The sequence below is a fragment of the Narcine bancroftii genome, chromosome 2, assembly GCF_036971445.1.
Source record: "Narcine bancroftii isolate sNarBan1 chromosome 2, sNarBan1.hap1, whole genome shotgun sequence".
In the NCBI taxonomy this organism is placed as follows: Eukaryota; Metazoa; Chordata; class Chondrichthyes; order Torpediniformes; family Narcinidae; genus Narcine; species Narcine bancroftii.
The window spans coordinates 371,905,162-372,049,340 of record NC_091470.1 but is presented as its reverse complement, the minus strand read 5'-3'; the positions used below and the strand labels follow the sequence as shown (position 1 = coordinate 372,049,340).

The window sequence follows — 144,179 nt, the reverse complement described above, 5'->3', positions numbered from 1 at the left end:
TCTCCGCATGCTCAGGGCAGCGGGTGGGTCCTGGGTATGCTGAAACCACCAAGCCCCTCCCCTGCCCTCTGCCTCTCCACGCCCCACAGTCCTTACTCTCTGTCTCTCCCCTCCTCTCTGCCCCTCCACACCACATATTGGGCCCTGTGGGCTTTTGCCTGTTCCACCAGCTCTCATGGGAACCTGGTCCAAAGCCTTGTTGAAATTGGAGTAGATCACCTCATCATCCCTTCCAATGCAATAGCCAGTAGCCAGGAGGCTGCTGTGGGAACAAACGGGAGCTAAAGGTCGATCTCTCTTCCCCTTCTCCCCTGCTCCCCTGCAGATACTCTATCTACCACCTCCCTGGGGCGACTGCAGGTCAGAGAACCTGAACTCTGGCTTCTTCAGCACCTACAGCATCACCGCATGTCGCATCGACTGTGAGACCCGCTACCTCGTGGAGAACTGCAACTGCCGCATGGTGCATATGCCAGGTACACCCCAATTCCCACCCAACATTGTCCTTGCCCCCTTCCTACCCCTATACCCAACCCTTGTTCTGACCTCCCAGGGAGCCAATACCTTCACCCCGAGCTCTTCCCATCCTCCCCCTCCAACCCAGGTCCAGCTCTTCTTCTAATCTCCCAGAGAGCCAATACTCTCACCAAGACCTCCTCCCATTTCCCCTGAAAGCCAGGACCATTCCTTGTTCCAACCTCCCATGGACCCAACACCCCCACCGAGCTTCTTGAGAACCACCCATTTCTTGAAGATCTCTTGACCTCCCCAGTATACAGCAGGGTAGATCAAGGGGAAACAGTAGATGTAATGTACTTTCAAAATTCTTTTTAAAGACCATAAGGCACCGTTACAGAAATAGGCTATTCAGCCCCACCATTCAATCACGAGCTGATCTATTTTCCCAATCAGTCCCACTGCCCGGCCTTCTCCCCATAACCTGTGATTCCTGCCTAATCAAGAACCAATCAATCTCTGCCTTAAAACAGGGGGATGGGAACCAGAGTGTTAGAACAGACAGTGAAATGGAGGATGATTGCATGTACAGACAGAAATCAAAGGTTTGTACGTGACAGAAATGTTCTCAGGTGTATTTATTTCAATGCAAAGTGCATTGTCGATAACGTAGATGACATTAGGGGATGGATTGATACGAGGGATGATGATAATATTGCTCTTACTGAGACTTGGTTGCAGGAGGGGCAGGGCTGGCAGCTCAATGTTCTGGGATTCCGATGTTTCAGACGTGATAGAGGGGGAGGGATGAAATGGGGAGGAGTGGCGTTGTTAGTCAGGGAAAATATCACAGCTGTGCTTAGACAGGACAGCCAGAGGGCTCGTTGGCAGAGGCCATATAGGTGGAGCTGAGGAATTGGGGAAGGTGTGACCACACTGACGGTTGTATTATAGACAGATAGAATTGGAGAAAAAGAATCTGTTGTGAGGTAGCAGGCCGAAGTAAGAAACAAAAGTTGTAATAGTAGGGGATTTTAACTTTCCACATATTGACTGGGCTGGAAAATTCTCTAAATCAATATATAGAGGTATTAACGAGATAGGATGCAATACTTGATCTCCTATTAGGTGACAGAAGTCTGTGTAGGCGAACATTTTGGGTCTAGAGACCATAACACTATTAGTTTCAAGTTAATTTTGGATAAGGATAGGTTTGGTCCTCGAGTTGAGGTTGTAAATTGGAGAAAGGCCAATTTTGTGGAAATGAGAAAAGGATCTAAGAAGAGTGCATTTGGAGAAGTTGTTCTCTGGCAAGGATGTGTCCAGTAAGTGGCATGCCTTTAAAGGTGAAATTTTGAGAGGACAGAGTTTGCACACCCCCTGGAGTACCTGAGAGGTAAAATGTGTACCTCGAGCTGCCTGAAGAGGGCGCACAAAATCAGTGAACCGGTGCAGACTCGAAAGGCCAACGTGGCCTGTTTCCGCTCCGTAAATGGTTATAGGGTTATGTTCCTGTCAGGATTAAGGGTAAAGTTAACAGGCTCAAGGGAGAGTGATGATCTGAGTATGAAAAAGAGGGAGGTGTCGAGCAGGTATAGGCATCAAGGAGCAATTGAGGCACAAGAAAAGTACAGAAAATGCAAGAAAATACTAAAGAAGGAAATCAGGAAGGCAAAAGGAGACACGAGGTTGTTTGGCAGATAATGTGAAGGTAAATCCAAAGGGTTTCTAGAAGTATATTAAAAGTAAAAAGATAGTAAGGGACAAAATTAGTCCCCTAGTGGATCAGAGTGTTCGTCTATGTGTGGAGCCTCACAAAATGGGGGAGATCGCAAACGTTTTTTTTCCATTAGTATTTACTCAGGAAACTGGCAGTAGTGGTGTAGAACATATAGAGATTAAAGAGGAGGAGGTGCTTGCTGCCTTACAGGAAATAAAGGTAGGTAAATCCCCCAGGCCTGACATGATATTTTCTTGGACCTGGAGGTAGGAATTGCAGGGGCCTTGGCTGATGCATTCAAAATGTCCTTGGCCAAGGGTGAAATGCTGGAGTATTGGAGGGCAGCTCATGATGTTCCTTTGTTTAAAAAAGACTTCAAAAGTAAACCATGATATTACAGGCCAGTGAGCCTGACGTCAGTAGTAGGTAAATTATTGGAGGGTGTACTGAGAGATCGGATATACTTGGACAGCCAAGGGCTGATTAAGGACAGTCAGCATGGCTTTATGCGTGGTAGGTGGTGTTTAACGAGTTTTATAGAGTTTTTTTGTGGAGCTTACCAAGAAAGCAGATGAAGGAAAGGTTGTGGATGTTGTCTACATGGTAGAAGGTTGAGAGGGGATTTGATAGAAGTATTTAAGATTATGAAAGGGATAGACAGAGTGGATGTGGATAGACTATTTCCGTTAAGAGGAGGAAAGATTAAAACAAGAGGACATGAGTTAAGAATTAAGGGGCAGAGGTTTAGAGGTAACATGAGGGGGAACTTCTTTACTCAGAGAGTGGTAGCCGTGTGGAATGAGCTTCCGGGAGAAATAGTGGCGGCGGAGTCAATTGTATTATTTAAGAAAAGGTTGGACAGGTCTATGGATGAGAAAAAGATGGAGGGTTATGGGCATTGTGCAGGGAGGTGGGACTAGAAAGGGGTGTTTGGTTCGGTGCGGACTAGAAGGGCCTAATGGCCTGTTTCCGTGCTGTAAATTGTTATGTTATGTCTTTAGTAAGACCTTTGACAAGATTCCACATGGGAGGTTAGTTCAGAAGGTTTGACCATGGAGAGGTTTTTAAACTGGATTCAAAATGGGCTGAATGGGAGAAGAGAGTGGTAGTGAATGATTGTTTCTCAGACTGGAGGGTTGTAACTAGTGGGGCCTCAAGGATCTGTGTTACAACCATTGTTGTTTATTGTCTATATCAATGATCTGGATGATAATGTGGTAAATTGGATTAGAAGGTTTTCGGATGACACTAAGATTGGAGACGCTGTGGGCAGTGAGGAAGGTTTTCAAAGCTGCAGAGGGATCTGGACCAGCTGGAAAAATGGGCTGAAAAATGGCCGATGGAATTTAATGCAGACAAGTGTGAGGTGTTGCATTTTGGAAGGACAAACCAAGAAAGGACGTACATGGTCGGGCACTGAGGAGTGCGATAGAACAGTGGGATTGGGAATACAGACACATAATTCCCTGAAAGCAGTGTCATAGGGGGACAGGGTTGTAAAGAGAGCTTTAGGCATCTTGGCCTTCATAAATCAAAGTCTTGAGTACAGGAGTTGGGATGTTATGGTGAGGTTGTATAAGACATTGGTGAGGCCAAATCTGGAATATTGTGTGTAGTTCTGGTCGCCGAACTACAGGAAAGATATCAATAAGGTAGAAAGAGTGCTAAGAAGATTTACTAGGATGTTGCTGGGTCTTCTCAGCAGTTGAGTTACAGGGAAAGATTAAACAGGTTAGGACTTTATTCCTTGGAGCGTAGAAGGATAAGGGGAGATATGATAAAGGTTTACAAAATAATGAGGGGAATAGACAGAGTAAATGTGAGTAGGCTCTTTCCACTTAGATTAGGAGAGATAAATACAAGAGGTTGTGGCTTTAAGGTGAAAGGTTTAGGGGAACATTCTGGGGAACTTCTTCACTCAGAGAGAGGTGGGAGTGTGGAATGAGCTGCCATCTGATGTGGTAAATATGGGCTCAACTTTAAGAATAAATTGGATAGATACATAGATGGGAGAGGTCTGGAGGGTTATGGACTGAGTGCAGGTCAATGGGACTAGTGGAATAATATATCGGCACAGACTAGAAGAGCCGATTGGCCTATTTTCTGAGCTGTAGTGTTCTATGGTTCTAAATACACCCAATGACTTGGCCTCCACAACTGCCTGTGGCAACAAATTCCATTGATTCACCACCTTTTGGCTGAAGAAATTCCTCCACATCTCTGTTCCAATCAAACATCCTTTAATCCTAATGTTTTGCCCTGTTGTCTTGGACTCTCCCACCATAGGAAGCAACCTTTCTATATCTACTCTGTCCATGCCTTTGAATATTCAAAATGTTTCAATGAGGACCCCCGCCCCCCCCCCCCATTCTCCTAAATTCCAACGAGTACAGGACAAAAGCTATCAAACCCTTCTCGTATGATCACCCTTTCATTCCTGAAATCATCCTTGTGAACCTCCTTTGAATCCTCTCCAACATATTATTGTCATGTAATAAAACAGAAAATGAAATATTGCACAAAATTTCCTTCTGTCTGCCGTAAGTCAGATGTCTTGCCATTCATGTCACCCGGTGCCCCTTGCAGTCTGAGAAAGAGAAGCAAAAGGGAGTTCCTTCAGAGTCACTGAGTGTCCATGGATTCTCCTCCAGCGTTTCCTGCAGCCACACAGGTTCCTGTTCAATCCATTAGCCACCCCGAACTCCAGATCCAAACCTCCGACATGATCAGGAAACCTTCAGCACCCGAGGCCCTTCGAGAGCCCTTCTTGCCCTTATCACCCTCTTGAATCTTATTTTCAATACCAAAAAAAAGGCGGTGCCGGAGCTTCTGTAGGAGCAGCGCAGCCACTGATGTGGACCCCGGGAGAGCGGGGAGTGGAGACCCAGCACTCGCCTGCAGGGTCCTACCACACAGTACCACTGCTGATGGCTCCGAACAGGCTTTAAATGGCCTGTTAAAGGAGCAGGCAATGTTTTATTTGAAATCCTGCAACCATGGGGTGTAGAGCTCGTCGAAAGAACCAAAGACTTGTTGATCCAAACCAAGGCTTTTATTAGCAAAAGACCGGAGCTCTTCACAGGTGGCCGACCAGTCCGGAATGATCCGACCTGGCTAGGGACACAACCCTTTAAGGCCCAAACAATAGGTGTGGCTTAGCTCTCAGCCAATCGCTGTAAGCACAGTCTAGATACAGTAACTATATACACTATGTACATTGGTGATAGATCTGTACTATCACATTCACCCCTTCTTGGAGAATTGACCCTGGAAAAAAAAACAAAAACGAGGGAGAGAATGAAAAGGAAGGGGTAGGTCAAGGACTGTAGCGGTCAGGGGGTCTGACCATCCGGCGTGACCGCCGTGGTGCCGGGATTGGGGTCGCTGGAGTGGTGTCGCCAGCGGGCTCATCGGGTGCGACTGCTCCGTCGCTCAATTCCCCAGTCGTTTTGTCGGCAGGGTGGCCCGAGTCATTGGGGTGCTGTTGGTCCTTCTGTTGTGGCACGGGGCCTGGAGCATAAGGAGTTGGGGGGTTTGCTGGGTCTACCGCGTCCTGAGCTAGGTCCCGCACCGAAACAGTGTCCTCCCGCCCGTTTGGGAACTCCACGTATGCGTAATGTGGGTTCGCGTGGAGTAGAGTCACTCGGTCGACCAAGGGGTCGTTCTTTGAGTGCCGGACGTGGCGTCGCAAAAGGACAGGGCCAGGGACGGTGAGCCATGCCGGTACAGTGGTTCCCGATTCGGATTTCCTCGGGAAAAGGAACATCCTTTCGTGGGGGGTGGCATTTGTTGCAGTACATAGGAGGGAGCGGATGGAGTGTAAGGCACTAGTGAGAACCTCCTGCCAGTGAGAGGTGGGGAGACCTTTAGACCGGAGAGCCAGTGTAACCGCTCTCCATATGGTGGCATTCTCCCTCTCGACCTGGCCATTACCGCGTGGGTTATAGCTCGTGGTCCTGCTTGAAGCAATACCACACTCCAGAAGGTACTGTTGCAGCTCTGCACTCATGAATGAGGACCCCCTATCACTGTGGATGGAATTGGGGTACCCGAAGATAGTGAAAATACTGTGAAGGGCCTGTATCACTGAGGTGGCAGTGGTGTTTGGGCAGGCCACAGCGAATGGGAAGCGGGAGTATTCGTCGATGGCCGTAAGGATGTAGGTATTACTGTTGGTCGACGGTAGGGGTCCCTTAAAGTCTACGCTAAGACGCTCGAAGGGGCGGGTGGCTTTGATGACGTGGGAGTTATCCGGACGGAAGAAGTGGGGCTTGCATTCGGCGCACACCGAACAGGCTCGGGTCATGGAGCGGATCTCCTCAACTGTGTAGGGTAAGTTGCGCGCCTTGACAAAGTGAGCAAACCTAGTGACCCCTGGATGACAGAGCGCCTCATGGAGTTTCCGTAGTCTGTCCATCTGTATGCTGGCGCACGTCCCCCTGGAGAGCGCGTCAGGCGGGTCGTTGAGCTTACCAGGCCGGTACAGGATGTCATAGTTAAAGGTGGAGAGTTCGATTCTCCATCTGGCGATTTTGTCGTTTTTTATCTTACCACGCTGGGTGTTGCTGAACATGAAGGAGACCGCGCGTTGATCAGTCAACAGTGTAAAGCGCCTCCCAGCGAGGTAATGTCTCCAACGACGTACCGCTTCAACTATGGCCTGGGCCTCCTTCTCGATCGAGGAGTGTCTACTCTCCGGACCCTGGAGGGTTCTGGAGAAGAAGGCTACAGGCCGACCGGCCTGGTTCAAGGTGGCTGCCAGGGCGAAGTCGGATGCATCGCTCTCGACTTGAAACGGGACAGACTCATCGATCGCGTGCAGCGTCGCAGCAGCGATGTCAGATTTGATTCGATCGAAAGCCGCTCTGGCTTCGGTCGAGAGGGGAAAAGAGGTGGTCTTGATAAGAGGACGTGCCTTGTCGGCGTAGTGTGGAACCCATTGGGTGTAATACGAGAAAAGGCCCAGGCAGCGTTTGAGAGCTTTCTGGGTATGTGGGGGGGGGTAAGTCCATTAAGGGACGCATGCGGTCAGGATCTGGCATGACTGTCCCGTTTTCCACCACACAACCTAGAATAGCGAGTCGTGTGGTCCGGAAAACACACTTGTCCAAATTGTAAGTCAGGTTTAGCTGACGGGCAGTTTGAAGAAATTTGTCTAGGTTGGCGTCATGGTCCTGCATGTCGTGGCCGCAGATGGTGATATTGTCCAGATACGGGAAGGTAGCGGTTAGCCCGTTCTGGTCCACCATCCTGTCCATTTCCCGCTGGAAGACCGCGACACCATTTGTGACCCCGAATGGTACCCTGAGAAATTGATATAGCCGCCCATTCGCTTCAAAGGCCGTGAATGGTCGGTCCTCGCAGCGGATCGGGAGCTGGTGGTAGGCCGAACGTAGGTCAATAGTGGAGAAAATGCGGTACTGGGCGATCTGGTTCACCACATCCGTGATGCGTGGCAGGGGGTACGCATCCAGGAGTGTGAAGCGGTTAATGGTCTGGCTATAGTCGACCACCATCCGTAGTTTTTCCCCATTCTTGACAACCACCACCTGGGCTCTCCAGGGGCTTGAACTGGGTTCGATGATGCCCTCATCCAGCAATCTACGCACCTCACTCCTAATGAATTGCCTGTTTTCGTAACTATATTGCCGACTTTTGGTGGCCACAGGCTTCCAGCCAGGGGTGAGGTTTGCGAAGAGTGCTGGCGGGGCAATCCGGAGTGTGGAAAGGCCGCAGGATTGGCCCCGGGGCACGGGGGCGGGTTGCTCGGGTGCTTCGGGAGTGGGGCGATGGCAGACCGAGAGGGGGGCGTGGGGTCCCCCAAAGTGTAGGGACACCGTTTGGAACTGACACTGGAAGTCTAATCCCAGCAACACTGGGGCGCACAATTGGGGAAGGACGTATAATTTAAAGTGGGTGACCGTCACGCCCTGTACTTCCAGCGTGGCGATGCAATACCCCTTTATCCCAGTCGAGTGCGACCTCGTCGCTAATGAGATCCTCTGGGTAGTGGGGATAATGTCAAGTCCCCAACGGAGGGCCAGATCTGGCTGGATAAAACTGTCAGTTGACCCAGAGTCAAATAAGCAATTGGTGTAGTGTCCATGCACTTTAATCAGTTCCATTGCTCTGGTGAGGGGATGAGAGCATTGCTGGTTTAATGTTATTGAAGCAGTTGACAGGCGAGTTTTGCGCGATGACGTCACGCAACGGGATGATGTCACGCAACGGGATGACGTAGTCAACGCTCGAGGAGCAGGTTGGAGAACCTCCCGGAAGTGCTGTTGTGGCGGGTGAATGGTAAGTAGTGGGGTTTGTAGTTGCTCGCGATCGGCGGTCGGGCCCTGGCGGTCGTCAGCGATGGACGCTAGGGTGAGCACCTGGTTGGCCGCGGGGGTGGCTGCGGCGGCGGTAGCGTCGGCCCCGGGGGTGTCTGTGGCGGCGGCAGCAGCGGCGGTAGCGTCGGCCCCGGGGGTGTCCGTGGCGGCGGCAGCAGCGGCTGTAGCGTCGGCCCCGGAGGTGTCCGTGGCGGCGGCAGCAGCGGCGGTAGCGTCGGCCCCGGGGGTGTCCGTGGCGGCGGCGGCAGCAGCGGCGGTAGCGTCGACCCGGGGGTGTCTGTGGCGGCGGCAGCAGCGGCGGTAGCGTCGGCCCCGGGGGTGTCCGTGGCGGCGGCAGCAGCGGCGGTAGCGTCGGCCCCGGGGGTGGCTGTGGCGGCGGCAGCAGCGGCGGTAGTGTCAAGTGTTCCGCACGGGGGCGAGAGGCAGGCCATCACCATGGTTGCGACGGTGGGTTGCCCCTTCCGGGTTCGGCGTCTCCGTGACGTCAGGCATTGCCGTGCAGGGGAGCCCTCGCTCTCATTGGACGAGAGCTCTGGGGAAGAAGAGTTTGAATGGGATAGTGGCGGTTGAGCTTCACACGAGGCACTGTGTTTGCTGGCGGCCATTTTAGACCTACAGACTGCAGCAAAGTGGCCCTTTTTAAGGCACTTCTGGCACCTGGCTTTTCTTGCTGGGCACTGGGACCTGCTGTGCTTGTCCCTCCCGCAGAAATAACATTTTGGGTTCGCACGGGGCAGGGTAGCAGCAGCCGACAGGCCGTCAGGGTTAGGGTAGAAGGGCACTCTACTCACATCAGAACGAGGGGTCCAGTCCCTAGAGAGCTCGGTGGACTTTAAGGCTGCATCCTCCATTGTGATTGCAATCCGGGCCACGTCCTCTAGTTTTTCTACCCCTTGTTCGAGCAAACGCAGCCTCACTTCGTTCGATCGGATCCCGGCCACATAGGCATCCCGGACGAGGTCGCTAGTGATCTCGGCAGCAGTTTTGTCCACACAGTTACAGTCCTTGCCCAATGCCTTTAATACTTGTAAATATGCCCTGCTGGACTCGCCGGGCTGTTGCTTCCTCGACGCAAGCATGAGCCGGGCATGAACTCTGTTCACCGGTTGATCATACAGTTCCTTCAGTACCTTTATGGCTGCGGTGTAAGTGGTCTCATCCTGGATGTTCTCGTAGACTCTCAAGGACACCATAGACAGCAATGCTGTTAGACGCTGGTTATCCTCCTCTACCTGAATGAATCTCAGGAAGTTTTCAAAGTTCAGCAGCCAGAACTTAAAGGCTTTGAAGGCTGTAGCTGACTGTGGGTCGATATCAAGTTTTTCTGGCCGAGTTAAACGCTCCATCCCTTTCAAAAAAAATTCTTTTTGCTAATAAAATTGTAGAGCTCGTCGAAAGAACCAAAGACTTGTTGATCCAAACCAAGGCTTTTATTAGCAAAAGACCAGAGCTCTTCACAGGTGGCTGACCAGTCCGGAATGATCCGACCTGGCTAGGGACACAACCCTTTAAGGCCCAAACAATAGGTGTGGCTTAGCTCTCAGCCAATCGCTGTAAGCACAGTCTAGATACAGTAACTATATACACTATGTACATTGGTGATAGATCTGTACTATCACATGGGGTATGTGCCAAAGATGTCGGCGCATGTGTTTGGGAGCGGCCACAAGTGGTTGCAGGCTCTGGGGAGCATCAGATCGGCACAGGGCACCAGAACTGAGGAGAACATCCCGGTGAGAAGGAGAAACAGAGAAGGTGATCCTACAGGATGGTGATTATGGCGGCGGACCAGAAAAGGGCTCAGCGGCTGAGGGACCCACACAGGCGATTTGTGGGTGAGAATATAGAATGGGTGCAGGTCAGGGGGACTAGGCAGAATAATAGCCGAAGGATCTGTGCTGTAATGTTCTACTACACCTTGATAGAACTCTGATAACCCCTGATCCCATGCTCTCCTTTTTTAGGGGGAAAGGGGAAAGATTTAAAATAAACTTTCAGAAGTGGAGGTCTATGAGGGAGGGGTTGGATTGATATTGGTCAGCATCACCTCTTGGGCTGAAAGGCCTGCACTTCTGGGGAGGGGGAGGGGTGGGCACATGAAATGAGATGCCAGAGGACATGTGAGAGGAGGGGAAAGGAGCACGAAAGCTATTCAGACGAGTCCATGACAGGAAAGGTTCAGAGGGAAATGGGCCAATCCAGCAGATGGAGCTGGCATGGTCAGCATGGACAAGATGGGTCGAAGGGCCTGTTTCTGTGCTGTACAGTACTGCACTCAGACTTGGATAACCCCCACTCCCAACTGCCTGTCCCTCCAATTGGACCACCTCCCTCCTTCCCCTCTTTCTCTTTCCCCTCCCTCCTCCCTCTATCTCCTCCCTCCCCACCTTCTCTCCTTTCTCCCTCATTCCCCTTCTTCCACTCCCTCTTCCCTCTCCCCTACCCTCCCTCCTTCCCCTCCCTCCTCCCTCTTTTCCTCCTTCCTCTCCTTCTTCCTTTCCCTCTCTCCTTCCTTCCTCACTCTACCCCATCCCACTCATCCCTCTATCCCCTCCCTCTCCGACCATCCTTCCTCTCTCCATCCCCTCCTATCCATCCTTCCTCCCTCATCCTTCCCCTCCTCCCTCTCTCCATCCCCTCCTATCCATCCCTCCTCCCTCATCCTTCCCCTCCTCCCTCTCTCCCTTCTCCCCCTCCCTCCTAACCTGACACCTCTGTCCTTCCTCTCCCTCTTCCCTTCCCTCCTTCCCCTTCCTCCTCCTTTCCTTCCCTCCTTTCTTCTCCCTCTACTCCCTCCTCCCTCTTCTCAATTCTTCCCTCTCTCTACTCTGCTCTCCTTCCTTCCCTACATCCTCTCTCCCCATCTCCTTTCTCCCTCCCCCTTTCCATTCACTGCTCCTTCCCCCTCCTCCCTCCCTCCTCTCCCCACCCTCCTCCCTCTCCCCTTCCCCTTTCTCCTTTCTCTCTCCCCCTTTCCACACTGCTCCTTCCCCCTCCTCCCTCCCCTCCCCCACCCTCCTCCCTCTCACCTACCCCCTCTATCTCCTTTCTCCCTCCCCCTTTCCACTCATTGCTCCTTCTCCCTCTCCCCTACCCCCTCTATTTCCATTCTCCCTTCCCCTCTCCACTCATTGCTCCTTCTCCCTCTCCCCTACCCCCTCCATCTCCTTTCTCCCTCCCCTTTCCACTCACTGCTCCTTCCTCCTCCTTTCCTCCTCTTCCCCACCCTCTTCCCTCTCCCTTTCACCCTCTATCTCCTTTCTCCCTTCCCCCTTTCCACTCACTGCTCCTTCCCCCTCCTCTCCCCCACCCTCCTCCTTCTCCCCTACCCTGGGATGTGAGGTAGTCCTGCATTAGCAGGAGCTGACCTTTGCCAATCGAGCTCCATCTGCCAGTCGCCAGGAGCTCTCTCTGCAGAGGATGGTTGTGGTGGGACAGTGGGGGTAACGGCCTTTTCTATTCCCCCAGGCAACGCGGATATCTGCACCCCAGAACAGTACAAGAACTGTGCTGACCCGGCACTGGGTGAGTCTGAGCAAGAGCGCGCAAGGCAAGGCCATTCAACCCAAACACTGCTCGGCCACAACATGGCAATCTGTCCAGCCCATCCCTCCATCCCTCAGAGTCCCGTCTACCCATCTCCGTCTTGAATATCATAGTGAGACAGTCTCCGCAGGCATCTTGCAGAACTCCAGAGGGTTACCACCCTGTCAGGGAACTGCTTCTTCTCCTCTAGTGTGAAAGGTGACCCCCTCACGCTGAATGTCCTCTCATCCTGAGAATGACCTCTTTACCTTGAGGGACCCCTCACCTTGAGACAGTAACCTTCACCCTGCGATCCCTCACACAGAGAGGGACTTTTCACCCTGAGATGGTGTCCTCTGACCCTAATAGACCCCCTGATTCTGTGTCAGTGACCCCTGATCCTGAGATGACACCTCATCCTGAGAATGACCTCTCACCTTGAGTTGACCTCTCACCCTGAAAGGCTGGTGAAGGAAGACTACTCACCAGAAATATGAGGTGTAACTGAGCTCAGGACTCCGTCTCCCTGAGATGGACTCAGCCCAGGAGCAACCGTCAGTTTTCTCTCTCAGACTCATGGTGTCCTCAGGGACCTCTGGATATGAAGCCCATTTCCAGGGCGTGTGGATGGTGCTTCTTGCTACTTTCTATGATGCCATTCCGAAATCACCTCACCTCCACGCTTTCTTAGCCTCTGGAAAGATCCTGCCTATCTTCTTCACTAATCCATCTCTCCATTCCCTCATTTCATCATCTCCCCATCTCCTCCCTTCTTCCATCTTCTGGATGTTTTCTGTGTGCCTCATTCTCACTTCTTCACATCCTCACCACCATTCCAATCACACTCTCTCCATCCCTATATTTCTCCCTTGATATTGTTTCCACTCTTTTTATCTGTGTCCTGTTCTTGCTTCTTTTCTCCGTTTCACTCTCTCACCTTCACACGCACGTATACACACACACACACACACACACACACACACACACACACACACACACACACACACACACGCACACTATATATCCTTGCTCTCCCTCTCCTTCACTCCTCTCTATCAACAGTTCTTCCTATTCCCATTTTCCACTCTCAATCTGTTCTCTCTTACCTGCCTTTCCCCTCCACCTCTCCTCTCTCACTCTCCTCTCTGAACATCCTCTTTCAGTTTAACTGATCTCCCCCCCTCTCGTCCTCTCACCTTTCTTTTCCTTCCCTTTCACAGAGTTCCTGGTGGAACAAGACAGTAAATACTGTGTATGTGAGACCCCGTGTAACGTGACACGATTTGCCAAGGAGATCTCCATGGTGAAGATCCCCAGCAAAGCCTCCGCCAAATTCCTGGCCAAAAAGTTTAACAAAACGGAGCAATACATTGCGTGAGTATCGTCACAGGGTGGGAGGTGCCTGTAGGGGAGGCTGCTGCAGTTGGGATGAGTGGTGAGGGAGGGAAGAGTTGAGAGGAGGGGCTGGAGAGGGGGAACCATGGGGTGAGGGAAACAAAGCAAGTTGACAGCCATGGAGGAAGGGGAGGGAGTGGGTGGTGGAAGGGGGAGAGAGAGATTGGTGAAGGGGAGGGAGAGATTGGTGGAGGGGAGGGGCGGAAGGAGGTAGGGGAGAGAGAGGATAGCGAGGGGAGATGAAGGAGGGAAAGGATGGGTGTGGAGGAGGAGGGAGGGAAGATAGGTGAGGGAAGGACAGAGGAAGGAGCAAAGAGTAGAATGGAGTGGAGGAAGGAGGAGAGATGAGTAGGGGTGAGAAGGGGAGGGGAACTGGAGGGATGAGAGGGGGAGATGACTGGGAATTGAGGAATATTGGGGATCTGGTTAAGGTGTATAGTGGGTAAAGGCAACAAGGAGCAAATGAGATACTTGAGTATAAAAAATGCAAGAAAAACCTCAAGAAAGAAATCAGGTCGACAAGAGAAGACACGGGTTTGCTTTGGCAGAGAATGTGAAGGAAGATCCTAAGGGTTTCCACAAGTATATTAAGAGCAAATGGATAATAAGGGACAAAATTGGTCCCCTTGAAGATCAGAGGCATCGGCTTTGCATGGAACCAAAAGAGATGGGGGAGATCTTAAATGTTTTTTTTCATCAGTATTTATTCAGGAAACGGGCATAAAGTCATGGGAAATAAGGAAAACGAGCCATGAGGCCATGGAACCTGTATAGATTAAAGAAGAGGAAGTGCTTGTGGTCTTAAAGCAAATAAGGGTGGATAAATCCCCAGGGCCTGACAAGATATTCCCTTGGGGCTTGAGGGCTTGAGAAGAAATAAACTTATATTTCCTCAATTTCTCTGGAGTTAAGTATAACTGATGAAGAAAATGATCATGAACCAATTTTACATTTACAATTTTAGTCACACTAAAGTCACATAAAGTCATCCTGAGAAAAAGATATAGACAAATCTTTTTCCCATTTGAATCTAAATTTTTAAACATCCGTCTTGAGTTTATTATTCTGTAATAAAGCACACATCTCAGATATAAATCCCTTCTTACCACCTTCAGTAAGTAAAATTTCAAACTTAGACCATCTTGGTAGCCGTAATGTACGCCCAAAATTATCCAACAATAAGGCTTTAATTTGATAATAAGACAAAAGAGTATTCAAAGATATATCACATTTCTCTTTCATTCTTTGAAAATAAATAAAATATCCTGCTTCATAACAATCTTCTACCCATTTAATGCCCTTTTGATCCCACAACTTCAAAAGTTGATTATTAAAGTGTAAAAGGAAAAAGCTTATTTTGATACAAAGGAGTTTTACACCAAATTTTATCTTGAGTACCTGTGGCTTCATTTTTTCATTCCATAAATCCATTAAATATTTCAACATGGGTAAATTATAATTTACTCATTAATTGAAGATTCCATCTAAAAAGAAACTGATCCATCTTCCTCTCACCTATCTAATATAAGATTTGAAGGATCTTACAAAGGATAGACTGAAAAAGATACTGAATTCGTGGAAAAATGGTCATTTTAATACAATTAACACATCCTATTAATGTAATAGGTAAATCTTCCCACCGATTCAAATCATTTAATTTTAGACAATAAGGGCACATAATTCAATTCACATAAATGACTATAATTACTATCTATCTTAACACCTAAATACTTAATCCGTTCTGACCATTTAAATTTCACAATATGCCCACACGAAGAATAATCCATTTCAGATAAAGGCATAACCTCACTCTTTTCCCAGTTAATTTTATAACCTGATTTTTCACCATACTTTTCAATCTATCATGCAAATTCCTCAAATAATTCAAAGGTTGTGTTAAATAAATCAAAACATCATCTGCAAACAAGTTTATTTTAAATTAATCAGATTTCACCTTAATACCTTCAATATTACTATCTTGTCTAAGCATCTGAGCCAAAGGTTCAATAACCAATGCAAATAGAGCTGGTGACAAAGGCCAGACTTGACTAGTCGATCTAGTTAACATAAAAGGTGAAGACACCTGTCCATTTGTCCCAACTCTAGCAGTAGAACTTCTATATAACGCCTTAATCCAACCAATAAAAAAAGGGCCAAGATTAAATTTCTCCAAAACCTTAAATAAAAAATAAACTCCATTCTACTCAAACAAAGGCCTTCTCTGCATCGAGAAATAACCATTGGTTGGTCAGATTGCTCCCAAGAACCATTAATTAAAGAAATCAACTTTACAATATTATCTGCTGCATATCCATTTTTAATAAAACCTGCTTGATCTACCTGGTAAATATTTAGCTAACCTGTTAGTTAGAACCTTCAGCACAATTTTATAATCAACATTTAATAAAGAAATAGGTCTATAAGACCCTGCTTTCAATGGGTCCCTATCTCTCTTAAGAATAACTAATAATTGGTTTAGAAAAAGAATCCAGAAAAGAATGAACCTCTGTCACCTGTTTCAATACATCCATCAATAAAGGAATTAATAAGTCATGAAATTCTTTATAGAATTCAGAAGTAAAACCATCATCTCCTGGAGACTTCCCAATAGTGCATCTATTACTTCTTTAACAGTAAAGGAAGCATCCAAATCCCTAATATCCTTATCACTCAAAAAAAGGTAAATCCAAATTAGATAAAAAAATTAGGGATTTTGGCTTCATCTTCCAATACTTCTGAAGTATACAATTTTTCATAAAATTTATGATACACGTCATTGATTTCCTGAGTTTTATATGTAATCATTGAATTATATCTAATAGCATTTATTGTTCTAGAAGCTTGTTCCGCTTTTAATTGCCATGCTAATACTTTATGAGCTCTTTCACCCAATTCATAATATCGCTGTCTAGTTCTCTGTAATAATTTCTCAAATTTATAAGTTTGTAACAAATTATATTCTAACTTCATATTAATTCAACATATTTTCTTAGCTTCCATAGAATTTCATTGTAAATTCTTTTCCAAAATCTATCTCCTCCTCCAGTCTACTAACTTCAGCTGTATGTTGTTTCTTAATTTTGACAGTATAACTAATCATTTGTCCCCTTAAATAAGCTTTTAAAGCATCCCTTAAAACAAATTTACTATCAACTGAATCTATATTTATTTTCAAAAAAAGCCGTATTTGATTCCTGATCATTTTTTTTTTAATTCAGCATTTTTCAACAACAAAGAATTAAATCTCCAATTCTCTCCGAACCAGCACACATTATTAATAGCAAAAAATGATCAGACAAAATCCTACTCTTATATTCAACCTTGAAAACATGGCCTCGTAATTTTACTGATACTAAAAATAAATCTATTCATGAATAAGAATCATGTAGAAGTGAATAAAATGAAAAATCTTTCTCTTTAGGATTTAACCTTCATGTCTTTCATTAACACCATCAATTGTCTGGCCATTTTAGTCCTAATTACTGATTTTGGAGATTTATCTAATGATGGATCCAAACAACAATTAAAATCACCTCCTACCATTATTTGACCATGTGCCTGATTTAAATTAAGAAAAGAATCCAACATAAATTCCTTATCATCTATATTAGGAGCATAGATATTCATTACAACACTTAATAACGGCTTGACTCAAATCAGCATTAAATAAAGACTCTATTGTTTTTAACTATTAAAGGGCCCTGATGAACTTCTCACATTTTGATCAGCAACTCACTCTCTGTCCTGATAACGCAGACATTGAATCAAAATAGAGCAATAAGAAGGAAGCCTCTTTCTGGTCAAACTCCATGTTCTATGAGCTCTGTCCAGTTCCAGACCATTCGGAAAATATTATGTTCCCAAAACTTCGGGAATTCACTTCTGAAAAAACTGAACCAGGTCTGGACCTTCAAAATCTTCCGGGAGACCAACAACTTTTACATTATTTCTTTGACGTTGATTCTCCAGAGCACCAATTTTCTTCAAGAAATCGCTTTCCTGAATTTCCCACATCATCTTTACAATCAAGAAATTCTTCTTCAATCTTCTTAAATTTATCTTGGACCTTATCCATCACTTTCAGGCACTTTGCCACATCCAACTTAATAGAAGATATTTCCCCCTTCATATCAGCCAGCTGTTCCTTTACAGTTGAAAATTCTTGACCCATCTGAATTGCCAAATTTTCCATCTGCTTAGATAAATCAATTTGTAAAGTTGAATCTGAATGATGAGAATCAGACTTAAACTTTAAAGCCTGCTTAACCATAGGCCTACCCTTGTCTATATAAGTTTCCTGCTCCTCCATGCCTTGATCTTCCTCTTCTTCCAGTCCTCCTGTGTCTGCTTGCTCCTCCTCTGTTGATACTGAAGTCGCTTCAGCCCGACTTCAGGTGCAGACCCCTGCCCCCTCCCGACAGCCCAGAGTCACTGGGCCGAGAGAGGTCGGGTCCACCCGCAGCCTGGGCCAAAATCAACATCACACACATGGTCCAGAGGGGGGTGACATCGGGTGCTGGCGCCATCTTCCACAACACGTGCGAAGTCGGCTCTGGTGTAGACTGAATTCTACCGGAGGACTGGCGCTGTAGACAAGGGTGAAGAGGAATTAAGTCCGAAGGCTCCACTTGTAAGGTAGGCCCAAATTCTTCAGCACTTGTTATCCGCTTATTTGCTGGTTGAGCTTTTGTTTTCTTTATAGCTGCCTCTAGGATACTTCAACAGTATATTCAAAACTTTCTAAAAATAATTTTCAAACTTTAAAACGGGTTTTGGATAGTTCTGCCAGGAGAGGTGTCTTCCCACGTCTTCTCCCTACGCCATAACGTCACATCCCCCACCAGGAAAGTTGATAAATGAAAATCTGTGGATGTTCTCCACATAGTCTTTAGTAAAGCCTTTTACAAGGTCCCATCTGGATGGTTAGACAGGAAGGTTCAGACACTAAGTATTCATGGTGAAGTAGTGAAGTGGATTTGACAATGGCTGAACGGAAGAAGCCAGAGAGTAGTGGTGGTTGATGCTTCTCAGTCTGGAGGCCTGTGATTGGTGGTGCCTCAGGGATCGGTGCTGGGACCATTGTTGTTTGTCATCTGTGTAATGTCTCTGTGTTACTTGGGAGGCTTCTTAAATAACTTAGAGATGCAAGATTCAAATAACAGAAGAGACTTTACTTACTGATGTCTTCCACCATCTCAGGAAACTGTTCACACACTCATACATACACCCCACAATGGTGCACTATGGTTAATACAGTGAGAAGGGTGTATTCTTACGCGGTTACAAAATAGTTCACATTATCCTTACTATATAACATCCCTCCTTCTCAAGATGAAGGAAAATTTAATGTTCTTTATCACTTTCTTTCCAGTGCAACTTAAGTAACTGAACTTGTACACTAGTTTATTTACACAACTATTTTTAAATAGTTCTTATCGTTATCGCACTGGTGGCAGTGCCATCTTGTGGATTTGGCTGCAACCTTTGGGCTCTGTGTTGCTGGTCCACGTGTAGGTGATGTCGCTTGTTGCGTTTCACCTGACCACTGCTGTGTTGATCTTTCGGTATTACTGGTTGTGGTCTATTCACTTGACATTGGTGTTGCAGGCTTTGCTGGTATTAAAGTTTTCTGCTTCATCTTGTGTCAGTCGGATGCGAATTCTGTTCCTCCTCAGATAAATTGCCAGAGTCTGTCTCGACAATGTATGATCTTGGTGTCTCAACTTCTCTGATGACGTTTGCTGGGGTGGGTTTTCAACTTCGGCTCTTGAATATGCACGTGCTGCCCTCTGAAGAGTCCTGGCAATGTTTCTGCCTGTTTGTTATAATGCTGGCGGCCTTCTTGCGTGTCAGCCAGTCTTCTGGTTTCCTCTTGGTCTTCTGGAGGGTGTATTTTGCTTGGCAGAGTTGTTTTATATCTCCTGCCATTTAGAAGTTCTTCAGGAACTTCCTGTTATGTTACTCGTAATGATAGAAGAGCTAGGGATGGGTCTTCTTTTGTTTCACGACATTTAACTAGTGTGCGTTTCACAGTTTACACTTGTCTTTCAATGAACCCATGACCTTTGGGGCAGTATGGAGATGATGTAGTGATGACAAACCCATAATCTGCTTTCTGAATTCTTGTGACGTGAACTATGTTCCATTGCTTGAATTTTCCTTGTTAATCAAGGAGTGCTCTCATTTCTGAGGTGATAGTTGACACTCAGGTCTTTCACCCTTTTAATGAATGGAAACTGTGGTGCGCAGTGAGCAAGCACAAACTCAAAAGACTGTACAACAGGCTTTATTCCAGTAAAAGTCTGAACACCAGTTCATGCCTTGGTGTCTCCCCGTCTCCCCGTGTGACTGGCTCAGGAGGGGCCAGCTCAGGTTTATATTCAGGTCAGCCTCTTAGGTGGTCTTCTTGTGGGTACAGAGATCACCCCCTGCTGGTGGTCATATCACCACAAACATCCCTTTAAAATTGTCCTAGGGCGGGGGGGCGGGGGTATGTAAATGGTGCCAGGTGGTATTTACAAATTTAGGCGATCCGGCGGCCATCAGAGTCTCTGGGACAGTCGCAGGGTTGGCTCCTGGTCAAAGGTCAGTGAGGGCGTGGTTGCCCGAGGGTTGGCTGAGTCCAGTGTAGCCATGGTAGGCATCGATGTGGGCAGAGTGGTGTCTATCTGTATGTCTGTCCATGAGAGGGGTGGCCAGATGGGCCTGGTCTGCTAGGAGTGGAGCCCTCTGGAGGGGTGGAGGGAGGAGATCAGCCCCTGAATCCTGGGTGGGCCAAGGGTACCCATGGTGGGGAGGTTGGGCCGGTTAGTCGTGATGCTGGGGTCATGGGGCCCCTGCTGGTGCCAGATTCCTGGCTGAGACAGTGTCCTCGTAGCCATTGGGGTACCTGACGTAGGCATAGTTCTGGTTGGCGTGGAGGAGAAGCACCTGCTCAACCAGAGGGTCGGCCTTGTGGGCCCACACGTGTTTGCATAGGGGCCCTGGTCCCAGAGATGTGAGCCAAGCTGGGAGTGAGGTTGCAGTTGCCGATTTCCTAGGGAATGAGAAAAGGCACTTGTGAGGGTCTGATTAGTAGCCGGGCACAAGAGCGACCTAATGGCATGGAGTGCATCAGGGAGGGCCTCTTGCCAGTAGTCAGCAGGTCAGCCTTTGGATCTCAGGGCCAGGAGGACTGCCTTCCAGATCACCCTGTTTTTATGCTCCACCTGCCCGTTGCCCCTTGGGTTGCAACTAGTCGTACAACTAGTTGCAATGCCTCACGCTACCAGGTACTGGTGCAGCTCCTCACACATGAAGCCGGATCCCCCGATCACTGTGAATGAATGCTGGGTATCCGAACACGGTGAAGAACTGCGTCAGAGCCATGGTAACGGTGGCTGTGGAGGTGTTTAGGGCAAGGGATGGCGAAGGGAAAACGGGAGTGTTCGTCTATGACCGCGAGGAAGTAGACATTCTTGTTCGTGGAAGGCAGGGGGCCCTTGAAATCGATGCTAAGCCGTTCGATAGGCTGAGTGCCCTTTACAACATGGGCCCGTGGCAGGCAGAAGAAGCGTGGTTTGCACTCTGCACAGACCCTGCATGACTCGCTTATGGTCTTGGACAGTGAAGCGGAGGTTGCGGAACGATGAAATGATGCAGGCAAGGTAGTCACGCCCAGGTGACAAAGTGCAGCGCCTGCAGTTGGCTGGACTGCACAGTGGCACAGGTCCAGTTTCTGGAATATTAAATTAGACAACTTTTATGAGCCTTTCTTCCAAATGAAGTTCACAATTAAAATTTTATTTGAATCAAAATATAGATGGCACTTTCCTTATTCTAATATATCTTAATTTCAAAGTATCATCTTCCAAAAGCGTGTGCTACAATATTCTGAATTTCAATCTTTTTATCCAATAAATCCAACTCTTGGCTGCGGCTTTATTCATTGATAAAACAGATAAACATTTTGCATAGCTTCACATTAAGACTTTCATAACGATGAATAGCAAAGCATTTACTGTATGATAGAGATAAAACATATTTAAAGAAATACACAAACTTTAGAGATAAACAGAAACATTCAAAAAAAATTTCATGCTCATTCTTCATCTACATGTCATAGAATAATAAGCAGGTCGTTAATCTGGGCAGATATTATGACATATTTCACTATGGTAACACTACAAACAATAGTTCTCTTAAAGAGACAGGCACAAAATTAAGAATAAAAAAACACGTGGTTTTAACCTTTACACACTGGTATTTTGGAGTCCCCTCCTTGCACATGCCGCCACCGCCAGCTCCCAGAAACAACCAACGTCATCCCGGCATTGGCACATGCTGACTCTGGCCCAGTCACTGGCTTCACCCACTCAGTCGGGGTGTTGGAGAACACTGCACATGCTCCATAAGTCACTTCTGATTCATGACTGCACCTTCGGCTCCTTCAGTGGAGATAAGGTGCATTCTCACCATGGGATTTCTGGGTGTTTCTGGTGGCCGTGAAGCTGGCCGCTGCGCTGTTTGGTGTTTTGTGATGTTCACCCCAGTCACTTTTCAAAAGAACGAGCGCCCCAGGTTTCCAAGCCTGATTTGGCTTCCCACACCCTGCGGACGACAACTTCCCTCCCCCTCCCCACCCGAAACAAATTGAATTAAAGATAGAGTTAAAAAGTAATTTAAAGAAAAACAGGTCGATCGCTATTACTCCCTGTCATTTCTTCCGCAGAACCCAGTTTGGGAAGCTCTGATCTATGTTAGTGATCTGGATAATAATATGATAAATTGGATCAGCCAATTTGCTGATGACACGAAGATTGAAGGCGGAGAGGACAGTGAGGAAGGGTTTACAGGAGGGATCTGGACCCGCTGATGACACGAAGATTGGAGGTGGAGAGGACAGTGAGGAAGGGTTTACAGGAGGGATCTGGACCCGCTGATGACACGAAGATTGGAGGTGGAGAGGACAGTGAGGAAGGGTTGACAGGAGGGATCTGGACCCGCTGATGACACGAAGATTGGAGGTGGAGAGGACAGTGAGGAAGGGTTTACAGGAGGGATCTGGACCTGCTGATGACACGAAAATTGGTGGTGGAGAGGACAGTGAGGAAGGGTTTACAGGAGGGATCTGGACCTGCTGATGACACGAAGATTGGAGGTGGAGAGGACAGTGAGTAAGGGTTTACAGGAGAGATCTGGACACGCTGATGACATGAAGATTGGAGGTGGAGAGGACAGTGAGGAAGGGTTTACAGGAGGGATCTGGACCCGCTGATGACACGAAGATTGGAGGTGGAGAGGACAGTGAGGAAGGGTTTACAGGAGGGATCTGGACCCGCTGATGACACGAAGATTGGAGGTGGAGAGGACAGTGAGGAAGGGTTTACAGAGGGATCTGGACCCGCTGATGACACGAAGATTGGAGGTGGAGAGGACAGTGAGGAAGGGTTTACAGGAGGGATCTGGACCAGCTGGAAAAATGGGCTGCGAAATGACAGGTGGAATTTAATTCAGACAAGTGGGAGATGTTGCATTTTGGAAGGGCAAACCAAGGTAGGACATACACGGTAAATGGTTGGGTCTGAGGATTGCAGAGGAACAGTGGGATCTGGGAATACAGATACATAATTCCCTGAAAGTGGTGTCACAGGTGGACAGGGTTGTAAAGAGAGCTTTTGGCATCTTGGCCTTCATAAATCAAAGTCTTGAGTAAAGGAGTTGCGATGTTATGGTGACGCTGTCTAAGACTTTGGTGAGGCCAAATTTGGAATATTGTGTGCAGTTCTAGTCACCAAACTACAGGAAAGATATCAATAAGATAGAAAGAGTGCAGAGAAGATTTACTAAGATGTTGCTGGGTCTTCAGGAGTTGAGTTACAGGGAAAGATTAAACAGGTTAAGACTTTATTCCTTGGAGTGTAGAAGGATGAGGGGAGATTCAATTGAGGTATTTAAAATTATGAGGGGGAGAGACAGAGGGTAGGTGAGATACAAACCAGAGGACATGGGTTAAGGGTGAAAGGGGAAAAGTTTAGGGGGAAACTTCTTCACATAGAGAGTGGTGGGAGTGTGGAACGAGCTGCCAGCTGAAGTGGTGAATGTGGGTTCAATTTTAACACTTAAGAAGAATTTGGACAACTACATGGATGGGAGGGGTGTGGAGGGCTATGGACTGGGTGCAGATTAGTGGGACTAGGCAGAATAGTTTGACATAGACTAAAAGGGCTGAGGGGCCTGTTCTGTAATGTTCTTTGGTTCTTTCATGGTGTGAGTGGTGCAGTGGATGGAAGTAGGTATAGGGTAGGGAGGGTGGAGGTGAGGGGGGATGAGGGGGAGATGGAGAGGAGGAAGAGGGAGTGGAGATGGATGGGGAGGAGGGGAGGTGGTGTAGATCACGGGACAAGGGTGTGAAGGGGAGGGAGGGTGTGTTGAGGGGAGTCGGGATGGAAGGGGTGTAGATGGGAGGGGCAGGGAGGGTAGAGGGGAGGGGGCGATTGAGAGGAAGAAGAGGGAGTGGAGACAGATGCGGTGGAGGGGAGGTGGTGTAGATCAAGGGTGTGAAGGGGAGGGAGGGTGTATTGAGGGGAGTTGGGATGGAAGGGGTATAGATGGGAGGGGCAGGGAGGGGAGGAGGTGAGGGAGGGTGAGGGGGAGGAAGTGAGGGGGAGTGAGATCACCTGTTCCATGTCGCCACCAGGGAGAACATTCTGGTTCTGGACATTTTTTTCGAGGCCCTCAGTTACGAGACAATCGAGCAGAAGAAGGCGTACGAGATGGCTGGGCTTCTCGGTGAGTCCCTGAGCCCTCCCTCCAGGACTTCCAGTCCAAGGACCAGTGATCCCTCCAAGGGTCAGTGATCCCTCCGGGACCCTCAGTCTGATGGTCAGCAATCCCTCTGGGACTCCCGGATTGAGGATCAGTGATCTCTCTGGGGGAACCTCCATGCTGTGGATGTGTCATCCCCTGATTGTTTCCTAAGTTTCTGCTCCATTCTCAGCTTCTCTCTCCTGTGACCCCTTTCTCTTTCATCTGTCAGCTCCTCTTCTCCAACCCCAGACACCACCCTCTCCCTCCCTCCCTCCCTCCCTCCCCCACTGACTCTCTGCATGCACTCTTCAGCCCATCTTGTCCACACTGACGAAGCCAGTCCCATTTGCGGGTGATTTTCCCATGTTTCTCTCAGCCTTTCCTGTCTGTTAACAAATGTCCCCGCCTCCACCACTTCCTCCAGCAGTTCATTCCACCCACTCCCCCACCTCACTACCTTAAACCCATGCTCTCCAATTTCAGATACCCCCACTGTGGGAAGAGTTCTTAAACTATTCACCTTATTTATGCCCCTCATAATTTTATCACCCTTAATTGCTGTATCATTGATCTCCTTCCTGTAGTCAGTGACAAAACTGCACATAATATTCCAAATCTGGCCTCACCAATGTCTTTACCATAACTGCCCAACCTACTGTACTCAATACTTTGATTTATGAACTAAGAAACCTTATTAGTTCTCTTCTTTGGCTTGGCTTCGCGGACGAAGATTTATGGAGGGGTAATGTCCACGTCAGCTGCAGGCTCGTTTGTGGCTGACAAGTCCGATGCGGGACAGGCAGACATGGTTGCAGCGGTTGCAGGGGAAAATTGGTGGGTTGGGGTTGGGTTTTTCCTCCTTTGTCTTTTGTCAGTGAGGTGGGCTCTGCGGTCTTCTTCAAAGGAGGTTGCTGCCCACTGAACTGTGAGGCGCCAAGATGCACGGTTTGAGGCGAGATCAGCCCACTGGCGGTGGTCAATGTGGCAGGCACCAAGAGCTTTCTTTAGGCAGTCCTTGTACCTCTTCTTTGGTGCACCTCTGTCTCAGTGGCCAGTGGAGAGCTCGCCATAGAACACGATCTTGGGAAGGCGATGGTCCTCCATTCTGGAGACGTGACCCACCCAGCGCAGTTGGGTCTTCAGCAGCATGGATTCGATGCTTGCGGACTCTGCCAGCTTGAGTACTTCGATGTTACTAACAAAGGAACAGCAATGGAAAATTCACCAGACAGTGGTAGATTCCAAATAATAGTTTTTATTAAATTATCAATAACACATTTCTTACTTAACTCTAAATTTAATTCCGCTCTATGCAAATATGAGTGTGCGTGTAATTAAATTAAAACCATTACAGTTTAACCTTGATTCTGAAAAAGTCCATTTTAAAGTCCAGTTTCAAATATCTTGTTGAACTTGAGGATCCTTTTTAAATTGCAGTTCAGAAATAATTACGAAGCACTTTTAAACATTATGTCTTCAGATCTCTTTAATCTCACGAGTTTCTTGATGAGCTCTCTCAGAGAGATATTCTTCAAACAGGAGTGACCATCTTCTGGACTCAAATGAGGCTGCCTCTCTTCTTACAAGAGCAGTTGGAAGTGGTCTTACTTATTTAAAAGCCACTGATAACCAAATAACAATTACAGTACAGAAACAGCCCATCTCAGCCCCTCTAGTCCACACCAATTTAAGTGATCTCCTCTAGTTCCACTCACCTGTACCCTGCCCATAACCCTCCAATCCCCTCACATCCATGCACCCATCCAACCTTCTCTTAAATGGCAAAATTGACCTTGCTTAAACCACCTCTTCTGGAAGGTCATTCCACTTAGCCTCCACTCTCTGAATGAAGAAGCCCCCTCTCATATTACTTCTAAACTTTCGCCCCCTAACCTTTAACTTATGACCCCTCACTCCAATCTCACCTACCCTCAAGCATATTCACATCTACTCTATCCCCCTCATAATCTTAAATACCTCTATCAAATCCCCCCCTCAACCTTCTACGCTCCAATCAATAAAGACCCAGTCTACTCAATCTTTCTCTGTATTCTAGATACTGCAATCCAGGCAACATTTTAGTAAATCTACTCTGCACCATCTTTACCCTATTAATATCCTTCCTATAAATTGGGGACCATAACTGCCACAGTATTCCAAACTTGGCCTCACTAAATTGATTTATAAAGGCCAACATACCAAAAGCCTTCTTCACCACCGTATCTACATGAGATTCCACTTTCAAGGAACGATGAACCGTTATTCCAAGATCTCTCTGCATTCCTCAGTCCTCTCCCCTTCACAGCACATGTCCTGTTTTGATTATTCTTCCCGAAATGGAGCACTTCACACTTATCTACATTAAACTCCATCTGTCACCTTTCCCCCTTTCTTCTAAGCAGTCCAAATCCTTCTGTAGTCCATGAAAACCATCCTCACTATCCACAACTCCCCCTATTTTTGTATCGTCCGCATATTTACTCACCCAATTTACCACTCCATCATCCAAATTATTAATGTAAATGATGAACAACAAGGGACCCAACACTGATTCCTGAGGCACATCACTTGTCACCGGCCTCCATCCTGACAGACATTTATCCACCATGACTCTCTGGCATCTATCTTCTAGCCACCATTGAACCCATCTGACTATCTCAACATTAATACCTAGCGTCTGAACCTTCCTCACCAACCTTCCATGTGAAACCTTATCGAAGACCTTACTGAAATCCAGATAGACCACATCTACTGCTCTACCTTCATCAACCTTCCTAGTCACCTCCTCAATACATTCAACAAGATTTGTCAAACATGACCTTCCCCACTCAAACCTATGTTGGGTGTCCCTGATCAGTCCCTGCCCCTCTAGATACTTATACATATTATCTCTAAGAATATTTTCCATTAGTTTACCGACCACTGATGTCAAACTTACCAGCCTATAATTGCTAGGCCTACGCCTGGAACCCTTTTTAAACAGAGGAACCATGTTTGCGACACACCAATCCTGCGGCACCACACCCCCCCCATTGAAAAATCACTCTCAGAGCCTCCGCTATTTCCTCCCTGACTTCCCTCAAGGTCCTGGCAAAAATCCCGAAAGGACTTGGAGACTAATCCACCTTTATATGCCTCAAAAGTTCCAATACCCCCTCTTTCTTAATCCCTACATTTTCCATAATCACCCCTTTTGCTTTTCTTATCCTACATGATTCCATATTCTTTTCTCTAGTGAATACCAAAGAGAAGAATTCATTCCATATCTTCCCCTTCTCATTTGACTCCGCACACATTTGTCCGCTCTGATTCTCTAAGGTTCTAATTTTATCCTTCACGCTCCTTTTGCTATTCACATATTTGTAAAAAACCTTTGGATTTACTTTCACCCTGTTCGCTATAGTCACCTCATACCTTCTTTTCGCTATCCTAATTTCTTTATTAAGCTTCTTTTTATGTTGAGTATCTCCTGTGATAAGGATGATACATTACAAAACAGCATCACCCTCTCTTTCCAGAGTCTACTGTTTCAATCCTGTCTTTCTCAGGAGGTCAGTTTTCTTCAGTGATGTCCAAAATGTCTTCATTTTGTTTTTCTGACATAATGTGACATGACATCACCACAGTTTTAGTTTCATTTCTGCAGAACCTTTTGCCTTTCTTAAAAACCATTCCATATCCATAAAAATCTCCAACCTCATCTCTGTTCCAAAAGGGTTAAGTGGTTTATAATTCCAGAAAGTCGAGCATAGTCACAACAAATGACACGAGTTTTGAAACAGCTGACAGTTTAATGCTGGTCGTACACAAAAATCCTTTTAAGAACCACACATGGTACTTGAGGGTCAATTAAGACACTTCTTCAGCTTTATGGCTTTGATTTTCCAGACATGTTGACTTTAAAAATGAACTTTCTTTCTGAGTTTAATGGGGTATCTGGAAATGTGTTGTGACCTGTGTGTGACCCTGTATCCATCCCACAATTCCTTCACTAGAAATATATTTAACTCTATAACTTACTTTACTAAGAAATATATATTTTATAACTAAATATTAACACAAATCCATTACAAGGCCAAGATGCCAAAAGCTTTCTTTACAATCCTATCCACCTGTGATGTTGCTTTCATGGAATTCTGTATCAGTATTTCCAGATCCCTCTGTTCTACCCCACTCCTCAGTGCCCGACCATTTACCATGTACGTCCTTTCTTGGTTGGTCCTTCCAAAATGCAACACCTCCCACTTGTCTGCATTAAATTCTATCTGTCATATTTCAGCCCATTTTCCAGCTGGTCCAGATCCCTCTGCAAACTTTGAAAACCTTCCTCACTGTCCACAACGTCTCCAATCTTAGTATCATCCACAAATATGCTGATCCAATTTACCATGTTATCATCCAGATCACTGAGAAACACGACCAACAACAATGTTCCCAGCACTGATCCCTGAGGTACAGCAAGTTTCTGAATGAGCTTACTATGGGGGACCTGGTCAAATACCTTAATAAATTCCATATACACTACATTCACCACTGAACCTTCAATTTATTTCATCACCTCCTTAAAAAACTTGCAGGAACATAAGACATAGGAGCAGAATAGGCCATTCAGCCCTTTGAGTCTGCCCCACCATTTAATCATGAGCTGATCCATTTTTCCACTCAGCCCCACTGCCCTGCCTCTTCCCCATAATCTATGATGCCGTGGCTAATTAAGAACCCATCAATCTCTGCCTTAAATACACCCAGTGACCTGGCCTCCACAACCACCTGTGGCAACAAATTCCAAAGATTCATCTCCCTCTGGTTGAAGAAATTCCTCTGTATCTCTGTCCTAAGCGGACCTTCTTCAATCCTGAAGTTGTGGCTACACTCTCCCACCGCGGGAAAGAACCTTTCTCCATCTACTCTGTCCACGCTTTTCAACATTCAAAATGTTTCAATGAGATCCCCCCCCCACTCATTCTCCTAAATTCCAAGGGGTACAGGCCAAGAGCTGCCAAACGCTCCTCATATGACAACCCTTTCATTCCTAGAATCATCTTTGTGAACCTCCTGTGAACCCTCTCCAATGTCAGCACATCCTTTCTTAAATGAGGAGCCCAAAACTGCCCACAACCCTCCACGTGGGGTCTAACCAGGGCCTTATAAATCCCAACATCACATCCCTGCTCTTATATTCTATTCCCCTTGAAATGAAAACCAGCATCGCATTTGCCTTCTTCACCACCGACTCAACCTGCAGGTTTACCTTCAGGCTCCTGCACGAGGACTCCCAGGTCCCTCTGTATCTGGGGATTTTCAATTTTCTCCCCATTTAAAAAATATTTTTCCCATTTTTATCAACCAAAATGCATGGTCATACACTTTATGACATTTCATTTGCTACTCCTCTGCCCATTCTCCTAATCTATCTAAGACCTTCTGCAGCCTTCCTGTTTCCTCTACATGACCAGCTCCTTCACCCACCTTCGTATCATCTAAAACCTTGGCCACAAACCACTCATTCCAAGATCTGCTTGGAGGATTCATTCAGAGTGATCAACAGAGGTGGATAAGTGACAGAAAAGGATTTGCACAGCTGTGGGGAATCCACAAGGGGTGGATCAGAATAAGAAAGAATAGGAAGAGCAGTGGGGAGGCCATTCAGCCTTCATACTTCACACCTTTTGCTTTCTTATGCTGACCCACTACCCTTTGGTTCCCTTCATGTTGAGTGAAACAGGAAAGACGGCAGATGCTGTGATTGCAGTAAACAGACAAAAGTGTTGGAGGAATCAGCTGGTTCCGCGGCATTGTTCATGCAGCAAAGATATTGAGGCAATGTTTCAGCCCTGAGTCGATCAGCGCCGACAGCGGTAATCAACCCTGACCGCGGTAATTAATGCCGACTGCGGTAAGCAAAGCCGACCCGGGTAAGCAACACCGACTGGGGCGAGCAACATGGACCGCGGTAATCGGCACCAACCACAGTAATCAGCACAGACTGCGGTAATCAACACCAACCGGGATAATCAACATGGGCCGCAGTAATCTACACGGACCATGGTTATTAACATCAACTGTGGTAATCAGCACCGACCACGCTTATCAATGCCGACCGTGGTAATCAGTGCTGATCGTAGCAGCATCCGGGGGGGTCAGGTTTCAGGCGAATCGTCCCTGTTCTGGCGTCACGACCACGCGCTCTGGGAGTCCACGTTAAGATGGTGCTGAACCCCTTCCACCTCGGGGACGAAGCCCACAAGCCCGTAACTTGTTGGGGGGCATCATCATGTCACTTCCAGTTTTAGGACAGCCAGAGTGGAAGTGACACAAGAAGTTGGCTGGAAAGAGAATATAAGTTTTTCCTGCTCATCTCAACCTGAGCCAGGCGTTTTCCTCTGTAGCTCTGTCATCAGTGGTGCTACATGGTGACCCCAATGTGATTCGAAGATGCACCTCGGACATTAGGCATGTGTCACGGAAAGACAATGTCATTGCAGGTACCCTCTCCAGACCTGAGATCAGCTACATCACGGGGGGCCTGGACTTGAATACTTTGGCCAAGGCTCAGCAAGAGGATGCGGAGGTGCAAGCTTCCCAGACCACAGTCACAGGGCTCCAACTGCAAGAAACAGAAATGGGCCAAGGTAGGACTACACTACTCTGTGATGTTTCCACAGGAAGAGACAGGCCCCTCGTACCCATGTCGTGGCGCAAAAGACTTTTCGACCATGTACACGGACTGTTGCACCCCTTGAGTCACTTCAGTTAAACTTATAACATGCAAATATGTCTGGCATGGGTTGAAAAAAACAGGTCTTTCAGTGGGAAAAGACTTATCTGGATTGTCAAACGGCCAAAGCATACCAAGGGCCTGATGCAGCATTTCCCTTCCACCACTCAGAGGTTCCACATATCTACATCCACATCGTTGGACCTCTGGCTGTTTCACATGGCCACAAATACATTCTCACCATGGTCGCTCGATTCACCCGCTGGTCAGAAGTTGTGCCCACGGTTGACATAACAACTGTGACTTGTGCCAGGACATTTTTATCTACCTGGGTGGCACGTTTTGGGGTATCTGTGTGTATCACCTCCGACGGAGGGGCACAGTTTAAATCCGCACTTTGGGCCAATTTGTCGCACCTCTGCGTCACGCGACTCCACCACGTCCTACCACCCGCAAGCTAATGGGCCAGTGGAGCACTTTCACAGGCACCTGAAGCAGGCTCTGCAAGCACGTCTCACAGGCCTGCATTGGTTGGACATGCTGCCCAGGGTCATAACTGGGAATATGGACTGCTCCAAAAGAGGACTTGCAGGCATTGTCAGCTAAGTTGGTTTATGGCTCCCCACCCACGCACATCCTGGCAGATTGCGACTTGGTGTCTTTTGTGTTTGTGCACCGGCCAACATGGGACACAGCTACAGCATCCCTCCATCAAACCATACAAAGTGCTAAAAAACAACAGGCCCAGCCTGCTGTTGGAGATTGGAGGCAAACACGAGCTGTATACAAGAGACTGGCTCAAACCCTCCCATGTGGACGTTTCCACCGATGCATCGCCGTGGTCGCCCTCTGAGACAGCCTAAGACTCAGACTATCATACTGGGGGTCAATTCTGAGGGGGAGGGGTACTGTAGCTGCATTCGGGGAGCGGGATTTCAGACGCAAATCATCCCCGTAATCCCAGCTAAGATGGTGCTGGACCCCCCCACCCCACCTCAGGCACGAAGCCCGTGAACCAACATCATTTCCAGTTTCGGGACGGCCGGACTGGAAGTGACAGAAAAAGTTGGTGGAAAGAGAATAAAACAGCTTTTCCTGCTCATCTCAACCTGAGCCAGGCATTTTCTTCTACAGCTCTGCCATCAGTGGAGCTACACCGACGACGGTAATCAGGATTGACTTCGTATGAACGTTGTGAGTCTGGCTGAGTGCCTCCAGCACTTCTGCGTGTTTTAACTTATCGATCTTTTACATTTACTGAATATTTTTCTTTCTTGGCACAGTGTGGTAATCTAATGTACACTGTAGTTGGTGAATCTTATGTTCCTGTGTGGCTCAGGTATTGTGGCCCGCATGTGCACACATATGTAGATGTGCAAATACATCCACATGTATCAAATGCCCAGACAACTCCCAGACGCTGCCCAGACAACTTCCAACATTACCCAGACGCTGCCCAGTCAACTTCCAACATTACCCAGACACTGCCCAGACAACTTTCAACATTACCCAGACACTGCCCAGACAACTTTCAACATTACCTGGACGCTGCCCAGACAACTTCCAACATTACCCAGACAACTTCCAACATTACCCAGACGCTGCCCAGACAACTTCCAACATTACCCAGACAACTTCCAACATTACCCAGACAACTTCCAACATTACCCAGACAACTTCCAACATTACCCAGACACTGCCCAGACAACTTCCAACATTACCCAGACACTGCCCAGACAACTTCCAACATTACCCAGATGCTGCCCAGACAACTTCCAACATTACCCAGACAACTTCCGACATTACCCAGACGCTGCCCAGACAACTTCCAACATTACCCAGACAACTTCCAACATTACCCAGACAACTTCCAACATTACCCAGACAACTTCCAACATTACCCAGACACTGCCCAGACAACTTCCAACATTACCCAGACACTGCCCAGACAACTTCCAACATTACCCAGATGCTGCCCAGACAACTTCCAACATTACCCAGACAACTTCCGACATTACCCAGACACTGCCCAGACAACTTCCGACATTACCCAGACAACTCCCGGACAACTTCCGACATTACCCAGACACTGCCCAGACAACTTCCGACATTACCCAGACACTGCCCAGACAACTTCCAACATTACCCAGACGCTGCCCAGACAACTTCCAACATTACCCAGACGTTGCCCAGACAACTTCCAACATTACCCAGACGCTGCCCAGACAACTTCCAACATTACCCAGACACTGCCCAGACAACTTTCAACATTACCTGGACGCTGCCCAGACAACTTCCAACATTACCCAGACAACTTCCAACATTACCCAGATGCTGCCCAGACAACTTCCAACATTACCCAGACACTGCCCAGACAACTTCCGACATTACCCAGACACTGCCCAGACAACTTCCGACATTACCCAGACAACTCCCGGACAACTTCCGACATTACCCAGACACTGCCCAGACAACTTCCAACATTACCCAGACGCTGCCCAGACAACTTCCAACATTACCCAGACGCTGCCCAGACAACTTCCAACATTACCCAGACGCTGCCCAGACAACTTCCGACATTACCCAGACAACTCCCAGACAACTTCCGACATTACCCAGACGCTGCCCAGACAACTCCCAGACAATGCCCCTTCAGAAACTGCTGAGACATCAGTCAGACACTACTCAGAAGTTACCTATCAAGAGAGTGCTTGGATGTCACCCAGCCAGACACTGGCTGTTCAGACAGAGCACAGACATTTCCCAGACACTAGCCGCCCAACATTAATGTTAATGTAATAAAAGAGGTGAACACATGTACACACGTATCAATGTTCAAATGGAGAGATAAGAATTCGAATTTATTGTCACAAAGTTCATTGTTTTGTGGCATCACGGATGCAAATATTGCTATAAATTACATCTAAAAATAAATGAGTGCAAAGGGATATTTCATTGGTGCACAAGTGGATTGCTAAGTTTACCCAGGCTAGTGTCTCCACGCATGGAATCTGTGCTCCTCCCCCTCTGCCATAGCAGCAACACCCAGAGTACTGGAGGAACTCCGGGTCAGGTAGCAGGCGAGAGTCCACGTTTTAGCCCAAGACCCTTCAGCGGGACTGGGGAGAAGGAGCGGGCGGTTTCTCTGTGTCCAAGTCAAGGTTGCTGGTCTCTCACCCCTGTCCTATTTACCTTCCAGGTGATATCGGGGGGCAGATGGGCTTGTTCATCGGAGCCAGTATTTTAACCATCCTGGAAATTTTTGATTATCTCTATGAGGTGAGTGGTGGGGCAGTTCCCCGCGAGGCAGACAGTCACGCCCCCTCCGCTCCCCTTCCTGACTGCCCTCTCTCTGGCCGGCAGGTTTTCAAAGACATGTTGTGGGATTTCGTGAGGCGCAGGAAAAGGCCAAGGAGAAGCCATTCTGACAACCTGGTAAAGACCCAGCACACACAGTGGACACGGCTAGCACATACGTGTTCCCAACATCACCTTCACATTTGTACAGAACACACATCGAACGCAGGATAGGCAATGCCTGAACCTGACATGATGCACAAATTAAACAGCATGTGTCATGCATACAACACGCACACAACACGCACACACGTTAATCAAAATCCCACACAAATACACATTTCCACAGACACACATGAACATACAGTCAAATACACATTTGTACAAAAGCACGTCCGTGGGGACGCTGGGCAGGTAGCGTCCAGGCAGCTAGTGTCTGGGAAATGTCTGGGCTTTGTCTGAATAGCAAGTGTCTGGCTGGGCGATATCCGAGCGCTGTCTTGATGGGTAACACCTGAGTAGCATCTGACTGATATCTCCACGGTGTCTGGAGGGGCAGTTATTTAGGCAATATTTGGGCAGAGTCTGGAAGCGATCTGGGCAGAGTCTGGGAGCGATCTGGGCAGGGTCTGGGCAGGGTCTAAGAGTTGTCTGGGTATAATCTGAGCAGCTTCTGGGAATGGTCTGGGCAGGGCTTGGGAGTTGACTGGTCAGGTAGCCCCTCTAACTTGCCATCTCCCTTCCAGAGCACTTGCGACACACTGAGGAGCCATTCGGACAGTCTGGGCTTCACCCCCCACATGCTCCCTCGTCACCCCACCCTTGGCAACTTTGAAGAATTCGCCTGTTGATGACCCTGGGAACAGCGGGGGAGGGGGAGGCTGCGAAGGAGGAAAAAAGCGCCACACAAAATTAAACTGAAGCAGGAACCCCGGCCGAGGGCGGGGAAAGCATCAACGTGGGAATGGAAAACCAGGCAATGTTCAAAACGCGGGCTTCTCTCTGCAGCACAGTCCCAACACGGTCCCCAACACAGGCTCTCATCCTCAGCACAGTCCCCAACACAGGTTCTCGTCCCCAACACGGTCCCAACACAGTCTCCCATCCCCAAGACGGTCCCAACAGTCTCCCATCCCCAACATAGTCTCTTGTCCCCAACACGGTCCCCAACACAGGCTCTCATACCCAACATGGTCCCCAACACAGGCTCTCATTCCCAACACGGTCCCAACACAGTGTCTCGTCCCCAACACAGTCTTTCATCCCCAACACAGTCTCTCGTCCCCAACACGGTCCCCAACACAGGCTCTCATCCTCAGCACAGTCCCCAACACAGGTTCTCATCCCCAACACGGTCCCAACACAGTCTCCCATCCCCAAGACGGTCCCAACAGTCTCCCGTCCCCAACATAGTCTCTTGTCCCCAACACGGTCCCCAACACAGGCTCTCATACCCAACATGGTCCCCAACACAGGCTCTCATACCCAACACGGTCCCAACACAGTGTCTCGTCCCCAACACAGTCTTTCATCCCCAACACAGTCTCTCGTCCCCAACATGGTCCCCAGCACAGGCTCTTGTCCCCAACACGGTCCCCAACAGAGACTCCTGTCCCCAGCACAGTCCCCAACACAATCTCCCATCTCCAGCATGGTCCCCAACACAGGCTCCCTTTCCCCAATGCAAGATCTTGTCTCCAGCACAGACGCCATGCAATCCTTTGCCACTGGTAAGAGAACATAGAACATTCCAGCAAAGTACAGACCTGTCAGCCATGATATTGTATATCCTAACTATGTAACCTACTCCACAATCTCTTACCTCCCTCACACCCATAACCCTTCACTATCCCACACCCATAACTCTCTATTTTACTTTCATGCATGTGTCTAAGAGTCTTTTAAATGTCCCGATTGTACCAGCCTCCACCACCACCCCCGGCAAGGCATTCCAGGCCCCCACAACTCTGTGTATAAACCCTGATGTTTCCCCCAAACTTCCCTCCCTTCACTTTGTACAGATGCCCTCTGGTGTTTGCTTCTCCTATCATCCTTCTTCACTCCAAGGAGAAAAGTCCCAGCTCTGCTGACCTTGCCTGATAAGACACATTGTCCAATCCAGACAACATCTCGGTAAATTTCTTTGCACCCTCTCCAAAGCTTCCACATCCTTCCTGTAGTGTGGTCTAACCAGAGTTTTATAGAGCTACCATCATGTACTTACCCATCACACCTACCTACCTCACTATCCATCCTGATTCACACCAGATGCCATGACAAACCTCCAGGCAAGGCCATCACGGTGGGTGGGACATTCCGATCGATGTGGTCAAGTTGATCCTGTTTGATTTCTCTGACCTTAAAATGTTATCAGGGTTGGTCAGGGTTGAGGTGCAAGGACAGGCTGGTACTTTTCTCCCCGGAGTGCAGGAGACTGACGGCAGCCTTATCGACAATTTATAAAATCATGAAGGTAAATTATAACAGTTGGGTCAGTGAAATTTAAACTATCAGGCACTGGTTTAAGGTGGGAGGGGAAAGGTTTAAAAGGGACCTGAGGGGCACCTCTTCACGCAGAGGGTGAAATGAGATGCTGGTGGACGGGGTGGAGATGGGGACAATTTTAGCCAGGTACATGGATAGGGAAGGTTTAGTTCAACCATTCTTGAAAGGGACCATACGGCTCCCCGGTGGGGCACAGCACCTTTAAGATGGGCCATGGACTGAAATCTTTAATAAGGGGAGCTCAAGGTGCATGGAAAATAAACAGATTAAGCATTTTTAGGGAAGGAAAGGACTTTGCTGCTCGGCTTTGGTCTATATTCGCTGAGCAATGGTTCCCCCATTTGGATTTTACTTCACATTATCTGCCAAAGCACTTTCATGTCTTCTTTTACCCTTCCTTAAACATTCTTTTACATTTTCTAGACTCTGCAAATAGCTCATTTCCTCCTTGTTGCCCATACCCCATATATAACCCCCCCCCCCCCCCTTCTTCACCAGCTCTTCAATATCCCTTGAAAACCAAGGTTCCCCATGTCTGTTAACTTTGTGCTTATTCCTGGTAGGAACATGCAATCTCTGTTCTCTCAAAATTTCATCCTTGAAGGCCTTCCCCCTGCTGGGTGCATCCTTGCCAGAAAATAACTCATTCCAATTGACTCTTCCGAGATCCTTCCTCATTTCCTCAAAATTGGCCTTTCTCCAATTCAGAACCTCAGCTTGAGGACCAGACCCATCCTTCTCCATAATTAACTTGAAATAATGACGTTATGGTCACTGGACCCAACATGTTCGCCTACACAGACTTCTGCCACCTGACCTGTCTGGTTCCCTAAAAGAAGATCAAGTTTTGCATCCTCTCTCATTGGTGCCTCTACACATTGATGTAGAAAACTTTTCTGTACACATTTGACAAACTCCAACCCATCCAGTCCTTTTACCCCATGAGAATCCCAGTCTATGTGCAAAAAGTTAAAATCTCCTGTTCTTTACATCAGGTCTGTTATCTCCCTACAGATTGTGGCCACCCATTTCAATTCCCCATCCCATCCCTTTGCCGACATGTCCATGGTCTCATTAATTGCCAAACTGAAACCATCCATAGATTGGAGGAAAAACACCTCATCTTCCATCTGGCCCCCTCCAACTGGATGGAATTAACATTGACCTCTGATTTCTGTTAGCACATAAATCCCCATGTCTCCTTTCCTGTAGCTCTCGCTTCTCTTTTTCATTTGTCTCCTTTACCTCAGCTTTGCATTCATAGAGACAAGACCCCCTCCCCCTATCAATTCTCTCCTTTCCTCTCTCCAGGCCTCTTCTCCATATCCAATTATCATCTTTTGTCTGTTGGTCTGTTCTCCTCCCCCTGCCCTTGCTTTTAATTCAGACAGCTGCCTACTTTTTCCTCATACCTTGAGGAAGGTCTTGGGCCCAAAACGTAGGTTATATATCTTTACCTCCTATGGACACTGCAAGACCTGCTGAGTTCCTCCAGTGTATCTGTGTTTTTATTCCAGCGAGATAGTTGGGTCAGTGCTAGGTTCAGAAAAACAGAAAGGCAGGGAGGGGGAGACCATGGTGTCCTTGTACACCCGTAGCTGAGAGGATGGGTTCAGGTGCAGCGTGATGGGGAAGGACTACAGTACGATGGCCTTCATCATGAAGGGATGCAAAGGGCCTTGATGAGACACCAATATAGGTTTGGGTTTCTTTAAATTAGGAAGGATTTTCTTGCCTCGGAGAGACAGCAGGAAGGGTTAATGGACTAATCTCCAGGATTGACAGAAGAGAAGAACGAATAGAAATGGTCGGTTACTTTCTCAGGGTGAGGGGAGGAAATACCTGAGGAGATTGGTTTAAGGTGAGGGGAGGAAATATCTGAGGAGATTGGTTTAAGGTGAGGGGAGGAAATACCTGAGGAGATTGGTTTAAGGTGAGAGTAGGAAATACCTGAGGTTTAAGGTGAGGGGAGGAAAGTTTAGGGAAGATGTCAGGGGTAGGAATTTTCCACACAGAGTGGTGGGGGCCTGGAATGCGTTGCCAGGGGTGGTGGTGGAGGCTGGTAAGATGGGGACATTTAAAAGACTTAGACAGGCATGTGGATGTAAGAGAAATAAAGGGTTATGGATGTGTGTGAAGGAGGGAAGGGTTAGATTGTTGTGGAGTAGGTTTACAGAGGTTGGCACATTGGCAGAAGAGCTTGTACTATTCCAGAATGTTCTATGCTTGCTGCTATAGAGCTGTACTCAAAGAAACAGGCCCTTCAGCCCATCTTGTCCATTTAGCCCCTTATCCACTGGAGTTTGGAGCAATGCGAGAGGGCCTCAGAGAGCCCTATGAACTTTGTGGTAATAGGTTTCCCATAATTTGATTTAATAAAATTCTTAGATTTTCCTAGAAGTGTTTTACTTGAGTGCACGACCAGGTGGAATGTAAAAAGGTTAATGTTTCTTCACAAAACATATATATTCGATATATTAGAATTTAATTTATGCAACTTCTGCGGGAGAAAATTACTTACAACTTAAGAAAGAGGTACCACATGTTTTTTCAGGTAGGACAGTCATGTTTGCACAACGCAGGGTGGAATATTTGGGACACTTATTCTGTTCCTGAGTTCTGTGCCCAGTTCTTTCCTCTATTAGAAATTTAGCTAATTAAATCCTATGAACTGGATCCCAGACCCCGACAATTCCTTTTCTTTTTTCCCACTTTTCTGTTTTCTTACCTATCTTCTCTCATTCTTTATTTCAGAGCTTTATTTGAGGTGGGATGGGGCTGTTTGGAGATATGGACAACTTGTACCATTGATTTTTAAATTTCTATTTCTGTATTTAAGTAATGGTTATTTTTGATGCGTGTTGTCCACAAAATCAAATTAAAATATTCCAAAGAGAACCCTATGAACTCTAACAGGCTGGACAGATGGTAAAGGAAGTTGAGAGTTGGGTGTCTTTTTTGTCCCCAGAGGTGATATTCCCCACCTCAGACAGCAGTGGAGATGGAGGCTTTTTAAACCCTTTTCTTCCCACTCACATACAATCCCTTACTAATCACAGAGTACCAATGGCATAAGGAATATTTAAGGTGGAATGTGAGTGTAGGGGGGTGGTTTGAAAACCACTAATCTAGATGAACAACAAGGAAGGATGTGAGAATGGGGACCGAATGGCCTCCTGCTCCCATGTTCCTGCGGCTCAGGGAAGGCATTGACAGGGGTTTGGAAGATGTTCCTGCTGGCACCTGTGGGTACATCCTCACTGGTATCAGCCCATGCTGACTTAGGTCCCTCTGCATCTCACTGTCTAACCGTCTACTGCCAGGTCAGATGGAGGTGTGGAATTAGGCCATTTGACCCATCGGTTCTGCTCCCCATTCACATCACAGCTGATGTATTTTTCCAGCCTTCATCCCATAACCTTTGGCTTCACTTTAAATTTAACCAATGACTTGGCCTCCACAGCTGTCTGTGGCAACAAATTCCACAGATTCACCACCCCCACCACCCGGGTAAAGAAACTTCTCATCTCTGTCCTAAAGGGGTGTCATTTTATTGTAAGGCTGTTCCCTCTGGTCATGGACTTTCCCACTGCTGGAGTCTGGCATCAGATGAAACGAGCAGCCATCAGCAAATGTCCTGCTATGAAGCTAACAGGGAGAGAGGGTTAATGAAATGACTCAGCTTTATTGACTCATGTCCCAAGATGTAGCAAGGAAATTTGTTGTCCGACCAGTCCATCAAGGCATCCTGCACATAGTACAACAGTATTGTGCAGATACCGAGCGAGATCAGTTTGTACAGAGCAAAGACAGCATAATTTACCAGTTTAATCCACAGAAGTTCTGGAGAAGCTCAGCAGATCATGTAGCAGTCAAAGGAAACAAAGATATTTCACCGATGTTTCAGGTCTTAGTCCTTCATCAAGTAGTTTCTCCAGCACGTTTGTGTTGGTTAAGGATCTTATCTTCCTATGAATGCTGTGTGGCCTGCTGAGTTTCTCCAGCGCATTTGTGTATTAAATACAATTACACCATCTGCAGACTTTTTTGTTTAACATCATAGTTTTCCTCATGTGAGGTTCATTTAGGAGTCTGATAACAGCAGAGAAAAACCTGTCCTTCATTCCGGGGGTGCGTGATCTCACACTTGTGAATCTTCTTCCTGTAGGAAAGGGGGTGGGTTTGTGGTGAAGAGAATGTGGCTGGAGTGGGATGAATTTTTTAATAGGTTGGCTGCTTTCCAAGGTAGCAGGGTGTACAGACAGAGGCGACAGGCAGGCAGGGGTCTGGGCTACTGGTGGATGGTGAAATCCAGGACTGTGGCTGGAACACATGATGCCAGTTCCTCCAGCACTCCTGGATGCCACTCAGGCTATTGTGATCATTCCACTGAGACAGGAAGGTGATATTTGGCCATAATTGCCTTCTTAGGACAGGAGCAGTCTGTCTCGAAACAGAAAATGTCGGATCACTTAGCAGGTCAGGCAGCATCCAGATGGAGGGGGAGAAGTCAATGTTTGAGAGGGATGATCTTCCATTGAAAGGAGGTTCAGCCACAGTGCTGAAGGTCTCGGGAAACAGAAGGGACAGGACCATGTTCTCTGGCTGTTCGTGATGGCCCTCTAACAGTCAGTTAGTGCCGACACTTTTCAAATGAAGCCTGAGCTCGTGTCCAGATCCACAGCAATTCCACAAACAAGGTGACGTCACCAGGAACATTTCCAAATGGAGAAGTGGGACCTTTGCTGTTTCCTCATCTCGAGGACAGTCCACCCCCCATAACCCACCACTACGTCCACATAACCACCCCCAGGACTGCCCCTCCCACAGTGTGACCCACCCCCAGTACTGCCCCTCCAAGTGTGACCCTCCCTCTGTACTTATACAATTTCACCATAACATCCTAACCCCTGTACTCAATACTTTCATTTATAAAGGCCAAGATGCCAAAATCTCTCTTTACAACCCTGTCCACCTGCGACGTCACTTTCAGGGAGTTCTGTATCTGTATCCCCAGCTCTCTGCTCCTCCGCACCCGGCCATTTACAATGTACGTCCTTCCAAAATGCAACACCTCACACTTGTCTGCATTAAATTCCATCTTCCATTTTCTGACCCATTTTTCCAGCTGGTCCAGATCCCTCTGCAGCTTTGAAAATCTTCCTCACTCTACAACGTCTCCAATCCTAGTGTAATCTACAAACTTGCTGATCCAATTTACCACATTATCATCCAGATCATTGATATAGATGGCAAACAACAATGGTCCCAGCACCGATCCCTGAGGCACCACTAGTCACAGGGACCTCCAGTCTGAGAAGCATCATCCACCACTACTCTCTGTTTTCTCCCACACAGACAATTTAAAATCTAGTTTACAACCTCTCTATGGATACCTTGTGTCTGAACCTTGTCAAAGGCCTTACTAAAGTCCATGTAGACAACATCCACAGCCTTTCCTTTATCTACCTTCTTGGTAACATCAAAAAAGTCTAGAAGATTCATTAAACGTGACCTACCACACACAACACCATGCTGACTGTCCTTAATCAGGCCCTTAGCTGTTCAAATACTTGCAGATCCAATAAATTTACCCACATCAGGCTCACTGGCCTGTAATTTCCTGGTTTACTTTTGGATCCTTTCTTAAACAACGGAACAACATGAGCTGCCCTCCAATCCTCCAGCACCTTACCCATGGTTAAGGACGTTTTGAATATATCTGCCAAGTCCACTGCAATTCCTGTACTCGTCTCCCTCAAGGTCCAAGGGAATATCATGTCAGGCCCGGAGGATTTATGTACCTTTGTTATGTTATTTTAAATTATGAAGGGAATAGAGTAGAGGGTAGGTAAGATTCCCCTTGAGGGTAGGTGAGATTGGAACAAGGGGTCATGAGTTGTGGGGTCAAAAGTTTTGAAATAACATGAGAGGGAGCTACTTCACTCAGTGAGTGGTGGTTGAGTGGAATGACCTTCCGGAAAAGCAAGGTCAATTTTGTCATTTAAGAAAAAGTTGGAGGTGCATGGATGTGAGGGGATTGGAGGTTATGGGCAGGGAGCAGGTAAGTGGACTAGAGGAGATCACTAAAATTGGTGTGGACTAGAGGGGCCGAGATGGCCTGTTTCTGTACTGTAATTGTTATATGGTTTATTCGCTGTGAGGCAGCAAGCACCTCCTCCTCTTTAATCTCTATACATTCCGCACCACTACTGCTGGTTTCCCTTCCTTATACACTAAGCCAGTTTTAAATACTGATGCAGGGTTCTGCCTTCCCCCAGCTTTCCAGGTGAGTTCCCTGAACAGGGAGATGGAGTCAGTACCTCCTGGCTGGGCTAAACATCCCCCACTAATTGCCCCAAATCCCTTTCCTCTCATCACTGCCTTCCCTGTCAAGGAAAATGTGATTGTCCCATTCCAGCTGCCCAGCTCTACCAGGTTGGTCAGACCTCATCTGTCCTCTCTTCCCAACTGATCTCTAGCTGTGGAAGTCTGGATGCTCTATCATCCAGATTCAAGGGGTCCCATCCCTCTCAATGCCCGAGGCAGCGTCTCTGTCTGGGTCCCCCATCCCCCAGATCCTTCCCCACCCCTTTTCCCTCATGATCTCACTAGCTGCATGCAGACCAATCAATTCCATCACCAATCATTGCCCAGCTTTTGTGAAACATATACATAAAATATACAGAGGTATAAATATACTAATAATACTGAACTCTGGACATTGTAAATGTATTAATGAAGCAAAATTAATTACAGTAAATAAATTGTTCTGATTTTAATTGGTGAGTTGTTCTATCTGGTGACGTTCTTACATTGTGTTCTCCACACCAGCCATTGTCAATGGAGGGCTACAGACTGAAATCCTAAATGTTTATGTACGCAAGAAACCAACTAAATCTGACTGCTAAATGGGGAAAGGGGCCCATAAACTTTGAGCAAAGTCCTGAGGGGGCCATAGCCAACAAAAGCTGAGACTGGCTGCTCTAGATTATTCCCAACACTCGTAAACCTTCCTGGCCAACCTCTCTTATTCTCCCGAAATTTGAAGCCCAGCTACCTGAAGCCCTGATACCTGGAATGGCAGGAATGACTTATGAGGAAAGATTGCGTAAATTGGGATTGTACTCGCTGGAGTTGAGAAGATTGAGAGGGGATCTCATAGAGACCTATAAAATTCTGGCAGGACTGGACAGAATGGATGCAGATGGGATGTTTCCAAGGATGGGAAAATCCAGAACCCGGGGCCATGGTTTGAGGATAAGAGGCAAACCATTTAGGACCTAGATGAGGAGGAATTTCTTGACCCAGAGGGTGGTGAATCTGTGGAATTCATTGCCACAGAGGGCAGTAGAGGCAGGTTCATTAAATCTATTTAAGAGGGAATTGGATCTATTTCTTCAGTATAAGGGTATTAAAGGTTACGGAGAGAAGGCGGGGACGGGGTACTGAACTTTAAGATCAGCCATGATCTCATTGAATGGCGGAGCAGGCTTGAAGGGTCGAATGACCTACTCCTGCTCCTATCTTCTATGTTTCTGAGGCGGGTCAGTACAAGAAGAGATCAAGTTGCCTGGGATTATACTCAGAGTTTAGAAGAATGAGAGCATTAAAGCAGGGAGATGAGACTAGAACAAGGGGGCATAGCCTCGAGATGTTGGGGAATAGATTTGGAACAGAGAGAGAACCATAGAATATTACAGCACAGAAATAAACACTCCGACCTTCTGTTCTGTGTTAAACTATTATTCTGGTTAGTCCCACTGATCTGCACCCAGTTCATACCCCTCCCATCCATGTATCCGTCAAAATTCTTAAATGTTGAAATTGAGCCTGCGTTCACTTCACCTCGTTCCACATTCCCACTGTTCTCTGTGTGAAGAAGTTCCCTCTAAACTTTACCTTTAACCCACGTCCTCTGGTTTGTATCTCACCTACCCTCAGTGGAAAATGAAAAGGAACTGCTTCTCCCAGAGAGTGAATCTGTGAATTCTCTGCTCAAGGAAGAGTAGAGGCTCCCTTATTGAATGTATTTAAGACACAGATTTTTTGTTAACGGGAATTAAGGGTTTTCGGGAACAGATGGGTAAGTGGAGCTGAGTCCATGACCAGATCAGCCATGATCACATTGAACAGTGGAGCAGGTTCGACGGGCCAGATGTCTGACTCTTGCTCCCATTCCTCACTGGCACCCAGTCCCATTCACTCAGTCTCTTTAACCTCTTCTAACTCTCTGTGTTAAATCCACAGGCTCATCTTCAAACCACTCACGTGAACTCAGCACTCCCTGCTTCCAAACCCTTCCCTGATGTCTGGTGCATCAAGGTCCTTGCTGGATTGGTTCCTGATATTCCTCGCTCCACCATCAGCACATGTGTTCCTTTGCCCAAGTTTCTAGTCGTCCAGCCTAGCATTTGGCTCAGTGTCAATTTGTATTTGATTTCACTGCCTGAAGGAAATTGGATATTTAGGTTTGTTCATTGGAAACAGCCGTTGTATGTTCACTGATCAGCAGAATCTTCCCATCATAAGGTATAGGCGAATTCTACAAGTATATTTAGGGGCAACGAGTAACTAGGATCAATGTGGCTCTGGGACTGTACTCACTTGAGTTTAGAAGTATGAAGGGAAGAATCTCAACATAACATTGTGAACATTGAAAGGACTGGATAAAGTGGATGTGGTAAAAACACAGAAATGCTGGAGAAACTCAGCAGGTTTCACAGCGTCCATCAGAGGTAAAGATATATCACCGACGTTTTGGGATGTGGAGATGTTTCCAGTAGTGGGAGGGCACAGCCTCAGAATAAAAAAGATTTCCCTTAAGAAGAAAGGTGAGGTCTATTTGGCCAAAGAGGGTGGCGAATCTGTGGAATTTGTTGCCACAGATGGCTGTGGAGGCCAAGTCATTGGATAGATTTAAGGTGGATGTTGAAAGGTTCTGATTAGTGTCAAAGGTTATGGAAGAAGGCAAGAATGGGGTTGAAATATCCATCAGCCATGATTTGAATGGTGGAGCAGTTATTATGGGTTGAATGGCCTAATTCTACTCCTACTTCATGTGGTCTAACATGGCCATGTAAGTGTGAAGCCACAGGAGATGTGTGCCAAAGAAATATTTTTTGTCTGTATTTACTGTGAATACCTGGAGCTGAGGAACTCAATGAGTTAAATAGTGTGGTTTTATTGAGTCAACATTACAGAAGAGGAGACAGTGGAGGTTATAAAGTACATACAAAGGACCTGATTGAGTTGAAACTAGGGTGGCTCATGTTGTGCCTTTAGAAAGGCTGCAAGGATAAGCCTGGTGAGTTAACCTCAGTGGTGGCTTCCTTACTGATGAATCCTGACACTGGCATGGATTTGGAAAGGCCAGGACTGGAGTGAGAGGATCGCTGTGACTGTTTGGAGGGGAGGGGCTTATAACCATATACAGCACAAAACAGGCCAGTTCGGCCCTACTAGTCCATTCGGGAACAAATCTCCACCCTCCTAGTCCCACTGACCAGCATCTGGTCCATACCCCTCCAATCCTCTCCCCTCCATGTAATTATCCAGTCTTTCCTTAAATGTAAATAACCTCCTTGCTTCAACCACGTCTGCCGGAAGCTCATTCCACATCCCAACGACCCTTTGCGTGAAGAAATTTCCCCTCATGTTCCCCTTATAATTTTCCCCCTGCAATCTCAAACCATGACCTCTGGTTTGAATATCCCCCACTCTTAATTGAAAAAGCCTATCCACGTTGACTCTCTCTGTCCCTTTTAAAATCTTAAACACCTCTATCAAGTCCCCTCTCAATCTTCTACGCTCCAGAGAAAAAAGCCCCAGTCTGCACAACCTTTCCCTGTAACTCAGACCCTGAAATCCTGTCAACATTCTCGTGAACCTTCTCTGCACTCTCTCTATTTTGTTTATATCTTTCCTATAATTTGGTGACCAAAACTGTACACAGTACTCCAAATTTGGCCTCACCAATGCCTTGTACAATTTCATCCTAACCTCCCTACTCTTGAATTCAATACTCCGATTGATGAAGGCCAACATTCCAAATGCCTTCTTCACCACACCATCTACCTGAGTATCAGCCTTGAGGGTACTATTTACCACAACTCCTAAATCCCTTTGTTGCTCTGCACTCCTCAATAGCCTACCATTTAATGCATATGACCTATTTAGATTTGCCTTTCCAAAATGCAACACTTCACACTTATCCGTATTAAATTCCATCAGTCATTTCTCAGCCCACTCCTCTAGCTTTCCTATATCTTTTTAAGCTACGGTAATCTTCCTCACTGTCCACAATACCACCAATCTTTGTATCATCTGCAAACTTACTTATCCAATTTACCACCCCTTCTTCCAGATCGTTAATATATATAACAAACAATTTTCTACCACTACTCTCTGACACCTCCCATCCAAACATTGCTGAATCCATTTCACTACTTCCTTATTTATACCTAATGCCTCTACCTTTTTACCTAACCTCCTGTGGGAAACTTTGTCAAAAGCTTTACTAAAGTCTAAATAGACAACATCCACAGCCTTCCCTTCATCAATCTTTTTCGTAACCTCCTCGAAAAACTCTATAAGGTTTGTTAAGCATGATCTACCCCTGACAAAACCATGCTACTTCCTATCAATCCCTGTTCATCCAAATATTTTTATCCCTCAGAACACTTTCCATCAACTTACCCTCCACAGACGTCAGACTCACGGGCCTATAATTTCCAGGCTTACATTTGGACCCTTTCTTAAACAGTGGAACAACATGAGCCACCCTCCAATCCTCTGGCACTACCCCCGTGACCAGTGACATCCTAAATATCTCTGTTAATGGCCCCACTATCTGTCCACTAGCCTCCCTGAGTGTCCTAGGGAATATTTTGTCCGGTCCGGGAGATTTATCCACCTTTATCTTTTTTAACACAGCCAATCACTACCTCCTCGGTTATCCTTATATGCTTCATGACCTCCCCACCATTTTTCTTTACCTCAACTGGTTCAATATTTTTTTCCCTAGTGAATACCGAGGCAAAGAAATCATTCAAAATTTCCCCCATTTCCTCAGACTTCTCACTCAGCCTACCCTCACTATCTACAAGGGGTCCAATTTTATCCCTCACTAATCTTTTACTTTTAACGTACTTATAGAAACCCTTTGGATTTATTCTTACTCTGTCTGCCAAAGCCTCTTCGTGCCTCTTTTTGGCCTTTCTAATTTCTTTCTTAAGATTTTTTCTACACTTCTTGTAGTCCTCTTTCAATTTCTCATCACCCTGCTCTTTATACCTCTTGTACACCTCCCTCTATCTCAACCAAATTTCCAATATTCCTCGAAAACCAAGGCTCCCTATGACTTCCAGCCTTTCCTTTGATCCTCACTGGGACATATCTACTCTGTACTCTCAAAATGTTTTCTTTGAATATTCTCCATTTTTCATTTACATCCTTTCCTGAAAAAAATCATGTCCCACTCAATATTCCCCAAATCCATTCTTATTCCTTCAAAATTTGCTTTTCTCCAATCCAGACCTCAACTTTAGGCCCTTCTTTGCTCTTCCCTAAAACTAATAGAATTGTGATCACTAGACCCAATTGGTTCTCCAACATTAACATCAGACACCTGACCTATCTCGTTCCCTAACAGGAGATCCAGTATTACACCGTCCCGAGTCGAGCAACTGGTGCCCTGGGGATCGTTGAGCTTACTGAGAGTTGAAGCTGCACTTACCCAGGCGAGTGGAGAGCATCCCAGCACACTCACAACTTGTGCCTTAGAAATGGTAGACAGGTGTTGGGGAGCAAGTCGAGTTATTCCCTGCTGAGTTCCCAGCCTCTGACCTGATCTTGCAGCCACACAGATCAGTTTCTGGTCAGTGCTGACCACTGGGGATTCAGTGATGGTGATGCCATTGAATGTCAGGGTGTGAGAGCTGGCTCTTGTAATAGTCCACCACTCATGTGGAACACACACTTGCCATCTCTGAGCTCAGACCTGGACATTGTCCACAACTTTGAGTTGAGCAATGGGGAATGGTACCGAATGCTTATGTGATCAGAAACCATCCCTCTAACAGGCTAATATCAGTAGCTGAGAAGATATTATGGAGTACTGGAGGTGCATGACAAGACAGGCCAAAGTCACGTGGGAGGAGAGTCAAGGACAAGAGGGCACAACTTCAGGATTGAAAGGCATCCATTTAAAACTGATGCTGAAGAATTTCTTTAGCGAGAGCCAACTTCGGGAATTGAGTTACAGGGAAAGGTTAAACAGGTTAGGACTTTATTCCTGGAGCGTAGAAGAATGAGGGGAGATTTGGCAGAGGCAGAGATTGACAGAGTAAATATAGGTCGGCTGAGATATAAACTAGAGGACATGGGTTGAGTGAAAAGGGAGTTGTTTAGGGGGAATATCACACAGAGAGTGGTGGGAATATGGAACAAGCTGCCAGCTGAACTGGTGAGTGGGCTCAATCAACATTTAAAGGAATTTGGATAGGTACATGGATGGAAGGGGTATGGAGGGTTATGGACTGGGTGCAGGTCAGCGGGGCTAGGAAAAAAGGTTCAGCACAGATTAGAAGGGCCGAAGGGGCCTGCTTCTGTTCTGTAGTGCACTATGGTTGAGAGTGGCAACCCTCTGGAATTTGCTGCTGCCATGGGTGGCTGTGGAGTGTATTTAAGGCAGATTGATAAGTATCTGAATAGTCCATTGTCAAAGGTTATGAGGAGGCAGCTGGGAAGTGGGGATGAGTGGGAGAAAGGGTCAGCTCATGATGGAAAGGCAGAATGGCCTTGCTTGAAAGAATGTCCTACTTCTGCTCCTATATCTTAGGGTCTTCTGATCTTTACAAAGAAGACAGGTCACTGTTGCATAGCTGCAGTTGGGGCAGAGGTCTACTGGCCCTCTAAGCATCACCACCCTCTTCCTCAGTATGGTTCTAACCTCTTAATTCCTATCGAGTCCCATGAGCCAGGGCTCCTTATGTCAGAGGGCAATTGCTCCCATATCACCTCTGGAGTTCACTGTTTTTCCATTTGGTCCAAAGCTGGAGTGTGGTCCAGAGCCAAGTGAGTTTGGCCGAACCTAGACTGAGCTTCTGTTCAGCAAGTGCTGTGTGTTCAGGGATCCTTGGACTTTTAGACCATGTTCTCTGTTTCTCAGTACCTTGGAGGACCCTACCATTCATGTACATTCGCCACACATTAGTTCTCCCACAGTGCAAAACCTTCACATCCAAGGCACCACACCCTGCCCCCCAGCTCTGAAACAGGCCTATTGCCCCAACCTGTCCAAGTCGTCTGCCCAAGCTCATCACATCTGTCTGCACTTAGCCCATTTCTCGTCAATCCATCCCTAGCCACGTACCTGTCCAGGTATCTTTAAATGTACCAGCCTCCACCACTTTCCCTGGCAGCTTGTTCCAGATGTGAGCCACTGTGAAGATGGTGTCCCCTTTCAGCTTAAATCTGTGGCCTCTGGTTTTAGTCAGTCCTATCCTGGGGAGATATTGTGACCTTATCCATGCCCCTCATGGTTTTATAAAAGGCCTCAATCAGACAACTCAGAACCAGGGAGAACAGCCCCATCCTCTCCTCATAATTCTAGCCCTTGAGCTCCAGGAACATCATCACGGATCTTTTCTGCAGTCACGATCTCCGTCCAATCCATTCCACAGACAGGACAATCCCTATTGTCAGCCATTTGCACTCTTCTCTCCAATGTGTGGCAGTCAGAGGTCACTTTGCCAGGATGTATAAATGAAGAGGCCATTTGGCCCATCGTTGTGATGCTAACCATCCAAGGGCACCCAACTAGACCCTCTCTAGATCTTTGTACAGTGCTATGGAAATCCTTCATTCAATGCCCACTGGAAGCCACTGTATCAGAATTCGCAATCCTTGTGAAATAAAAACCAAACCACAACTTCTTGTTGTCATGGTTCCTTCCAGAGCTCAAACATGCACACGTGTTTGGATCACCCGGGAACCCGTAACATCCTTCCTTGATGTAAAACAAGAGTCAATAAAATCATGGCCTTTTCCCAGGGCAGAGACGCAGCAGAGCAGGCCCTTCGGCCCTACTCATCCCTTCTCTGTGCTGCATATTCTTCAGCCACTGATGGGTATGGGGTGGACAGCGCGGACACTGCCCTGCTCCCTCAGTGACACCCCATTGGACAGAACCATAGACGATGGCACTGCTGGCTTTGCTCTGCCACTTCTCACTGTCTGAGGGCAAAGTCAGAATGTCCGAAAATAAAACCATTCAGCTCTACCAGAGAGGACACAGAGCGCCGGGGGGTGGGGACTGGGGGCAGTGGGGTCAGGACTCTGCGGGAACTCGAGGCATGGGGGGGGGGTCGGAGCACTAGGGGGTGACTAGGGGCAGTGTGGGCACTGAGGGGACAGTGGGGAAGGGCGGTCGGGGTGCTGGGATGACTGGGGGCTGTGGCGGTCAGGGGGTTGGGGCGCCAAGGGGACTGGGCAGGGGGGTGATGACCCCGGGGGAGGGGGCAGAACAGAGGTGAATGATTTCCCAGATTACCACTGTCATTTCCACATAAAGCAGTGGGATGTTGCGCCTCCGATGCAGGAAATAACTGGGATCTCAGTGAAAAGCCAGTGATGAGAGAGGTTTACTTGTGAAATGTCAGAGAATCTGTACAGAGCAAAATGGCAGCAAGAACAGAGGGGGAGGACGCTGGGGTTGGGGTGAGGAGAAAGAGGGCACCGGGGCAGGGGGGTGAGTGAGAGAGGATGCATGGCTTGGCTGAACCCCAAAGAGCTTGATACACCAGAGTCTCTCAACCATGGGTCAGCTCCTTCTGACCACAGCAGCTCCTATCAGCTGGACATTCCATGTACAGTTCGGTGAGAGACCCCCTATCATTCTCTCACTGTGACTGGGATTGCTAGTGAGGTGGGCTTGTGGGAGGAGGGATTGAGGGGCGGGGATGTAGCTTTCTCTCAAACCCTGGGCACTGTTCAAACCCAGTGACCACAGCACCTGCTCCACTGATTCCCAGCAGCTGGGAAGAAAGGCCCAGGATACATGAAGCTTCTTCTCACTGTTCTCTCATCTTCCCAGAACAGCAGGGTTTATAAAGTTCCTGTGCCTTTCCCCCATACAGGTCGAGTACCCCTTAACCGAAGATCCGAAAACCGAAAAGATCCAAAAAAACGAAAAGATCAAAAAAACAAATTTTTTTAGCACCAACTTGACGTCACAAGTTGAAAAAAATTCACCACCTGACTTGCCCATGTGGGCTCTGACACTCTGTTGGCACCAGTTTGGTAACAAACAGAGATCCATAGTACAAAACAAACCTTTGCTTCTGGCCGGGAAGATGCCAAACAGAGCTGGGGCCAAGTCTTTAGCATCAGCTGCAGCCAGACGGAGACTCCATTCTCAACATCGGGTGCGGTGCTGTCTGTATCGAAGAAAACCCCTCAGGCTCCCGGGGAGGAGTCGGGGGACCCCTCGGGCTCCCGGGCAGGAGTCGGGGGTCCCCCTCGGGCTCCCGGGCAGGAGTCGGGGGTCCCCCTCGGGCTCCCGGGCAGGAGTCGGGGGTCCCCCTCGGGCTCCCGGGCAGGAGTCGGGGGTCCCCCTCGGGCTCCCGGGCAGGAGTCGGGGGTCCCCCTCGGGCTCCCGGGCAGGAGTCGGGGGTCCCCCTCGGGCTCCCGGGCAGGAGTCGGGGGTCCCCCTCGGGCTCCCGGGCAGGAGTCGGGGGTCCAACTCGGGTTCCCGGGCAGGAGTCGGGGGTCCCCCTCGGGATCCAGGCAGGAGTCGGGTGTCCCCCTCGAGGTCCAGGGCAGGAGTCGGGGGTCCCCCTCGGGCTCCCGGGCAGGAGTCGGGGGTCCCCCTCGGGCTCCCGGGCAGGAGTCGGGGGTCCCCCTCGGGCTCCCGGGCAGGAGTCGGGGGTCCCCCTCGGGCTCCCGGGCAGGAGTCGGGGGTCCCCCTCGGGATCCCGGGCAGGAGTCGGGGGTCCAACTCGGGTTCCCGGGCAGGAGTCGGGGGTCCCCCTCGAGGTCCAGGGCAGGAGTCGGGGGTCCCCCTCGGGCTCCTGGGCAGGAGTCGGGGCTCCCCCTCGGGCTCCTGGGCAGGAGTTGGGGTTCCCCCTCTGGCTCCTGGGCAGGAGTCGGGGGTCCCCCCCTGGGCTCCAGGACAGAAGACGGGGGTCCCCCTCGGGTTGCAGGGCAGGTTTGGGGGTCCCCCTCAGGGTGGGACCAGCAGTGGGGAGGTGACACTGTGTCTGCTTAATTCCACTGTTCTGAAAACTGAAAAACCCCAAAACTCCTGGTCCCAAATATTTCATGGATGAGGTACTCGACCTGTAATTTAAAAACCACATGTAACATAATGCTCCTTTTGCACTGCCCAGCCACTCTGCCAAAGCAGGGACAGCACGGGTTCGAGGTGTCTGCACTGCCCCATCACTCTCTCTCTGTCAGTTTCAACCCTGTTGGATCCACGACCATCCTTCAGTCCTTGGCCACCATTTCCTCGTCCGAGGCCTGGTCCAGAGGGACGGTGTGCAGGTTATTAGCGCGGATGCTGGCGATAGCGGGGCAGCTCGCCAGGAGCTCGCTGACACCAGGCAGTGTCACCCCTGTTCCATCCAGATTCACTTGCACCACCTTGGTTTGCCTTAGGTACCGGAGGCCTAGAAAGCAGAAAGAGACGGGCTTTCAGCTCAATGTGCTGGGTCCATGTCACCTTACCACAATCTCAGTCCAAGGCAGGACAGAAATAACCAGCTGTGAAACCGACTGTAGTGCCGACTGGGGTCCTCAGCATGGAACTCCACCACCTCTGCCCTTCCAACTACTTCAAACTACTCCAGGCCCAAAAGTAAAACAGAAGTCTGCAGACACCATGACTGAATTAAAAACTCATGCTGGAGAAACTCAGCCAGTCAAACAGTGTCCTTTATGTAGCAAAGATAAAGATTCATCACCAACTTTTTGGGCTTGAGCCCTGTATCCAAGTACGAGCACACTGTAGACAGGCGCCCAAACTGTAGCAAGGTGTCTTCACCAGGACGAAAAGATCTGTCTACACGACTGAAACGGCACTTTTCTTTGAACTGAATGCAGCTGTGAATACTTATTTATGAAAATCAGAACCAGGTGGAGGAGGATGAGGCCATTCAGCCCATCGAGCCTGCTCCGTCATTCAACAAGATCACAGCTGAGATCACTCAGCTCCACCCATGCCCTATGAACTCCCCAGTTCTTCAAAAATCTCTTGTCTGAAATATTTATCTATTCTTTTATACTTATATCTTTTCCTGTCTTTTAATAAACATGTTTTAAAATTTTATATACAACATGGTAGGAGCTAATTTAGAACATAGAATATTATAGCACAGTTCAGGCCCTCAATGTACCTAAAATACTAACCCCTCCCTACCCTGTAACTCTCTATTTTTCTTCCATCCATGAGCCTGTCCAGGAGTCTCTTAAATGCCCAAAATGTTCCAGCCTCCACCACTAACCCCAGCAAGGCATTCCTGGCCCCCACAACTCTCTGTGTAAAAAGCCTACCCCTGAACTTCCCTCCCTTCACTTTGTGCAGACGCCCTCTGGTGTTTACTACTCCTGCCCTGGGAAAAAGGGTGGGAAAAAGTCCATATTTTTGATGACCTCTATCAAGTTTCCTCTCATCCTTTTACGCTCCCAAGTGAAAAGTCCCAGCTCTGCTAACCTTGCTTCCCAGTCCAGGTAACATCCTGGTCAATCCCACTCTCTCCATAGCTTTCACATCCTTCCTGTAATGACTGAACCCAATACTCCGTATGTTCTCACCAGTTTTATAGAACTGCAGCGTCTCCTCACAACTCCTGAACTCAATCCCCCAACTAATGAAACCCAATTGGGTAGCACAAGTTTCAATGGAAGAAATCCATAGATCTCTCAAGGTTGCCATGCAGGTTGATAGGATAGTGAAGAACCATCAATGCATTGGTGACCCCAATGGGGCCAAACATGGACAACGCAGTGGTTTCGCTCCAACTGCCTGTCTTTTCAACCACTCAGGCAGGCTGAGGCACAGTTCCACATTCGTAAGATAGAAGTGGATGCCACTAGGTATCATGTGGTAAGCGCCCTCGACCAGGACACGGCCGGCCGAGTAGTGGATTTTCTTTGGGAACCATCATCTCATGGCAAGTATGAAGCCATAAAACCCCTCCTTCTCCGGATTTACAGTCTCTCACAACACGAGCAAGCTGCACAGCTCCTCCATACTAATGGTCTGGGGGACTGTGCCCCTTCAGTTAATGAATCACACGTTGGCTCTGGCTGGCGGCCATAGGCCTTTCTTGTTCTTTGAGCAGTTGTTCTTAGAACATATGCCAGAAGACATCTGCCTCATGTTGGCTGACGAGGACTTTAATAACCCTCGAACGGTGGCCACCCATCCAGACATTCTGGGGCATGCAAAACAGCAGGGTGCAAGGCCCATGGAAATTACTGCTGCGTCACACCCAAAGGCCCAGGCTCCGTGAGTACCAACGATGAGGGCTCACATTCCTCTGGACAAGCATGACTCCATGTCAACCACCTGGTATTTTTACCATCACCGCTGGGGTTCTGGAACTTACCACTGCCGACCCCCTTGCACTTTTCTGGGAAATGCCATGGCTTGTCGTCACTTATGGCTACGGCGGCTGGCCACCATAACGGCCTACTCTATGTCTGGGGCAAACTCTCCCAGAGCAAATTTCTAGTTGACCTTCTTCCTTCAGGCTCCTCTCAGTGTCCTTCCTCCTTTGGGCTTTGACACCCGTACCAGGAGCACGGGTCTGGCGCTCTCTGCAGTGAATAAGTTCGATTTGTACGCACGGCACACAGACTATACCCCAGAAATTCGGCATTAATTAGTTCTCATGGAAGTTCCTTCTTCCTGCTGTGTCCCGGCCATTGCTGGGTGCCAACTTCCTCAGAGCCCACTCACTGATGGTGGACTTAAAAGGGCGCTGGTTGGTCAACAGCACAACGATCCAGACTTCCCCTTTGGAAAAGCCAAACTACTCACCCCGTACCAAGACACCAGTGAGAACTCAAACAACGAATTTGCCAAACTTCTTGCAGTTTCTGGACATTGTCACTCCCCAGTTCTCCACTGCCACACCCAAACATGGCATCACAGACCACATCCTCACCCAAGGACCTCCTCTACACCCCCGAGCCCGACACCTCCTGCCTGACAAGTTGCTGTTTGCAAAACAAGAGTTCCACAAAATGGAGGAACTTGGAATCATACACAGGTCTGATAGCCCGTGGGCTTCCCCACAACATATGGTGACCAAAGCCACGGGAGGCTGGAGACCTCGCGGGGATTACAGGCATCTCAATGATGCTACCATTGCAGACCACTACCCTGTACCCCAGATACAGGACTTTACAGTTAATCTTCACGGGGCCAGGATATTTTCTAAAATTGATTTGGTGCGTGGGTACCACCAAATACCTGTGAACTGGGAGGATGTGCCCAAGACCGCCATTATAACACCATTCAGCCTCTTCGAATTTGGGCTCAAAAATGCTGCACAAACATGCCAGTGACTGAAGGATGCAGTGGGGTGTGGCATGGACTTCCTTTTCGTATACTTGGATGATGCACTCATTGCCAGCCACTTCCACAAAGAGCATCTGCGTTTACTCTGGAGTTCAGGCTAACTGTGAAACCTGCCAAGTGCAAATTCAGGCAGTCCTCTATTGAGTTCTTGGGACATCAGATCAGTAGCCGGGGTGTTGTTTCATTATCTAGCAAGGTGGAAGCCATCCTCAAATTCACGTGGCCCAATATCATCATCAAAAGGATCCAGGAATTTGTGGGGATGGTCAATTTCCATCGCCGCTTTCTACCCTCTGCAGTTCATATTATGAAACCCCTCTTTAACTTTGAGTCCAGTGATGCCAAAGAACTCAAGTGGACAAAGGAGATGATGGTAGCATTCCAGCAGACCAGGTGCCCTAGTGAAGGCAACATTGCTGGTCCATCCACAAATGGATGCACCAACCACCTTGATGGTAGATGCTGGACATTGGGGGGCATCCAGGAACATTTATGATTGACCGACTAAAGCCCGCTCATCTTGACCTGGATATCACGTCCCCTGATGTGAAGGCACAGACGACCGCCCAAGAGTGGTAGACTGTAGACTGTAACGGCACCAGACATTTAACCTCCTATTGCCAGTTTTTGGGAAGGGGCATGTAGCAGCTCACTGGACACTTAATCAAACTGGTTCAGGAGGTTCTGGGTGATGTCATCGTATCACAATGTGATAATGTTATTTAGAACACATGGAGTTTTAAAAAGCTGCGCATGATTGAGTAAACAACTTTGAATTTCGACTTGACTACGTCTGATCATTTTCTTGGTCTTCATTTCACGCTGTGACACAGTTGCTACACTGGCAATTAGTGTAATTTAATGTATACAGATTTTGTTGGTGTGCCTGTGTGTCTGCAGGAAGAATGGCAGGTGCAGCTACACTCATACAATTCATGCGTACGACATCGTCAGATTATGATCTACTTTATGGCCATGTACATAAAAATCTTTCTGGCTTCATCATTGTGTGGGATGGTAACTGCAAAGCATCTGTACAGACGATAATTTGAACTGCTAAGAGGATCGTAGGGTTGCACTGTCCTACATGATATTTACAGGGAGTGCTGTCTAAATAGGGCTCAAGGAATTAAAGAAGACTCTTTCCATCCAACACACGGTATCAACAACCCACTGGCTACAAGGTGGAGGTACAGGAACATTAAAATCAGGACTCACAGGCTGGGGAAAAGCTTCTTCCCTCAGGCTGTAAGATTGATGAATGGGTAAATCATCCTAAATATTTATAGATTTATTTTGATTATTTATATATGTATATTCAGATGATAATAAACATGAACAGCCACTGTCTACAGGGGATTATCGGGTGAGATAGTTGGGCAGTTGGACCCAAACAGTTCTTCCAAGTGAAGCAACACTTCACCTGTGAATCTGTAGGACTTGTATACTGAATCCAGTGTTCTCGATATGGCCTTCTCTACATTGGTGAGAATGGATGTAGACAGGGAGATGGTTTCGTTGAATACCTTCGCTCCGTTCACTGCAACAGCCAAAGACTACCGAGTTACCAACCACTCACCACTAGCACATCTGTTCACTGCCTCACACTGCCTAACCGAGGCAACCCACAAATTGAAGGAACATCTTGTCTTCCATCTCAGTGACTCCAACCAGACGTCATCAATAGGACTTCCAATATCTTTGAACACCCCTTCCCCTTTCCCCCATCCTTCTCTATCCTTTCCACCTGCTCCCCACCACTTCCTTTCCTTCTGTCAGAGTGCTACCCTTCTTAGCCCTCAGCCCTCTCTCCCATCACTTCTTAGCTTTCTCTACTGCCCTCCCACTTGTATTCACCCATTGCCTGTACTCCCCCTCACCCCATTTTTTTAATTAGAAATCTACCCATTTGTCCAGATTACCAACTAAGGGCTCAGGCCCAAAACGTTGGTCACCCATTAGTCCTTACGGGCACTGCTGAGATTCTCCAGCACATTTGTGTTCTGCACTAGACCGTAGCGTCTGCAGATTTTCTTCTTTACTTCTTTACTTCTTCAATACTTCTCCAGATAACATTTAAACATGGGGATTGGGTCTCCACTACTTTATCAGAAGAAAAGGTCCACACCAACACTACAGAGAGAGTGGGGTAAAACCACAACAACACTGCAGAGTGAGTGGGAAAAGTCCACACCAACACTACAGAGTGAGGTGGGGGGGAGTCCACACCAACACTACAGAGAAAGGAAGGGAGGGAGTCCACACCAACACTACAGAGAGAGGAGGGAAAGTCCACACCAACACTACAGAGAGAGGAGGGAAAGTCCACACCAACACTACAGAGAGAGGGGGGAAAGTCCAGACCAACACTACAGAGTGAAGGGGGGAAAGTCCACCAACACTACAGAGTGAGGGGGGAAAGTCCACCAACACTACAGAGTGAGGGGGGAAAGTCCACCAACACTACAGAGTGAGGGGGGAAAGTCCACCAACACTACAGAGTGAGGAGGGAAAGTCCACCAACACTACAGAGTGAGGGGGGAAAGTCCACCAACACTACAGAGCGAGGGGGGAAAGTCCACCAACAATACAGAGCGAGGGGGGAAAGTCCACCAACACTACAGAGCGAGGGGGGAAAGTCCACCAACACAACAGAGTGAGGGGGAAAGTCTACCAACACTACAGAGTGAGGGGGGAAGTCAACACCAACACTACAGAGTGAGGAGGGAAGTCCACACCAACACTACAGAGTGAAGGGGGAAAAGTCCACACGAACACTACAGAATGAGGGGGGAAAGTCCACAGCAACACTACAGCGAGAGGAGGGAAAGTACACACCAACACTACAGAGTGAGGGGGGAAAGTCCACCAACACTACAGAGAGAGGGGAAAGTCCACACCAACACTACAGAGTGAGGGGGAAAGTCCACACCAACACTACAGAGTGAGGGGGAAAGTCCACACCAACACTACAGAGAGAGGGGAAAGTCCGCACCAACACTACAGAGAGAGGAGGGAAAGTCCACACCAACACTACAGAGAGAGGGGGGAAAGTCCAGACCAACACTACAGAGTGAGGGGGGGGAAAGTCCACATCAACACTACAGAGTGAGGGGGGAACGTCCACACCAACACTACAGAGTGAGGGGGGAAACGGCCACACCAACACTACAGAGAGAGGGGGGAAAGTCCAGACCAACACTACAGAGTGAGGGGGGAAAGTCCACACCAAAACTACAGAGAGAGGGGGTAAAGTCCACACCAACACTACAGAGAGAGGGGGTAAAGTCCACACCAACACTACAGAGAGAGGGGGGAAAGTCCAGACCAACACTACAGAGTGAGGGGGGAAAGTCCACACCAACACTACAGAGTGAGGGGGGAAACGGCCATACCAACACTACAGAGTGAGAGGGGAAAGTCCATGTGATAGTACAGATCTATCACCAATGTATGTAGTGTATATAGTTACAGTATCTAGACTGTGTTTACAGCGATTGGCTGAGAGCTTAGCCACGCCTACTGTCTGGGCCTTGAAGGGTTGTGTCCCTAGCCAGGTCGGATCATTCCGGAGTGGTCGGCCACCTGTGAAGAGCTCCTGTCTTTTACTAATAAAAGCCTTGGTTTGGATCAACAAGTCTGATTCTTTCGACGAGCTCTACAGTCCACAACAACACTACAGAGAGAGGGGGGAAGTCCACAACAACATTACAGAGTGAGGGGGGAAAGTCCACACCAACACTACAGGGTGAGGGGGGAAAAATGAAACTTCCTGCGAATCTGTGTTGACAGACACACAAACTTTTCATAAAGGATCGTGGTGAAGAAGGTTGTCTGTGGTCTCCAGTCCCACTGCTCTTTGGGGAGAAGTAGTATGCACCTGTTAGCAATGAGATAGAAGGTGGGACGACATTGCCCTGGGTTAAGGTAAAGGTATCCACTCGATGGGGAGGGCCAAGTACCTCTGTCTGTGATGCGAGTTCGACTTAAGTTCACCTTCAGCAGCTGCAGGCAGTGCAGTAGCCCCTGCGACATTACGTTGTCACCCACACGGGTCGATGCCAAACTCAACACCTATGGTCAAACAATCGATAACAGCAAGTTAGTCACTTGGAGTCAGCACCTCCCCTCCCCTCTCTCACTCTTCCACTCATTGAAATATGATAGGTATTGGTTAGGATTCTAGGCCCTGAACCCCAGGAAATCCAAATTCATAACTGAACTCGTGTTGGTGGGTCTCTAGCAAATTTTGGCTCAGGAACAATGCAAAATTAAATTCAAAGGTTTGCCAAGGTGAAGAACACTCTTTAGTTCCTGATTTTTCAGGATCTGGGCCATTGTTTATTGCTCGACCAACAATAATGGTGGGGTGTGAACAGTCGGTGTAGTGGTTAGTGCGATGCTTTTACAGCGCCATTCGGGACCCGGGTTTGAATCCCCGTGCTGTTTGTAAGGAGTTTTTACGTTCTCTCTGTGTGTGTGTGGGTTTTCCCCAGGGGCTCCAGTTTCTCCCACCATTCAAATGCACTGGGGGTTGCCAAATGTGCACAGGCTCGTGAACCAAAATGGCCTGTTACCTGTCCATGGCTGTGCCCAAATACAGTCCTTCAGTTGAAGATGCCCCTAGTACTGTTGGGAAGGGAGTTCCTGCCATCATGTTCCTAGTCAGGATTGTTGCAACTTAGAGGGGAACTTACAGGTGGTGGTGCTTCCTGTAACCCATGGTGGTACAGGTCCTGGATTGGGAGGTACTTCAGTGACGGGATGGGCATGTTTGCAGATGGCAGCACTCCAGATACTGTGTGCCAGTGGTGGAGGGGATGCAGTTCACAGGGGCTGCTTCTCGGGGGCTGTTGGACTGTACACACCCAGCCAGGTGGACAGGTGCCGCACAAATACTTCAAAGGCTCTGGATATCGGGAGGTGAGTCATTCACTGCAGGATCCTTTCTGCTTATTCCTTGAAGAAGGGCTCAGGCCTGAAACATCAGCAATATATCTTTGCTTTTTATGGACGTTGAAAAAGACTAGCTGAGTTCCTCCAGCATTTTGGTGTTTTCACTCACTACAGGATACCCAGCCTGTCCTGCTTTCAGCCACACAGTCTGTGTGATGGTCCAGTTGAGGTCCCAGCCAATATAACCCCAGGATGTTGAATAATCTCAAATTGAGGTGGGATATTTGGGTTGCATGAGCTTGTGGGCTCAAATACAGGAAGGGCCTGTTACTGTGCTGTTAATAAGATTTTTAAAAATAATTCCAATAGAAAGATTCACAAGAATGTTGTTGGAATGAAGTGCTTGAGTCATATGGAGAGGCTGGAACCTTTCTCCTTGGAGTATAGGAGGCTGAGGGGAAATCCTCATGGAGGTTTGTACGATCATGAGGGGCATCGATATGATCTCAACCTTTATGCTACGTAAGTAGGAGAATGTAAAACTCGAGGGCAGAGATTTAAGGTGAGCGGGGAAATATTTAAAAGAGAACCAAGGAGTAACTTCCACAACGGAGGGTGGGTCTCTGGAACAAGCTGGTACTGGTGGGTACAATCATCAAAAGGACATTCAGATACAGACAGAAAATGTATAGGGATGTGAGCTGAACACAGGCAAATGGGACTGCATGATCAGCACAGACAAGATGGGCTGAAAGGCCTGTTTCCATGCTGTAGATCTCTGTAACTCTATTCAATTCCCTTTAGCTCCCAGCTGAGCCTGTCACCACCAGTAATAGGTGTCAAACTGCTTGCCTGATATATGAGAGAGAGAGAGAGAGAGCGGGCCGGCCGTTGTTGGTTTACATTATATACTGTTTCCCCTCACCAATGATACCCCACCCTCCCTGACTCACAGCCACTCCCTCTGGTCTGCTTAATCTAGTGGTTCTCAACCTTTTTCTTTCCACTCACATCCAAGTTTAAGTAATCCCTATGCCATCAGTGCTCTGTGATTATTAAGGGGTTGTTGAAGGTGGGATGTTGTTGGAAGGGAAGGTTGAGAATCACTGCTCTAGACCCAATTGTTATTGAAATATTTTGCTTGAGAAAAATGGTCCTTGGCCCATTTCCTTTGGAGTTCTGAAACCCTGCACATAACGAGTCAATTAGGAATGATTAAAACAATGGTATGTGAGCGGAAAGAAAAATGCTGAGAACCACTGAGTGTTCCTGAGGATTACAATCTTCCCATTTCCCCCCCTTCCCCCCCCCCCACCCACTTCTCCTTCTTCATTTCTACAAGTGGGGCTTGCTCGAAGCAGGAGCAAAACACTGGAAATAGGGAGGGATCTGGATTATTGTAGAAGTTCATCTGTTTCGCTGATGGTTCTCTGGTGGGGCAACCTGGCATCTTTCTCTACTCTGGGCCACCACAAAGCTCCTGTCTGGTCAATGTAACTACTGTCCGAATTTGCTCAGGTAACAATCAGTTACCAAATGGCAGGGACAACTCCAGAGGGGCAGCAGGAAAATCCCAGCCCGTGGCACTCAGCCTCCTGTCTTAGCCGTGTCACGAGATGTTTCCACAGACCTGTAAATGGGGCAGGACCCTGACACACTGGGCCACCGCCTTGCTGCCAACACTCGTGCGATCAAGGCAGAGTTCCTCCAGGTACTTCAGAGCATGCAGGGGAGCCAGCCCCGCGTCCGTCAGCTGGGTGTTACTCAGGGAAAGCTTGGTTAACCTGGACATGGAGACAGAAGCTGTTACTGAGACATCATCATCCATGCATAATGAGAAAAAAATGTGTACACAAACCTCACTCTGAAACACTGCAACTTTCATTACCGGGGACATTGGTTTTAAGCAGTGGTTCTCAACCTCTTTTTTCCCCACTTACGTTACCACCTTAAGTAATCCCTTAATAACCACAGTGCACCTATGCCAGGACATAGGGCAGCACGGTTAGTATAGTGGTTAGCGCAACAGTTACAGCGCCAGCGATCGGGACCAAGGATCAAATTCTGTGCTGTCTGTGAGGAATTTGTTTGTTCTCCATGAGTCTGTGTGGGTTTTCCTCGGGGGCTCCACTTTCCTCCCACCCTTTAAAACGTACCAGGGGTTGTAGGTCAATTGGCTGGTGGGCCAGAAGGGCCTGTTACTGTACCGTACATCTACATTTAACATTTAAAAACCACTGGTTTCAGGTGAGTGGAGGAAAGTTTTGGGGAGACAAAAGAGGAAAGTTAAGAGGTAGTGGGTGCGTGAAATGCATTGCCAAGGGTGGTGGGGGGGCCTGGTATGTTAGGAACATTTAAAAGCTCCAAGATAGGCACATGGATGCAAGAAACATGGGGGGGGGGGGGTGTTATGGGCTTTAAGGGAGGGAAAGGCTTATATAGGCCAGCACAGCATCATGGGCTGAAGGGCCCCACATGATGCTGTGCTATTCTTTTCTAAGTGGGCAATTCTACACACGGTACATTCAAATAACCTCACAGGCATCCAGCACTGTATACTGCCACAGTGGGCCCACAATAACAATACAACCTAATTGGACAACCTAATTGTGTATAAACTCACACACGGTGTGCATGGACACAAGCTGGTACAGCTGGTATCAGGATGATGACTGGAGGCTGTGCGCTGTTGAAGCTTGCTGCACTCATCCATTTCCTTGCCTCACTAACATAGCTACGGGGAGTGAGCAGAGACGTGGAGGCCAGGAGATCACATGATCCGGGGGTAGAATATTAGCCACAACCCCGCGGGGGTGGGGGGGACACAGCAGCCGACCCTGTGTGGTTGGGAGCAGGTTTGAGAGGCCTGTCAGACGTTGGGTTTGGTGGGGGCAGCAAGTTCCCACCCGATTTGTGTGCCTTGCCCTGCATCCATCTGTGCAGCCATTACATGGTCCCACATCCACCACTTGTCGTTTGTGAGACAACATGAGAGAAACAGGAGCTGGGGGGTTGAGCCGCAGACTCACCTCAGTAGGCGGGCAAGGTGGCTGATGCCTTCATCGGTGACCTGTGTGTAATCCGTAAGGTCAAGCTCCACCAGCCGATCCAGCAGAGACAGGAAGCAGAGACCAGCATCACTGACTGAGTGTCTGTCTGGCAGCTTCAGTTGAGTTAATTTCAGACCTGAGTAATGGAAGGGGAGAGAATGATAGGAGAGTGGTCTACAACCCACTCCACACAGCTGAACTAAACAGCAGAGGAAATACCTTCCAGGTACGCAGGCTATGAGTTGGTTAAAGAGTGAAGCTCCTAAAGGCCTGAGGAAATAAGCCACTGGCCCTGAACCTGCTCCGCTGATGAACATGGCCATGCCTGATCCAACCTTGGCCTCATCTCCTCCTTCCCACGCTGTCCCCAGCTTTCTTGGAGTTTAAACATCTAACAATCTCCACCAAGAATACATTCAATGACACACTGCTCCTGCCTGCAGTTCTCTGGAGGAGAAAATTTCAAAGATTGCTCAGACTATAGAAACAGAAAACTTACAGCACAATACAGGCCCTTCAGCCCATAAAACTGTGGCGAACATGTCCCTACCTTAGAAATTACCAGGCTTACCCATGAGCCTCTATTTTTCCATGTACCCATCCAAAAGTCTCTTAAAGGACCCTATTGTATCCACCTCCACCACCATTGCCGGCAGCCCATTCCACGCACCCGCCACTCTGTGTAAAAAAATTTACCCGACATCTCCACTGTACCTACACCCCAGCACCTTAAACCCGGGTCTTCTTGTGGCAACCGTTTCAGCCCAGCTCTGAGATCCAGAGCCAGCTCCCTCCTGAGGCACACCCCTAGGGTCGAGACTTTGTGGATTAAATGATTTGTTCTATCAGATAGATTTAAGTCAGGGATAGGAAAACCAGAGGAGGGAGGGTGGGCAGACACTGATCACTGACCTGAGATAATCTGCAGAATGACGTTTCCACTGGGAGATGGCAGTCCAGACACACTGAGTGAAGTGAGAGTGGAATGCGAACTCAGTGCTTGAAGTGAACTCCCAGTGATGCTTGTGTTGTCTAGATGCAGGGTTTGAAGAGATGAGAGATCCTTCAGGGCTGAAACATCGCACACCTGGAGATGGAGAGGGAGCAGGACCATGTAGCAGTGATGTACACCACAGCATGCATTCCACACAGGCAACCCTTCCCCACATTCTCACCCCCACCCAACAGGATCAAACACACACACACACACACAAAAACTTGGTAGTTCCTCCACAAACAGAATGTCACATTTCAAGCAACGGTTAATCCCTCTGCAAAAGAATTAGTCCCCCAGTGAGGGTCGGTGGGTGTGGAACCTGTCCCCAGTGAGGATTGATGTGCATGGGATCCGTCCCCCAGTGAGGGTCGGTGTGTGTGGGACCCATCCCCCGGGCGAGGGTCAGTGTGTGTGGGACCCGTCTCCCATCAAGGGTCGACTTGTATCTTGGAGCTGGAACGTATCCCAGAGCACAACTGTCTGCCTCACATCTCTCAGCACGTTATGCATGGACTGGTGTAACCGGCTGCGAGGGACTCCAGGATTCACCATAATACAACAGTGCTTGTGGAGTTCCAGGCTGAGTAGCCACTCCTGCCAACACATGCAGGAATGAATCCTACTCATCACTGACCTTGGTATGTTTGAGGCTGAGGAAGCGAAGGTGTGGAACTGCTGTAGTTAACACTGCTAGCATCTGATCACTGATGCCCGTCTGATTCAGACTGAGATGAACGAGTGATTCAGGAGCACAGGCCAGGTAATCCATCATGCCCAAGTCGCTCACTTTGGTCTGGTCCAGGATCAGATGAGAAAGGCAGTTGAGTCCTTCAAGAAGAAAACAGTGTTTAAAGTTCTGTGCCGTAGACTTTTACAGCACAGAAACAGATCCTTCAGCCCAGCATCCATGCTGACCAAGTTGTCTCCCTAAGTCGTCAAAGGAGCGGTCATCGTTGGAATGGACTGAGTCAGAATGACCAGGCTTTGGCTCAACAGGCTTCAGCAAGAACAGGTAAGAGGTGAGGGATAGTAGGAGTTGAAATAAGAAAGGACCATCCTTTTCAAGGATTCAGCAGGTAGGCACAGGTAAGGGTAGGTTTCAGATATCATACATTTTGTTCCTCTAGTCGTAAACAGTGGACATGGCAGCCAAGGCAGGGGATGCTCATCTTGCAGAACTTGAGTTGTCAGGGAAGGCAGATCCCTGATGACTTCACCTGCAAGAAGTGCATCCAGTTACAGCTCCTGACAAACCAAGTTAGGGAATTAGAGCTGGAGTTGGATGAACTCCGGATATTTCAGGAGGCAGAGGGAGTGAGAGACAGGGCTAACAGGGACACTATCAATCTAGGACCCCTGCGGCCATTCCCCTCAATAACAAATATACCATTTTGGAATCTGTTTTTCAGGGGGGGGGGATGAGGAGGAAGGAACCTACCAGGGACAAGCCACAGTGATCAGGTCTCTGGCACAGAGTCCAATCCTGTTGTTAAGAGGGAAGGGAGGTGAAGACGTGAGCTCTAGCGATAAGGATTCCATAGTTAGGGGGACAAAGGTTCTGTGGAAGAGATAGAGTATCCTGGATGGTATGTTGCCTCCCTGGTGATAGGGTCCGGGATATCTCAGATCGAGTTCACATCATTTTCAGGAGGGAAGGTGAACAGCCAGATGTTGTGGGCTGGTCCATATAGGGACCAATGACATGGGTAGGAAAGGTGAGGAGGTTAGAAATAGGAGGATAAAGCAGCTTAACATGTGGCTAAAGACCTGGTACAGGAGGGAGGGCTTCAGGTTTCTGGATCATTGGGCTCCCTTCCAAGGAAGGTGGGACCTGTTCTGACGGGACGGTTTGCATCTGAACTGGAGAGTGATTAATATCTTTGCGGGAAGGTTTACTGGTGCTGCTCCGGTGGGTTAAAACTAGGTTTGCAGGGGGTGGGAACCAGAGGGTCAGAGCAGATAGAGGAGTGGAAGAGGGAAAAGATGATGTGAAAATTACATGCACCGTTAGAAATGGGTTGTACATGGTACAAAGTGCATCTATTTCACTGCAAAGAGTATTGTAGGAAAGGCAGGCGAGTTGAGAGTGTGGATTGGCATGTGAAATTATGAGATTGTGTTCATTAGTGAAACGGTTGCAGGAGGGGCAGGTCTGGCAGCTCAATGTTCCTGGCTTCTATTGCTTTAGACATGATAGAACAGGGAGGATGAAAGGGGAGGAGGGGGATTGCTCGTCAGGGAATACATTAGAGCAGTGCTCAAGTAGGGCAGACCAGAGGGCTCGTCTACTGAGGTTACATGGGTGGAACTGATGAACGGGAAAGAATGACCACACCCATGGGGTTGTATTATAGATCACCCAATAGACAATAAGAATTGAAGGAGCAAATCTGTAGAGAGATAGCAGACAGCTGCAGGAAACATAAGGTTGTGATCGTAGGGGATTTTAATTTTCCACATATTGACTGGGACTCCCAGACTGTAAAAGGGCTGGATAGCTTGGAGTTTGTCAAATGTGCTCAGGAAAGTTTTCTAAATCAATATGTAGATGTACCAACCAGAGAGAATGCAATACTGGATCTCCTATTAGGGAACGAGACATGACAGGTGACAGAAGTGTGTGTGGGGGAACATTTTTGGGTCCAGTGATCATAATGCCATTAGATTCAAGTTAATTATGGAGAAGAAATGGTCTGGGCCTCGGGTTGAGATTCTAAATTGGAGAAAAGCTAATTTTGAGGAACTGAGAAAGGATCTAGAATGCGTGGATTGGGATAAGTTGTTTTTGGGCAAAGATGTAAGTGAAAGACCTACAAAGGTGAAATTTTGAAAGTACAGAGTTTGTATGTCCCTGTCAGGATAAAGGCAAGGTTAGAAGACATAGAGAACGTAGGTTTTTGGGGATATTGGGGATCTTTTTCGGAAAAAGAGAGAGGTGCATAACAAGTATAGGCAACATGAAGCAAATTAGATATTTGAGGAGTATAAAAAATGCAAGAAAACCCTCTAGAAAGAAATCAGGAAGGCAAAAGTACAAGACATGAGGTTGCTTTGGCAGACAATATTAAGGAAAATCCTAAGGATCCCTACAGGTATATTGAGCAAAAGAACAATAAGGGACAAAATTGGTCCCCTTGAAGATCAGAGTGGTCGTCTTTGTATGGAGCCAAAAGAGATGGGGAGATCTTAAATGTTCCCCCCCCCCCCCACCCCCAAATCAGTATTCACTCAGGAAACAGGCACAGAGTCGTGGGAAGTAAGGAAAACAAGCAGTGAGGTCATGGAACTCATGCAGGTTAAAGAGGAGGAAGTGCTTGCTGTCTTAAAGCAAATAAGGGTGGATAAATCCCCAAGGCCTGACAAGATATTCACTTGGACCCTGAGGGAGGCTAATGTAGAAATACTAGGGGCTCTGGCAGAAATATTTAAAATGTCCTTAGCCACAGGTGTGGTGTCAGAGGATTGGAGGGGAGCTCACGTTGTTCCACTGTTTAAAAAAGGCTCCAAAAGTGACCTTGGAAATTATAGGCCAGTGAGCCTGAAGAAAGTAGTAGGTAAATTATTGGAAGGTGTTCAAAGGGATTGGATATACAATTATTTGGATAGCCAGAAACTGATAAGGGATAGTCAACATGGCTTTGTGTATGGTAGGTAGTGTTTAACCAGTCGTAGAGGTTTTAGAAAAGGTCACCAGGAAAATTGAAGAAGGCTGTAGGTGTTGTCTACACGGACTTTAGTAAGGCCTTTGTCAAGGTCCCACATGGGAGGTTGGTCAGGAAGGTTCAGACATTAGGTATTCACGGTGAAGTAGTGAACTGGATTAGACAATGGCTGGATGGGAGAAGCCAGAGAGCAGTGGTGAATCATTGCTTCTCCAGACTGGAGGCCTGTGACTAGGGGTGCCTTGGGGGAATCGGTGCTGGGACCATTGTTTTTTTTTAAACTTTATTTATTTGTTCAAAAAACAAATAATATGCGAGACATACAGCAATTAAACATGAACATGAACATTTTTATACATATCTATATATATATATATTAAAAAAAGAAAAGAACCCCCCCTTCAGCCAACCCTCCTAAGGAGAGCCATGAAAAAAGAAAAAAGAAAGAACATTTAAAAAAAGAATTAAATATACTTATTAAAATCTAATCAATATAAATTGAAATGTAAATATTCCGAGTATAACAGCCACTTATTAATAAAAAAATTATAATTATCACGTGAAACATACATAATTTTTTCCATTATTTAACAATATTTCATCTCATTATCCCATCTATTAATATCAATCATATTTGTATCTTTCCACGTACTAGCAATACATTTTTTCACGACGGATAAAGCTAAATATACAAAAGCAAGCTGGAACTTATCTAATCCCAAGCCTTTCAGAGATTGCAAACTACCCAATAAAAATACTGTTGGATCTAAAACTATTTTAATCTTATACAGATATTTTAAAAACGATTGTATTTTCTTCCAAAAAGATTGTATATGTATACATGACCAAACAGCATGAAAAAAAGTTCCAACCGTATCACCACATCTAAAACACAAATCTGATTCATGAAAACCATATTTTTTAAATTCTTCAGGTGTCAAATATAATTGATGTAAAAAATTGTAATTATTCATTGCATAACGTGCATTTATCAATCTAGTTACACGATCATAACAGATATCTAACCAATCCTCTTCAGAAAAAATAAAACCAATATCCGCTTCCCATTTAATTTTAGATTTATCCCAACCCTTTTTATCCAGACCATCCTGTAATATTTGATACATAAATTAAATATAACCCTTCTCTGGTACCTTCATAAGAAAAGTCTCAAATTTAGTAATTTTAGGTAAAATCATCTCTCTACCAAACATACATTTTACCAAAGATCGAATTTGATAATAAAGAAGTAAAGAATTCTTATCAATACCAAAACCTTCCCTCATCTGATTAAAAGACAAAAACTTACCCTCTTTAAAACAATCTCCCAAATTTTTCACACCTTTAAATCTCCAATGCAATAAACTTCGATTATGTATTGAAAAAGAAATAAGTTGATTATTATACAACGGAGTCAAAGCCAATAATTTACCCCTAGAGCCTATCATTTTATTTTTCTTTATCCATAACTTCATTAAATGTTTTAGTATAGGCACATTATATTGCTGTAAGATTCATATTCCACCTAAACAAAAATTGATGTATTTCAAATTCAGAAATACTTGCCATCTCAATTTTAGCCCAAATAGGAGGCCGTACCAAATCCATCAATGAACTAATAAATTTAAGTTGGGCTGCCTCATAATAATTTTGAAAATGTGGTAAACATAGTCCCCCTAACTCATATTTCCAAGTTAATTTATTCAAAGCTACTCTCGAAAATTTACCCCTCCATAAAAACTCCCTAACCATTTTATTTAAATCTTCAAAAAAAATGTTATCAAGTAAATACGGAATAGATTGAAACAAATATTGTATACGCGGAAAGATATTCATCTTAATTGTATTTATCCTTCCCATTAAATTAATAGTAAATCTTTCCATTTAATCAAATCAGTTTTATATTTTTTAATTAACGGAACATAATTTAATTTTTATAAAGATTGATAATTAACATTCAAAATTATACCCAGATATTTAATTCGATCAGTCCACTTCAAATTAATAATATTCTTATAAACTGAATAATCTCCTTCACTTACCGGTAATATTTCACTTTTTTCCCCAGTTAACTTTATATCCAGAAAGACATCCATATTGTATTAAACATTCCTTCAAATGCAAAAGTGACTGAGTTGGGTTTGTAAAATACACCAATACGTCATCAGCAAATAAATTAATTTTATACTCCTCATCTAAAACTTTCATACCTTGTATCTGTGTATTTTGTCTTATCAACTGTGCTAAAGGTTCAATCACCAACGCAAACAAAGCTGGTGATAAAGGACAACCCTGACGAGTTGATCGAGTTAACTTAAAAGATTCCGAAATCAAACCATTTGTCAATACTCTAGCTACCGGTTTACTATATAGAGTCCTAATCCAACCAATAAAAGGACCAAACTTAAATTTCTCAAGATCTACTGTTGGCAAATGGGATGGGTCAAGTGACGGAGGTAAGTGTTGGCGAGCACTTCGGGTCCAGTGATCATAATGCCATCAGCTTCAATGTCATTATGGAAAGAGAGAAATCAGGGCCAAGGATTGAGGTTTTTGATTGGGGAAAAGCTAGATTTGAGGAGATGCGAAAGGACTTGCAGGGTGTGCATTGGGACAATTTTTTATGGGCAGGATGTAGTAGAGAGATGGAAGTCTTTTAAAGATCAGATTTTGAGAGTGCAAAAGCTTAATGTTCTTGATAGATTAAAAGGAGGGGCAAAAGGTTTGAGAGAGCCGTGGTTTTCAAGGAATATTGGAAACTTGGTTCGAAAAAAAAGGGAGGCGTACATTAGATATAAGAAGCATGGAGTTAAGGAGATGTTTGAAAGATACATTGAATGTAAGAGGAATCTTAAGAGAGGAATTAGGAAAGCTAAAAGAAGGTACGAGAAAACTATGGCAAGCAGGGTGAAAACTAATTCAAAAGAGTTCTACAAATATGTTAATGGTAAGAGGAAAGCTAGAGACAAAATTGGTCCCTTAGAAAATCAGAGCGGAAAACTGTGTGTGGAGCCTAGAGAAATGGGGGAGATATTGAACAGTTTCTTTTCTTCGGTATTCACAAAGGAGAAGGATATTGGGAGATGTGGGATAAAAAAAGCAAATTGGGTAAATATGGGGAATATAGAGATTACAAAAGATGTAGTTTTAAGGCTTTTGAAGAATATAAAGGTGGATAAGTCTCCGGGACCAGACGGGATCTTCCCCAGGACATTGAGAGAAGTGAAGGAGGAAATAGCAGAGGCTCTGGCGGTAATTTTTCAAATGTCATTAGATATGGGGATAGTGCCGGAGGATTGGCGCATTGCGCATGTGGTTCCGTTATTTAAAAAGGGTTCAAGGAGGAAGCCTGACAACTATCGGCCTGTAAGTTTGACGTCTGTGGTAGGTAAATTAATGGAGAAAATTCTTAGAGATAGTACTTATAAACATCTGGATAGACAGGGTCTGATCAGGAGCACTCAACATGGATTTGTGGGAGGAAGGTCATGTTTGACCAATCTGATTGAATTTTTTTGAAGAGGTGACTAGGAATGTGGATGAGGGTAGCGCAGTGGATGTTGTCTATATGGACTTCAGTAAGGCCTTCGATAAGGTACCACATGGAAGGTTAGTTAGGAAGATGCAGTCTTTAGGTATAAATTTTAAGATAGTCAAATGGATTGAACATTGGCTGAAAGGGAGAGGCCAGAGAGTGGTAGTGGATAATTGTCTGTCAGGTTGGAGGCCGGTGACCAGTGGTGTGCCTCAAGGATCTGTATTGGGCCCATTGTTGTTCGTTATATACATTAATGATCTAGATGATGGGGTGGTGAATTGGATTAGTAAATATGCAGACGATACTAAGATAGGTGGAATAGTGGATAATGAAGAAGGTTTTCAAGGATTGCAGAGGGATTTGGGCTGCTTAGAAAAGTGGGCTGAAAAATGGCAGATGGAATTTAATGCTGATAAGTGTGAGGTGCTTCAATTTGGTAAGAAGAATCAGAATAGGACATATGTGGTAAATGGGAGAGCACTGAGGAATACAGAAGAGCAGAAAGATTTAGGCCTAATTATAGGAACGATATAAACAGAGTGGAGAGAGTGCAGAGAAGGTTTACCAGAATGTTACCTGGGTTTAAGCATCTAGAGTATAGGGAGAGATTGGACAGATTAGGTCTTTATTCTTTGGAGCGTAGAAAGTTGAGAGGGGATTTGATAGAAGTATTTAAGATTATGAAAGGGATAGACAGAATGGATGTGGATAGACTATTTCCGTTAAGAGGAGGAAAGTTTAAAACAAGAGGACATGAGTTAAGAATTAAGGGGCAGAGGTTTAGAGGTAACATGAGGGGGAACTTCTTTACTCAGAGAGTGGTAGCTGTGTGGAATGATCTTCCGGGAGAAATAGTGGCGGCGGAGTCAATTATATTATTTAAGAAAAGGTTGGACAGGTATATGGATGAGAAGAAGATGGAGGGTTATGGGCATTGTGCAGGGAGGTGGGACTAGAAAGGGGTGTTTGGTTCGGTGCGGACTAGAAGGGCCTAATGGCCTGTTTCCGTGCTGTAATTGTTATGTTATTATGTTATTCAACTCTATCAAATGCTTTTTCTGCATCTAAGGATATCAGATGATCTAAAGATTGTCGAAATCTATTAATCAAACTAATCACGCGCAAAATGTTATCTGAAGCATATCTATTCTTTATAAAACCTGTGTGATCAATATGAACCAACTTTGGTAAAATTTTTGCCAATCTATTCGCTAATACTTTAGCTATTATTTTATAACCTACTCTTTGCAGACGATGCCGCTTTAGTTGCCCATTCAGAGCCAGCTCTTCAGCCCTTGACGTCCTGTTTTGCGGAAACTGCCAAAATGTTTGGCCTGGAAGTCAGCCTGAAGAAAACTGAGGTCCTCCATCAGCCAGCTCCCCACCATGACTACCACCCCCCCAACATCTCTATCGGGCACACAAAACTCAAAACGCTCAACCAGTTTACCTATCTCGGCTGCACTATTTCATCGCATGCAAGGATCGACAACGAGAGAGACAACAGACTCGCCAAAGCAAATAGCGCCTTTGGAAGACTACACAAAAGAGTCTGGAAAAATGACCAACTGAAAAACCTCACAAAGATTAGCGTATACAGAGTCGTTGTCATACCCACACCCCTGTTCGGCTCCTAATCATGGGTCCTCTACCAGCATCACCTACGGCTCCTAGAACGCTTCCACCAGCGTTGTCTCCGCTCCATCCTCAACATTCATTGGAGCGACTTCATCCCTAACATCGAAGTACTCGAGATGGCAGAGGCAGACAGCATCGAATCCACGCTGCTGAAGATCCAACTACGTTGGGTAGGTCACGTATCCAGAATGGAGGACCATCGTCTTCCCAAGATCATGTTATATGGCGAGCTCTCCACTGGCCACCGTGACAGAGGTCCACCAAAGAGGTACAAGGACTGCCTAAAGAAATCTCTTGGTGCCTGCCACATTGACCACCGCCAGTGGGCTCATCTCGCCTCAAACCGTGCATCTTGGCGCCTCACAGTTCGGCGGGCAGCAACCTCCTTTGAAGAAGACCGCAGAGCCCACCTCACTGACAAAAGACAAAGGAGGAAAAACCCAACACCCAACCCCAACCCACCAATTTTCCCTTGCAACCGCTGCAACTGTGTCTGCCTGTCCCGCATCGGACTTGTCAGCCACAAACGAACCTGCAGCTGACGTGGACATTAGCCCTCCATAAATCTCCATATAACACGATCTTGGGAAGGCGATGGTCCTCCATTCTGGAGACGTGACCCATCCAGCGCAGCTGGATCTTCAGCAGCGTGGACTCGATGCTGTCGACCTCTGCCATCTCGAGTACTTCGACGTTAGGGGTGTAAGCGCTCCAATGGATGTTGAGGATGGAGCGGAGACAACGCTGGTGGAAGCGTTAATTAGTCCTATTAATCACACATTCAAATTGATAAGATTGCAAAGTATTATATTCCAATTTCAATCTGGACAATTCTATTTTCTGATCTTCTGTAGCATCTTTCTGAAATTCCTTTTCTAACTCATCGATCTGTTTCTCCAAGTCAATATTCTGATTTAATCGATTCTTTTTTATTTTAGAAGTATAACTAATTATTTGTCCTTTCAAATAGGCTTTTGTAGCGTCCCATAATACAAACTTACTTTGAACAGAATTAGAATTTTCTTTCAAAAAAAATTAATTTGTTTTTTCAAAAAAATCAATAAATTCCATATTTTTTAACAACATTGTATTAAATCTCCAAACGATAAGCTATTTGAATGTTCTCAGAAGTCTCATATGTAAAATATAACAGAGAATGATCTGAAATCACCCTACTTTTATATTCTGCTTGTTGTATTTTCCCTTGTAAATGTGCCAATACTAAAAAGAAGTCAATCCTTGAAAACGATTCATGTCTAGATGAATAAAAGGATAAATCTTTCTCTGTTGGATTAAGACGTCTCCAAATATCTACTAAATTAAGATCTTTCATCAACGCTTGGACCTGAATAGCCATCTTGGATTTTTTAACTTTCTTCGGAGATTTACCTAATAAAGGTTCCAAAACATAATTAAAATCACCACCAACTAAAATATTATCATTAGCCTGACCTAAACATAAAAATGCATCTGAAATAAATACTTCATCATCTGCATTTGGAGCATAAATATTAAGTAAAGTCCAAAATTCACTAAAAATCTTACAATTTAATTTAAGAATATATCCTGCCTTTTCCTCCACTGATTGTAATTCAAAAGATAAATTTTTATGTATCAAAATTGCAACACCTTTAGCTCTAGAATTAAATGAAGAAGAATATACATGTCCTACTCAGTTCCTTTTTAATTTCACACTTTCCTTCACATTCAAATGTATTTCTTGTAAAAAGGCAAGATCAATTTTTGTTTTCTTAATATACGCCAAGACTCGCTTACGTTTAATCGTACTATTTAATCCTCAAACATTAAAAGTAGCAAACCTCAACTTTGAAACATCTACTATTATTACTAAATACCAATAATATCTTTATATAAAAACTCAGATCAACGTATATAGGCCCTCTAATTAAAAAAAAATCACAAACTAAAAAAAATTAAAAAAATAATAAAGAAAAAAAAGAAAATCCCCCCCCCAAAAAAAAACTACCAGAAGGTAATAATCCTCTACATAAAAATTGGGTGTGGGTCACCCACCAGTGGCTGATGACGAGTAAAGAACTTAGTGCAAATCTCCCCCTCCCCAAACAATCAGTAACATCAAAATATCAAAAGAAAAAATAGAATAAGAAAATTCTTCTTTTCATCCAGAAGATTCCAATCTCGAAGATCTCTTTCCATTCCCGTTTTTTCCATTTCTGCCATTTCTTCCGTTTCCGGAGCAACCAGATTTTTATTTAGGAGATAATGCTGGACTACGTCTTTGTCCTCTTATATCTGGCAATGAATCAGCAAAAATCATTGCTTCACGATCAGTTTCAAAAAACCAAAATTGATAGTCTTCATAAAACACCTTCAACACTGCAGGATAACGAAAAGTATTATAACCTTTACGCCACAAAACTTCTTTAACTGGATTGAATCGACGTCGACGTTGAATGACCTCTTGACTCAGATCAAGATAAAAAAAGACTCTGCTATTCTGAATCAAAATCGTTGTCTTGCATTTTGTACTGCAAGCCGAAGTATTGCTTCTCTATCCAAATAACTCAAACATCGAATTATTACCGGTCTCGGTGGTTGACCAGCTGAGGGTGTTCTTCTTAAAGCTCTATGGACTCTTTCCAGTACCAATCCCCCAGAGAAAAATTCTTGCCCTAATATTTGCAGGATCCAGTCTTTAAAGAAACAAAGAGGATCTTGTCCTTCTATACCTTCTGGCAAACCAACAATTTTCACATTATTCCTTCTGCTTTGATTCTCCAAGTAATCTATTTTTCTTTCTAGCTTCTTCTCACGTTCTCGCAATTCTATAATTGGTTTTTCCACCTTCAACACTTTTTTCTGTGTTGGAAGTCACTTGTTGTTTACAGTCCAAAAAAGCAGTCTGAAATTTTTTAAATTCTTCATAAGATGCATTCACATGTGTCTTAACCATATTTAATTCTGAACTTATACCAGCATTCATTTGAGATGTCAACAAAGGTTTTATAACAGCTTGAATAATTGCATTCAATTGCATACACTGCAAGTCAGTAAAGCTCAGCTCTGCTCTCTCTGACATAGTGGCAGGACAAGGTAACTGCAGCTCCTTCTGCAACTCAACCATATAACCATATAACCGTTTACAGCACGGAAACAGGCCATGTCGGCCCTTCAAGTCCGTACCGGTTCACTTGAACAACTCCACTAGCTCCCCCGCAAACTCCTGAGGAAGCAGAGACTCTCTTCATGATGCCACCGGTGCGCTGGTTCCAGGAATGGTTAGATTGTCTGGTCAAACAATACTTGGTCCTGTTTGTTAACATCACTCGCTGTGCGATGGAATGGAGCTTCCTTTAGCATAACAGGGGAAAGGGTTGCTTGTGGAAATGAGTGGAGCTACTATTCGGGTGAAGATGGAGAGGTTCTCTTAAAAGTTTTACTGCGGGTCTGAACTCCCAGCGACAGCACCCCGACTTCCTCAGGGGGTCGCCGCTGGTCTCCCACCGCATCTCGTTGTTTTTTCATCAATTCACAAAGAAAAACTATTTCTTCAGATTGAAATGCTACCTGATGCATTTCCAACAATGGTGTTGTCTTCCTGCGTGCTCCCTCCATTGAAATCGAAAGGCTTTCCAAATCGGGGTCCACTTCTTGGGAACATGCACCTTCTTCCGGAGAACAGGTAATTCCAGCGCCATCCTTCATTTGGTGAGCAATAGATTTTTTTTTCAGCCCCCACAGGCGATATTTGGGGTTTAGACAATGAAAAGATTGAGCCTGGGGCAGTATCAAGTCGTCTAGGTCCCAAATCTTCAGCACTTCGAAAATGTAACTTCTTTTGAACTTGAGGTTTAGTCTTTTTACCATTAGTGGCCATAATAATTCCTTAATACTTTAAACTAAAATTTAAAAAGTTTAAACTTGAAAACAAAGGGTTAAAAAACGGGTATTTAAAAGTCTGGCCAGAGAGGTTGAGATTGCACGTCTAGACTCTATGCCACCTTGCCACGCCCCCCTGTGTTGGGACCATTGTTGTTTGTCATCTACATCAATGATCTGAAATGATAAAGTGGTAAATTGGATCATTAAGTTTGCAGATGGCACTAAGATTGGAGACATGTGGACAGTGAAGGTTTTCAAAGCTTGTAGGACCAGATTGAAAAAAATTGGCTGAAATATGCCAGATGGAATTTAATGCAGACAAGTGGGAGGTGTTGCATTTTGGAAGGACAAACCAAGAAAGGACATGCACAGTAAATGGTCGGGCACTGAGGAGTGCAATAGAACAGAGGGACCTGGGAATACAGATACACAATTCCCTGAAAGTGGTGTCACATGTGGATAAGGTTGTAATAGAGCTTTTGGCATATTGGCCTTCATAAATCAAGGTATTGAGTACAGGAGCTGGAATGTTATGTTAAAGTCGTAAAAGACATTGGTGCAGTTTTGGTCACCAATTGCAGGAAAGATATCAATAAGGTAGAAAGAATGCAGAGAAGATCTACTAGGATGTTGCCCGGACCAGGAACTGAGTTACAGGGAAAGGTTAAACAGGTTAGGACTTTATTCCCTGGAATGTAGAAGAATGAGGGGAGATTTGATAGAGGGATTTAAATTTATGAGGGGGACAGGCTTTTTCCACTAAGTGTAAGTGAGATATAAACCAGAGGACATGGGTTCAGAGTGAAAAGGGAAAAGTTTAGGGGGAATACAAGGGGGAATTTCTTCAGAGATTGGTGGGGGTGTGGAACGAGCTACCAGATGAGGTGGTGAATGCAGACTCAATTTTAACATTTAAGAAGAATTTGGACAAGTACATGGATTTGAGAGATATGGAGGGCAATGGATTGGGTACAGGACAGTTGGACTATGCAAATGAAATGGTTCAGCACAGACCAGAAGGGCTGAAGGGACCTGTTTCTGTGCTGTAGTGTTCTATGGTTCTGTAAGCTCAATATCCCTCCAGACCTTTCCATTCCACGTACCTCTCTAAACCTCTTTGAAACGTTACAATTGTCCGTACCTCTACCACTTCCAATGACAGACTTGGGTCCCTTTAAACCAGCCATTCTCAACCATTTTCTTTCCACTCACATTCCACCTTAAGCAATCCCTACGCCATAAGTGCTCTGTGATTAGTCAGGGATTGCTCAAGGTTGGATGTGGGTGGGAAGGGAAGGTTGAGAATCACTGCTCTAGACCCAATTGTTACTGAAATATTTTGCTTGAAAAAAACTGACATTGGCCCATTTCCTTTGGAGTTGTGAAACCCTGCACATAACGAGTTAATGAGGTAAGATTAAAACAGTGGTTTTCAAACTTTTTCTTTCCACCCACATCCTACCTTAAGGAATCCCTTACTAATCACAGAGCACCTATGGCATAGGGATTCCTTAAAGTGGTATGTGAGTGGAAAGAAAAAAGGTTGAGAACCACTGCTTTAAACCTTTTCCCTCTTTCCTTAAATTTGTGCTTTCTAATTTTAGATCCCATGCTCTGGGGAAAAAAAGACCTTATGAATGCCCCATGTGATTTTATAAATTTCTTCATGGTCTCCCCACAGGTTCCAGTGCTCCAGAGATAAAAGTCCTACCCATTTTGGGACCATTCTCATGAATCTTTTCTGTGCCCTTTCTAGTTGAATGACATCTTTCCTATGGCTGGGTGATCAGAGCTGCACACTAACGAGTTGAGCAGCTGTAACATGACGTCCCAGCTTTTATACTCAAACCAAAGAAGGTAATTGTCAAATATATTATTCACCCTGCCTACTTGTGTTGCCATTTTTAGGAATCTATGTACAGTATTTGTAACCTTGTTCTCCACTCTGCAATACTCCCAAGGACCATGCCATATTCAGTGGAAGTCTTACCCTGGTTTAGCTTTCAAAAATCCAAGACCTCACACGTCCACATTACATTCTCTCTGCTATTCCTCAGCCCACTTTCCCTGTTACATAGGAACGTAGGAAGTAAGAAGAGGAGTAGGCCAAAAATGGCCCATCGAGCCTGCTCCGCCATTCAATACGATCATGGCTGATCTAATTTAGGACCTAACTCCACCTACCTGCCTTCTCCCCATATCCCCTAATTCCTCTATCATGTAAAAATTGATCTAACCGAATTTTAAATATGTCTAATGAGGCAGCCTCAACCACTTCCCTGGTTAGAGAATTCCAAACATTCACTACTCTCTGGGAAAAACTATTTTTCTTCATCTCTGTCCTAAATCTACTCCCCCGAATCTTGAGACTGTGTCCTCTCGTTTTAGTTTCCCCGGCCAGCTCAAAAAACCTTCCTCCATCTATCCTATCCATACCCTTCATAATCCTATATGTTTCGATAAGATCTCCTCTCATTCTTCTGAACTCGAGCGAATACAATCCTAGACGATTTAATCTTTCATCATAAGTCAACCCCTTCATCCCAGGGATCAACCTAGTAAACCTCCTCTGGACTGTCTCCAAAGCCAGAATATCCTTCCTCAAATATGGAGACCAGAACTGGACACAGTACTCCAGGTGCGGTCTCACCAGTACCTTATACAGTTGCAACGTTACCTCCCTACTCCTGAATTCAATTCCTCTCGTGATGAAGGCCAACAATCCATTTGCCTTCTTAATAACCTGCTGCACCTGCAACCTAACTTTTTGCGATCTAGGTAACCTTCTTGTGTAAAACACCAAAGTCTGTAGACACTGTTGCTGAGGTAAAAACACAACGCTGGAGAAAGTCAGCAGGTCAAACAGTGTCCTTTATGTCATCATTCAGATGCCTTGCCGTTCGGTGTGGGCAATCGTGTCTCTCCATCCGTCATGATCTCGGACCCTCCAAATTGTAGTTGTTGCCTCCCCTGTTCACCTTTAGTTTGAACTAAGACTGTAGTCGATTTTGAGTTCATGATTATACAAAATAAAATACTGAAGTGGTTTCCCGTTGCCGTCTTCAGTTGCAATGTCCATACTGAACGGGTAACCCTGGCCATTGATCAACCTGCCCGGGGGGGGGGGCATGGCAAGATGGCGTAGAGTCTAGACATGAGATCTCAACCTCTCTGGCTGGACTTTTAAGTACCCATATTTAACCCTTTGTTTTCAAGTTTAAAGTATTAAGGAACTGTTATGGCCATGAATGGTAAGAAGATTAAACCTCAAGTGCAGAAGAAGTTACATTTTCGAAGTGTTGAAGATTTGGGGCCTAAACAACTTGCTACAGCTTCAGGTTTAACTTCCTTAGTGCCTAAACCACAAAGACTGCCTGTGGGAGCTGAAAAAAAAATGTCTACTACTCACCAAGTGAAGGACAGTGCTGGAATTACCCATTCTCTGGAGGAAGGTGCGTGTTCCCAAGAAGTGGATCTCGATTCTGGCAGCCTTTCGATTTTAACGGAGGGAGCACGCAGGAAGACGACTCCATTGTCTGAAATGCTTCAGACAACACTCCAACCTGAAGATATCGATCTCATCTGTGATTTTGTGGAAAAACACCGAGCTGCGGGGGGAGGCCAGCGTCGACCCCTGAGGAAATCGGGGTGCCGTCGCTGGGAGTCCAGACCCGCAGTAAAATCGTTAAAATGCCTTTTGTTGGGTTGCAGCAGGAGCTGCAGTTACCTGGTTCTGCCACTATGTCAGAGAAAGCAGGGCTGAGCTTTTCTGAGCTACAATATAAGCAGTTAAATGCTGTCATTCAGCCTATAATGCAGGAGCTGGCTCAAATGAATGTTAGTATAAGTTCAGAATTCAATACAGTTAAAGCATGTGTGGAACCATCTTTGAAGATTTTAAAAAACTTCAGTCTGCTTTTTTGGAATGTAAACAGCAAGTGGCTTCTAATACAGAAAAAGTGTTGAAGGTTGAAAAATTTGTTATTGAACTGCGAGAACGTGAGAAGGAGTTAGAGAGGAAAAGAGACTATTTGGAGAATCAAAGTAGAAGGAATAATGTGAAAATTGTTGGTTTGCCAGAAGGTATGGAAGGACAAGATCCTCTTCATTTTTTTAAAGACTGGATCCCACAAGTACTGGGGCAAGAATTTTTTTCAGAAGGTTTGGTACTGGAAAGAGCTCGTAGAGCTTTAAGAAGATCACCTTTACCTGGTCAACCACCGAGACCTGTAATAATTCGATGTTTGAATTATTTGGATAGAGAAGCAATACTTCGACTAGCAGTGCAAAATGCGAGACAACGACAAACTCCGTTATTGATTCAGAATAGTAGTTTTTTAAAATCCTGATTTGAGTCAAGAGGTCATTCAATGTCGACGTCGATTTAATCCAGTTAAAAAAATTTTGTGGTGTAAAGGTTATAAGTCTACTTTTCACTATCCGGCAGTGCTGAAGGTGTTTCATGGAGACTATCAATCTCGGTTTTTTGAGAATGATCGTGAAGCAATAACTTTTGCTGATTCATTGCCAGATATAAGAGGACAAAGACGTAATCCACCATTTAACCTAACAATAACATAACAATTACAGCACAAAAACAGGCCATTAGGCCCTTCTAGTCCGCACCGAACCAAACACCCCTTTCTAGTCCCACCTCCCTGCACAATGCCCATAACCCTCCATCTTCTTCTCATCCATATACCTGTCCAACCTTTTCTTAAATAATACAATTGACTCCGCCGCCACTATTTCTCCCGGAAGATCATTCCACACGGCTACCACTCTCTGAGTCAAGAAGTTCCCCCTCATGTTGCCTCTAAACCTCTGCCCCTTAATTCTTAACTCATGTCCTCTTGTTTTAATCTTTCCTCCTCTTAACGGAAATAGTCTATCCACATCCACTCTGTCTATCCCTTTCATAATATTAAATACTTCTATCAAATCCCCTCTCAACTTTCTACGCTCCAAAGAATAAAGACCTAATCTGTCCAATCTCTCCCTATACTCTAGATGCTTAAACCCAGGTAACATTCTGGTAAACCTTCTCTGCACTCTCTCCACTCTGTTTATATCGTTCCTATAATTAGGCGACCAGAACTGCACACAGAACTCCAAATTAGGCCGCACCAACGTCTTATACAATCTCAACATCACCTCCCAACTCCTATATTCCATGCAATGATTGATAAAGGCCAGCATACTAAAAGCCTTCTTCACCACCCTATTCACGTGAGTTTCTACCTTCAGGGAACGATGTACCGTTACTCCTAAATCTTTCTGCTCTTCTGTATTCCTCAATGCTCTCCCATTTACCACGCATGTCCTGTTCTGATTCTTCTTACCAAAATGAAGCACCTCACACTTATCAGCATTAAATTCCATCTGCCATCTTTCAGCCCACTTTTCTAAGCAGCCCAAATCCCTCTGCATTCCTTGAAAACCTTCTTCATTATCCACTATTCCACCTATCTTAGTATCGTCTGCATATTTACTAATCCAATTCACCACCCCATCATCTAGATCATTAATGTATGTAACGAACAACAATGGGCCCAATACAGATCCTTGAGGCACACCACCGGTCACCGGCCTCCAACCTGACAGACAATTATCCACTACCACTCTCTGGCCTCTCCCTTTCAGCCAATGTTCAATCCATTTGACTATCTCAAAATTTATACCTAAAGACTGCACCTTCTTAACTAACCTTCCATGTGGTACTTATCAAAGGCCTTACTGAAGTCCATATAGACAACATCCACTGCGCTACCCTCATCCACATTCCTAGTCACCTCTTCAAAAAATTCAATCAGATTGGTCAAACATGACCTTCCTCCCACAAATCCATGTTGAGTGCTCCTGATCAGACCCTGTCTATCCAGATGTTTATAAGTACTATCTCTAAGAATTTTCTCCATTAATTTACCTACCACAGACGTCAAACTTACAGGCCGATAGTTGCCAGGCTTCCTCCTTGAACCCTTTTTAAATAATGGAACCACATGCGCAATGCGCCAATCCTCCGGGACTATCCCCATATCTAATGACATTTGGAAAATTACCGCCAGAGCCTCTGCTATTTCCTCCTTCACTTCTCTCAATGTCCTGGGGAAGATCCCGTCTGGTCCCGGAGACTTATCCACCTTTATATTCTTCAAAAGCCTTAAAACTACACCTTTTGTAATCTCTATATTCCCCATATTTACCCAATTTGCTTTTTTTATCTCACATCTCCCAATATCCTTCTCCTTAGTGAATACCGAAGAAAAGAAACTGTTCAATATCTCCCCCATTTCTCTAGGCTCCACACACAGTTTTCCGCTCTGATTTTCTAAAGGACCAATTTTGTCTCTAGCTTTCCTCTTACCATTAACATATTTGTAGAACTCTTTTGGATTAGTTTTCACCCTGCTTGCCATAGTTTTCTCGTACCTTCTTTTAGCTTTCCTAATTCCTCTCTTAAGATTCCTCTTACATTCAATGTATCTTTCAAACATCTCCTTAACTCCATGCTTCTTATATCTAATGTACGCCTCCCTTTTTCTTCGAACCAAGTTTCCAATATTCCTTGAAAACCACAGCTCTCAAACCTTTTGCCCCTCCTTTTAACCTAACAGGAACATAAAGCTTTTGCACTCTCAAAATCTGATCTTTAAAAGACTTCCATCTCTCTACTACATCCTGCCCATAAAACAAATTGTCCCAATGCACACCCTGCAAGTCCTTTCGCATCTCCTCAAATCTAGCTTTTCCCCAATCAAAAACCTCAACCCTTGGCCCTGACTTCTCTCTTTCCATAATGACATTGAATCTGATGGCATTATGATCACTGGACCCAAAGTGCTCGCCAACACTAACCTCCGTCACTTGACCCATTCCATTTGCCAACAGTAGATCTAACACTGCTCCTTCTCTGGTCGGCACCTCTACATATTGTTGTAAAAAACTATCTTGCACACATTTCACAAACTCTAACCATCCAGTCCTTTCACAGAATGTGTTTCCCAATCTATATGTGGAAAATTAAAATCTCCCATAATTACAACCCTGTGCTTATCACAAATATCTACTATCTCCCTACAGATTTGCTCCTCTAGGTCTCGGTCCCCTCCGGGTGGTCTATAATACACCCCTACAAGTGTAACCTCTCCTTTCCTACTCCTCAGTTCCACCCAAATAGCCTCCGTGGATGTGCCCTCTAATCTATCCTTCCTAGGCACCGCTGTAATATTTTCCCTGACAAGCAATGCAACCCCACCTCCTCTTGCCCCTCCGACTCTATCTCACCTAAAGCAACGAAACCCAGGGATATTCAGTTGCCAATCACATCCCTCCTGCAACCATGTCTCACTAATCGCTACCACATCATACTTCCAAGTATCAATCCACACCTTCAGCTCATCCACCTTTTTTACAATACTCCTGGCATTAAAATATATGAATTTCAGAGATTTCCCAATTTTTAATCCCTGTTTTCCCTCATCTTTAAGAACAACATTATTTACTTTTCCTGCCAATTGCCCTTCATCTTCTTCCAGAGCATTTCCCTTCTCTATCACCTGCCCATCCATATTCAAATACTTACTACAAACTTTCTTTGTTTGCATTCTAACCTTCTCCTTACTGCTCTGTACTATTATCTCCTAAAGAAAAATCTGGTTGCTCTGGAAATGGAAGAAATGGCAAAAATGGGAAAAACGGGAATGGAAAAAGTCCAACTTCTTTTGAAATGGGATCTCCCAGTTTGGAATTTCTTGGATGAATAGAAGAATCTTCTTATTCTTATTTAACTTTTTATGTTATTATGATATTTTGAGATTATTTTTTGTTCAGCTGGGGAGGGAGAGATTTGTTCTAGGTTCTATTAGTCATCAGCCACTGGTGGGTGATCCACACCCAAATTTTGTTTAGGGATTACTACCTTCTGGTAGTTTTTTGGGTTTTTTTTTTTTTTATTTTTTTTATTATTTTTTAAAATTTTCATTTTATCTAGCTTTTAATTTGTGATTTTTTTCTCCTATTGGAGGGCCTATATACGTTGATTTGAGTTTTCATATAAAGATATTATTGGTCTTTAGTAATATTAGTAGATATGTCAAAGTTGAGGTTTGCTACTTTTAATGTTCGAAGTTTAAACAGTTCGATTAAGCGTAAAGATGAGGGACAGCTATGGTATTGATAAGAATTCTTTGTTTCTTTATTATCAAATTCAATCTTTGGTAAAACATGTGTTTGGTAGAGATATGATTTTACTTGAAATGACTAAATTTGAGACTTTTCTTATGAAGGTACCAGAGAAGGGTTATATTTCATCTATGTATTAAATAATATAAGATGGTATGGATAAAAAGGGTTGGGATAAATCCAAAGGTAAATGGGAAGTGGATATTGGTTTTATTTTTTCCGAGGATGATTGGTTAGATATTTGTTATGACAGTGTAACTAGATTGATAAATACACGCTATGCAATGATAAATTATAATTTTTTACATCAATTATACTTAACACCTGAAAAACTAAAAAAGTATGGTTTTCATGAATCAGATTTGTGTTTTAGATGTGGTAATTCTGTTGGAACTTTTTTTTCCATGCTGTTTATATATATATATATATATATATATATATTAAATCTTTTTGGAAGAAAATTCAATTGTTTTTAGAATACCTGTATAAGATTAAAATACCTTTAGATCCGACAGTATTTTTATTGGGCAGTTTGCAACCTCTGAAAGGTTTGGGATTAGATAAGTTCCCGCTTGCTTTTGTATCTTTAGCATTATCTGTAGAGAAAAAATGTATTGCTAGTACGTGGAAAGATACAAATATGATTGATGGCATACTGAGATGAAATATTGTTTAATAATGGAAAAAAATTACATATGTTTTGCGTGATAACTATAGTTTTTTTATTAGTAAGTGGTTGTTATATTCAGAATATTTACATTTTGATTTACATTAATTAGATCTTAATAGGTATGCTTAATTTTTCCTTAATTTTTTTTCCTTTCTTTATGGCTCTCCTTAGGAGAGCTGGCTGAAGAGGGGGGTTCTTTTCTTTTTTTTCTATAAAATATAACATTCATGTTTATGGTTCATTGTTGTATATGTTATTTACTATCTCTATTTTGAACGAATAAAGTTTTTTAAAAAAATGTTAAAAAAATCCTGCCCAGCATTTTTAGTTTTACAACCATAAATTCCAATTTGTAGAATCTGCTTGTAAAAACCATCCACCATCTGCGATCCATGGCTTCACGTGACCCTGATCGGGAGGTTAAGCAGGTATCACACCTTGGCCAAGGGTGACCTGTCAGCTCTCGGACAGAAAGAGCACCTTACACCTCCTTTTGCTGAGCAATTGTGCAGCAAAGATAAAATTACATAAATGACATTTCGGGCTTGATCCCTTCATCAAGGTATGAAAAAATGTCAGCAGGCGTCCAAATAAGGGTAAGGGGGGGGGGGGGCCCGGGAAGGCGTGGTCGCAAAGACATGCAGTAATAGGTGGAGAAGGGAGGGAGGGAGGGCACAGCAGTGATCAAGGGATGGTTGGGTGAAGGGAGAGCTGACAGGGGAAAGGGAAGGGAGGTGGAAAGGGAAGCAGGTTGGCAGAAGTTGAAGTTAATGCCGTCCAGATGGAGAGTGCCCAGAATGAAAATCAGGTGTTGCTCCTCCAATTTACGGGTGGTCTTTGTGGGATAGTCCACGAGGCCACGGACAGACATGTGAGTATGGGAGCGTGACCCAGAACTGAAATGGTCGGCCACTGGGAAGTCCTTGTAACTGGTGCGGACAGAGCGAAGGTAATCAGTGAAGCGATCTCCCAGTCTGCGCCCAGCCTTTGCGACCACGCCTTCCCCCCCTTACCCTTTTACTCAGACGCCTGCCGACATTTTTCCATACCCTAATGAAGGGCTCAATCCTGAAATATTGCTTCTGTAATTTTATCTTTGCTATGTAAAGGACACTGTTTGACCTGCTGAGATTCCCCAGCTTTGTGATTTTACTTGGATAACCTTCTTCACTCCCCAATATAGCACCAATTTTGGTGTCATCTTATTTTATAACCATGTCAAAGTCAACTATATTCTCATCCAACTGTTAATATAGACAACCAACACCAGTGGACCTAGTGCTGACCGATTCCAACGGCACATCACTGGTTACAGGGCTCCAATCTGAATAACAACCTTCTACCATCTTCTTTTTGACCCCCATCGAGCCAGTTCTATATCCAATTGGCCAGCTCACTCTGGATTTACGAAACCTGACCCCTGGACTCTGCTGATGTCCTGGGATGGAGGATTTGTGTTCAGGCCTTCCAAGCCTTCAATGGAGCCTGCCAGCTGTTTTCTCCATAGATGGCTGTCAGCTCCCCTCAGCATCTATCAGTCCTGGGTCACCATCTCATCCCTCCTCAAACTGTGTACACACGCACCCATGAATCACCTTGCACAATCCCCATTCACGCCACCATTCATTGGTCAAGCTCTCCCTAGGCTCGAGGCAGTCTAGTAACCTTGGAGTTGCAGACCACCCTCAAACCACTGCTATCACATCCCTTTCCCCTTCCCTGTTCCTGGAGAACCTGAACATTTGGCTCACAGCTCTTGTGACCTTCTGGAGAAAAGGCAGATGGTGAACAGTAGTATTTTTAGGACACATGGAGTGGGGGGGGGGGGTTAGGGTGTTTCATGCAATCCCCATTTTGAAGCAAGAGGCAGCTCTGATCCTGTACAATCCCAGTGGAACAGATTGGGCACCAAAATGCTACCACAGCGCCAGTGACCCGGGTTTGAATCCAGCGCTGCAGTAAGGAGTTTGTACATTCTCCCCATCTCTGCGTGGGTTTTCCCCGGGTGCTCCAGTTTCATCCCACTCTCTAAAATGACAGGTGTAATTGGACAGCTCGGGTTTAAAAGGCCAGAATCAGCTTCTACTGTGCTGTAAATAAAATTCAAAATTTTATTTCCCACTATTGCTGCCTGATTTCCATTGGCTCTGATTCTGTTCCGCACTCAATGGGAAAGTGACCTTGGAAACTCCCCTGGATCTGGGCCTCAGAACCAGATTCCAGTAACAGATATACCTTAGGAAATCTGCAACACTGGCCTTCCATACAACTCTCTTACTCCACAACTACTGATGGAATGGCTGAGTATTCCTAGCAAGTTCTGCTCTTATTCCCGAGATTCTTGTTACTACTCGATTAAAAAGCCAGTTAAAAAGAATACTTTCGCTGCTATTCAGTCCCTCATATCCTGTCATCCCTCCTGACCTCTGGCACACATCACATTCCTCCCATAACCTCCATCTTCCTGGCACAGCCACCACAATCAGACCCAGCAGCCAGCTCAGCTTCGTCTGGCCAACACATGGCATTTACATTTCAACAATGACAAGTTGAAATGGAATGAAGAGTTAGTGTGGAGGCAACACACCAGGCATGACCTCTGGAGACACAATAGACTGCAGATGCTGGAACTCTGAGCAAAATTCCAGCTGCAGGAGGGACTCAGTGTCAGGCAGTATCTGTGTTGGAAAATGTACGGGCTGAGATGCTGCTTTCAAAATTGTCTTACAGCAGCACATTGACCCAAAACATTGACCATTTTCCTCCATGGATGTCATTCCTCCACAGTTTCTTTTGTGACGCACTGAATATTCGTTCCACCAGTGAAGGGGTTCACGATAAAGAACTAGACAAACCTCTGATGCTGTACAGGCAGTTATCAGTGAGTTTCACACACGCCGCCAGGTTCAGATGCTGCAATCTCTGCAAACAAGTCAACACCTCCAAACCGGAATCTACAATACATGAGAGAAGAAGAATCAGAGTGGCACATGGGAAGGCAGAGAGGCAGGATCGGGGCAGGAAAGATGGGGCTGTGCGAGTGTTACAGGGCAGAAGGTGGAGGAGAAAGCTGCGCGAGTGCAGACACTGGAATCTGCTGCTGGACGAACTCAGTGGGCCGAGTAGCACCAGTTGGAGAATGGTCGATATTTCCAGACGGAGCCTTTCATCAGGACGGAGTGTGTAGTGAGGAGATGGAGCCAGTATAACGAGGACAGGGTGGGAGGGGTTGGACAGGGGCCAGTCAGGGATCAGTGAGCCAGCGAGGGTGAAGGTTGAGGGACGGAGGTAGCTAACAGGCAGATGCCAGACAAAGGGAGGGAGAGGCAAGAGAATATGAAGGAGTCAGGTGCAGAAAGACGAATCAGAGTGGGTGATCAGTGGAGACGATGTGCTGGAATCTGATAAGAAATGGTGATGATTAGTGGAATCATGAGAGCTGAAAAGGAAGAGGTGAAGGACAGATGAGACCAGATGGAACAGAAGGGTGGTAAAGAGGGGAAAAAAAGGAAAATGTGGGTGGAAGAGGATGGAACCGGAGAGGGGGGAGAATGGGTGAGGGTGCATGGAGAGAGGGGGGAGAATGGGTGAGGGTGCATGGAGAGAGGGGGGAGAATAAGTGGTAGAGGAAAAGAGAGGGGACAGTGCACCTGAAGGCATTCGAGTGATATAATGAGGATATTAGAGCATCAAGGAGAAGGGGAAGGGGGAAAGAGAAGGGCAAGGATCACGAGAGGCATTGAGCCCACTCTGAGAGACACACAGGGGAGAGAGGTCAGTTAATAATGGGCTCCAGAGCAGCAGTGAGGTGGCAATGTTTGATGGCAGTGAAACGCTAGCTTTCCATTGATGCCCACCTGCAGAATGTAGGATGACACAGGGCGTCACAGTTATTGTAAAGCTATTACACCACCAGCGATCAATACCAGGGTTCAAATCCGGCGCTGTCGGTAAGGAGTTTGTACCTTCTCCCCATGTCTGCATGGGTTTCCTCTGGGGATCCCAGTTTTCTCCCACCATTGGTGGTAGGTCGATTGGGTGCAATTGGGCGGCACAAGCTCGTGGGCCAAAAGGGCTTGATTCCATGCTGCACATCTAAATTTAAAGTTATAACAAACCCTGGAGGAGGTGCAGGACAAGCAGTGGGCCAGAAATCGACACTGTACCTGTGATTAGGGAGCAGGACGTGAGGCTGAGGTATTTGAGGGAGTGGAATGCTCGCAGTTGCCGTAGGAGCTCGTTGGTGGCGTAGGGGTAGCAGTCGAGCACAAGCTTCTGAATCTTGCAGCCGAAGAAGACTTCAAAGGATTTGGGCCGCAGAAGGCGCCGATCGATCATGTGGATGAGGAGATGCTGAGCCAGCTCAGGAGTCAGGCAGGCCAGGCTTCGAGAGTACTGCATACTGGGTACTAGCAACAAAAGAGCCACGGTGAACATAACAAGAGCCTTGCGCCCAGTAACGAACATGAAACAACCCCAGTCACACAGTGCAAATGGTCACACACAGAGAGTATGGAGCAGAATTAGAGCAAAATGTGAGCCTGCAGATGTTGAGATTGTAGTTAAAAACACAGTAAAATGCTGGAGGAACTCAGCCAGTCTCACAGCATCCATATGAGGTAAAGATATGTTACTGACTTTTCGGGCTTGAGCCCTTCGAGGTATGAGCAAAACACAGGTAGAGTTCCTCCAGTATTTCACTGTGTTTTTATATACCCATACTGACCCTGCCCTGGGACTGAATGATGGGACGGTGTAGGTGGAGTGTTACTCAGTAACTAACAGGAGTGGTCAACCTTTTAATTTTAAATTTAGACATACAACAAGGCAGCAGGTCATTTTGGCCCACGAGTACGTACTGGGGATACAGGTTAATTGGTAGCATGAACTGATAGGCCAAAATGGCCTATTACCATGCCATATGCCTAAATTAAAAATTAAGTGATTGGTCACCCTTGGCTATGCTCTGGGACCATGTGACAGGACAGGCACAGGGAGCGTGACTCTGCATCTAACCTGCAATGGCAGAGATTGAAGAGACAGTGTAGAAGGAACTTCACTCTGATTAATCCCAGCACCACTGTTCAGGACTCTGCCAAACTTGCTCAAACCTGAGGAAGAGTCCGGTTCACAGACAGCCTTCTACGGATGCCCAAAGGTAGACATTTATTTCAGACACCACACAAAGCACATCTCCCGTTTCTCTCTCTATGACTGGCTCCTCTCTTGGCATTAAATCCTTTTGGCTGACCGTTCTTCCTGAATGTGTTTCCACTGCTCTTTCAGGACCACAACTTCCACAATAAACATGCTCCCATCTCTTTTCCCATCACCTCCAACCCGTGTCCACTATTCACAGACCCTGCCACCCCATCTTTCCACTCTGAGCACCTCTCTAATAGTCTCCCCTTCTCTGCTCGTTCCTCCCAGATGATGAGAAGCGCTTCTCATGGAACTGAATTCTTCCATTCCTGGTGACTCTGAATAGAATCTCCTCCATATTCTCATCAAGGCCCTGACATTCTCCAACTAGGCTGTCTACAGATGTACCATCACACCCTGCTTGCCAGTCCCATATCCCTCAGGAAATATTATACCTCCAGCTGCCTCCTTGTGCTCAGCACTCCCACACCTCCAAATCAAGCCTCCCTCAGGATTGCACACACCTGCCATCAGGGCCACGGCACTGCCAGTTGCCAGAGTGAACAGCGAGGGCACTGGCGTGGCTCGGCAAAGCTTCTTCTGCCAGGACTGTGGTGGGTGGCAATGCTGGCTCTCTGCTGCTTTGTTTAGGCGATTCAAGGCTGCCTGAGCCAAGACACTGGGAAGATCCTGCTGCTTCCGACTCTCCTGAGTTGCCAGCTCCTCTCTGCCCTCCCTGCAGCACAAAGCAAGGTGATTCAGATTGAAGAGAGTAATAAGAAAAGGGTAAGTCAACACTAGTGATCATGAACATGTGCAGAGACCGGGAAAAATTACTCTAAATTGTCCTGTTAAGCAGTCCCATGATGAAAATGGCAATGAATTGGTTGAGACAAAAGCTCTTTCTGCGTTGGCCGCTCTCTCTCATCCACACTGCCTCTCCCCTCAACACACGCACCCCGCTTCCCCCTTCAACACACACACCCCGCCTCCCCCTTCAACACACACAGCCCGCCTCGCCCCTCAACACACATACAGCCCATCTCGCCCCTCAACACACATACAGCCCAACTCGCCCCTCCACACACATACAGCCCAACTCGCCCCTCCACACACAGCCCGCCTCCCCCCTCAACACACACACAGCCCGCCTCCCCCCTCAACACACACACAGCCCGCCTCGCCTCTCCACACACACAGCCCGCCTCCCCCCTCAACACACACACAGCCCGCCTCTCCACACACACAGCCCGCCTCTCCACACACACAGCCCGCCTCTCCACACACACAGCCCGCCTCTCCACACACACAGCCCGCCTCTCCACACACACAGCCCGCCTCTCCACACACACAGCCCGCCTCGCCCCTCCACACACACAGCCCGCCTCGCCCCTCCACACACACAGCCCGCCTCGCCCCTCCACACACAGCTCGCCTCGCCCCTCCACACACACAGCCCGCCTCCCCCCTCAACACACACACAGCCCGCCTCCCCCCTCAACACACACACAGCCCGCCTCCCCCCTCAACACACACACAGCCCGCCTCGCGTCTCCACACACACAGCCCGCCTCGCCCCTCCACACACACAGCCCGCCTCGCCCCTCCACACACACAGCCCGCCTCGCCCCTCCACACACACAGCTCGCCTCGCCCCTCCACACACACAGCCCGCCTCGCCCCTCCACACACACAGCCCGCCTCCCCCCTCAACACACACACAGCCCGCCTCCCCCCTCAACACACACAGCCCGCCTCGCCCCTCCACACACACAGCCCGCCTCGCCCCTCCACACACACAGCCCGCCTCGCCCCTCCACACACACAGCCCGCCTCTCCACACACACAGCCCGCCCCTCCACACACACAGCCCGCCTCGCCCCTCCACACACAGCTCGCCTCGCCCCTCCACACACACAGCCCGCCTCCCCCCTCAACACACACACAGCCCGCCTCCCCCCTCAACACACACACAGCCCGCCTCCCCCCTCAACACACACACAGCCCGCCTCGCGTCTCCACACACACAGCCCGCCTCGCCCCTCCACACACACAGCCCGCCTCGCCCCTCCACACACACAGCCCGCCTCGCCCCTCCACACACACAGCCCGCCTCGCCCCTCCACACACACAGCCCGCCTCGCCCCTCCACACACACAGCCCGCCTCGCCCCTCCACACACAGCCCGCCTCGCCCCTCCACACACACAGCCCGCCTCGCCCCTCCACACACACAGCCCGCCTCGCCCCTCCACACACACAGCCCGCCTCGCCCCTCCACACACACAGCCCGCCTCGCCCCTCCACACACACAGCCCGCCTCGCCCCTCCACACACACAGCCCGCCTCGCCCCTCCACACACACAGCCCGCCTCGCCCCTCCACACACACAGCCCGCCTCGCCCCTCCACACACACAGCCCGCCTCCCCCCTCAACACACACACAGCCCGCCTCCCCCCTCAACACACACAGCCCGCCTCGCCCCTCCACACACACAGCCCGCCTCGCCCCTCCACACACAGCCCGCCTCGCCCCTCCACACACACAGCCCGCCTCGCCCCTCCACACACACAGCCCGCCTCGCCCCTCCACACACACAGCCCGCCTCGCCCCTCCACACACACAGCCCGCCTCGCCCCTCCACACACACAGCCCGCCTCGCCCCTCCACACACACAGCCCGCCTCGCCCCTCCACACACACAGCCCGCCTCGCCCCTCCACACACACAGCCCGCCTCGCCCCTCCACACACAGCCCGCCTCGCCCCTCCACACACACAGCCCGCCTCGCCCCTCCACACACACAGCCCGCCTCGCCCCTCCACACACACAGCCCGCCTCGCCCCTCCACACACATAGCCCGCCTCGCCCCTCCACACACACAGCCCGCCTCGCCCCTCCACACACACAGCCCGCCTCGCCCCTCCACACACACAGCCCGCCTCGCCCCTCCACACACACAGCCCGCCTCGCCCCTCCACACACACAGCCCGCCTCGCCCCTCCACACACACAGCCCGCCTCGCCCCTCCACACACACAGCCCGCCTCGCCCCTCCACACACACAGCCCGCCTCGCCCCTCCACACACACAGCCCGCCTCGCCCCTCCACACACACAGCCCGCCTCGCCCCTCCACACACACAGCCCGCCTCGCCCCTCCACACACACAGCCCGCCTCGCCCCTCCACACACACAGCCCGCCTCGCCCCTCCACACACACAGCCCGCCTCGCCCCTCCACACACACAGCCCGCCTCGCCCCTCCACACACACAGCCCGCCTCGCCCCTCCACACACACAGCCCGCCTCGCCCCTCCACACACACAGCCCGCCTCGCCCCTCCACACACACAGCCCGCCTCGCCCCTCCACACACACAGCCCGCCTCGCCCCTCCACACACACAGCCCGCCTCGCCCCTCCACACACACAGCCCGCCTCGCCCCTCCACACACACAGCCCGCCTCGCCCCTCCACACACACAGCCCGCCTCGCTCCTCCACACACACAGCCCGCCTCGCCCCTCCACACACACAGCCCGCCTCGCCCCTCCACACACACAGCCCGCCTCGCTCCTCCACACACACAGCCCGCCTCGCCCCTCCACACACACAGCCCGCCTCGCCCCTCCACACACACAGCCCGCCTCGCCCCTCCACACACACAGCCCGCCTCGCCCCTCCACACACACAGCCCGCCTCGCCCCTCCACACACACAGCCCGCCTCGCCCCTCCACACACACAGCCCGCCTCGCCCCTCCACACACACAGCCCGCCTCGCCCCTCCACACACACAGCCCGCCTCGCCCCTCCACACACACAGCCCGCCTCGCCCCTCCACACACACAGCCCGCCTCGCCCCTCCACACACACAGCCCGCCTCGCCCCTCCACACACACAGCCCGCCTCGCCCCTCCACACACACAGCCCGCCTCGCCCCTCCACACACACAGCCCGCCTCGCCCCTCCACACACACAGCCCGCCTCGCCCCTCCACACACACAGCCCGCCTCGCTCCTCCACACACACAGCCCGCCTCGCCCCTCCACACACACAGCCCGCCTCGCCCCTCCACACACACAGCCCGCCTCGCCCCTCCACACACACAGCCCGCCTCGCCCCTCCACACACACAGCCCGCCTCGCCCCTCCACACACACAGCCCGCCTCGCCCCTCCACACACACAGCCCGCCTCGCCCCTCCACACACACAGCCCGCCTCGCCCCTCCACACACACAGCCCGCCTCGCCCCTCCACACACACAGCCCGCCTCGCTCCTCCACACACACAGCCCGCCTCGCCCCTCCACACACACAGCCCGCCTCGCCCCTTCACACACACAGCCCGCCTCGCCCCTCCACACACACAGCCCGCTTCGCCCCTCCACACACACAGCCCGCTTCGCCCCTCAACACACACAGCCCGCCTCCCCCCTCAACACACACACAGCCTGCCTCCTCCCTCAACACACACACAGCCTGCCTCCCCCCTCAACACACACACAGCCTGCCTCCCCCCATCCTCAACACACACACAGCCTGCCTCCCCCCATCCTCAACACACACACCACCCTCAGCACTATCCTGTCACAATCTCCTAGGGCATGGATTGGTCTCAAACTCCAGCTCCCTCAACACCATCACTTCAAACCCCTCTGCTGCAGGAAAAGCATGGAGGCCTACAGGGTGTGGTGGACACCAGAGGTGCTGGGACACATTATGACATTATGGACAAGAAAGTCAATGGTTTAATTTAAAATGCTGAAACACATGAATAAATTGATTTTAAAAAGCAAGTTTTGGCTCAGAGTAAAAATCTTGCACAGCAGGGACATTTTTGGACATGGTCTGGTCTGGGGACTTCATGGTGCTCATTGCCCTGGTCATAGTGGCCATTTACAAATGCAGGAAGTAAAATGCATGGGGTGTTGGGAAGGAGAAATCTATGTCAACTGCCTGTCCTGATCTCTGATGTCCTATGGAGGCAGCAATTTGACGTCTGCTGGGTCACTGTGGGTCTTCCTGGGTTAATAAACACCATATGTTTTAACAAGATTATTTTAAGGTTTAAAAACACAAAAATTGAGGGTAGAATAAAAATGCCTGATACAACAGTAAAGCTCTCTAACATGGTGACATTAAAGACAGACAGGGAAGTGTCTGACTGTAAGGGGCACCGGGCAATGTTGGTGGCGAATCTTTGTCTACCTTATGGCAGACTAAGGGCAATTTCTAATAATATGACGTTTTTGTTTTGTTACAGGACAATAACTAGTATCTGATCAGATTTGAAATGACCCTCCTGCAAGGCTTTTCTGTGAAGGGTTGAGCTTTGTTGGTCTGCTTTCTGGAGGATGCTTCGACATATAAATACAGTAAAATGCCCATTATCTGGAATTCAAACAACCAGCAGTCTCAAACGAGTGGCAAAAAAAATTGCAGAAAATAAATAAGTAAAAAAATACAAGTTTAAAATTGCCGCCCCCGAGCAGTTAGTTTGCCAATCACGTGATATGCAGTCTCAAGCAACCAGCAAATTCACTAACTATCCTCATAGGTGTCACATACCGGGGTTTTTTTTTTTTTTTTTTTTTACAGTGAATAAATTGTAGGCAGAGTATGGTTGGTATAATGGTTAGCGCAATGCTGTTACAGCGATCAAGACTGGGGTTCGAATCCCACGCTGTCTGTATAGAGTTTGTGTGTTCTCCCCATGTCTGCATGGGTTTTCTCTGGAGGCTCTGGTTTCTTCCCACCATTCAAAAAACATACCGGGTGTGGGCTCGAGGGCTGAAGGGACCTGCTACTGTGCTGTTGTCTAAATTTAAAATTTAAATTTAAAATTTAAATGATTGTTGATCAAAGGTGAATCAACAAGAGACTATTCGAACCCACCTCAGACGATTACCCTGATTGGGCCACTGATAACGAGGTTCAAAGTTGCTTCTGATTCGGTGTCCATTTTGGCGGAAAATCGTTTCTGGGTCAAAGGCTAGAAAACAAGTCAATTTTATTCTCCATTAAAGAATGAGAATTAAACTCTCACAGATATGGTACAGACCAATTAGTAATTAGCCCATTTAGCTTTGTCTCTCTTGCTGAACGGTTCCTATATTGACCATGTTCCCATTCTCCTTTCCTCTGTACAATCTGACAGTGTTGGCACTAGGTGGTGCCAGGTTTTCCTTGGCGACAGTTAACTCTTGACATTTTCTTTCCATCTATCGTCATGGTATCTCAAACCTTTTTCTTGACTTGAGGCTTCCAATGAGACACATGAGACAGAAACAGTCCTTCCAATCACTGAGTGCACAGTGACCTTCAGTCCACCATTTACACTCATCCAACATCAACGTAAAACTCCCCACAAAGTCTACCATCCACAGACACGCCAGGGCCATATTAACCCACAAAGGAACACTACAGCACAGAAATGGGCCCTTCAAGTCAATGCTAAACTATTTACAGTATTCTGGTAGCAAAAACACCAAAATGTTGGAGGAACTCAGCCAGTCTTTCCAGCATCAAAAGGATACAAAGATACATTTCTGACATTAACGCCTGAGCCCTTCTTCAAGGAAAAAAAAATCAGAAAGGCAGAAGCCGAATATATCAGAAAGTTTCAGAATTCCAACCAACAAAAAGGTGTTCATTGAATGAGTTAAGGGGCTTGGTGGAACTGCAACAGCATTATTCTGTACAAGGGCCACAGGTACCAAGGACTGCCCTCCTTCACAGGTGCTCAGCAAGGAGAAGATGCTGTCTGAGACACAAGGTGACTCAGTACAAAAGAAAACTGAACTTGAACCCCGCACCGACCGTCAACCTCACACCTCAACCCCAAACCCACACCTAACCCTATCCCCAACCCCACACCTAACCCTATCCCCAACCCCTCACCTAACCCTATCCCCAACCCCTCACCTAACCCTATCCTCAAGCCCTCACCTAACCCTATCCCCATCCCCACACCTAATCCTATTCCCAACCCCACACCTAACCCTATCCCCAACCCCACACCTAAGCCTATCCCCAACCTTACACCTAACCCTATTCCCAACCCCACACCTAACCCTATCCCCAACCCCACACCTAACCCTATCCCGAACTGCACACCTAATCTTATCCCGAACCCCACACCTAACCCTATCCCCAACCCCACATCTAACCCTATCCCGAACCCCACACCTTACCCTATCCCGAACCCCACACCTAACACAATCCTTTTTCCTTGAAGAAGAGCTCAGGCCCAAAATGTCGGCAATATATCTTAGTCTTCTATAGATGTTGAAAAGACCGGCTGAGTTGCTCCAGCATTTCCCTGAGCCCTTCTTCAGGAGTGCCGAAAATCAGGAGGAGGGGAAGGGGGAGGAATACAGATAACAGTAGCATAGGCTAAAAGGTAAGTAATAAGGGTTTACAGCTGGAGGCCAAGTCATTGGGTGTATTTAAGGCAGAGATTGACAGGTTCTTGATTAGCCAGGGACCAGGGCATCAAACATTAAGGGGAGAGGGCCGGGCAGTGGAGCTGAGTGGGGAAATGGATCATCTCATGATTGAATGGTGGGGCAGACTCAATGGGCTGAATAGCCTATTTCTGCTCCCATGTCTTATGGTCTTTTACAGCAAGAGTGGCAATACTTCTACAAGACAGTACAGCGCAGGAACAAGCACTTCAGCTACAATGACTGTACGGAACATGAAGCCAAATTAAACTAAATCTCTTCCCACTCCACTTCCCTGTGACTATTTTACCTACATCACCAATACCTGTGGCAGCCTGTTCCCAGTGCTCACCCCTCTCTGTAAAATACTTATCCCGCAAATAGAACCATAAAACACTACAGAACAGAAACAGGTCCCTTTGGTCCTTCTAGTCTGGGCTGAACAATTTTTTTTGCCTCGTCCCACTGATCTGCACCCAGTCCATATTTCTCCATACCCCTCCCATCCATGTATCTGTCCAAATTCTTCTTGAATGTTAAAATTGAGCCCACTTTCACCACTTCATCTGGCAGCTCGTTCCACACCCCCACCACTCTCTGTGTGAAGAAGTTCCCCCTCATGTTCCCCTTAAATTTTTCCCCTTTCACCCTTAACCCATGTCCTCTGGTTTGTATCTCACCCACCCTCAGTGGAAAAAGCCGATCTACATTTACTCTGTCTATGACCCTCACAATTTTAAATCCCTCGATCAAATCTCCCCTCATTCTTCTACATTCCAGGGAATAAAGTCCTAACCTGTTTAACCTTTCCCTGTCACTCAGTTCCTGAAGTCCGGGCAACATCGTAGTAAATCTTCTCAGCACTCTTTCTATCTTATGGATATTTTTCCTGTAGTTCGGTGACCAAAACTGCACACAATGCTCCAAATCTGGCCTTACCAATGTCCTTTACAACTTTACCAAAACATCCCAGCTCCTGTACTTAATACAAATCCTTTCACCATTTCCCTCTCCCCTTAAACGCAGGTCCTCTCAGGTATACTTTTCTAGTTGTAAACTATTCCAAGAAGACAAACTGCTATTTATTTTCGGTTGACTAACCAGGAGGGATCAGCAAATGCTGCGGGATGATATTCGCCACCTCCTCTTCTTCAGAATCCTCACTGGGCTCCTCTTCATTGGGGTGCCTGCCGCTCTCCGTGGATGCCAGCCTCTGCCCTCGCCCTGCATCACACATGGATAGTGTGGAATTAGCAGTCAGGAAGAGTTCTGTGCTTTAGACGGGACACCAACATCTGATTCCAGCCTCACGACGAATCCCAAGTGTTGTTCAAACTTTGCTAGTACATGTGTTGAAAGTGAGGCTTCATTTATGAAAGCTGCTGATCATTCAGACATGAATCGATATGGAATTGGGAAAACCAGGTCTCAGCAGAATGAAGGGATTTAATGATGATGGCATTTCATGGAACAGCCTTGACCCTTGCTCCTCAACCTGCTTTCATCCACAGACCATCAAAAGTATTCCTATTCTTTCTATGTACCTCCAATAACAGTTGGTTCTCAACCTTTATTTTCCCCATTCATAAACCATCTTAAGTAATCCCTTACTAACCACAGAGCACCTATGATGTCCTATGCCCATAGGTGCTTTGTGATTAACAAGGAATTTCTTATGAAAGCATGTGAATGGGGAAAAAGGTTGAGATCTACTGTCCTATTATGTTATGTTATTACAAGCCCATGGGCCATCAGTTGAGGGGGAGCTGCTGTGCTAGAGCCTCTTCTATATTGAGAATATTTGATCTTGTCTCTCAAATTTACACCTTGTTTAACATTTTACTTGTTTATTACATCAGTAATGGGTCTTTGTCATGGTGTGTGGGCCACCTATAATAAACCCACTGGTTGAAAAATGCTGCCACATTGTGTCACCCCTGACCTGGGAGTGTGTGACAAGATAACATAGAAAGAACTTGGTCTACTTGGTATCTAACCTTTGTTGTCTCTTCCCTGGAAGTATGCGATTGGAATGTACTCCCTGTCTGGGAGGTTGAGGGGATAGTGTGAAGAGTATTAATGGAAAATGATGGAAGGCTCTATGGGCTCCATTCTGTGTACAGGATGCACCACAGTGAGAGTGACAAAGGACAAGGGGAGTTTGATGAAAGTGCCCTGGTGAGAGGAATCCATTACCTGAGAGCCACAATCAGTGTCTTGTGCCACTCTTACCCCAGCAGTGCGTTGATCTTGATGGAGATTCCATTAGCACAGGCATCCCAGCCCCTCTCACATCTGGATGGTTCCTGCGTCCTGGGGCAGATGCAAGCTCTTCCCTGTTAGGGGCTGGCAAGTTGCTAGCCACCTGGTGTCCCAGAGCCTGCCCTCGGCCCCAGGCACGATGAGGGGAGGGTTGCTGGGCCTCGGGCGCCCCTGCCTGCAGCTCCACCACACCACTCTTCAGAGAAATGTCTCCACTGGTGTTACCACTTGTCCTCAAAGTATAGGCACCCGGCGGCAGGCCTGGAGAGGCAGCGGGCGCACGCTGCTCATTCTGTACACATAGTGTGGCAGTGGGACTCAGCCCCAAGTCTGTCAACGTGCTGCCCAGCTCACAGCTTGTGAAATGTCTCTTGGGAAAGCTCTGGAGGAGGGAAATGGAGTGAAGCTCAGGGCATCGTTGTGTGATGTACTCCTTCACGGTCTCCAACACGTCTCCCTCTTGGAACCTCTCCCGCAGTGAGTCTCCTGACGGAAGTCTGATCTAATGCAAGGAAACATCAGCAGAGGGAGCAATGACACGTATTTGTTATCAAAGGATTCATTACCCAGAGAACAGCAAAAAGTGTGAAGGAATGACCAGTGGTGTTCTGGAGGGATCGGTGTTGGGACCCCTGTTGTTTGTGATATACATTAATTACTTGGATGAAAATGTGGGTGGGTGGGTTAATAAGTTTGCAGGTGATACAAAGATTGGCAGAGTTGGGGACAGTATAGTGAGCTTTTAAAGAATACAACAGGATACAGACCAGTTTCAGATATGGGCAGAGAAATGGCAGATGGAGTTTAACCCAGACAAGTGTGAAGTGTTGTACTTTTGGAGGACAAAGGGGAATGTATATACTGTTTGGTCTTGTGTAAAAGTTGATACCATGTAAATGATGACCCCCCCACTATTTTTGGCCCAGAAATCTGGTATTTTCTATATATCGCAGGTAAAAGTCGACCCGTCTCTCACCTTGGCCCCAGCTGCCCACCCATCAGTGCTCCCGACGCCTCGAATGCAGACTTCCCACCTTGGCCCAGGCCACCCGCCCATCGGAGCTCCTGACGCCTCAAATGCAGACTTCCCTCCTCGGCTCTGGCCACCCGCGCATCAGAGCTCCTGACACTTCAACCACAGACGTCACCTCGGCCAAGGTCACTCAGCCATCAGAGCTCCCGATGCCTTGAATACGAACTTCCCACCTTAGCCCTGGCCATCCACCCATCAAACTTCTGACGCCTCAAATGCAGACTCTTGTCTAGGCCCTGGCTCCCAATGACTCCAAGACACAGATACTAACCACGGCCAAAATTCGTATCCATGTAATAGTCGACCCCATAAATTTAATGTTAAAAAATTATCTACAAAATTCAACTATTTCATGAGCAAATCTGGTAGTTAAATGGGAGGATTCTGAATCGCACTGATGTGCAGAAGGATCTAGGTCCAGGTTCATAGCTCATTGAAAGTGGCCACACAAGTAGATAGGGTGGTAAATAATGTGCTTGACTTCATTGGGTGAGCATTAAGTCCAAGAATAAGGAGGCCACGTAGCAGTTCTGGTAGGCCTCACTGGGAATACTGTGCACAATTTCAGTCCCCATTACAGGAAGGATGGAGAGGCTTTGGAAAGAGTTTACCAGGAGGTTGCCTGGTATAGAAACTATAACCTATGTGGAAAGATTGGACAAACATGGTTTGTTTGCTTTGGAGTGTCAGAGGCCAAAGGGCGACCTGGTAGAGGTTAATAAAATCACAAGAGGCATTGACATGGTGGACAGTCAAGAATATTTTCCCCAGGGTAAAAGTATCACACATTAGAGGATGTGCATTTAAAGTCAGGAGAAGGAAGCTTAAGGGAGATGTGCGGGGAAAATATTTTATGCATTGAGTGATGGGTGCCTGGAACGGGTTTCCAGGAGCAGAGGTGGAAGTGAGTACAATAGAAACATAGAAGATAGGAGCAGGAGTAGGTCATTCGACCCTTCGAGCCTGCTCCACCATTCAACGAGATCATGGCTGATCTTAAAGTTCAGTACCTCGTCCCCGCCTTCTCTCCGTAACCTTTAATACCCCTATACTGAAGAAATAGATCTAATTCCCTCTTAAATATAATGAACCTGCCTCTACTGCCCTCTGTGGCAATGAATTCCACAGATTCACCACCCTCTGGGTAAAGAAATTCCTCCTCATCTCTGTCCTAAATGGTTTTCCTATTATCCTCAAACCATGGCCCCGGGTTCTGGATTTTCCCATCCTTGGAAACATCCCATCTGCATCCATTCTGTCCAGTCCTGCCAGAATTTTATAGGTTTCTATGAGATCCCCTCTCAATCTTCTAAACTCCAGCGAGTTCAATCCCAATTTGCACAATCTTTCCTCCTAAGTCATTCCTGCCATTCCAGGTATCAGCCTGGTGAATCGCCTCTGCACTCCCTCCATTGCAAGAACATCCTTCCTTAGATAAGTGACCAAAACTGCACACAATACTCCAGGTGGGGTCTCACCAAGGCCCTGTACAGCTGCAGTAAGGTATCCTTGTTCCTATACTCAAACCCTCTTGATATGAAGGCCAACATACCATTTGCCTTTTGAACCGCCTGCTGTACCTGCATGCTCGCCTTCAGAGACTGGTGTACAAGTACCCCTAGGTCTCTCTGCACTTCCCCATCTCTTAATCGATTGCCATTCAAATAGTCATCTGCCCTCCAGTTTGTATTACCAAAGTGGATAACCTCACATTTATCCACATTGTAGTGCATTTGCCATGGATCTGCCCAGTCCCTCAATTTATCCAAATCACACTGGAGCTTCCTGACCCCCTCTTCCGTGCACACAACCCCTCCTAGCTTAGTGTCATGTGCAAATTTGGAAATATTACATCCAATCCCCTCATCCAGATCATTAATGTAAATTGTGAACAGCTGGGATCCCAGTACAGATCCCTGTGGCACCCCACTGGTCACCGCCTGCCACTCAGAAAACGAGCCATTTATCCCAACTCTCTGTCTTCTACCTGCCAACCAGTTCTAAATCCACATCAATACTTTGCCCCCAATCCCATGAGCCTTGATTTTGGAAGCCAGTCGTTTATGCGGGACCTTATCGAAGGCCTTTTGGAAGTCCAGGTACACCACATCCATTGGCTCTCCCCCATCTATTTTACCTGTCACCATCTCAAAGAATTCCAATAGATTTGTCAAGCACGATTTACCTTTTGTAAATCCATGTTGACTCTGTCCGATCCCTTCTCTGCTAGTCATATGCTCCGCTATTACATCTTTAATAATGGATTCCATCATTTTGCCCACTACTGATGTAAGGCTCACCGGCCTATAATTCCCCGCTTTTTCTCTACCCCCCTTTTTAAATAGTGGGGTAACATTAGCTACCCTCCAATCCATGGGTACTGATCCTGAGTCTGTCGATAGTGATATTTAAGACCATTCGAGGTGGACTTGAGTATGAAAGAATGGGGGGGTGGGGGGTGGGAAAGAGATATCTGTCACGTGCAAACAGAAGAGTTTTTGTTTGATTTGGATATCCTGTTCAGCAGACATGTGGGCCTGTTCCTCCTGTACTGATCTATATCGCTCTCATAGAGAACGATTGAGGAAATCATCATGAAAGGGAGGGAGGGGGAGACATAGGGTCAGGGATGGGGGGGCTGGGGGGCACAGAAAATGACTGGTGGAAATGGGAAATGTGCAGGATGGCTGGTACTGATAATAAAAACTGGCAAGTAGGATTGGGTTCAGATATGCTCTCACCATGCATTGAGCAAGCTGTGTGTGGGGGAAACTCCGTGGAGAGCAAGAAAGGCAAGAAGGGAGATCCAGCTGTCAGGGATGTGCTGAATGGTAAAAAGGGGACTTTGGGTAGAGAGTGAGATGGGGGATGGGGAGCTGAAAAGAATCATCAGGATGTTGCTGGGATCAGAGGAATTGTTACACGGAGAAACTGGGGCTGTCGTCCCTAGAGCAAATTGGAGGGTGGCTTGATAGAGGTTTATAAGGGTTTATATACAGAGGATAGTGTTATGGACCTTGGACAATTTTATTTTTGACTGAGGACAGGACTGAACCTACTTCGGGGGATTTGTCAGCTACTAGGAACTGTAGTAGTGTTGAGCTACCAATAAGGAACTTTGACAGCTGTCAAACCACGGAAACCACGCGCTGGAAGTCTGTGGGCTCGCAGGAGAGCGAGCCTGTAGCTGTTAACCTCTCTCCCACCAATGGGGAGAGCTAGAAGCATGCGTTGGGCAGTTTAAAAAGCTTAGTGCACTGATTTCGGGGAGGGTAGTCGGTGGATTGCAGGCAGTCAGATAGTCGGTCTGATGGTGAGTGCTCACCCAGCCCTTCAGCCACCCACTCACTGAGTTGCTTTGTTCACGGGTGCTAGGACTGTCATCTGGAGCTGTCAGTGTGGTCACTCAGTAGTTTTAGTGGAAAAAGGAAGACTTAGCTACCTTGGCCAGCATTGTTGTTCTGACAACAGTTTTGGAAACTCTGATACCCAGAGGGCATGTGGGACTGACCAGTGCCTCTCCTGTCGCCTTTCAAGAAGAGGACTTCGTGTCACAGGAGTCACAGGACCAGTCAAGCCAGGGTGTCCAAAGGAGAGGACTTGTGTGACAGAAGGTCACTTGGAGGGCTTTGGAGGCAATGAACCTCGTGTGGTGACTAAGAGGTCACTATGAAAATTCCCGGGTGAAGGAAGGAAAGGTGATTGTTGCCACATTCGAAATTCAAGCAAGTATCATGTTCCCCTGACAGGGTTGTGAGTCTAGAGGGACCACGGTCATCTGGATACTGCCTCAAACTAAAAGACCAATGGGCAAGGAAACAAATCATCCCAAGCCTGGAGACTACATCTGTGAGCTGTTTCTTCTTGACTGACTGTCTTGACGTAATTGATGTGTGGGTTTTGTTTTGGGAATTTTATTTGATTGTTGGGGCATCTGAGCTTGGACTGTAATGATCTGGGCTTTTCCCCCCACATGTGCTCTATAAAATCTGTTGTTCGTATAGAGTTGCCATTAGGCTGGTGTTCAGATATTAAGTTTATTGGGTTAATCCATTTTGGGGGCAATAATAGGAAAGCTGAGTATTATTTAAATGGAGACAAGCTAGGGAGTGGGGAGGTGCAAATGGATCTGGGTGTACTTGTTCACCGGTCACTGAAGGCTAACATGCAGGTTCAGAAAGCTGTGAAGAAGGCAAATGGCATGTTGGCTTTCATAAAGAGGGGATTGGAGTATAGGAACAGAGACGCCCTTCTGCAGTTGTATAGGGCCCTGGTGAGACCCCACCTAGAGTATTGCGTCCAGTTTTGGTCTCCAATTTTGAGGAAGGACGTACTAGCTATAGAGGGTGTGCAGTGCAGATTTACAAGGTTAGTTCCAGGGATGGTGGGGTTGACATATGCTGAAAGGCTAGAAAAACTGGACTTGTATCCGATGGAGTTTAGAAGGATGAGGGGGGACATGATTGAGGTATACAAAATTATCAAGGGAATAGACAGGGTGAAGTCGGATTACTTGTTCCCAATGATGGGGGAGACGAGGACTAGAGGGCATAGTTTAAGAATACAGGGTAGGCCCTTTAGGACGGAGATGAGAAAACATTTTTTTACCCAGAGAAGTGTGAATCTGTGGAATGCTCTGCCACAGAGGGTGGTAGAGGCAGATTCGCTGATTATGTTCAAAAGAGAGTTAGATAAGACTCTAGTGGACAAAGGAGTTAAGGGTTATGGGGATAAGGCTGGAAAGGGGTACTGATGGTAGTGATCAGCCATGATCTGTAAAATGGCGGTGCTGGCTCGATGGGCCGAAGGGCCTACTCCAGCTCCTATTGTCTATTGTCTTAATTCTAATATTGTTAATTTGTTAATAAATTTTGTGCTAAACTTAACCCATTTGTTTATGCATATGTAAATTTCTGCTGGGGAACGTAACATTAGCAACAGACTTATCCCCAGGGTAGAGCAATATAAAACAGGAAGGCTCAAATTTAAGGTGAGAAAGGAAACATTTAAAGTGAATGTGAGGGACATATTCCCACCACCCCCCCCCCCACACACAGAGAGGGTGATGGGTATAATGAATGACTTTCCAGAGAAAGTTGCAGAAGGAAGTATAATCACCCTGATTAAAAGACTTTGAGAGGGATTGGGCCAACACAAGCAAATGGAACTAGCTCAGGTAACACCTATACCTGCAGGAGTGTACCGCCGGCCTACAGCAGGGGACAACACCTGTACCTGCAGGAGTGTACCGCCGGCCTACAGCAGGGGACAACACCTGTACCTGCAGGAGTGTACCGCCAGCCTACTGCAGGGGACAACACCTGTACCTGCAGGAGTGTACCGCCGGCCTACTGCAGGGGGCAACACCTGTATCTGCAGAAGAATAAGGGGACAGGACTGTCAATCCTTCAGGTTGTCAATCAGTTGGCCTGAAGAGATCAAGCCCCACCCGGTCGGATGTCAATCACCCTCCGGGATACAAGCCTGTGCCGGCCTCCCGAAGATCCCTCAGAGTTACTGCAGCTACAGCCAGCCTGGCTCTGTGGAAGTTTTTGTGGATTAAAGCCTGTTGTACAGTCTTTACCTTGTGTGTGTCTGATTCTGGTTAACAGCGCACCACAATTTAATCCACAGAATTTTCCCACGGCTGCCATGGAAAAACTCCAGCATACAGGGAACCTCGAAGTTGACCCACACCATCTGGAAGCCCAGACATGCTTCAAGATCTGGCAGGATCCTGGACTCAGATCGGAAGAGGTTGGTTCTATTCCAATCAAAGCTGGGACTCCACACCTTCCAGGCAACCATAGGCTGCTCCACGTAAAAGAGCGCAATGGACACTCTCGAGAACTTGTACAAGCCCCCCATGAATGCGGCCTGTGCAAGGTACCTCCTCAACACCTGAGCCCAGCAACCCAGGGAGATGGCTGAGTCTTACCTGGGACACCTGCAAGAGTTGGTCCGACCGTGTCTGGCTGAACCTGGGGTAGGTGCAGAGGAGGTCGAAAGGCTGATCTTGGACGCCTTCGTCCGATGGCTATGCTCAAGGGCCATCCGGCAGAAGCTACTGGAAGACTATCTACGCCCTAACCAAGACAGTGGAAGTGGTCCAAACCCTGGAAGTGGCAGCCTTGCACATCGAAGCCTTCGATTCCAGGTTCCCCCAGGCTCCCTCAAGGCCCTCTCACACTGCAGCTGCAGCCCCAGACCAAGCTGGGGAGGAAAACATTGCTGCAGCAGCTGCCTGGCAGCCGCCTGGCAAGCCTGTTAATACTATGGGTCCTGGTGTGGGTCAGACCGACAATCGTGCCAAAACTGCCCGGCTCGGAACCAGTATTGTTCCGATGCGGCAAGAAAGGCCACTTCGCTACACTGTGCCTCTCAAAACCAGCCAGCAGCTCAGTGGCCCTCTATGACCTCCCCACCTATCCCGCGGACCCCTCCACGTGCGCATTCTGGGCGGTGCCATTGTCACAGCTACGACTTCCGCCTTCCCCGAATTCGACGGTGCAACATCCAGCCCCATCAGCAATTGTCGCACCATGTGCACCGAGCACCTGGACCAGCCCCTGCCCTCGCCAGTGCTGCTCGCCGAGAACTACAGTGATGTCACCTCCGGCTCACGGTGTGACGTCACTTCCGGCTGATGTAATGACATCATTGCCGCCAGCTGCGATAACGTCACTTCCCCCGGTGCAACAAACACGGCTGGGGAAGGAGGCCAGCCACGCAGCAGGCCCCCATGTGCCACTACCATCTTGGGCCAGGCAGCGGCCAACACGAAAGGCAGGGCCCCTGACGACGTTAAGAAAGACGTGGTCAACACAGGCGGTGACCAGGCCACCGTACCGACACTCGCCACACCTCCGGATGCCAACGGCTGCCGCACACCGCGCCCCACGACCGACGTTGACATGGTCAACACAGGCGATGACCAGGCTGCATTACCGGCGTTCCTCACGCCTCCAGATGCCATTGGCTACCGGACGCCACACCCCTTGACCGATGTTGACGTGGTCAACACGGGCGATGAACAGGCCGCCCTACCGACGCTCCTCACACCATAAATTGCTGTGCACAACCGGAGAGCGACGACTCCGACTCCGAGATGGTCCTGGCCGCCACCACGCTGACCAGGGACATCCCTCACAACCTTGAGCGGTCTATGGGAGGAGTCACGTGATGGAGTAGTGGCCGGTCAGGGAATTCCAGCCCTCTCCGGAAAAGTTGAAAAAAAAACACACAAAACACTAAGGTACAAGAATAAAAATTAAAATAAAGTAAAAGGTGAGAAGAAAATGGCAACGAAGAGAGAAAAGTCGAAAGCAACGGGAAGAAGAGAAGAAGAAAGAAAGTCGGAAGAAGAAGGTGAAGTCCTTACCTGTCCGAGGAAGCCTGCCGCGGAGAGAGAAGCCCGCTCCCTAAGGTCGGTGGAAGTCCCGAGCTCGGGACTACAAAAATGGCTCACGGAGCCGAGTAAAAGTGCGCAACCGCGCATGCGCGACTCCTTGTGCATGGGTGATGCGCATGAAAAAAAACACACTGACGGGAGGGGGGAACAGCTGAGGAGTCGATCTCCACAGCTGAGAGTGACAGCTGCAACACAGCAACAGGAAGAGAACACAGAAAACAACGAGAACAAGAAAGAAGAGAGCAAAAAGAAAACAAGAAAACAACAGATGGCCAACTCAGAGGAAGAAGAAGAAGAAGAACATAGAGAAATGGAAGAAGAAGGGAAAGGCAGGACAATGGATATATTTTTTTTAAAGAATATATGGAATCAGTAAAAGAATGGCAATTACAAGAATTTAATGAAATAAAAAGAAGAATTAAGAGTGCAGAAGAAAAAATGAATAAAATAGAGATGGTCATATCAGAGATAGGAAAAAGAGTGGAAAATATGGAAGAATGAGAAATAATCATAGAAATGGAAGTAGAGGACAAGAGAAATTAGAAGAATCTAATAAAAAAGTTAAAGAGGCACAGGAGCTGTTAGCTCAGAAGATTTTTTTTTTCTTTGGCTTGGCTTCGCGGACGAAGATTTATGGAGGGGGTAAAAAGTCCACGTCAGCTGCTGGCTCGTTTGTGGCTGACCAGTCCGATGCGGGACAGGCAGACACGATTGCAGCGGTTGCAAGGGAAAATTGGTTGGTTGGGGTTGGGTGTTGGGTTTTTCCTCCTTTGCCTTTTGTCAGTGAGGTGGGCTCTGCGGTCTTCTTCAAAGGAGGCTGCTGCCCGCCAAACTGTGAGGCGCCAAGATGCACGGTTTGAGGCGTTATCAGCCCACTGGCGGTGGTCAATGTGGCAGGCACCAAGAGATTTCTTTAGGCAGTCCTTGTACCTTTTCTTTGGTGCACCTCTGTCACGGTGGCCAGTGGAGAGCTCGCCATATAATACGATCTTGGGAAGGCGATGGTCCTCCATTCTGGAGACGTGACCCATCCAGCGCAGCTGGATCTTCAGCAGCGTGGACTCGATGCTGTCGACCTCTGCCATCTCGAGTACCTCGATGTTAGGGGTGTGAGCGCTCCAATGGATGTTGAGGATGGAGCGGAGACAACGCTGGTGGAAGCGTTCTAGGAGCCGTAGGTGGTGCCGGTAGAGGACCCATGATTCGGAGCCGAACAGGAGTGTGGGTATGACAACGGCTCTGTATACGCTTATCTTTGTGAGGTTTTTCAGTTGGTTGTTTTTCCAGACTCTTTTGTGTAGTCTTCCAAAGGCGCTATTTGCCTTGGCGAGTCTGTTGTCTATCTCATTGTCGATCCTTGCATCTGATGAAATGGTGCAGCCGAGATAGGTAAACTGGTTGACCGTTTTGAGTTTTGTGTGCCCGATGGAGATGTGGGGGGGCTGGTAGTCATGGTGGGGAGCTGGCTGATGGAGGACCTCAGTTTTCTTCAGGCTGACTTCCAGGCCAAACATTTTGGCAGTTTCCGCAAAGCAGGACGTCAAGCGCTGAAGAGCTGGCTCTGAATGGGCAACTAAAGCGGCATCGTCTGCAAAGAGTAGTTCACGGACAAGTTTCTCTTGTGTCTTGGTGTGAGCTTGCAGGCGCCTCAGATTGAAGAGACTGCCATCCGTGCGGTACCGGATGTAAACAGCGTCTTCATTGTTGGGGTCTTTCATGGCTTGGTTCAGCATCATGCTGAAGAAGATTGAAAAGAGGGTTGGTGCGAGAACACAGCCTTGCTTCACGCCATTGTTAATGGAGAAGGGTTCAGAGAGCTCATTGCTGTATCTGACCCGACCTTGTTGGTTTTCGTGCAGTTGGATAATCATGCGAGAGGAAACTTCCAGGCAAACCTCAAAGCAAAGCTCGACGTTGCAACCCGCCTCACGGACCCGTCCCCTGAAACCCTCTGGGATCAGTTGAAGACTACCATACTGCAATCCACTGAAGAGGTACTGGGCTTCTCCTCCAGGAAAAACAAGGACTGGTTTGACGAAAACAGCCAGGAAATCCAGGAGCTGCTGGCAAAGAAGCGAGCTGCCCACCAGGCTCACCTTACAAAGCCGTCCTGTCCAGAGAAGAAACAAGCCTTCCGTCGCGCATGCAGCCATCTTCAGCGCAAACTCCGGGAGATCCAAAATGAGTGGTGGACTAGCCTCGCCAAACGAACACAGCTCAGCGCGGACATTGGCGACTTCAGGGGTTTCTACGAGGCTCTAAAGGCTGTGTACGGCCCCTCACCCCAAGTCCAAAGCCCGCTGCGCAGCTCAGACAGCAAAGTCCTCCTCAGCGACAAGATCTCCATCCTCAACCGATGGTCAGAACACTTCCAATCTCTTTTCAGTGCCAACCGCTCAGTCCAAGATTCTGCCCTGCTCCAGCTCCCTCAACAGCCCCTAAGGCTAGAGCTGGATGAGGTTCCCACCCTGGATGAGACATATAAGGCAATCGAACAACTGAAAAGTGGCAAAGCAGCAGGTATGGATGGAATCCCCCCAGAAGTCTGGAAGGCTGGCAGCAAAACTCTGCATGCCAAACTGCATGAGTTTTTCAAGCTTTGTTGGGACCAAGGTAAACTGTCTCAGGATCTTCGTGATGCCACCATCATCACCCTGAACAAAAACAAAGGCGAGAAATCAGACTGCTCAAACTACAGGGGAATCACGTTGCTCTCCATTGCAGGCAAAATCTTCGCTAGGATTCTACTAAATAGAATAATACCTAGTGTCGCCGAGAATATTCTCCCAGAATCACAGTGCGGCTTTCGCGCAAACAAAGGAACCGCTGACATGGTCTTTGCCCTCAGACAGCTCCAAGAAAAGTGCAGAGAACAAAACAAAGGACTCTACATCACCTTTGTTGACCTCACCAAAGCCTTCGACACCGTGAGCAGGAAAGGGCTTTGGCAAATACTAGAGCGCATCGGATGTCCCCCAAAAATAACTCAAGATACAGTGTTGGCATACTACCAACTGAGATCCTACTTGAAGGACAAATTGGGAAGCAGTCTGAGGTTACCAGAGGGAAGTAACTTTGAATATGTGATTACAGACACAATGATAATCAAAAGATTTATAACAAATATGTATATTAAACTGCAAGAAAAGGAGAATGAGGAAACAAACGGTAAAACTAAACAAAAATGGGAACAAGATTTAAATATAAAGTTAAAAAGCATGGGAGAAGTTATGCTCTGGAACGATGAGAAATACAATAAATACGAGGTTACGTATGATACAATATAACTGGATACACAGGCTATACATTACACCTCAAAAGTTAAATAAATGGGACCCAACAGTATCTGACAGATGTTTTCGTTATAAAAAAGAAATGGGAACAACAATTCATGCAATCTGGACATGTGAGAAAGTAGAAAAATTTTGGGAAGATCTAAACAAGATATTAAATAAAATTACAGAAAACAATATACCAAAAAACCCAGAGATCTTCCTCCTAAGTAACATAAAAAACAAAGAATTTGGAATTGATTTGGATGGTGCACAAAAAAGATTTGTTAAGATAGCTCTAGCCGTAGCAAAAAAATGTATTATGTCAACCTGGAAATTAGAAGATAATTTGAGAATACAACAATGGTATATAGAAATGAATAAATGTATTCCATTAGAAAAAAATAACATATAATTTAAGAAATAATTTTGAAATATTTGAACAAATATGGGAGCCATACATGAAACACAATAGAGAAAACCTACCGGGGACATCTACCACCTAAATTAACGAAAGGAGAAGGAAATGAAAAGAATTGACTCAGTGGAATTTCTTGTTTATTTTTATTGAGTGACAACATTGTTTGACTGGTTTAATGTATCTTAGATTCTGTACTTTAAATGAATGGGGGGGAGGTAGGGAGGGTGGGATGGGAGGGGGGAGGGGGGGAGAGAAGATGATACTGTATATATTTGAAAAGGAAAATGTATGTATCTTGGTCAATGTGGTTTATGGTGTGAAAAATAAAAAAATTTTTAAAAATTGAAAAAAAACCTTGGGCGCTCTATGATGGACGTGCAAGTCAATGGGTAGGTAATGAAGTGCCTGTTCGACAGTGGCAGCACCGAGAACTTCATTCACCCAAGCGTGGTCCACCCCACCACCTGCTCGATCGCCCTCGCAGCCAAGGATAAGACTGTTGGTACCCTCGGGCGCTGCTCAGTCGATATAACTGTGGGAGGGGAGATTTACACAGAGTTCAGGCTCCTGGTCATGCCCAAACTCTGCACCCCAGTCCTCCTGGGCCTAGATTTCCAGTGCCACTTGCAGACTGTCAGCCTTGCCTTTGGGGAGCCCGAACCTCCACTCACGTTACACAGCATGCCAACCTACCAGCCCCGGCCAACCTGCGGCCTCTCCACACTGCGCATCATCCCCCCGGCACTCTTCCCACATCTTGCGCTAGGCTGCAAGATGATCGCCGCCAGAAATAGGCGCTATTGCACCGCAGACAGAGACTTCATCAAGGCGGAGGTGCGGCGACTCCTGGCGGAAGGTGTCATAGAGCCCAGTAACAGCCATTGGAGAGCCCAAGTCCTGGTGTTCAAAGGGGGAAGTAAGAAGAGGATGGTCGTGGATTACAGCCAGACGCCATCTGGACGCCTACCCCCTGCTGAGGATCGCCGACATGGTCAACAAGATAGCCCGCTACCGGGTTTTCTCCACGATTGACCTGAAGTCAGCATATCACCAAATCCCCATCCACCCGAAGGACAAGCCCTACATTGCCTTTGAGGCGGATGGGCACCTGTACCAGTTCCGCCGAGTTCCCTTTGGGGTCACAAACGGGGTGTCCGTTTTTCATCGCATGGTAGACCGGCACAAGCTAAAGGCGACGTTCCTGTATCTGGATAACGTCACTATCTGTGGCCGTGACTAGCAGGACCACGATGCTAACCTGGAAAAATTCTTCCAGGCGGCCGCGGAACTGAACCTCACTTACAACAAGGAGAAGTGTGTGTTTAGCACCACCCGCCTTGCCATCCTGGCCCATGGAGTCGTCGGCCCAGATCCAGAAAGGATGCCCTCATTAATGAGTTACCTCTCCCCACCACGCTAAAGGCCTTCCGCAGGTGTCTTGACCTTTTATTATTCGCAATGGGTCCCTTGCTTTTTTTTTTAAACTTTATTTAAGATTTTATAACATGAATAACATAGGATTACATTAAAAAAAATTAAGAATAAAATAATAAAATTACAATACAATATCAGTAATCTAAATAAACTATACCCTCCCCAATAATTATTACACATTAATAACCCAACTCAAATTAGTCCAACCCCCCTTTCCCCCCCAAAATAAAGAGTGAATTAATAAAGTTAATAATAGATGTGAGAAAAAAACCCACTTACAAAAGAAAAAACAAAAACATAACCGATTAAAATACTAACAAAAAGAAAAGTAATTAATACTAAGATATCAGACTTAAAAAAACATATTTAAATCAAACTTAAATGCATATATTTAACAAACGGAGTTAAGATGAAACATATATTTAACTTAAACTTAATATAAAAAATTAGTAAAGTTAGTAACATTATCTATCAAAAATTCTTAAACAATAATCATTTCTTAAAAAAAATTGTAGCATGAAAAAAAAGATGAAAAAGACTTTCTCTATAGAGATAAATCTTCACCAAATATCAATTAACTTCACATCTATCATCATATTAGTCACATAAACCACCATCTTAAAACAAAATTCAAACCTCATTAAGCATTGTACAATTCGATTTTAGAACTCTTCCACCATTTTCCCCTTTTACTGTTGAATAGTTATCCAATAAAAGCTCCAATACCACATTTAAATATCCCTAATCATTATGTTAAAATTCAGATATCCTAATAATAAAAACACATCTACAACGAAATCTATATCTTCAACAAATGGAGCATAAACCACAAACAAAATTCAAGCCTAATTAAGAATTGTACAATTCAATTTATAACTTTCACCATTATTCCCTTCGTTCTATAACTAAAATAGCAAAATAATATACACCAGAATTACCACTCCTTCCCCTTAAAGTTAAAGAAAAAATATAAAAAAAACTTATCCATCCCATTCACATTTAAATTTCAGATATTCCTTATCTACTGAATAAACTTTACAAAAAAAACCACATCAATTTTTAGTTTTTTAAACAATCAAATACTTTCTTATGCTTTTTTTATATTTAAACAAAAAAAACCTCTTCACTCTTTAATCTAATAATACAAAAAAAAAGGAAAAAAAACAGGTAGGTTAAAAATACCCCCTCCCGTCTAAACCGCGCAATGTGGTAACTCCCAAAAAAAATGGGTGTGAGATAACTCACACGTAGCAGATGACTTTCAGGAAATAGTGCCTATCCAGTTCTCTTCCCCATCTCTCACTTCATCTTAAACTAACATCATCATTATTTAATATCCCTTTTTTTAAAAAAAAACATTAGAAAAAAAAAGGACAACTCTTCTTTTAATCAGCTCCAACTGCCGAGTCACCATTACAACCATTCCTTCTTGGAGCACGGCTCTTTTCTTCCATCTCTTGTCTCCTTAGAGATTGCGGCGGACTACGTCTCTGTTGAAACCGAGTAATTGGCAGCTCTTGAGCAAATGCTATAGCTTCCTTTGGAGAATCAAAGAACTTTGATTGGCAACCATCTTGAAAAACCTTCAAAACAGCTGGATATCTAAAGGTTGCCTTGTAACCTTTCTTCCACAACAACTCTTTAGCAGGATTGAATTCCCGTCGTTGGAACATAACTCCTTGACTCAAATCCGCATAAAAGAAAACTCGATTATTTTGAATCATCAAGGGTGATTTTTCTCTGTTGTGCATTTCTAATAGCCACTCGTAAAATTATTTCTCTGTCGTAATAATTCAAGCAACGAACCAAAACAGGTCTTGGACTTTGACCTGAAATAGGTCTTCTACGCAAGGCTCTGTGAGCACGTTCCAGTATTATACCTTCCGGGAAATGTTCTTGACCCAACACCTGCGGAATCCATTCAGTAAAAAATTTTCTTGGGTCTGGTCCTTCCATACCTTCCGGCGAACCAATAATCTTTATATTGTTCCATCTGGATTGGTTTTCCAAATAATCAATTTTTTTCACCAAATTTTTATTTTGAGTTTGTAAGTCTTCGACCATTTTGGTCACATCAAAAACTTGATCCCGTATTTTGTCTATATCTTCTTCACACGAATTAAATTTATCTCTCACTTCAAGCTTAAAAGCTCCAAACTCAGCCATCTGTTGAGAATGTATTTTCACCAAAGTATTAAACCTAGTACCAAGTTTAGTCATAATCTTGGATAATCCCTGCATTGTATAAGATAATTTAGATTCAAGTTTCACAAAAATCTTTTCAATTGGAAGAGATTTTGGCTCAACAGATTCCTGCTTCTTCTCCAAAGGATCTTCTATTCCTTCCTTCATTCTGGTTGCCTTCCTTGTAGTATGACTGCGTGTGGAAACCCCAGCCACAGCCTCTCCAGCAATGACTGGAGGACGCTGGCCAGAGTTTTCCCCAGTCCATAATGTATTAAGTTCTCCCAGTACATCAAGTTGTATAGGTTTTTCTATCTCAAGAGATGCAGTTTGCAGCGCCACATCTACAGTTAACAAATGCCTGAGTAACTCTTTATTCTAAAGGCTGTTTGGCGCCATCTTTAGGGGGCTCTACCGATGTAACATAGAGCTCTACATCCCAACACTGTACCTCTCTCCTGGGATCCATTTCACACTGAGTCCCGGTGTCTTTCCTGTAGGTAGGCTCCAAAACTTGAACTTTTGGAAAATGTAGTTTTTTGATGATCTGTTGTCATTTTTTTTTTGCTCTTTTCCACCAATTGTACCAGCATAAGTTAAATTAACAGCACTGAAATTATCTAAACTTTTAAAGAATTTTAACGGGCATTTCTAGACAAAACAATAAGATAGAGTCAGGAGAGAACTGGAAGGCACGTCTGATCCTTACGCCATCTTCCCACGCCCCCCCAGTCCCTTGCTTCTTGAACAAGGTCTGCCCACTGGCCCAAGCTACAACTTGTCCCTTCCCACCCAAGGCAGCCTTTATCCGCATCAGGCAAGACATTGCAGACGCCACGATGCAGTCTGTGGATGAGGACTCCCCCTTCCAGGTGGAGAGCAGGGAGGACAGGGTCTCAACCAGGGACCTGGCACCAGCAGGAGCACCCACCACACCACGCCATCCTCCAGCCCAGGATGATGCTGACCGGGCATACATCCCCATCCCCAGGCAGCTATGGGGCACGCAGGACCTTCTTGACCACCAGGGGCCCGCTTCAGCCCTGGGAGACGAACCTGCCCCCCCCACCCATCCAATATGACCCTCAAACGTCGACCCCGGCCCCCCCTGGCCACCCATTCGCACGGCACCACACCAGTCACACAAACCCCTGCCACCAGCCACCCCATTTCCCCTCTGACCAGTGACCAGGACCCAGTCCTACAACGGTCACAGAGACCCCGCAGCCGCCGGACCATCTCAACCTGGAAATATTGTATATGTATAGTGGGTACGATTCCTTGTTATTGCCCCCCTCGGGACAATTTTAAAGAAGGGGGTGAATGTGATTGTACCCCACTGGCCTATTAGAGGGGGCAACACCTTTACCTGCAGGAGTGTACCGCCGGGCTACTGCAGGGGGCAACCTCTGTACCTGCAGGAGTGTAAGGGGACAGGACAACACCTGGCCGGGTGTCAATCACCCTCTGGGATATAAGCCTGCTCCAGCCTCTTGAGGCCTCACACTGAGTTGCTGCAGCTACAGTCAGCCTGGCTCTGTGGAAGTCTTTGTGGATTAAAGCCTGTTGTACAGTCTTTACCTTGTGTGTGTCTGATTCCGGCTAACAGCGCACCACACATAGATAGGGTAGATACAACAAACACAAACCAGCTATCATCGAAGGGTCAGCTGTGGCAAAGGCAAGGAACTTGAAAATCATGGGCTTGTGGCGACCCACTTATCAGCAAGTGAACAGGGTCCCAAAATGGCGGACGTGCTGCAGAAACCACGGGAAATTGACCTGCATCTAACGCAGGTTTTTAATCTGGGCTGATGATGTCACTTCCTGTCCATGTGACAGAAACAGTGATGTATATAAGCCCAGCATGCAAGCCTGGAGGTGTCAGTCACTAGACTCCACAGCATGTACGTCGACTCGACAATGTGGACAGCAATTCCACACGTGTATGCCGACATCTATAGTAGCTCAGTATAGAATACTTCGCTACATTGTTGACCCCGACAGTCCAAACAATACTTGGACCCCAACATGGAAACTTCCCCTTCGATGCATGCCGGGGCTCTGAAACTGCCAACATTTTGGACATCACAACCACGTGTATGGTTCGACCAAGCAAAAGCCCAATTCCAGTAGGGGGCAGATAAAATCTGATTCCACATGGTACTACATGTAGTAAGTGCCCGGAATCAAGAGATGGCATGCCGAGTTTCCAATTTTCTGTAGTAGCCTCTGGAGGAGGGCAAGTATATGGTGCTCATATGACTTCCCCCCACCAAACCGTCAATCTCGCTGCGTACTACCCATAATCCAATGGACTAGTATAAAAGTTCCACAGGCATTTGAAATTGGCCCTTATCCTAACTGGATTGACAAATTGCTGTAGGTACTCTTGGACATACGAACAACACCTAATGACAATATAGGTGGCTCATCAACAGCGTATTCATCAATTCGACAACGTGTACACTGACGTCTATAGAAGCTCAATACAGAATACTTCACTGCACGCTTAACATCTCTGAAGACCTATCCTGGGCCATTATGTCAATACAACCATGAAGAAAGTTTGTCAGTGACTGTACCTTGCTAGGAGTTAGAGGAGATTCAGTATGTCACCAAAGACTTGCATATTTCTACGGGTGTACAGTGGAGAGCATTCTGATTTTTGCATCACTGTCTGGTATGGAGGTGCCAACGCACAGGACAGGCTACAGAGGGTTGTAAACCTGGCCAGCACCATTATGGGCATTAGTCTTCCCTTCATTAAGGACATTTTAAGAGGTGGTGCTTTAAGAAGACAGCATGCATCATTAACAACCCTCACCACCCAGGCCATGCCCTTTTCTCACTGCTACCATCACGGAGGAGGTAAAGGAGCCTGAAGACACACACTCAATGTTACAAAAACAGCTTCTTCCCCTCCGCCGTTGGATTTATAAACAGATAATGAATCTATGGAGACTACCTTGCTTTTATTCTTGTTTTACATAACTTATTTATTTTTTTAAATCTTGTACTATGTCATTGTAATTTATGGTAATTTTGCACCTTGTTCTGTACCATACTGCCGCCACAAACAGCAAATTTCACAATACCAGTTCGTGACAATAAACCCAATTCTGATGGTCAAAATATGTTTTCCGTGGTAGGTGTATCAAAAACAAAATAAAAACATAAATATAAGGTGAACGGAAGGAGCTTAAAAGGGACATTGAAGGATATTTTTTTAAAAACAAACACACAGATAGTGGTTGATATTTGTTACCAGAAGGAATGGTGGAATCAGATATAATTACTTTGTTTAAGAGGCATTTAGACAGACATTTAAATAGGAAAGGCAGAGGCAGATATGGTCTCGATGGCAAACAAGATGACTGTAAATGGGCAAAAAGGTTGGCATGGACATGGTGAACCCAGGGGCTATTTCCAGATTCTAAGACTGAAGTTGCAGAAGGTGGAAATCCAAAATCAAAGCGTGTTTTTTTTTGGAAACGGCCTGTCGTGTCTGGGACCCATTGTTGGTAAGTAGGGAAGAGCTCTTTCCCCAGATCTGTTAAGGGCCCCAAACCTGAAATATGAATTGCTTCACTTTCCACAGAGGCTGCCTGACCTGCTGGGTGTTTCCAGTATCCACTGTTCAGTTCAGACTTCCAACATCTGCAGTTGCTCGATGTTGGATTACGATTCGGATTAAAGAATTTATAAAGTATCTGCAAGGTGATATGGTTATTATAACTCACCATAAGTATGCAATGTTTTCCCACTGCCGTTTGCACTTTATCCCCTGACCTCTGGTCTCGTGGAAGAGGAATAGGCTGGCAGGTTGACAGTGATTTTGCTCTCAGGTTTTCACGATCATCGGCTATTCTTTTCAATGCCAACTCATGGTCCTACAAAGACAAAGCAAATGACTGAATGACTGACTGCTTATCTCAGGAACAAATCAATCCCATGCCACTGATGGCAAATCAAGCAAAAACCCAGACAAGCCTTTCACCCAGAATCCCTGCCTAAAGGTCAGCTAACTGACCTAATCATGAAATTAGGTGGTAACCAAGAGACATTTAGAAGCAGTTAGCATTTCTAGATCAATCCAAGATACCAGTTGCAACATAGACCAAAATCACATGGTGCCTTCAGGTGAAATGGGATGATGGGGGGGGAATATTATTCAGGCCCTATTTTAAAGTAACCAAACTCTGTTTTGATTTTGAAGCACATTTCCAACTTGGATTCTAAGCTCGCTCAGAGGTGCTAAACTGCTTTTACCTATGGAATAAAAATTGAACCCACACCTTGATGAAGGGTTCAAGCCCGAAAATTTGGTTATGAATCTTTCTCTTTGCTACTGTTTAACCCGCTGAGTTTCTCCAACATTGTTTTTACTTGAATCCACACCTTTCTGATTCAGAGGTGTGTTACCCACTGAGCCACAGCTGGAGCATGCCCCTGGCTCGAGTTTGCTGATAGGGGGAAGCAGCATTTACCCCGCCAGACCAACCAAGATGTTGCACGTTTCAGCAAGATCTAAACCACAGTTCACAGCCACAGACCAACTTCAACCTAAGTGGGCAAGTTGTAGTTACAATCTCCCACCAGTGATGGCAATGCAACACTTCTATTGGCTTTTTAGTTCAATGGTGTATGATCCAGTTACACAGGCATTTCCATTCTAATTAAGTATATGGCAATTGAACAATGATGTCACGAGGCATACATGTGACTATATTGTGAACTGAAACACATATTGTGAACTGAAGACTTAATTTTCAGCTACAGAAGCACCTTTCTTAGAAAGCTACCCTTTCCTCCCCTTCCTGTATGGAAAGCGTCGACTCCTGCTGGACCTTTTCTCATTGTTAGATCATACACACAGGGTTCGCTCTTAAAACCACCGAATACAACACAGAAAACAGGCCATTCGGCCCTTCTAGTCTGTGCTGAAGTATTATTTGGCTAGTCCCATTGACCTGAACCCAGTCCATAGCCCTCCAGTCCTTGCTTTTTTTAAACTTTATATTAGCCAGGCAACTTTGGAATAGTTTTGGGTTTGGATTATAAAATTATCTTTATTACTTTTTTTCGTCTCTATTAAATAATCTTTGAATTAGTACTGTTGCGTAAGGAAAATCTTTTCGGTTATAATTGTTTCATTGTTACGCATCATTCCTTTTTTTGCATGTATTCCTATATAAAAATCCAATAAAAATATTGACAAAAAAAGACTGGGCTTGTTTTTTTTCCTGAAACAAAAAGGCAGAGAGGTGATCAAATAGATGAAAACAGCGTAGATAGGGTTGATACAACAAACACAAATCAGCCATCATCAAGGGGTCAGCAGCGGCGAGGGTAAGGAACTTCAAATTCTTGGGCTCAACATCTCGGAAGACCTATCCTGGGGCCATTATGTCATGCAATCATGAAGAAAGCTCGCCAGTGGCTGTACCTCATTAGTTTGAGGAGATTCGGTATGTCACCAAAGACTCTTGCATATTTCTAAGGGTATACAGTGGAGAGCAGTCTGTAACCTTGCAGATCCATCTATCTATCCAATTTATTTTTAAAACGCAAGATCGAGCCCACATTCACTACGTCAGATGGCAGCTCATTCCACACTCCCACCACTCTCTGAGTGAGGTAAGGAGAGTGAGGGAGTGGGGTGAACAAAGTCAAGTGTTCCCACTCGTATACAATATCTTGGTTCTGTCACCAAGGGCGACCACCTGGATTGGGTAAAGGGGTTGGAGAACGCTCTCCCAACCCAATTATCATGTCCCCATTGCATTATCAAGGACTCAGAATCAGTCTCAGTTTCCAGGCAGAGGGGTTTGGTCTTGTGGAAGGTCTCCAGGGGGATTTCAATTGCAGCCAAAGTTCAGATTTATTGTCAGAGAACATACATAACATCACATACAACCTGAGATTCTCTTTCCTGAGGGTGAGGCAGAATTTCTACTTATCAGTGGTGCAAAAAAAACTGTACTCAAGAAGATACATAGGAGAGTAATGTAATCAAGAAGGCAATGCAAATAACTATACAACGCAGAGAACAAAACAAAGGACTCTACATCACTTTTGTTGACCTCACCAAAGCCTTCGACACCGTGAGCAGGAAAGGGCTTTGGCAAATACTAGAGCGCATCGGATGTCCCCCAAAGTTCCTCAACATGATTATCCAACTGCACGAAAACCAACAAGGTCGGGTCAGATACAGCAATGAGCTCTCTGAACCCTTCTCCATTAACAATGGCATGAAGCAAGGCTGCGTTCTCGCACCAACCCTCTTCTCAATCTTCTTCAGCATGATGCTGAAACAAGCCATGAAAGACTTCAACAATGAAGACGCTGTTTACATCCGGTACCACACGGATGGCAGTCTCTTCAATCTGAGGTGCCTGCAAGCTCACACCAAGACACAAGAGCAACTTGTCCGTGAACTACTCTTTGCAGACGATGCCGCTTTAGTTGCCCATTCAGAGCCAGCTCTTCAGCGCTCGACGTCCTGTTTTGAGGAAACTGCCAAAATGTTTGGCCTGGAAGTCAGCCTGAAGAAAACTGAGGTCCTCCATCAGCCAGCTCCCCACCATGACTACCAGCCCCCCCACATCTCCATCGGGCACACAAAACTCAAAACGGTCAACCAGTTTACCTAACTCGGCTACACCATTTCATTGGATGCAAGGATCGACAACGAGATAGACAACAGACACGCCAAGGCAAATAGCACCTTTGGAAGACTACACAAAAGAGTCTGGAAAAACAACCAACTGAAAAACCTCACAAAGATTAGCGTATACAGAGCCGTTGTCATACCCACACTCCTGTTCGGTTCCGAATCATGGGTCCTCTACCGGCATCACCTACGGCTCCTAGAACGCTTCCACCAGCGTTGTCTCCGCTCCATCCTCAACATTCATTGGAGCGACTTCATCCCTAACATTGAAGTACACGAGATGGCAGAGGCCGACAGCATCGAATCCACGCTGCTGAAGATCCAACTGCGCTGTGTAGGTCACGTCTCCAGAATGGAGGACCATCGCCTTCCCAAGATCGTGTTATATGGTGAGCTCTCCACTAGCCACTGTGACAGAGGTGCACCAAAGAAGAGGTACAAGGACTGCCTAAAGAAATCTCTTGGTGCCTGCCACATTGACCACCACCAGTGGGCTGATCTCGCCTCAAACCGTGCATCTTGGCGCCTCACAGTTTGGCGGGCAGCAACCTCCTTTGAAGAAGACCGCAGAGCCCACCTCACTGACAAAAGGTAAAGGAGGAAAAACCCAACACCCAACCCCAACCAGCCAATTTTCCCCTGGAACCGCTGCAACCGTGTCTGCCTGACCCGCGTCGGACTTGTCAGACACAAACGAGCCTGCAGCTGACGTGGACATTACTCCTCCATAAATCTTCGTCCGCGAAGCCAAGCCAAAGAAAAGACAGAAAATAAATAAAGTCCTTAAATGTGTCCCTGACTGAGTTTGTCGTTGAGGAGTCTGATGGTGGAGGGGTAGCAGCTGTTTCTGAACCTGGACTTGCAAGTCCTATGGCACCTACAGTTCTTTCCTGATGGTAATATTCTGCTGCACAGATCAGACTCCACATGTCCGGGATGTTGTGGAGCACATGTAACCAGACAGCCCCAGCATTGAAGCTTGCTGTCCAAGCTGACATGACGAGGGGCTTCTCAGACAAAAGGATCAAGAATTGTTGCCCAGCAGCCACCAAGGAGAGAGGAAGTGCAGATGGAGCCCCGCGTCTTTGCTATTTACCTTCTGCTTCTTTCGCCTCTCTGCTTTGATTTGTTGAGCGTCACGCTCCCTCTGCTGCTCCTCGAACTCCTTCAGGTTGTAGTTTCTCCTGGAGAGGAGCGACACTGGGGAAAAGAGATATACCAAAGACACAAACCAAAGTCACCAAATGCTGTCCAAGGACAGAGGGCAGGAATCCATGTGGTGCGTGTGGACAAGAAGGCGGTTCAAAACTCTAGGTGAGCAAATAGGAATAATTCCACTGGCAAAAGAATCGATGGCCAGAGGATCCAACATTTAATGGGACAGGTTCAGAAGGAGGGCTCTCTCAGCAGTGTTGAGAGGCTACTGGATCATTACTAAATATTGAAGAATAGAATGGAACTTGTACATTGACATGGATAAGACTGGGGTTTAAGAGGGTGTCGATGTAGAGGATAGTATTTGTCCAGAGTGGGGTTTGATCTGACAACCTTAAAATCAGAGCTTTATTCCTTTGGTTGGTAACACTAAGGGATCATTTGAAATTATTGAAAGCATTGATGAAAAAAATGACTTCCTCTGGCAGGGCAGTTGAATTTGAGTTAAGTTGTTCAAAGGTATTATTGAAAAAGCAAGAGTTTGTTACTTTTGTTAAAGAACAGATTACTTTGTTCTTAGCTGAGAATGTTAATTCTGTCGATAGTTGTTTTGTATTATGGGATGCTTTGAAAGCTTATTTAAGAGGGCAGACTATTAGTTCTACTACGAAAGTTATTGCTGAGTTAGGGAAAGATTTTCAGAAAGATGTGACAGAAGATTAAAAAAAAGTGGCTTTGGCAAATTTGAAATTACGTTACATTACAAACCTATCAATTTGAGCGTTTAATTAATCGATCTAAGCAGCGTTATTATGAATTGGGTGAGAGGGCACATAAAGTACTTGCGTGGCAATTAAAAACGGAACAGGTATCGCGGACTATAAATGCTGTTAAAAAGAATTCAATAGTTACCTATAAACCTCAGAAAATTAATGACCAGTTTTATTCATTCTATCAAAAATTATATACTTCTGAGGGGAAGCAGGATAATCGTTTTATTGAATCTTATTTATCTAAATTAACGTTACCGGAATTAGGGGAGGAAGATGTATGGAATTGGAATCTCTGTTTACAGATTTTGAGATTAAGGAGGCTATACAGGAGATACCAAATGGAAAGTCACCAGGGGATGATGGATTTTCTGTGGAATTTTATAAAATCTTTTACGAAGATTTATCTTCTGTATTTGGGGATGTATTACAATAACTGAAGAACAGGTGTTACCGTAATCTTGTTCGAGTGCTATAATCACTGTAATTCCAAAAAAATATATCTTCATATAGAGCTATTTCTTTATTGAATGTTGATTATAAAATTATAACAAAAGTGTTAGCAAATCAGCTTGCTAAGTACTTACCTAAGTTGATACATTTTGATCAAACAGGCTTTATTAAGAATAGGAATGGGTCAGATATCATCCTTCGGTTGATAACTTTGGTCAATGCATATTGAAAACAGCCCAACCACCTGTGCTAGATTGGTGGTTACGCTAGATGCTGAAAAAGCCTTTGATAGGGTCGAATGGGATTTTTTATTTAAGGTGTTAAGAGAGGTTTAAATTTGGCCATTTTTTTATTGGTTGTGTTAAAGCTTTATATGCAAACCCAATTGCCAGGGTGGTGACAAATGGTCAAGTTTCTTTACCATTTAAATTGACATGTTCGACTCGGCAAGGTTGTCCATAGTCACCAGCCTTGTTTGCATTGGCTATTGAACCATTAGCTCAGATGATAAGACAGAATGATAAGAGGGATGAGAGTTATGGATGAGGAATATAAGATTAATTTATTTGCAGATGATGTTTTGATATACTTGACAGATCCAAAACAGTCAATGTCACAATAGCAGGAATGTTTATTACAATATGGAGAACTTTCTGGATATAAAGTTAATTGGGATAAGAGTTAAATTTTCCTGGTTGGAGAGGGTGACTATTCAGAATATAAAAGTATTATAAAATTAAAATGGTCAGATAAACTCAAATATATAGGAGTAATTGTAAATGCTGATTATCAATCTTTATATAAGTTAAATTATGTTCCTTTATTAAAAGAGATTAAAGCAGATTTAATTAAATGGATCTTCCATTAATCCTAATTGGTCGTGTAAACTGTATTAAGATGAATATTTTTCCCTGATTTCAATATTTATTTCAGTCAATACCATGTTCCCTTTCCAAGGGATTTTTCTAGGATTTAAATAAAATGGTGAGGGAATTTTTATGGAAAGGTAAATTACCGCGAGTAGCATTATATAAATTCACATGGAAATATGCATTAGGTGGACTTCAGTTACCTTATTTTCAAAATTATTACAAAGCAGCTCAGTTGAAATTTGTTAGTAGGTTGATGGATATGGATCAACCTCCAAGTTGGGCGAAAGTGGAGATGGCCTGTATTTATGAAGTTGAGGTGCATCAATTTATATTTCAATGGAATATGAATTTGTTGCGGGAATGTAATATGCAGTATTAAAACATTTGTTAAAGGTTTGGACTAAAAGAAATAAGATTTTAGGATCAAAAGACAAATTATCAATTTTATCCCCATTAAATAATAATCAGCTTATTCCTTTTTCAATGTTCAATAATCATTTAAAGAGTTGGGACTTTAAGGGTATAAAGACATTGCAGGACTGTTTTGAGGAAGGACAATTTCTTTCTTTTAACCAATTGAGGGAATGATTTGATATACCTGAAAATTATTTGTTTGTGTATTACCAGCTTAGAGCTTTGGTAAAAAGATATTTATGGTAAAGAGATGATTTTACCTGTATTGACGAAATTTGAATCTTTGATTTCCTCTATACCAAAGAAGGGTTATATTTCAGTTATGTATCAAGTGTTACAAGATAGTATGGATAAACCGGAATGGGAGAAGTCAAAGCTTAAATGGGAAAGTGATTTAACCTTTATTTTTCCGGAAGATAATTGGGCAGATACGTGTTATGATAGTGTAACTAAATTGACGAATGTACGACATGGAAAGGTTAATTATAATTTTTTACATCAGTTCTATTTAACTCCGGAGAAATTGAAAAAATATGGTTTTAGTAACTTGGATGCTTGTTTCAGATGTGGTTTATGTATTGGAACTTTTTTACATGCTGTTTATTCTTGTGTTGAAGTACAACCATTTTGGGAAGGAATTAGGTTAGTTTTGGAAAAATTATACAATATTAAATTACCATTAGACCCATCCATTTTTTTATTGGGTTTTATGGTTTCTTTAAAGGGATTAGGGTTGGATAAGTTTCAAAATGCATTTGTATGTTTAGTGTTGTCTGTAGCATAAAAATGTGTAGCTAGTACATGAAAAGATAATAGAGAGATTAGTATAATACGCTGGCGTATAATGAATCGAAAGCTTGTATTGTTATGGAAAAAATTACATATAATTTTCATGATCATTTTTTTGTTAATAAATGGTTTCCTTATTTAGAATATATGCATTTAGATATACTTTGATTTATTGTAAATACTTTCAGTTTTTCTTTTCATTTATATTTGGCTCTCCTTAAGAGAGTTGGCTGATGGGGTTGGGTTTTTGTTTTTTAAATGTACTTATACAAAATTATTCTTTTTGGATTGTATGTTGTTTTTAATGATTCTTTAAATAAATAAAGTTTTTTTTTTTAAAGTTGTTCAAAGTGATTTATCACACAAAGTTCCAGGCAGAACTATGAAGGCCACATGTCATTTGACAATTTGGAACTCCGAGGTTTGATTCTAGAGGCAAGGTTAATAAAGCTTGTAGAATTAACATTGGAAGTTCAAATTAGGACACAGTTCACATCCATCGAACTGCAGAGAAACAGGCTCCAAGGTTGAATGACCCCACGTTCCCATGGAACAAATAGTTGATTCCCATGCTTCCCAGATTCTGCAATTGGTTAAAAGATGCTGGAATTTGGACAACAACAACCACCTTCTGGAGGAACTCAGTGGATCGAGCAGCATTAGTAGGAGAAAAAGAATTGGTCATTGTTTTTGGGTGGATCCCTTAGTCCTCAGGAAGGTTCTGGTCTGAAACATTCTTTTTCTCTCAGGGATGCTGTTTGACAGACTGAGTTTCCTCAGCAGATTCTTTATTATTCCCCAGATTCTGTTTGGCTCGTGAAGCTGCTCTATTCCAAGCCTCTCCCCATTCTAGGCAAGTAAAGGCAAGGAGTTTTCATCTAAATAATCAGGGAGCTGTTCTGCTGCATCTGAACAGGTAAAAGACCAGAACAGATAATGGTGTTTACCAGAAAGTGACAACACCAGACATTTCCAGAAAAATATTAAAACATCTGCAGAAGCATTCAGAGTCTTGTCATTCCCCAGTGATTTAAAGCAAAACTGCTTCAGTGCATGTGTTATGGAAATGTAGGAAATGCAAAGATCAGTTGATAAACAGCAAGAAAAACGCAAGAACTGCAGATGCCGGAGTCTTGGACAAAGGAAAAGAAGCGGAAGGGTCTCACCAGGTCAGGCAGCATCCGCAGGGAGAAACTGTTAGTCAACGATTAGGTTGGGACCTCCAATGGAGATGAAACTGGGAAGGGAAATGATAAGCATAATAAAGGAGGGGGGGGCGGGGGTTAAGACCAATGACATGTGGTAAAAAGTAACCAATTTTCATTGATGCTGGCTGAATAAATGAACAATGGATCACAGGATGTTTTACATCCACTGAAGGGAATGAACAGTGCCTCTGTTTAGCATGTCATCTAGAGGTTAGGATCTCTAATATTCCCTCAGAGTATACCACCAACTTCTCTCAACACTCTCTCAGATTTGTACAGTCCCTCAGTCCTGTACGGTCCCTGTGACCGTGTGGCAGACCCTCAGTCATGTACGGTCCCTGTGACAGTGTGGCAGTTCCTCAGACCTGACAGTGCCCCTCATAGTGAAATGTTGACCAAGTGCTATTTTCACTCTCAGTCTTCTGAATGAATGTTACTCTTCCAACATTTTGATTAGAGTGGATTCCTTCTCCCTATGATACAACTGCACAAACACTGGGTAGAATGCTATTTGGTTTTATTGCTGCGTCGCAATCAGATAACCGTCTAGCAGCCACAAGGTCACTAAGGATTCAGCATGGATTATGGCATTTTGGAAATAATACTGCTTAAAGTTCCAATGACATGAGTGAACCCTCCCTGTCCCAGTTACTCTTCCCGTCTAACATTAGCCATTTGCCAGTACTGACACCAGGGTGAACACATCCTTCTGTAACTTTACCCCCATTTGCTTAACCCCCATTTGTCCTAGTTCCTAATCAGCTTTCTGTGCCACCCACATCCAGTTGTCCCAACCTCCTATCCACCTTTCTGTGACTGTGTTGTATTGTAAACATGAGGCCCCGTCACCTTGTTGGGGTTTCCCCGTGCTGGACGTGTCATCTCTCTGGTTGGCCACGCTGCTGTGTACACCTTGGACAAGGGGCGGATTAAACGCTGACATTGCCCCAGCTGTTAGAGCTCTCGACTCCTGTGCTTGCTTGGTGTGGACTCCCCCTTGGAGCAACCTGCAGGTTTAGCAGATAAAAAAATAAGGGTATAAATTACTGCAGGGCCCAACATTGGAAATTATTAACCAATATGCAAAATTAAATCAAACATTGAAAAACACAGAAAGTGCTGGAAACATTAAACAGGTCATGAAGCATCCGAGGGAAGAGAAATAAAGTTAATGCCTTACGTTAAAGACTTTGTCAGAACTTTTTCCATCTAATACATTTTCTGTGTTTTTCATTCCACAGATATGGCCTGGCTCAAGTGGTTTCTTCATTTTCTATTATTTCAAATGACTCGAAAGTTTCCAAAAGCAACAATGTTCTGTTTGTCACTTCAAGAATGGTAACAATTTAATCTCAAAAAGTCAAATAGGAATTGTTCCCAATTCTAACAGCTGATCTCACCTCATACCACTGAAAATTCAGGCCTGCTTGAATTATACTCATTCAGGGAAAGTTCTAAAGAGAAATGTTTCCCTTTCCCTGTACGGTCCCTGTGACCGTGTGGCAGTCCCTCAGTCCTGTACGGTCCCTGTGACCGTGTGGCAGTCCCTCAGTCCTGTACGGTCCCTGTGACCGTGTGGCAGTCCCTCAGTCCTGTACGGTCCCTGTGACCATGTGGCAGTCCCTCAGACCTGTACGGTCCGTGTAGCAGTCCCTCAGTCCTGTACAGTCCCTGTGACAGTGTGGCAGTCCCTCAGTCTTCTACGGTCCCTGTTCAAGAATTATAGATGGACCACACTTCTTTTCAAAAATATTACTTTTATTCTGTGTTTTGTCTGAATGTCTAAGCAGCTTGAAACTTCAGTGGAACTTGACCAAAGAGCAGCAAGATATTCAGGCTGGAGAATGTGAGTATGTATTGTCACCTGAGTAAGTGAATCGGATTCAGATGAGGCAGGAGTCCAGGACAGGGTCTGCCAAGAAGCCAGGGGAGTAGGGAGGAAAGAGTGTACTGAAATTTTCTACACTTTTCTGGTTACCTCTTCCTTCGTTGTAATTTTCCATTTATGAGAGAAACTGAGCTGTTTTGGGTTACTTTAATTCACAGAAGAGAGTTTATCACTGCAAACACCGTCCCCACCCCCCACCACTCCTGCTCCAGGGCTCAGAACAAACTCACTCACCATTCAGCGGCTTCCTGAACATTGAAAATCCCAGCCTGGAGTGCAGCCTGCACTTGTTTCTCCTCGAACCCCATTTCATACAGTGCAAGGAACAGGTCATTGATGGTCTTCTGAAACACAACATATTGTCAACAGGGCCCGGTGTATCCTACAGCCCTTTGTTCTATGCTTTGTAACTGGCTAAGATGGAAGAGATGAGGAGGGAAGGAATCACAACTTCACCAAAGGGTACATAGGGAGTTTGCTGAGAGGAAGAATGGGAGGCAGAGAGAACGAGACTGGCAGTAGGAAAGAGGGAGTTGCTAGGATGAGACATCCAAAATAGGCAAGAGCTAATGGAAGAGGGTGCATTTTTTTTTTAAACACAGGGGTGTCAGGCACAGTATATAAAACAAAGAATACTACATCCAGGCCCTTCAGACCTCGATGTTATGCCAACCTATATATTCCTTAAAAAAATACTAAATCCTCCCTACCCTATAACCCTCTATTTTTCTTCCATCCATGTGCTTGTCTAAGTCTCTTAAATGCCCATAATGTTTCAGCCTCCACCACCATCCCTGGCCCCCACAACTCCCTGTCTAAAAAAAATCTTACCCCTGATGTCTCCCCTAAACTTCTCTCCTTTCACTTTGTGCACATCCTCTGGTGTTTGCTATTCCTGCCGTGGGAAACAAGTACTGGCTGTCCACCCTATCTATGCCTCTCCCATGCTCTAAAGAGAAAAGTCCCAGCTCTGTTAACCTTGCCTCATAAGACTTGTTTTCCAATCCGGCCAACATCCTGGTAAATCTCCTCTGCGCCCTCTCAATACCTTCCACATCCTTCCTATAATGAAACTGAACACAATACCAGAGATTTGTAGAGTTGCCACATGACCTCTTGAACAAAATCCCCTTATTAATGAATCCCAGCATCCCACAGGCCTTCTTAATTATCCTATCAACTTGCGTGGCAATCTTGAGGGATGTACGGATTTGGACCCCAAGGTCCCTCTTCATCCACACTCTTAAGTAACCATGAACCCTGAACTCAGTCTTCTGGTTTGACCTTCCAAACTGCATCACCTCACACTTATCTGGATTGAACGCCATCTGCATCCTGTTTATATCCTTTTGTAACCTTCCACAACGTTCAGCACCATTCACAACTCCTCCAGCCTTTGCAACATTGACAAACTTACTGACCCCCTCCTTCTGCCTCTTCATCCAGGTCATTTATATATTTTAAAAAAACACAAACAGCAGGGGCCCCAGTACAGATCCCTGTGACAACTCCCTCTTGTCACTAACCTCAGGGCAGTATACTTTCTGTCCACTACTGCTCTCCACTTTCTATATGCAAGACAATTGTTTAATCCACACAACCAAGGTTCCATGTGCCTCATGACTTTCTGAATGAGTCGATCTTGTCAAATGCCTTACTAAAAACCATGTAGGCCACACCTATCTCCCTACCTTCATCAATTTCTTTTGTGACCTTCTCAAAAACAACTCAATTAGGCTCATGAGGCCCAACCTTCCCTTCACAAAGCCACGCTGAGACTCCTCCAGTTGACTGGACCTCCAAAGGCTCATAGATCCTATCCTTAGGCATCCTTTCCAATAGTTTGCACGCCCCTGACTCTAATGCCCAGGTTTCTCCCCATTACCTTTGCTTGTTGCAGCAAGGGGCAGTGAATGATTCCCGAGGATGGGCTCAGCCCCAACCCTTGCCTGTAGATGCTGAGTTGCTCCAGCACTTCTGAACTTGGAGAATTGGGCCACAGGGGCCGGTTTCCCTGCTAGATAACCCTAGCCAGAAGACCCCTCCTCCCACCCCCTCCAGACTCCCCCCCCTCTCCTCTCTCCTCTCTTTGAGTGCCACCTTCCACGCCACTCTGCCCCTCCTTCATACTATCCCCTCCTGCACTGGCCTCGGCCCCTGCCCACCTCCCCCAGCCCCCTAATGCCTCAGGCACAGTGGAGAGGCCCACCCTCCGATTTCCACTCACTGTTGCCCCTTTCTCCATGTTGGTGCTGCTCTTCGCGCAGACAGTCCCAAACCTCAGACCTGTCCGTCATCGACGCCGGCCCCCGCCCCGAGGCTGCAATACCCCTCCCCTTGCTTCCGTCATCACGGTCATCCCACCCCCTCCGGGTCAGCATCCAATCAACGCCGCCGATCTCCGTCAATCCCGTCGCGGCTGCCCGACCCTCCACCTTGACTCCGCCCCATGCTCCTGTCTATCAACGCCGCGAGCCCGCCTCCCCATTCCAACAACCAATCCACATCGCCGCTTCCCGCCCGTCTCGGGCACTGCAGCTGCCCCGCCTTCAATGCTGACTCCGCCCCACGCACCTGCCTATCACGGCTGAGAGCTCGCCCCTGTCCAATCCCCAACGCGCGTCGATTCCTGCAACCACCATCCCCCACTGCTGCCGTTGGCCCCCGTCTCAGCGCTGACTCCTCCCCCCCGCTCCTGTCTTTCAACGCCGCGTGTCCGGTCCCGGGCCAATGGGCGGCGGCCATCCCCACCGTCGACCCCGCCCACACACCAATCACAAGGCCTCCCTCCGACCTCCGTGCGTCAGCATTGCCCATCACGACGTCACTCCACCCACGAATGGTCCCGCCCTTTGGTGTGCGCTTCGGCCCTGAAGCAGTGCATGCTGGGAGTTGTGTTGGCCCCCCTCTCCAAACACAGCAAGATCCCAGTTCATAAACTGAAGCAAAACTACTGCTGAAGATCTAAAGGCAAAAACAGGTCAATCAGCATCTAAGGAAAGAGGGCAGAGGTAAACTTTAAATTTAAATACAGACATATGGCACGGTATCAAGGCCACGAGCCTGGCCACCACCCCCGGTACGTTTCAAAACAGTGGGAGGAAACCCCCCCCCCCCCCCCCAGAACTCCTTACAGACAGCATGGGATTCAATCCCCGGTCCCGGTCTCTGGCGCTGTAAAGGCAATGCACCACCCCTCAATAAAAACATAAATCGGCGGGGGATCTACGTGGCAAAGGAGATTATGGAAATCCTATCGGACGACAAGGTGAGCATTGATTAATAATCGAAGCAGAAAGCTCAATGGCAGCAAACATTAAATCTGTTTTTCTGACCTGCCGAATGTTTAGAACAGCACAAAAAAACAGGCCATCCAGCTCCTCTAGTCTGTGCCAGCCATCATCTCGCTAGTCCCACTGACCTGCTCCATTTCCATTACCCTCCAAACCTCTCCCAATCCATTCTTATTCTTAAAACATAAGATTGAATCTGCATTCACCGCATCAGATGGCTGCTCATTCCACACTCCCACCACTCTCTGAGTGAAGAACTTCCCCCTAATGTTCCCCCGAAACCTTTACCTTTCCACCTAAAAACTATTTATCTCCCCCAATTTCAGTGAAAAAAGCCGACTTGCATCCAATCTGTCTATACCTCTCATAATCTTGTGAACCTTTATCAAATCTCCTTCCATTCTTCTTCACTCCAAGGAATAAAGTCCTAACCTGTTTAATCTTTCCTGGTAACTCAACTCCTGAAGTCCCGGCAACATCTCAAAAGCTTTCTTTACAATCCTGTCCACCTGTGACGCCACCATCAGAGAACAACGTATCTGTATTCCCAGATCTCTCTGCTCCTCCGCAATCCTCAGTACCCTACCATTTACTGTGTATGCCCTACCTTGGTTTGCCCTTCCAGAATGCATCACCTTGCACTTTTCTGGATTAAACCCCAAATGCCATTTTTTCAACCATTGTCCCAGTTGGTCCAGATCCCTCTGAAAGCTTTGAAAATCTTCCTCACTGTCCACAACGTCTCCAATCTTAGTGTCATCAGCAAACTTACTGATCCAGTTTACCACATTATCATCCAGATCTGTGATATATACAACAAACAACAATGGTCCCAGAACTGATGTCTGAGGCACACCATGTCACAGGCCTCCATTTTGAGAAGCAATCATCCACTACCACTCTGTTTTCTCCCACTTACCCAATTACAAAGCGAGTTTACAACCTTTCCATGGATACCTAGTGTCATAACATTCTACAAGACCTTGTCAAAGGCGTTACTAAAGTTTCTGCCAACATTTTGTTGGGGAAGCTTCTGCACCTTTGCAGTCCAGATCCATGTATCTCTCAGGTTGATAGGTTAAGAAGCCCTATGGATGTTGGGCTTCATTAATAAAGGGATTGTGTTCAAGAGTGGTCATGTTGCAACTCTACAAATCTCTGGTGAGACCACACAAATCACAAGTATTGGATGCAGATAAATCACCAAATTAAGAATATTGTGTTCAGTTCTGGTCACCACATTATAGAAAAGATGTGGAAGCTATGGAGATGGTGCAGAGAAGGTTTACCAGGATTGGAAAATAAGTCATTTGAAGCAAGGTTAACAGATCTGAGACTTTTCTCTTTGGGTCATAGATGGATGAGAGGAGACTTAATAGAGTTTGATAAGATTCTGAGAGCCATAGATAAGGTGGAAAGCTAGCACCTGTTTCCCAGAGCAGAAATGGTAAACACCAGGGGACATCTCTACAAAGCGATGGGAGGAATGTTTAGGGGAGTCATTAGGGATAAGATTTTTACACATAGAGTGTGGGTGCCTGAAATGCTTTGAAACATTAGGGGCATTTAAGACACTCTGAGACAGGCACATGGATGTAAGAAAAATAGAGGGTTACGAGGTAGGAAGGGTTTAGTACTTTTTTTTTATAGGAATATATGGGTCAGCATGACATTGAAGATTGAAGGGCCTGTACTGTGCTGTAATGTTCTATTTAGATTTGGAATTATTTAGATTTTTGACGCGTGACCCTGGCTCCTGGCCTGCAGTGGGAGACTCCTTTAGGCCACCCTTCAGATTCCAGCCTAAATAGGGCCTCTCCCACCATCGGTCTATCTCGACTGCAATGGGCGTTGGCATCGGTTATCTGCCCAGGCTAATCTGACAGTGTACCTGCACACTACTCAAAAGAAGACACACACACATCAGGTTAAGTTGTGTTTTATTGGGGGCTAAGGCCTGAGTTATACTCATGCTGTTCCCACCATTGACCTCCTTTACTGACATCACGACCCGCATAACAGAAGTGGACTTCCCGCGCGTGGGTACTCTCCTGCACAACAATTCCCTTCTTCCCCACGTGCTGTCCCTGTCTGTTGGCTGTGCAGCAAGGCCAGCGCCATTTTGGGATTGCTGGCCTTTAAGCTGCCCTTGCCATTCACCCGCCGGTTTTCTTGTTGCGGCCAGTGTCGCTGTGCAGGCTGCTGGCCTTTGGATTCGCTCGCTCACCGCCCAGAGTGCCGGCTTGATCGCTGCCATGGCTGGTTGCCACATAACTCCCCCCCAAGAACCAGCGGTATTGTCCTTGGTGCCTGGAGACAAAGTCTCTGCAGGCTTTGACGGCCTGCCTCTCCAATGTGGCAGTCCTGTTTTGGGGCATCTCCTCATCTTTCAGCTGCGCCTCCACCAGTGCCATGAAGTCCGCTCCCCTTGATAGCTCGTGAATACTTTGCCTGGTCAGTGCGTCAGCCACTATGTTGTCCTTGCCAGAGACCTGTGGTGTACTCTGAGATGTAACACAGATGTCGTTGCTGGTGGGCTGACCAGGGGTCCGAGATCTTAGCCAAAGTGAAAGTCCAGGCTTGTGATCTGTGAAAGCCGTGAAGGACCTGCGCTCTAGCAAGTGGTGGATGGCTAAGTATAGCGCCAGTAGCTCTTTGTCGAAAGCACTGGACTTCAGTTCTGGAGTCCGCAGATGTTTGTTTATGAAAGCCAGTGGCTGCCAACTTCCTTCGATCTGCTGCTCCAGAACTTCGCCGATCACCGTTCCTGAGGCATCTACTGTCAGTGTCGTTGGAGCATCTGCCCTGGGATGCGCCAGGCGAGAGGTGCCCGCCAGGGTTTCCTTGGCCTTCATGAAGGCCTCTGCTAACTCCCCGTCCCATGTGATGTCCTTCATCTTGCTTGCCATCTGGGCCGCATGATCCAGGCAGCTGAGGGGATGAACCTGTGGTAGAAATTGATCATCCCTACGAACTCCTGTAGTTCCTTGGATATGTTGAGCCTAGGAAACATCTGGATGTGGCTCCTTCTCTGGTTATCCTGTGGTCCAGGAAGTCGATGGCCTCCAATCCGAACAGGCATTTGGCTGGGTTGATCATCAGATTGAACTCACTCAGTCAGGTATAGAGGCTGTGGAGGTGTGTCATATGTTCCTGTTGGTTCCTGCTCGCCACCAGGATGTCATCTAGATACACAAAGGTGCCATCCAGGTCTCAGCCCATTGCGTTCATTAGTTACTAGAAGGTCTGTGCAGCGTTCTTTAGCCCGAACAGCATTCGGAAGAATTTGAACAAGCCAAACAGGGTGATGATGGCTGTCTTGGGGATATCATCGGGGTGTACCAGGATTTGATGATATCCTCACATGAGGTCCACCTTGGAGAAGATCTATGCCCTGTGTAGGTTAGCCGCAAAGTCCTGGATATGTGGAATGGGTTACCGATCTGATGTTGCGGCTTCGTTCAGCCAGCGGTAGTTGCCACATGGTCTCCAGCCCCCAGTTGCTTTGGGTACAATGCTGTATGGAATCCAGGTGGAGTGCTGGGAGCCTGGTGTCTTTGAGGGGGAAGGTTTGAAAAGTCTTGGCATGGACCAATCTCTGTCCCTTGGGGTCCACGAGTAAGCTGTGGGTGCGCAGGGTCTGCCCCAAGGAGCGGCTGTTCCACTGTGGCCAGCGTGAACACCCAAGAGGAGGCTGCCTCCCAACTGCAGTTGGACCTTGTGGATACTGTATGTCTGGACCGTGTTGTTGTTGGCAGCCCTCAACGTGGGGCCCGACTGCCTGTCCCGATGGGGGCAGGACACTGACGTCTGCTCTGTGTCCATAAGGAAGCATCGAAAGGACTGGCGTTCTCAAACGTACAGGGGGCTGTCTTGTTGGCCATTATCGACAGCTAGCCCTAGCATTTCCTTGAAATGTGCATGGCAGCCTGCACCGGTGGGCTCCAGTGCCCTATCTCTGGTGGTAGAAACACTACTGGTCATTGGGATCACCTCCTCTGTGGGGCTGCTATTCTCTTGGTGGGTCTGCACGGGTCTGACTGCAAGGTTTAGTGACGAGCCCCATGGTCGCCGAGCACTCTCTCCTCTGTTTGCATAAAATGTCCGCTCGTGCTGCGACTTTCTGGGGGTCGCTGAAGTCCGCATCAGCCAGGAGCAGATGGACGTCCTTGGGCAAAAATGCCTGCTTGAACATGATGCAGGGCTTGTGTTTCATAAGAGTTGTCCCCTAGCCCATCCAGGTGGAGCAGATGTGCCCCTCTCTCTCTCGCCTGAGAGCCCGAAGGCCTCAATCAGCAAGTCCTTGAAGGCAGTGTATCCGCCTTCCGATGGGGGATCCTGAATGAAGTTGACCACCCAGTTTGCCATGTCTTGGTCCAGGGCGCTCAGGATTCTGCTGTGATCTGCCGGATCTGGAACTCTGTCTCAGCCTGGTCAAACCACACAAGTGGTTGATTCGTCCAGAAGGTCAGCAGCTTGAGAGAGACTGCGTTGACTGCTGCCGGTTCGCTCATTGTTGGATTTAGATACCGTCTAAACCACACATGTCAAACTCTGGCCCGCGGGCCAAATTTGGCCCGCGATATAATTATATTTGGCCTGCAAGATCATTTCAAAAATGTATTAGAGGTGGCCCGCTGGCCATTGCGCCAGTATAGCGCATGCACAGCTAATACTATAAATCCCAGAATGCATTGGCATCAGCCCGCTAATCGCCCCCACCTCCTCTGTTTACGTTGCAGGGTCTCACCGTGGACTCTGGTTTTGGGGCCTGGCCGGTGTCAGGGGAAGCCAAGGTCGCTTCCCAGCGCCCGGAACCGGAGGCCTCGGGCCTGACCTCGCCAGGACCGTTGCCCACTCCCCCTCCCTGCCACAGGCCGATCCGCGACTCACGGTGACGGGGCCGCTGATCCGCCGAGATGCCGGCCTGCAGCGAGAGCCGACGCCCTCGCACTGTCATGTCCCCCCGCCCGCCCCCCCACCGCAGCGCGGCCTGGCCGGTGTCAGGGGAAGCCAAGGCCGCTTCCCAGCGCCCGGAACCGGAGGCCTCGGGCCTGACCTCGCCAGGACCGTTGCCCACTCCCCCTCCCTGCCGCAGGCCGACCCGCGACTCACGGTGACAGGGCCGCTGATCCGCCGAGATGCTGCCCTGCAGCGAGAGCCGATGCCCCCGCACTGTCGTTGTCCAACCCGATCGCCCACAAACCCCGCCCTCCCGCACACAAGCCTGAGTAAGGATTATGAACTTTAATCTCAGGATAAAACGATCTTCCAATAGTTTCGTGTCACAGTGATAAATATATTCCTGGTTTAAAATGGTCCTGCACCTGGATACAAGCTCATTAGGCATAAAACTTGAAAAGTGTGTCAATCAAAGGATATCTGTACCAATGGAAAAAGGGCATGGCAAATAACCCTGCTAGAGTTCATGCCCACAATCAGTCACCCATTTGATTGTTTCAGGAATCATGTTATTCTCCCACATTCTCAATAGCCCTCAGATTTTACTATTCAACAGCACACTAGCAACATTTGACAAATCCTCTATAGAGAAATATTATTTATTGAATATTTTATTTCTCATTTGTTAATGCTTCTGGAAAGAGTTTATCCAAAACTATTATTAAACATTTATTTTAATAAGAAAAAGTTTAACATTACATATGTTGAAAGAAGAGAAAACATGCAGATGTTGTTGAAAATTTTCAATAAATATTTAGTTCGGCCCTCGACTTAGTCCAATTTTTTAATTTTGGCCCTCCGTGAATTTGAGTTTGACACCCCTGGTCTAAACCATCGGGGTCACCAATTGTACTTGGAAGAAAGAAGACACACACACATAGTGTAGTCAGGTTAAGCTCTGTGTTTTATTGGGGGTTAAGGCGTGACTTTTATACTCACACCATTCCTGCCGTTGCCCCTCTTTACTGACGTCATGATCCGCATAACAAAAGCGGGTTTCCCGCGCACAGGTACTCTACTGCATAACAATTCCCTTCTTTCCCGTGCACTCTCCCTGTGTGTTGGCTGCATAGCAAGGCCAGCACCATTTTGGGGTCAGTGGCCTTTAAGTTGCCCTTGCCGTTCGCCCGCCAGTTCACTTGTTGGGGCTAGTGTTGGTGCGCGAGCTGCTGGCCTTTGGTGGTGCTCCCTGCCACGGCGGGCTGCCATAACAGCATTCCCAAACCTGCCACCTCGACCATGCAGTGGGCACAGTACTCCTTTCCAAGCAACCCAGCATCCCAACCTGAAAAAAGGTTCCTCTTCTTTTATTGTTGTCACTTGCTTCTTTTTCTCTGACTGAAAGGGACGCCAGGCAATTTCTGCTGATGGCAAATCTTTGTCTGCCTTTTGGCAGACTAAAGGCAATTTTGGGTAATATCACATCTGTTTTATTACATGACAATAAAAATAATCTTGAATCTTGAACCTTCTCCCTCAACCCAAAGGAGAGTAGTTGTTCAAAAAGGCAACTCACCACCATAATTTTGCATGCTGGAATAGTTTCAATTCCAGGCCCATGTTTCGGGAAGGGTATCAGGCCTTGCAGGAGGTGCAAAGGAAATCTATATCTGAAAGATCCCAAGAGGGTGGTGAGAGTGTGGAATGAGTTGCCAGAGGAGGTGCTGGATGCGGCTTAGATTTTGACAGTTAAGAGAACATATATGGATGGGAGGAGTTTGGAGGGCTATGATCCAGGCGCAGGTCAGTGGGACACAGCAGAATAGTTTAGCATGCACTAGATGGGCTGAAGGGTTGTTCCTGTGCTGCAGTGTTCTTTGCTTCAAATGAGTTGTGTGTGGAGACTAGAATTATTCTTGCAGGTTGAAAAAGTATTCAGACGAACTGGGTTGCACTCCCAACCCTGTCCCTCCAGAAGCTCGAGGACAATATATTTGGCTGATTCTTCATTACAGGATTGAGGGAGGAGTAAGAGCTGAGCCCACAGACTTCAAGCTCAGAGGCCAGTGGATCTTAACACAAGGGCTGGGTGCTTAACAGCTGAAATTTCTAAAGAGGGCAATGAACCTTTGAGATATTCCTGTGGCCTGTGAAAGTTCAGTCAGTCCCTCATTTCATTCAAAGCGGAGATGTCTTGGTATAAGGGGATCAAGGGATACTGCTTGAAAATAGTGTGAGGTAGGACAATTGTAACCTTAATGAATGGTGCAGCCAAATCAATAGGCCGAATAGCCTAATTTTGTTCTTTTTTATGTTTTTAACTGCACCATTTTCACCCTGACAGGACATGAAAGTGAGCTGCTAAAAGCTCTCTCAACTAGATTTAAAAACCCCATGACCATATGTGAAACCGAGTGAGTGGTGTCTTCCTGTAATTTTCTGCTCACTGTTTATCCATTTACAAGCATCAGTTCAAGCTAAATGGCTTTCACAGAATCGTTGAAGAGTTGCAACGGAAGGAGACTATTTGTCCAGTCACATCTGCACCAGCACTATATATGGGTAATCCAGCAAGTCCCACTCACCACCTCTTTTAGATTCTTATCCAGTTCCTCTTTGAATGTCACATTTGAATCATCTTCCACTAACCCCTGAGTAATGGATTCCAAATCAACTCATTGCATTAAAAAATCATGTTATTCTTGTTTCTTCAGTCTCATTTTCAATCTATGAAAATCAACCCCAACCCCCACCACCGATGGGAAGATGAAATAAAAACAAAGATGCTGGAGAAATTCAGCATGTCAGGGTGCATCTCAAGTTTCAAGATTCAATTTATTGTCATGAAATAAAACAGTGTTATATTACACAAAATTGCTTTTGCCTGCTGTAAGGCAGACGGATTCACCATCAACAGAAATTGCCTGAAGCGCCTCTTAAAATCTGAGAAAGAGAAGCAAAAGATGATTCCTCCAGAGTCACAATGTCCGTGGATTCATCCCAGCACTCACACAGCCTTCGCAGCCACATAGAGTCCAGTCCAAACCACTGGCAACCCGAACTCCAGATCCAAACCTCCAAAATGATCAGGAACCCTTCAGAACCCTTGGCACCCTCTTGCATCCTGGTTCCGATACCTGGTACTCTTTCAGCCAGTGTTGAACCAGTCTCCTGCAGTCTGGTGTGAGTCCCTTGACTGCAGTCTCCAGCAGCCTGCAGCCTCCATGGTTTCCTCGCCTTGAGTCGCCAACAGCCTGCTGCATGTGTGGGTCATTCAGCCACAGAACCCCTCACTGGTTCTCTGCTTCTCCTTCTCTAACAGGGGACATGTGAGTATGGGAATGGGACACAGAATTGAAATGTTGGCTACTGGAAGATCCCTGACACTGATGCGGACAGAGCGAAGGTGCTCAGGGAAGCGATCTACCATTCTGCGCCCAGTCTAGGCACTCTCCAACTGAATAGCATTCTCTGGTTTCTGCTAGCCTACTCTCCATTTTCCCTCCCTTCCCCTTGTCTTCTTTCCCTTAGCTATTCACAGAGCCATCCCTCCTCTCCCTGCTTGCTGCTGTACCCTCCCTCCCTTATCCTATTACCTCCTGTCTTTGGGATTATGCTCCCTCCCCCCATCCCTTCCCTCCCCTCATCATTTTGTTTGGTTGCCTCCCGACATTTTTCCATACTTGATGAAGGGCTCAAGCCGGAAACATTGGGTTATGGAAATGTCCTGTCATTCACAGCAGATCAGACTCTGGAAAAATACATTCTGTTCTGAGCTCTATCATGACCAGAAATTATGAGGTGGACAGAAGAAACGACTCAAGGATGTTGTCAATCCCTTCTTAAATAAATGCAATGTCCCCGTTGACTCCTGGGAAACCTTGGGCCATAATTTCTCAAAAGTAAAGGATGATATTGAGAACCTTGAGGCCTTTCATTAGAGCAAAGTGGAGTGGGATGGTGAGTCCAATATGCAAAAATGCTGGAGAAACTCAGCAGGTCATGCAGCATCTGTAGAAAGCAAAAGGCAGTTGGCATTTCAGGCCTGAGCCTAGTGGAAAGGACCTTTCATCAAGAGCACAGGGTGGAGGGATCTCAGCACCTCACTCAACACCAACCCACCTCACCTGTGGGAGCATCTGCAGTCCCCAATGGCCTCAGGACCCACTGAATCAGAGTGGAAGGAAATCATTCTCAATCCCAAGGCACTTCCTTAAAATAACAAAAGTTGCTGTAGCAACTTGTTGCTGTAGTCCTTGTTTTTTTTCAACAAAGCCACTCATTAATCCTGGATTAATCCAATTAGCCCTGAGTAACTAGTGCTGGG

General features: G+C 46.6%; 2 protein-coding genes across 7 annotated transcripts in view; one reads left to right on the top strand and one right to left on the bottom strand.

Moving 5' to 3' along the window:
• The window catches only part of LOC138755880 (acid-sensing ion channel 2-like), a 151,084-nt gene extending 107,560 nt beyond the window's left edge, over positions 1 to 43,524 (top strand). For 4 of the 6 annotated variants that reach the window (XM_069922628.1, XM_069922632.1, XM_069922630.1 and 1 more), the window contains exons 6-13: positions 326 to 476; positions 11,983 to 12,039; positions 13,260 to 13,413; positions 24,113 to 24,204; positions 30,708 to 30,854; positions 34,140 to 34,219; positions 34,304 to 34,375; positions 34,984 to 43,524. In XM_069922628.1, the coding sequence (XP_069778729.1) occupies positions 326 to 476; positions 11,983 to 12,039; positions 13,260 to 13,413; positions 24,113 to 24,204; positions 30,708 to 30,854; positions 34,140 to 34,219; positions 34,304 to 34,375; positions 34,984 to 35,088 (858 nt within the window). In that variant the 3' untranslated portion in view covers positions 35,089 to 43,524. The remainder of the gene's footprint in view (positions 1 to 325; positions 477 to 11,982; positions 12,040 to 13,259; positions 13,414 to 24,112; positions 24,205 to 30,707; positions 30,855 to 34,139; positions 34,220 to 34,303; positions 34,376 to 34,983) is intronic. The other 2 variants (XM_069922629.1, XM_069922633.1) reach the window with 2 other exon arrangements.
• A 9,537-nt stretch (positions 43,525 to 53,061) lies between these two features.
• On the bottom strand, positions 53,062 to 134,038 carry LOC138753139 (uncharacterized). The gene is made up of 18 exons (XM_069915713.1): positions 133,937 to 134,038; positions 133,543 to 133,671; positions 131,892 to 132,001; positions 130,619 to 130,776; positions 125,205 to 125,308; positions 121,176 to 121,325; positions 101,648 to 102,179; positions 100,517 to 100,639; positions 97,866 to 97,962; positions 92,499 to 92,710; positions 90,999 to 91,241; positions 89,688 to 89,786; positions 65,911 to 66,104; positions 65,192 to 65,366; positions 64,259 to 64,415; positions 62,860 to 63,013; positions 60,296 to 60,407; positions 53,062 to 53,415 (listed from the first exon to the last, which is right to left on the bottom strand). Exons 1-18 carry the CDS (start codon positions 134,036 to 134,038, stop codon positions 53,234 to 53,236), a joined length of 3,033 nt encoding a protein of 1,010 aa, XP_069771814.1. The 3' UTR covers positions 53,062 to 53,233.
• Positions 134,039 to 144,179: the final 10,141 nt, after the last annotated feature.

What these genes read in the sequence shown, in the direction of transcription:
- LOC138753139 (XM_069915713.1), bottom strand. Translation starts at nt 134,038, where the DNA reads ATGCTGACCCGGAGGGGGTGGGATGACCGTGATGACGGAAGCAAGGGG. An exon ending in GCATTTGCTGATCCCTCCTG is followed by an intron (nt 97,963 to 100,516) that starts GTTAGTCAACCG and finishes CTTGTTTTCTAG; the next exon opens with CCTTTGACCCAGAAACGATT. An exon ending in GTCCTGCTCCCTAATCACAG is followed by an intron (nt 89,787 to 90,998) that starts GTACAGTGTCGA and finishes CATGTATTGTAG; the next exon opens with ATTCCGGTTTGGAGGTGTTG.